The sequence below is a fragment of the Acomys minous genome (genome assembly GCF_964271855.1).
Source record: "Acomys minous genome assembly, chromosome: 6".
Taxonomy (NCBI): Eukaryota; Metazoa; Chordata; class Mammalia; order Rodentia; family Muridae; genus Acomys; species Acomys minous.
In genome coordinates this window covers 44,004,778-44,148,956 of record NC_140487.1, presented here as the reverse complement: position 1 = coordinate 44,148,956, position 144,179 = coordinate 44,004,778, and the positions used below count along the sequence as shown (strand labels likewise).

Here is a 144,179-nt window from a genome sequence, read left to right as displayed (position 1 = left end):
TCATTGTCACCACTGAATCCACAGCAGAGTGTTGCTGAATGTCCCCACTGTAGAAAAGAGAAACTCTCGTCTTCCTAGCCCTTTCCTCTTGCTTTCTTTGATGGCTTTGTCATTCACTTTGATGGCAATGAATTCCTTCCTGCTTCCTTTTACACCATGAGGGCACAACATAGCCAAATTCTAGACTCTATTCTCAAAATTTGAAGGAAGAGAGGCAGTGAGGTCACAAGCCTGGAATCTGCACTCGTATTCTGGCTCTGGTTCTGTGACTCATCAGCCTTAAACTGTGAGACCCTGTCCTTGGCTCTCTTCTGATACATCGCGAGACCCACTTGAGAGTGTCTGAATTCATTTCAAGACAAAGCAGCAAGCTTGGGAGAGCGAGCGTAAGATAATGCCCTGGCTGAGGGCTGAAGGACAAGTGTGACATCTCAGTAGCAGGAAGAGAAATCATGAGAAAGAGAATGTTTCAGTAGAGCCAACAACATATGCAATGGATGAGTAGGTGGACAGCTTTACTCATCTTCAACCTTGAGGATGGTCTGAAAACTTTTCAGGTGACCTTAATATGTCGCCAAGGTTGAGAGAGACACAGAATCAGAACATGGGTAAAGGAGAAGGGAGGGTGGGAGGTGATGCTGGGGAGGTCAGCTCAACAGATCACAGGAGGCTTAGAAGATCTTGTCTTCCCCGCCCGCCCCTCCCCTGAGGACTAGGAAACTAAACATTTTCTTTTAAAAGGAATGATGCTGCTGCTTGCGGTGGTACACGCCTATGATTCCCAGCACTCAGAGAGGCAGAGGCAGGCGATCTCTGTGAGTTCGAGGCCAGTCTGGTCTACAAAGCAAGTCCAGGACAGCCAAGGCTACACAGAGAAACCCTGTCTCGGGGGGGGGGGGGGGGAAATAAAAAAGAATTCTGGGTGGAGTGCTGAGAAGTGCCTGGAAGAGTGGGGGAGGGGGATGGAAGGACCCGGAAGGGATCAGGAGCTCCACAAGGAGACCATCAAGGCCAACGAATGTGGATCCAGGAAGGCCAGCACAAACTGATGCAACAAATAAGGACAATGTATGCAAAGACCTAGACCCCCTGTTCAAACGTAGCTGATGGACAGCTCATTTTTGGCAGGGGTGGGAGGGGAGTGGGGTGGGAGAGCTTCTCACACAAACTCTGGTGCCCGCGGATCTAACCACATCCCCTTGTGGGGGAGGCCTTGCAGGCATACAGAGAAAAGGGGGGCAGGCTATTCTGATGAGACTAGGCTGTGGTCATATGGTGGGGAAGGAGTTCCCACCCACCCCCTCCCGCATCTCCGAACCCCCACCCCCATCAGAGGACTAGGAGAAGGGAATAGGGCAGAAGAGAGAGGGAGGGTGGGAACAATTGGGATGTAATGTGCATTAATTATAATAATAAAAAGAAAGAAAGAAAACCAGGCTCTTGCAATAATTAAGGCAAAAGATAATCACAGTCTGAGCTGAGCTCATGGAAGCAGGGGTGAAAAGAAGGTGAGTTCCAGAGGTGTTTAGCAACTAGAGATGCTTGGGCCCCATGAAAGACTGGCTGTGGGAGGGAGATGTCAAGAGCTGCCTGCTGTGAACACACTTGGGTGGAGGACGCATCACTCACTAAGATAGAGATCACTGGATGGAAGGCACCAAACACATGGCAGACGCCAGTCTGTGGATATGTGGGTGAGGACATCAGCCTGGGAGCTGTTGAGTTTGGGGTGACAATGGGACATCCAAATGAGATCAGAAGACCACAGATAATAACTCAGACTTAGAGGAAACCCCTAGGTTGAAGATAGAAATTTGGGCATTGCCAGGAAAGGTTGAGAATGTGTGAGGTTCCCCAGAAGCGAGTGGGGGCGAGAGAAGAGGCAAGCGTACTCACAGGAGCTCACGTCATTCTCTCCCTCAGCTAGGCAGCCCTAAACCACAGGGATAATTACGTCCAAGTGGAGAGCTGGCTTGTCCTGGCTAGTCCTCTTCACATCTCCAGTCACCTGCTGCTGGTTCGTGTCACTCCTGTCCCTATCTGCATAGGGAAATCAAGCTGGTGTGCAATGAAGGAGCCGGGAGCTGTGCTTTGGACTCAGATGCAGAGAGCCACTCTAAGCTCCTGCTTAGCGTTTCCTGAAGCTCCAGGCTCCTGTTTAGCATTTCCTAAATATATAGAGAGTTGTGTGTCCAACATCTGAGCTATTTCAAGGGATGCAAGTCTAAATCGTCTGAGGACAGTGATATTTAAGAACAAACTCAAGGGCCATTGAAGTGGCCGAGCAGGGTAAGGTGCTTGACACCAAGCCAAACCACCTACCTATGTTCAACTCCTGGGGTTCACATGGTGAAAGAACTTAACTCCTCCAAGATTTCCCTTGGCCTTCACATAGTTACTGTGGCATCCTTATGCCCACAACACACAAATACACCAAATAAATAAATGTGAAAAATAAAATTAAAAAAAAAAAAAAACCAAACAACTCGGTGCCGGGCGTGGTAGCGCACGCCTTTAATCCCAGCACTCGGGAGGCAGAGGCAGGCAGATCGCTGTGAGTTCGAGGCCAGCCTGGTCTACAAAAGTGAGTCCAGGACAGCCTAGGATACATAGAGAAACCCTGTCTCGAAAAAACAAAAAAAGAAAAAGGAAAAAAAAAAAACACCTCAGTATAAAATCTTCGAAGGCTTTGCAGAACTGGCCGTGGGTAGTGGAAGGACAGGTAACTGCTTTAATTCTAGTCTTTGGTGACTGTGGTTTTATCTCTAGCTTTCAATCTGAATGAATCTAAGTTACCTGCTATACCCTCAATTAGAAGGACCTCTATTGCATTATAAATAATGATGGCAAAGGAGTTTCTTTCATGTTTTACAACAGCCTATAAAATAGATAAAGTTCCATTTTAAAGGTGAAGAAACTGGGGCTTGAACTAATGAACTCGACCAAAATTGCAATATGTGTGTGTGTGTGTGTGTGTGTGTGTGTGTGTGTGTGTGCATATATATATTTTTTTCTTTTATTCTTTACTAAAGAGCTAATTTAGTTTGTCAGTGTAAATTCCCTTCAGCCTCTCAAACTAGCTTTCCCTTTCTTTAAGGACCCCTGGACCAGCCCCGGCAGAGAGCTACAAGAGACAGGAGGGTCTGAGGGAAACCCTGCAGCTGCTCCGTGGAAGCAACCTGTTTGTGACTTTGCCTTTTGCCTTCAGTCCTTTCTCAGCACAGATCATATGTATCGCCAGCAAAAGGCTGAAGAAACAGGTCTGGGAAGGGGCGGGCAGAACTCTCTGGGCAGTGGCAGAGTGCTCTCCCAGCATGTGTAAGGCCCTGGGTTCAAGCCCAGCAGTAAAAAAATAAACAGTTGTAGACTCTTAGAACTAGAGTGGACTAATGAATCATCTAGTTTGAATTTTAACTTACAAACGGCTAAAGCAAGTCCATGGAGGACCAGAATCCTACCCCACTAGTGTGTTTCCGTATGGTAGCATGACAGTAACTTCAGACTCAGAACACTGAGATAAATGACAACAACAACAACAACAATAATAATAAATGTAAAAGGTTAGGAGGTAACAAAAACAGTAGGCATCCCACTACATATTCTTTTTTTTTAGCCATATCCTCATAGAGATGTGATTGGGAAACTCATTAGGGAAATGGCTGTGGTGTTCTCTTCTCCGTCTCTCACTAAAGGCATAGAAAGAAGTACGTGGAAGTGCCTAGAAGGTAGAGTGGGTGGACCTGGTCAGGGACAATAGGATTATTGGTTCCACCAGTTTATTATTCACTAGTCACTAGAACACTAGAATTAAGCATAATAATAGTTTGCATTTATATAGTGTGTTCTAATTTATAAAGGGCTTTTATGACATTATCTCATTTGATCCCACTGACAACTTTGTAGACAAGGCATGTGTAATTATCTCGTTTTATGGATGAGAAAAACCAAGACGTAGAGAAGTTAAATGAATTATATATTCAGTTATTAAGCTAGAGCCTGTACCAAATGTTCTTACTTAGAAAGTTTGAACGTGACAAATGTCGTTAAGCTACGCTTAGCTTGAACCCCGTGGAAGTTAATTGTATTTGCTTTTAAACACCATGTTCCAGGTGTCGTTCAACAGATATTTCTTGTGTCTTGTGTTCTTAGTTCCTTGCCCATTCTAAATATAAGCCACATGCTCTTGATGAAGCAGGTACTCATTAATGAAGACAAGTTTGCGTAAGGCTTCCAGAAACTTCCCCGTACCTCAGCAACTCATTTGACCACAGAAGCAAACATAAGCCTGTGGCCTAATGGCAGAGTCCCCACAAAGCACTAATTGCAGGCAAGATGAACCAAACAGTGACTGAGGCCCAACTCAAAGATTGTCACTCAAGGCCTCTCAAGCTTTGGGCACTGGGCTCAGGAAAAGCTGCGAAGAAGCGGTTGTGGTACCAACCAGCCAGAGAGCCCAGTGGAAAGTGATGAAAACCCTTTTATTCCCAGGAGTCTGTGCGGTTCTCTTTTACCATGTTAGGATCCCTCTTTAAAAACTGGTAGCAGCTGTTGGCTGTCTTAGAAATTGTCTAGCCTTAGTAGAGCACATCAAAAAAAAGCACGCTGTGGAGCTGGACCCCTGCGGCAGCTCTGTAAATAGCACCTGTGACGCGAGCGTGAAAGGAGCGGGCCAGAAAGCTCTGCTGGCTCTCCTGCAAGGCTGTAAACCCGCACCGTGAGACCTGGAAAAAAAGACAGCCCAGCGTCATGCAGTCTCACACCGAGGTCTTCTGATTCGCCCGGCTTTTTCTTCTCCTTTCCCCTGCTCAGACCTTACCAGCGTGTTTTATCCATTCACTCTGTCAGATGATATTGTACAAGAATCCAGAGCGAGCTCGCCCCACTATTTATAGAAGCCAGTCCTACCGCTTCAGCCCCCTGGGGAACGAGGTTGGCTCTGGATTATGTCGTAAGTGAAAATTTAGTTATTCCCGAATGCTCCAGCCCCACCCTCGTCCTATCACATCAAATTCTCGCCTTTGAATGACACACCCCGCTCCTATGGCCTTTCACAAATAATGCGCTTTAAATCGCAAACGTAGTTCATACTAGTTAAAGAGTGTCACGGACTATATAAACGTATAGATAAAAAATTTTAAAGTGTCTCAGGCTCTTGCCCTGAAGTAAAATTATTAATGCCTTTAAATTTTCTGTTTTATTTTATTTATTTATTTCAGCTTGGAGGTCTGGTGAGATGATTTATGGGTAGAGTTTTGGTAGTAGGACTGGAGACTCAGACATGATAAATCTCCTAAGCAAAATCAATAGGTTATCAGAAGAGAAAGATGAAGGAAATTAACACTGATCTTTCAGCCTGGGTGAGGAGAGTTCTCACAGAATAATCCAGAAAGTACAGGCACATACACGGAGCTGAGAAAGATGTTTCATTTGCTGAGATTGATAGTCAGCTAGTGCAGATCATCATCATTCTGGGAGCCCCGGAACAAATGCTTGAAAGCCCAAACTCAGGCCGCTTTAGCATCTCAGCAGCTAAGGAAATGCAAACAGAAGAGACTGACTTGCCAGTTTGCTTAGGACCTGGTTCAACACGCAGGTCCCACATGGTAGAAGGAGAGAGAGCTGACTCCTACGGGTTGTTTTCTGTCCTCTACACTCGCACCCTGCAATGTGCATGCACATATAAACAACAAACAAATGGAGTAACTGGGGGTGGGGGTGGGGAGGATTGTTCCTGGAGCCTTAAGACCAAAGAAAGAAGTAGACTTGTTTTGCTTTGAGTTTTGAAACCGACTCCTTCTGGAGAGTTTAGGCTAGCCTCTAACTGTGCTGCAAGCCTGCGTCAGTCACCACACCCTGCTCCAGCCAAACTTTTCTTTCAGTCTCTCTTGCCACTGTTAATGCTGCTGCTGTTCTCGCTGCTATGTACAGAAACTGGGAAACTGCAGTTGGGTGCTTGACTGACGAGTCCCACTGGTTTTTCTCTTAGTGCAGAATCTGACAGACTACACTTAAGTAGCGCTAATAACACCAGTTCCTCCACACCTGGAGTGGGGCTAGGGCAGCGGTCAGCCTGTAGTCTGCTGACTTCAGACAAGAAAAGTGATTGCTGCTGCTTTACAGCCCAGGCTCCCTGGAGACCCCTGATTTGCTGGGACTGTGCCTCCTGCAAGCTTTTTGATTGGGGGTAATGATTGAAGTGTCTGCACTTTTCTTGCTTTGTAAGGATTACAGAAGAAAAGAAAAGCTGGGTGTGGTGGTGAAAGTCTTTAATCGCAGCACTTAGGGAGGCAGAGGCAGGCACACCAGTGTGAGTTCGAGGCCAGCCCCAAGGAACTGAGTAAGGAAAAAGGTCTCCGTACACTGCTCCTATAACCTCCTTTCTCTCCTATCTAGGGTAGGTGGGTTGGAAGGGAGGTAGAGGCATTGAATAAGCCCAAATAAGGTAGGTTTTTAAAAAGATCAAAGCCTACAGAAAGAATAAGCTTCCAGGGGCTGGAGAGGAGGCTCAGTCTGACAACCTGAGTTGAGTCCCCATATGGGACAAGGAGAGAAAGAACCCAAGTGGGTTGTCCCCTGACCTCCACGTGAATGCTGTGGCATACACACATACAAATACATACATAAAGCCTGGCACCGTGGTGCACACCTGTAATCCCAGCACTCAGGGAGGCAGAGGCAGGTGGATCTCTGTGAGTTTGAGGCCAACCTGGTCTACAAATTGAGTCCAGGACAGCCAAAGCTACACACAGAAACCCTGTCCTGAAACAAACAAACATGAATAAATAAATGTAATTTTTTGTTTTTTTGAAGCAGAGTTCTTCTATGCAGCGCTGGCTGTCCTAGAACTCACTTTGTAGACCAAACTGGACTTGAACTTGGAAATCTGCCTGCCTCTGGCTCCTGAGTGCTGGAATTAAAGGCATGCACCACCACCACCTGGCTAATTTACTTTTTGTCTCTTCTCTTTCTTTTTTGGTTTTTGGTTTTGTTTTCACTGGGTAGCCTGGATATCTGGAACTCATTCTGTAGACCAGGCTGGCCTGGAACTCATAGAGATCTTCCTGCGTCTGCTTTCCATGTGCTGGGATTAAAGGTGTACACCACCATCACCTTGCTAATGTAATTTTTTTTGTAGTTTTTGTTTTTTGAGACAGGGTTTCTCTGTGTAGCCTTGGCTGTCCTAGACTCGCTTTCTAGACCAGGCCTCTGCCTCCCGAGTGCTGGGATTATAGGCATTCACCACCACTCCCAGCTCTAATGTAACTTTTTAAAGGGGGGGGGGGGGGAGGCTAGAGAGATGGATCAGCAGTTAAGAGCAACAGCTGCTCTTTCAAAGGGCCTGGATCCAATTCCCAGCCCCCACATGGCAGCTTTCAACCATCTGGTAACTCCAGTTTCAGGGGATCCCCCACTCTCTTCTGCCTTCCACAGGCGCTGCCCATACACGGTACACACATATACATGCACGCAAACACCCAGGTACATAAATAAATTTTTTAAAAGTAAAAAAGTAAATAAAAACTCCCAGCATCTATAGGGTCTTAGAGATGGAGTGTCAGGAGTATAAAGTTAAGGTTTTATTATTCTTATAGAACTTAGACGAGCTATATTTTCAGTCTGTCTCTGAACCTTCAGGGTCATTTCCATACTTACTGAGCGTACCTATGCTTTTTTTTTTTTTAATTCATGTTTACTGCTTCTCTCAGAGTAATCTCAGTCCAGTCAGTTCTAAAATAAGCTTGCGGCTTCAATGCTTCCCTGACTACAGTGTATCCAGCTGTTGAAAGGGAAGCTGTAATAAATGACTTTTATGATCCTTCTGAAGGTAGGTTTTATGGGTCCACGGATAGAGCAAGAAGAGGACGGAGGCATGGGAAAAATTAGAGATGATGCAGGCGAGTGAGCGGCAAGGGGCCTGACAGGCCTTCGAGGCTGCATTGACCCCTGGCTGTCCTGCTGCTGCACAAACGCTCTCCCAGACAGCTAGAGCTTTGGTCCCGGGCCTGACTTCATTAACTAATGAGATCATTTTTACTGAGGGGAGAAACGTAGAATTTATGCGTGTTGAATACGCTCTACTCTAGTTGCATATGGCTGAGTAAGCTGTCCTGGGAGGAACTGGGCAGTTGCTTCACCTGGTGCCTAGGCAGTGGTTCCTAGTGCGGAAGAAGTCCTCTCCCAGTCGGGATTGCCCTGAGCTCTCTCTAGTGCTGTACAGGAGTTGATTTGGTTTCAACTCCATGTAGCTAAGTAGCTTGGGGTGTCTAAGTCATTAACTTGTTAAAAACAACTTTTATTGGGAGCTGAGACAACTGCAGCATGAAAAAGTAGGACATTGCCCACCCAGTAGCTAAGAAAACGCAGAGGAAATGGTTTAAAGCAATTATTTTGCTACAGAGAAAGGCAAGTACTAGGGCACGCAGAGGACAGGGCAGAGCCTCCAGCATTTACCTTAGCTCCATCTTCCAAATGTCAACATTTTGCACTCTCATTTTTCTCAATGTCTTTTTGAAGGGGAAAAAAAAAGTGTCTTGAGACTTCCCTTTTCTCCAGGAATCATTTATGCAGGTGTTTATGGGTTTGGAGATGCTTGCTATCTTTCTGTTCTAGTTTGATTTTCCTGTGGTTGAAGAAGATACTGTGATATAGCCCAGGCTGGCTTCAAGCTCACTACACGGGTGAGGCTTAGCCTCTGATTTCAGTAAGATCCGCCCACCAGAGCCTCTACAATGATGGAACTGGGGTGGCGGGGCCAGCATGCCTGGTTGATATGTTTTTACTTTTTACATTTTTTTCCTCTACCTTGCATTCATGAGAGCTAGCTAAAAACTTTTGTTTTGTTTTGTTTTGTTTTTCTCCTTTATTAATTTATTCTTGTTACATCTCAATGGTTATCCCATCCCTTGTATCCTCCCATTCTTCCCTCCCTCCCATTTTCCCCTTATTCCCCTCCCCCTGTATATGTTCATAGGGTATCAAGTCTCTTCTTGGGCTAAAAACTTTTGTTTGTTTGCTTGCTTGCTTGTTTTGAAATGGGATCTCACTGTGTAGCCCAGGCTGGCCTCAAATTAATAAACTTCCTGGAATTACGAGTGTGCACCATCCTATCCAATAGTTGAGCATTTTTATATTCCATGTGATTCATCTAGTGTTTTGAGTATATATTTTTGTATAGCTGTGTGTGTGTTTATACGCACATGCACACAGTTGCATGAGTTATTAGATTATATATAACTCACTTTGTTGTTGTCTTTTTGAGACAGGGTCTAGCCATGTAACTCTGGCTGGTCTGGAATTTGCTATGTAGAGTAGGCTGGCCTGGATTCACGTGGCTCCACCTGCATCTTCCTTCTAAGTGCTGGAACTAAAGGCATGCACCACCACACCCAGCCACATAACTGTTTTATGTCGTCATTTCATCAGGTTGAATGATGTGAATAGTCAAACTATAAGTAGTGTCCAAAGCCTAGCATTTTAGCCCATGACTCCTCCTGACGTCATGCTGTGCAAGTTTCAGAACTTCCTCAGGTTTCAGAGGTACCTTCCAGCAACTCTACGCTCCAAAGAGCTGAAGAGATGGTTCAGTATTAAAAGCACTTGCTATTCTTCCAGGAGGACCTAGGTTCAATTCCCAGTGCCTATATGGCAGCTCACAGCTGTCTGTACCTACAATTCCAGGGAATCTGACACCCTCCACGGGGGCCAGCATGTACATGGTGCCCAGACATATGCATGCGAAATAGCCCTACACATAAAATTAAAAACAAAAACAAAAAACAAAAAAACAACTCTGACATGTCAATATAAAAAGCTGTCCATTATGCAGGCTAATGAGCAAAGGGATAAATTAGATCATTAAAAAAAAAACCAGCCAAAATTCCAAATTTTAGCTGTATAACTTTTAAATCTGTTAAACATTTTAAGAGGAAGGTTAACAATAGCAAAATTGAAATATTCAAATTTTGCATGATGATTTTATTTAAAACTTTTGCTAATGTTTTATTCAAGAGAAGAAAGAGCTGATGAGTCATCCTGGATCATCAGATTACAAGCTGGAAGGAGATGCGTGCGTGTGCTGGGATGTCTGGCTGTTTGGAAGATGTGGAGAGTCAGGAAACACAAAGATGTGGGGGGCTAAATCTCAGCTTTGCTATTTACTAGTTCTGGGGCATTAGACAAATACCTTACATGTTATGTAACTTGTTTTCTAATTTCTAGAGTATAGTTGAACATTTTCCCCCACAACAGTTTGTTGTTAGAATTAAATAATATCCAAGTACATCCGATGACAAGCATAGAAAAGATGATCAGGGACTGGAGAGATGGCTCAGTGGTTAAGAGCACTGCCTGCTCCTTCAAAGGACCCGGGTTCAATTCCCAGCACTCACATGGCAGCTCACAACTGTCTGTAACTCCAAGATCTGACACACCAACACACATAAATTAAAATTAAATAAAAATATTTTTAAAAAGAATAAAAAAAGAAAGAAAGAAAAGAAATGATGATCAGCTCAAATGTCTTCCTTTGCTAGGGGTGCCTGTTGACTGACTTTCACCGAGAAAAGGGTATTTCCAAATTATGCTTCCCTTACCAATTAGGTTTGTATTTATTTGTGCCATCTTGACCTATAAGCAAGAAATGTCTCTCAAAGAAGCAAGCTATATAGTTTATACTCTAGTAATATTAAAGTAGCTTCTTACTCAGGAACATAAAATAACCATTTCCTGCTTAGACAGAGAAACACCTAGTGCACACACACCATCTTTGGTACCTAGTGAGACAGAACTAGGTAGGAACAGCAAGAGATTAGCATCTGGATCAGTTCCCCTGGTACATGCTTGACCTTGAAGAGGTTACTCAGCTTCTTTAAGCCTCAGTTTCCTCATCTATTAAATGAGGCTAGACCTGTGAGGGTAAATTAGGTCATGTCCATTAAACACTTGAGGTCTTTGGAAGAGATGCATTTATAAGCCTATAAACAGCATGATTAATGTCCTCATGAGCATTATTATGGCTGATGATGGGAAATAGTTCAATGCACATGGCAACATCACAGTTGGGAATACTTGCTATGGAGAACTTGAAGCTGAAAACTACTGGGGAACATTTCCTCCAGCCTCTTTTGTACTGGATTAAAACATATCTCTCAAAAAGATAAATAAATAAATACAAACAAACAAAAACATTTCTCTCCCACAGAGGTGCTTTTGCCTATACATTTCAACAAATTGTGAACATACCAAGTCTTCTGTTTTTCACAATGGTTAAATTCTTTTTTTTTTTTTGTTTTGTTTTGTTTTTTTGTTTTTGTTTTTTTTGGTTTTTCGAGACAGGGTTTCTCTGTGTAGCCTTGGCTGTCCTGGACTCACTTTGTAGACCAGGCTGGCCTCGAACTCACAGCAATCCGCCTGCCTCTGCCTCCCGAGTGCTGGGACTAAAGGCGTGCGCCACCACGCCCGGCTCACAATGGTTAAATTCTTTTAGGTGACTTTTCTGTGGAACTAGAATTATTTCCTGTGCATGAGTTTTCTCTATCAAGTACTATAAAACTTGTATTTAGGACAAGGAATTGAAATCTTTTAGTCTCCCCATCTTTGTAATACTTGTATATGTTTTAATCTTTCCCACCCAGTAAAAGTTTCTTTCCTCAAAGACCCACTGCTCTCCATTCTAGAAATGTGATGGCCAAGAACAGGGACCCTTTTCTTGGAGCAGTGACCCATTGCTTGTTGTCACTTGTATTTCCTAGGCACCAATTATTTTCAGACTAGCCAACTAAATAAGACTGTGAGGACACCAGCCAATGGGGAGAGGAAATGGTCGTCACCTTCCTTAGAATAAAAGCCAAGTGCACCCTTACCAGTCCACCCTCTTTTCCTTCCATGACAGAGTTTCTTTATGTAATAGCCCTGACTGACTGGGAACTCTCTTTGTAGACCAGGCTGGCCTCAAACTCACAGCCATACGCCTGCCTCTGCCTCCTGAGTGCCACCACACCTGGCCAACCAGTCCACCCTCTTGATCAAAAGTAAATTTGCTGTGTCCAGACACATCAATTGAAATGACCATCTCTTTCTTTGCCACCCCAAACTTATTTCTAACACCTATAACTTCTACAATAACACAGACTGCCTTCTGGATTATATAAATAATATGAACACAGCATCCAGTGTATTCCAAGTGTTATGCTAAATTTTCCTCATTTGGCAGATTTCTCAGGCCAGCCCAGGATACTCTTCACTTTCATTTCAGACTCTACACAGAGGGCAACTAATTATGGAGGCTCTTTATAGCCCCCTGTGTAAAAAGATAGAATGCTCCCTATAGCCCAGTCCTCTTGCCTGCCTTTACTTATCTTTCTCCGCAGTACGATTTACTATCTGCCATATTTACATTGACCTGGCTTATTCTCTGCTTTCCCACTAGGATACAAAGACTATATGGGAAGGGTTTAGTTTTGTTTCCTCTCTATCCTCAACATAATAAAGGGTGCCCCCAAACACTTATGAGTGAGTTAGTTATCCTGTGAATGAGGTAGCGTGGATAACGTTTTGTTTAGATCAAATGCAAGATGTGCTTATGGGCATACACTAGGTGCCTGAGCTGGACTAGAAAGTTGAGCATTGACCTCATACCCCCACTGCCTTCAGGGAAGGTCATAGAGATGACACTTTACAGCCGCAGTAAGTTTCTGTTGGGAGAGGTGTGATGGCAATGCAGAACAGATAAAAGCAACAGCTGATCTAAAGTGTCAGACAATCTGGATGAAGTAAGTATGTTCTAGTAAATTGTCCTTTTCCTCCCTTCTGACACTTTTCTCACCTAAAAAGTGTAGCCATATTCAAGACTGTATGTATGTATGTATGTATGTATGTATGTATGTATTATGAAAGGGTATTCTAAGAAACAAGAGCTATCCCAGCCAACTTTCACATGAAGTCTAGGTAAGAAGACCTGTAATTTCAGGGCCCCGCCATCTCTTGCCTACTTTGCTGGCCTTCTGTAACTTCTCTTTCCATTTGTGGTTGCCTTGGTTCCTGTAAGGAGAAATTGTATCTGCAGCTTCCCTGCATAGGGAGGCTTAATTCTTTATTTCTACTACTGACTGGTGGAGTTACTAGTAGTATTGTTTGTTTGTTTGTTTGTTTGTTTGTTTGTTTGAGACAGGGTTTCTCTGTGTAGCCTTGCCTGTCCTGGACTTACTTTGTACACCAGACACTGACCTCGATCTCAGAGAGCCAGTGACTCTGCCTCCCCAATGCTGAGATTAAAGACATGTGCCACCTCCACCCAGCTACTAAAAGCAAGTATTTTGAACTGACATTTTATACAAGAGAAAAGTAATAATCAAGAGGTCAGATGTGTGTGTCTTCTTCTACATTTTGTCCTATGGTGTTTCTCCTTGTGGGAAAAGAGCAGGGATCAGGGCCAAATTTTGCTCTCTCCAGGGAGGAGGTCCTTGCCTAGGGAAGAAGGCCGAGTGCTAAAATAAATTATCCTAGGAAAGTGGTCAAGTCAGCATGAGAAATGGACACTCTGGAGGTCGAAGGGTCAGGAGTGGGGAGGGAAGGCAACCAGAAATGCACAGGTGTGCCGGGAACAGTGTTGCACCCTTGTAAATGGAAAACTGGTTTTGTAGGTACCAGGTCGCTTTCTGTAACATCAGAAGGACTTCTCAGACCTTAGGACTTCTTGAGAACAAACAAATAAAAATAGTCAGTGAAGAAACCACAAAGGGCAAGGCACACAATCATGAACATCTTAGGTAAGCACAATTTTTATTTATACATTTATGGGTGTGTTGGAGTAAATTCCATAACTCAGGAATCGGAAGAGTTCTCTACTGAAAGTTGGCTGGTGATTTTTTTATTTATTTAAAAGTCATGGGCTGGAGAGATGGCTCAGCAGTTAAGAGCACTGACTGTTCTTCCAGAGGACTGGAGTTCAAATCCCAGCAACCACATGGCAGCAACTAGCTCTAATTCCAGAATCAGACACCCTCACACAGACATACATACATCCACATAAAATAAATAAATATAATAATAATAATAATAATAATAATAATAATAATAATAATAATAATAATAAAAGTCATTTGGTGGCTAAACACAATGTGACCAGTGTCCATTAAGTGGCAAAACCTAATCTGAGCTCACATTATAGTTTATCTGTCTGTCTGTCTATCTATCTATCTATCTATCTATCTATCTATCTATCTACTTTATATATATATATTTTGTGTGTGTGTGTGTGTGTCTGTGTGTGTGTGTGTGCGCGTGCATGTGTGGCTATTTGATTTCATACCTCATGGGAAATTTTACACACTTCACTGCAGAAATAATGTTTGGTTGTGTCCACTGACATTCAAACACACTTGTGTCTGCCAGCATCCCCACTGTTAGGTAACTTAAGCAGCTGTAGAGAGCTAGAAGGCAGAAAGAGAGGCTTTCCACTTTATTCACTGGGAGGGGGCATTTTGTCACACACGTGTATGGGATACTTCTTGTGGGAAAAGCCCCTACAGAAGAAGATGGGATGCAGCACTTTTGGTGTGGAAATGACTTCCACACTCCACAAGGGAAGCTGGCAAGTGTAGTCTTGTAGCAGGAAACTATCATTCCTAACTCTGGCAGGACAGGGGGGGAAAATGCAGGGCAGGGTGTTCCAGCTCTTTTCTGTTGAGGAGATAGTTCTGGTCCACTGAAGGGTGTGCCCTTAGTTATGTCTCAAGGGGACAGCCCTAATTTGCTCTGCTGTGATGGATCAGGGAATTGCTGCCCTGTATTCCTGAAGAGGCTTGGGAAGTAATTATTAGAGGCTGTAACCAGAGGATTTGGCTACAGAGTAGAACTGAGTTTCTGGGAAGGTTGGGTGGGGGAGGGGTGGAGTTGGGAGAGACAAAGTGGGCCAGGGAGAGAAAGTACACATAGAATTGATTCACAGCGGCAGCGACTGGTCCCATTGCCAGGCCTGCTGCAAGTAGCAGAAGTAGCGGGGAGCTACAGAGCATCAAAGGAAGTGATGAGGGGGAAAATAGAGGACAAATGTAAAGAATTGTATCTGGCCGGGGGTGAGATGATGGAGGCCCCTTTTAACCAGAGTTTCTCCCCAGCATCTAAAAGGTCTGTCTGCAGATGTAGCATGAATAAATGGAGTAAGGTGAACGCTGTTGAGAGAGCTTGTGTGGAACAGTTTGTTTGGTGAAAGTGAAGTTCTGTAAGTAAAAAATTAAAGAACAGGGTAAAAACAATGTTACAGGGATAATAAGGACGGAAGAAGTGATCCACGGAAGGACCCAGAGTAATATGGAACCAGAAGTCCATACATAGAAAGAGGTTTGTGCTTAAATATTTGTCTGGCTCATGTCGCTAGACATCATCTCAAACCATTTGGAATGTGTTGGCATGGAATCAGTGTTGTTCAGAGAGGAGAGCATAAACCTTGGAATACCGCAGCAGTCGGGGAGTTGAGCTGGTCCTGCAGGATGCTAAGCTGATCTGAGCTGGTGAGACAGGAAGGTTGTTGATGCAAAGAAGGCTTCAGCCTGGCTGTTTGGGCTCTGAGTCCCCCCAAACAATATCTAGAGTGTCCAGAGAAGGGTTGAGTTGGATGGCGCTCAAGGCGTATTAGTTGCCCGAACTGCTTTTAGGGGTTTGGGGCTGTTGATATCTCAGTAATTGCTTCAAGGCTAACAGGTGATGAAGGGAGCCGCAGTCAGAGTGCCTCAGAAGAGGGTCTGTCCAAGGGACCATGACAAATCTTAAGATGGTAAAGATCCAAAACATATACAAGGAGGAAATAACTGTGTAAGTCTGTAGGGGAACATTAAGAGACAAAGTTACATGGAGAAAAGTTTTATATCAACACTAACATGAGTTAAATGTAATTGTAGAACTGGCTGGACCACTGGATTTCGCTGTCTTGTTTACATCAGACTCCCATATAAGTAACAAGCAGGTGGGACCTTTGTCAAAGAAGTCAGTTAAAGTCAGCATCTAAGGAGTGATTCTGAACAGAGAGTGCTTAAGTGATATCCCTTGCTTACACATACGATAAACTTTGTAAATTTGATTTAAATGTTAATAATACTAGCTATTATTTAATGAACAAAAACAGCGTATCTCAAGTAAAATACAATTTTTGGTTAGAAACAATTTGCTAGGTAAAATTTTTACAGTTGGGACTATTACTTTAAATGACCTTATCTAGCCGGGCAGTAGAGACACATGCCTTTCATCCCAGCACTTGGGAGGCAAAGGCAGGTGGATCTCTGTGAGTTCAAGGCCAGCCTGGTCTACAAAGTGCATCTAGCATAGCCAAGGCTACACAGAGAAACCCTGTCTTGAAAGACCAAAAATATAAAAATAAAAAATAAATGACCATATCTAGTGTTTGAAACCATGACTTATTACATATTTTTGTTAACATCCAATTGTTATACCTATATTTCAAGATTATGTAGTAAATATCAGGCTCCATGATGAGACAATTTAATTCTAAGTTATATTCCCCCAAACGAAATGATTTTCGTCTTCCAATTTAAAATTTTAGAGACAAGGACTTCCTTGTCAAGAATAAATGATACATTTTACAAAGTTTTCTAAAATCAGCCCTGTTAAAAGAACCTTTAAAAAAAAATTCTCGGGCTGGAGAGATGGCTTAGAGATGGCTTAGAAGAGCACTGGCTGCTCTTCCAGAGATCCTGAGTTCAAGTCCCAGCAACCACATGGTGGCTCACAACCATCTATAATGAGATCTGCTGCCTCTTCTGATGTGCAGGTGCACATGCAGGCAAAACATTGTATACATAATAAATAAATAAATGTTTAAAAAAATCTCTACAACATTTTCATTCCATAGACTCGATCAACAGGTGAAAGCAGTCTCAGGCAGGTGGTAGCACATGCCTTTAATCCCAGCACTTGTGGAGACAGAGGCAGGTGGCAAGCCTGGTCTACAGAGTGAATTCCAGGGCAGCCAAAGCCACACAGAGAAACCCTGTCTCGATAGACAAAAACAAACAACAAAATGAAAGCAGTCAGTCATGTCAAATCTGTAACAAATAAATTACATGTAGTACGAACTTTGCAAAGAAGGCTAAAGCCAACTCTTCACTCTTGTCTATGGGCAAATGTCTAAATCACCACATACTGACTTAACAGTATTCTATTTAAATAGATTGGTTGTTTAGAGGTGTAATTTGTAAAGCAAGATAACCAAATTAAATGAGTTTTTGGCTTTTGGAATTTCTTAGACAACATCCCAAACACCGCTGCCAAAGCATGTGTACTCCTTGTAGGCTTCAAGGTGAAAGCACGGGCACTGGCCCTGGAGCTCTCTATGTGGGTAGAGACTAGAATATGCTCCCAAAGTGGCACAGGTGAGCCCAGGTTGGAGACCATCTCCTTCATGTAAGTCCTCTCCTCCTGAACAGTCTGAGGCTGGGGAAATCACCTAATAGGATCATTAGTTGACTCTACAGAAATAAAACCAACTGTCAAAGGCACAACTTGGATATTCTGAGTGACTCTCCAAAGCTGTGAGTTGATGACAGAGCATCTGGCATCCTCCTTTGATCAGGGAATGTGAGTGGTTAGGGTGTGGAACCTGGAATTAGCTTGTGCTAAGAGGAAAAAGTGAATGCCAGGGTAAAGGGCATGACCAATTGACCATAATGCAGGTCTCACACCCATCACATGGTGGGCTTAGGTTCAAGACTCCCCTGTTCACAGCAGCCTCATATGCCTGTTCAGAAGACATTGCAGACTGAGTAATTGGTATTTGCCTTCCTGTTGTTTGAGGCCCTTAGGATGTAGGTGTACTCTGAGGCCTTCCATTGGGCAAGAGAATCTGTCTGTCACATGGAACATAAGGAGTAATTCATCTTTACATAAGGAGAAGTTGGTTTTTTGTTTTTGTTTTTGTTTTGTTTTGTTTTGTTTTTTTCTAGTTTGGCCTACATAGTCAGAGCTGGTCAGGCCCACACAGGCAGAGGCAGGAGCAGCACACATATAACAGGCCTTATTGCCCATGTATCCCTGTACTGTAATGTGGCCAGCATGTAACTTACTCTGGTAGGATGGTGCTCCATACAAGGAAACCTATGGAGGAGTTTTAATTCAGAGCATGGCTTCTTTGGCAAGAGATCAATGTGATCCAGCTGGAATACAGACACGCCCTTAATCCCTGGAGACAGAGGTAAGCAGATCTCTGAGTACAAGGCCAGCCTGGTATAGAGCAAGTTTCAGGGAAAGAAAAGCTCAAGTCCAGGTGTGGTGGTACACACCTTTAATCCCAGCATTCAAGAGACAGGCATGCAGATCTCTGAGTTCTAGGCAGCTCGGGCCAATCAGTTCAGTTGAGTCAGTGAGTTGAGAGGCAGTGCCGTGGTGTTGAGTTCATGACAGAACTCAGAGGCAGTGTTATTAGGAGAGTTTACAGAGACAGGGTGAAGAGAGAACATGCTAGACATAGGTCAAGACAGAATGGTCCAGAGAGTGAGAAGGAGACAGAAGATTAGAACAAAGTGTTAGAGTTCGTTTGAGAACAAGCAGAGATATTCCATGAGAAACTGAGAGAAGCCGGATTGAATCAGTCAGCTTGGAGAGGAGTTTAAGCCAGAACATCTGAGTTGAACCGACCAGAGTTCAGAAAGAACTAGAAAGGGTGAGCGTATTAGGCAGTCAGTCTCAGAGGCTAAAACATCCCAGGCCAAGAGCAGATTTTACAGAAGCTAGACGCTTCCAGGACTAGGCCTAGGTTAGTAGACAGAGGCAGTAAGAAGACTCCAGGATGACAATTACCTCAGGCAAATAAAAATTACTTTAACAGAGAGGACTTGAGCCTGGGGGTTTCCTGCCATGCAAATGTACTACAAATTTAATCCATTTTACTCAAACATTCAGTTTTTCATAAACAATTTTTATATACCTGATTTTGAATATAATTCTCCATTACACAAAGTTTATTTTAAACCTGTTTTGAGTTACCTTCTCCAGGCTTAACTTTGACAATAGATACAGAAGGCTATGTAATAGGCTATAAATTGGTCTAGCCCTGTAACCTTGTCTCTGTAAATAAGTTACATTTGTACTTAGCATGGCTGACCACTAACTTGTAAATCTTAATTAACTTTAACAATTTACAGCAAGTTGGTACCTTTTATAAGATTAAGATTTTGTACTCTTACCACTGTTAAGTTTAAACTTTAAAATTATGTTCTTGCATTAAGGAGCCTTTAGTATTAAACCTTAAGCCATACATACAGTTCACAGACAGACTGAGAACCTCATTTTTATGATCCATTTATAATGTACTTTTACAAAATGCCTGTTTTTATATGACTCAGTTTCTCCAAGTAACTAAAGCTTAACAAAGACAGCAAAAATATCAGTTTTTTATGACTCATTTTTGCCAAATAGCTAAAGCTTAACAAAGAGCAAAAATATGTTTTTAAAAAAAATATCACTCAGTTTTGTCATATAGGTAAAGCTTAACAAAGATAGCAAAGAATACAACAGTTTTTATATGACCCGTTTTAAAAACAAGACATCGGGAAACGATGATAAGCAGAGACATATCCTGTGATCACCTTAACCAAGATGGTGGTAATATCACACGGTGGCGTGTTTCCGTCTTGATGAGGTCATCAGCCAAGATGGTGATAACTTACATGCACTACGTCATCAGCCAAGATGGTACCCCAAGGTGAGCCCATCAGGTACACATCCTTTTTCTAAAGAAAAGTTGAATCCAAATGACACACATGGAATGCTATAGAAAATTAAGATTCCCTATACATCCTTTTAAAGTCATGCTCAATGAACTTACAAATCCTAAAAGATAGAAAGTTAAAAGTTTGACAAGGGCTGGAAAGATGGCTCAGAGGTTAAGAGCACTGTCTGCTCTTCCAGTGGTCCAGAGTTCAATTCCCAGCAACCACATGGTGGCTCCCAACCATCCATAATGTGATCTGATGACTTCTTCTGGCATGCTGGCATACATGCAGGCAGAGCACTGTATTCTTAATAATAAATAAACAAAATCTTTAAAAAAAAAAAAGAATCTTAAAAGTTTGACAAAAGTTTTAAAGATAGTGAACAAAACCAAGAGGCAGGTAGCGAGAGTTAACCCCTTGCCATTTGCAATCTCAGTGGGAAGTGGTTTGCTTCACAGTTGTTCTCCAGCACAAAGTGCCTTTCCTGGCTGTTCTATCTGCTCTCCTTCTCCCTGCCAGAGTCAGGTGGTCAGCCTGACGCAGGACAGAGACTCTGGAGGAAACTTTTAAACAAGCGTGCTCGGGTCTGGGGCAGATGGGCCAAATTACAACTCCAGAGCCAGCCTTCTCAGTACAGAAGAACAGCATGGGATAATTTCTCAGTATTGTCCACATCCTGAAGACATCTGAATCTCGGTAACCTTGAACCCAGTGATCTACATATCCGTAACCAGTTGCTGTTCGTCTGCAGATGGAAGCTGATAAACCACAATGCTTTTATCTCTTAGTTGTTAAAGACACAAGCAGGATTTTCCAGACTTGGAGAATCAGATACACAACATGCCAAAAGTATAAGGCAAAAGAAATATAAAGAGAGCCCAGGCGGCAGCGGTGGTGGTGGAGGTGGTGGTGGTGGCCGCGGTGGCGGCGGTGTGATGGTGGTGGTGGCAGTGGTGGCGGTGATGGTGGTGGTGGTGGTGGTGGTCAGTGGCTGCGGCGCACGCCTGTAAGCCCAGCAGAGGCAGAAACAGGTGGATCGCTGTGAGTTGAAGGCCAGCCTGGTCTACAAAGTGAGTCCAGGACAGCCAAGGTTACACAGAGAAACCCTGTCTTGGAAACAAACAAACAAACAAACAAACAAAAAAAGAAGTATAAAGAAAAAGACTTCTGCCAGGCGGTGGTGGTGCATGCCTTTAATCCCAGCACTCGGGAGGCAGAGGCAGGCAGATTGCTGTGAGTTCGAGGCCAGCCTGGTCTACAAAGTTAGTCCAGGACAGCCAAGGCTACACAGAGAGACCCTGTCTCGAAAAACCAAAAACCAAAAACCAAAACAAGAAAAAGAGTTCTATGTTATCTCAGTTAGGAATACTTGTATAGATTCCAGTTTGGAGGCCCAGCAGGAAGACTGAAAGAAGAAACATTCCAGCTCTGGGCGTGGTTGTAAGGCAGGGGCCTTAAGGAAGGACTGTGTGAACTATGAGTCATATGGAGGAGGGGCCTTGGACCACACTCGCTTCCATCTTGTGGAGTTACCTAAATCAGTTTAGTTATTAAAAATCCAAAGTTCCGAATATGAGCCAGCAGTGGCCACTCGTTCACTGTCTATAGAGAGCAAATGAACTTGGTATGCGGTCTCCCAAATGGAGCGTTTTTTTACATTAGCCTGCGGCCAGGCTGAGGGTGTGTACTTTGAAATGGAGAATTTGGAACCCATGGCCAGGCCCAGGATCAAGGTGAAAACAAAGGTCACTATCCAGTCCCTAGAGCATTCTCTAAGTCTCAAAATGACCAAGTGTTCATGCAAAGTAAGGGGATGTGCCTAACCATTACAATTCCAGGGTTAGGAAACCACATTGCCAATGGGCGTTCTCGGGGCCTTAAGATGATTGAGCGATAGTCAAGAATTCCCAGAATTAGACTTCTCAAACTTCCTCATAGTGTTGTGAGATATTCACCAGAGAAGAGTGCTCGGGCATGGAGTTAAACCAATAAAAGTCTTCCTTAGCCAGCCGCCAACTACCTTGGGGTTAGGGATCCCGGTGTAGCACCAAGCCTTCCTCAGGGTGAGGTTTTTGGTTTTGGTTTTTTGAGACAAGGTTTCTCTGTGTAGCCTTCATGACCTGGTCATGCTTGTAGACCAGGCTAGCCTCAAACTCACAGAGGCCCGCCTAACTCTGCCTCCTGCCTCCTCAAACGCTGCTGGGATTACAGGCATGTGCCACCAAGCCCAGATTTCAGAGTGAGTTTTTTATTTTAAGCACAAAAACAAAACAAATGCTGGGTAGGCATACTTCAGTAAACAAGAGCAGTTAGTTAGCAGAATTGTAGAAGCCAAAAAGCAAGGCTAGTACACTCAGAGACTTTCCCAGGACTATGGAATTGGATAGATTAAGTCTTTGCTTTTGTCTTGGGAGGTGGTGTTATCTCCCTGATGAGTTTTACAGCCTGAACAGTACTCCCATCAAGGAGTCAGTCGTGCTAATGTCTGGGCCCTGTTTTAACAGGCAGTGGAAAGTCTCCAGTGCCATCAACTGAGTTTAAAAAGACAGAAGAGCTAGGTGGTGGTGCATGCCTTACTCCCAGCACTCAGGAGACAGAGGCAGGAGTATATCTGTGCGTTGGTGGCCAGCTTGGCCTGGGGAGAGAGAGAGAGAGAGAGAGAGAGAGAGAGAGAGAGAGAGAGAGAGAGAGAACACACCAGGACGGCCAGCACTACACAGAAAAACTCTGTCTCCAAAACAAACATTAAAAAAAAAAAAAAAAAGACAGGAGAAAGTTCCAGTGAGCTACTAGGCCAAATGAGGGTGCCTCTGAGTTAGGTAACCTTTTCCAGGCATTTTGCTATGATGCATACATGTTCTGGTTGAATGTATCATGGTCTCACACCTAAACGGTCTAAATGTGTCGGTAAAACAGTAAGGTGAGAGAGAAAGGGCAGGGACAGAGTGGGGAGGAAAAGGCTACCTGATAGAACTAAGTGGCCCTTCCTGGCCCTCTTAGGCAGGGGCCAGTGCCAGGCCTCATGACAGTCAGGGAGGGTTGTCTATGGGTAGGCGTAACCCCCTAGTTAGGCTCAGATTTCCCATCCTAGATTTCAGCAACATCTGTTACATTATTCCAAAGCAGCTACAGAAAGACAGAAGGTGGAAAGACCTTAGGCAGAACATGTTTATTTGTGGCAAGGGGCACTTTTGACACCCTTGTGTGTGGATGGCCAAAATGCCTACAGAAGAAGATAGGAGGCTACATCTTTTGTTTTGTTTTGTTTTGTTGAGACAGGGTCTCTCTGTGTTAGCCTTGGCTGTCCTGGACTCACTTTGTTCTGACCAGGCTGGCCTCAAACTCACAGTGGTCCACCCGCCTCTGCCTCTGCCTCCCGAATGCTGGTATTAAAGGCATGCGCCACCACGCCCACCTGGGATGCTACATCTTTTTTTGTTGTTGTTTTTTTTGTTTTTCGAGACAGAGTTTCTCTGTGTAGCCTTGGCTGTCCTGGACTCACTTTGTAGACCAGGCTGGCCTCGAACTCACAGTGATCCGCCTGCCTCTGCCTCCTGAGTGCTGGGATTAAAGGCGTGCGCCACCACGCCCAGTTGATGCTACATCTTATAGGGGCAGAAATGAGTTAAATAGTCTGCAAGGGAAGCTGGGAAGCATAGTCCTTCAGCAGGAAACTATCACTCACATATTCTGGAGAAATTCAGCTAAAGACCCTTATGATATGTTCATCTGAACCACTTTGCTCTCTGGCTCAGACCTGGCTTTTGTATACCTTCTCTCAGAAGCAGAGAGAAGTCTAGGTCATGCGTGCGCATGTGTGTGTGCCCACACACACACACACACAACAACAACAACAACAACAACAACAAGCCAGGAGTGTGCCACCACGCCCGGCTTGTTGCAGAATATTTGATCCCATTGTGAACTCTGAGACTGTGAATTGTAAAAATTTGTTTCTTGTTTTGTGTGGTTCAGTCCTAACAAAAACCTTAAATCCAAGAACTTTCTGTTTATTGTAAACAGGTGATTATGGTGAGACTCAGCCCTAGCACACACTTTTAATCCAAGAGTTTACTGTACACAGTATTTAATAAAGTTAATCCTAGGTCAAGAGGCAGAGCAAGAAACCAGATGACAGGGATTAAGTAGAAAGGAAGAACTTGGGGCTGGAAGATGGCTCTGGTTAGGAGCGCCGCCTGCTCTTCCAGAGGTCCTGAGTTCAATTCCCAGCAACCACATGGTGGCTCACGACCATCTATAATGTAATCTGATGCCCTCTTCTGCAGATAAAGCACTCATATGCAATAAATAAAATAAATAAATCTTTTTTTTTTTTTTTTAAAAGGAAGAACTTTGACAGCAGCATATTTAAGACAGTGTGGAGAATGCCGGGTGGTGGCGGCACCCGTCTTTAATCCCAGACTTGGAAGACAGAAGCAGGCAGATCGACATGAGTTCGAGGCCAGCCTGGTCTACAAAGTGAGTCCAGAACAGTCAAGGCTACACAGAGAAACCGTGCCTCGAAAACAAACAAACAAACAAGACAGTGTGGAGAAGAAGAAAGAGCTCTTTGGCTTTTAGGTTTTTGTCTTTTTCCTTCTGGGCTGTCAGATGAGCTAGCAAGCTTTTGGCTTTTGTAGCCTTTAGCTTTGAGTTGTTTTTTAGGAGGTGGGGTGGGGAGGGGGGACTTTTTCCTTTGGGATGTGAGCTGAGGAGGAAGGTCAGCTGGGTGCTTTCTCAGCCTCTCTGAGGTAGGAGGTTTTCACCCCAGCATCTGGCTCCTGAGTCTTCATTGATAAAATGAATGAGTGTGTGTGTGTGTGTGTGTGTGTGTGTGTGTGTGTGTGTGTGTGTGTTTTCCTAACAGCACATAATCTCACTTGAGATCATGTCAAAAGTCTTCCAAGAAGGGTTTCGAACTCAAGGCCAGGCTCCAGGGCAGTGTTTGGCTGCTCTCAGTCTAATCTCGAGGTGGTGCTGTCCTGGAATCTTTTGCTTTGTTATCCTAATGCTAATCTGCCAATTGCACTCTGCAACTGAAGTCTTTGGGAGCCACCCCAAACTGAATCCTTCAAGCATGGAATTTCTTTGCATTGTATATTTCTAGTGCTGAATTTATATTATTCACACTGACAATGATGCTAAAGCAGGGACATGTAGGGATTAAGGCTAGTCTTAGCTGCATAAGGCCATGCCACAAAAATGAAGGATTGCCTACCACACACAAAGCCCTGGCCTTGAAAGGGAAAAAATACTCTGTTGAAGAAAAGGCTGGGCCACCTGCTGCTCAGAGACACCTCTCGCTTTTTCCTTGTGGGCGTCTTTGGCCTCTCACAGTAACTAATTCCCTGATAGAGGAACTGCTCGTCTTAGATCTTAGAGGCTGGATAGGCAGTTAGCCTCAGAGTTTCTGCTGAGCTACTTCATATATGGGAAATGATTATTACTGCTAGTAAACTGCAGAGTACCTTTCCTCAGTTTTACTCTTCATTCTACAGGGCTAGAGAATTCACGACGTTTGGGGGTAAGGGTATTATGTAAGAATGATGAGAAAATTCCCACAAAATTGTTGTAGCTTTGCTTTGACTAGAAAAATGGTAAAAGCAACAAGTCTATGGAAAGGACCAAGTACCTAATAAGGAGTTTGTCTTGGTGGCCTATTCCTTCTGACTTTTAAAGGGTATGTAACTGTTCAGTAACTTAGAATATAAAACACCTAACTCTATAAGTCAGGAACCAACATCTTTTTCTTTATTTTTGTCTTTTTGAGGCAGGGTTTCTCTGTGTTAGGCTTGACTGTTCTGGACTCACTGTGTAGACAAAGCTGTCCTCAAAGTCACACAGATCCACCTGCCTCTGCCTCCCACCACACCTGGCTCTTTTTTTTTTTTTTTCCTGGTTATTCAAGTCAGAGTTTCTCTGTGTAATATACCTGGCTGTCCAGGAACTCTCTTTGTAGACCAAGCTGGCCTCAAACACACAGAGATCTGAATCGCCTGCCTTTGCCTCCTAAGTGCTGGGATTAAAGGCATGTCCCACCATGCTGGCTACATCTTTTCTTTTCCTCAAGGAATTTATAAAGTTTTTGGTAAATGTCTTGAAATGTATAGTAACTCCATCAGTAAAAAGAAATACAGTCACAGAATCTCAGCACATGGGAACACAAAGGCAGGATGATCATGAGTTTTAGGCCAGCTTGTTCTACATAGTAAGACATTGTCTCAACAAAAACAGAAGGAAGGAAGGAAGGAAAGAAGGGAGAGAGAGATGGAAGTCAGGCAAATAAGCAGAAAAGGATGGTCACTGGTTAAGAACATCTGTTACTCAAGCATGAGATCCCAAGTTCAAACCCAGCACCCACATAAAAAGCTGGATTTGGCTGTATGCACACCTATAACTCCAATGTTGTGGTGTGCTGAGACAGGGGATCACTGTTGTTGAATGTCCTAACCCCAGATTCAGTGGCAGGCCCTGCTTCAAAGTAAGGCAGAAAGTGACAGAGCAGGACAAGTAATGGGGATATGCACACATCACACACACACACACATACACACACACACACACACAAACACACACACACACACACACACACACACACACACACACACATGATAGAGAAAGAAACTAAGTCATAGACTATCTTCTTTGAGTACCCTGTTGTGAGAGTAGAAAAAGCTCCTGGTCAAGAGTATAGACTCTGGCCTGGGTGGAGACCCAACATTCCAGTTGCACTGGTTTAGTCACTTGGGTTCAGGGACAACCTCTAGGAAGGTGGACCCAACTTAAGCCATGCTGAAAAGATAGATGGAATAATTAGCTCCTTCATGAGATACTGCACTGTTCTTTCCCAGAGCTGCCACCCCTAGAACAGAATCTTATGGGCCAAAGCCATGTATGGTCATAAATAGGCCTGCTTTTCTGAATTGTTAGGAAAGGCATAATGTTTCCTTTTCTTCTTCCTATGAATTTTCTAAAGCATGTGCGCTAATTAGTTTTTTATTGCTGTGATAAACCTTACCCAAAAGCAACTTAAACATTTATTTGGCTTCCATATCCTGAGTCACAGTCCATTGAGAGAAGCCAACAGGAATTTAAGACAGGAACCCAGAGGCAGGAAGTGATGGAAGGAATGCTGTTTACTGGCTTGTTCCTGTGACTTGCTCAGCCTTCTTTCTTATACCACTCAGGACCACCAGCCCAAAGATAGCACTACCCAGTGTAGGCTGGACCTCCTCCCACATCAGCCATTAATCAAGAAAATGCCCTACAGAGTTATCACAATTGAGATTCCTCTTTCCAGATAACTTTAGCTAGTGTTTAGTTGAAGAAAGAGAGAGAGAGAGAGAGAGAGAGAGAGAGAGAGAGAGAGAGAGAGAGAGAGAGAGGACAAAACATGGCATATTTTTCCTTAACACTGAGCTTTCTTCCAGGTTTTAGGGTTCCTTACTTTCTCTGAAGCTTCTCTCCCTACCTTATGGCTTCTTGTCAGCCATACATCTGACAACCTAAAAACAGCATGGCTTTTTCCTTTTCCCCTGAATTCTCCTCAATGTGACAAAAGCTGAGGTTTTAGTTTGCCTACTTTGTAGGTTTTCTCTTAAACTCTAATAAAATTGTTGTGTTTCCATTTGAGTCCATTTTTATTTTTTTATTTTTGTTTTTGTTTTTGTTTTTCGAGACGTCTCTCTGTGTAACCTTAGTTGCCCTGGACTCGCTTTGTGGACCAGGCTGGCCTCGAACTCACAGCAATTCGCTTGCCTCTACCTCCCAAGTGGTGGGACTAAAGGCTTAGTGGCACCCAGCTTTGAGTCCATGTTTAAATTTTGTTATTTATGAACCTAAGAACTCTAAGAAGAGTCTTATCTCCCCTGTATCATTGTGTCTTCCATAAGGTATTCCCAGTGAATAAGCTTTGTGATCAATATTTGTGCCATTAGTAATTCACAACCTATTCTATGATCTTTTTCTGAACAATTTATCATTGTGTCTTATGATTTTATAGGTTGATTGTCCTAGAAGGTTCTCACTCCAGTACTCTTGAGTCTTTTTAGTCTGTCTACTTGGGACAGGGCTGGACTCAGTGCCCATGACATGGCCATATGCACATCCTCGGTATGGAAGGATCTCAAGCTTGGCTTAGTTCTTTGTTCTTGCTATCTTAAATTTTTGAAGACAGATCTATGACTTTTTTTTTTTTAATGAGCCATGTAATTATACTGCTGGTCTCTGCTGTAGTTGCTCTTCTTTGAAAGTCTGACTGGTGTGTTCCTCCAACATGTCTAACTCACACTGGTGGCAGATAAGCCTAGCTGTTGGCAAGGACCTCACTGTCAACACTGGAGTCACCTGAAGTAACCGCTTATGACTTCTTTATGTTGCTTAGGTTTACCAGAAAGAACATCTCAAGAGTAAGTGATTGGAGAAATCTAAGTAGAGGTTGAATGGCTTCTCATGGGCCTTCTCGGAACTCAGAAAGTCATTCACATCACATTCTATGGATCTGGAAATCCTTGAGGACCAACCCAGGTTCTAAGTTAAGAAAATTTTGGAGGGCGGGGACTGACTTTGACATGAACTCTGGTGCTCCGTATTTGACCACCTCCCCTTGGTGGGGAGGCCTGGTGGCAATCAAAGAAAGAATAAGCAGGCTACCAAGATGAGACTTGATAGCCTATGACCATATAGTGAGGGAGGAGGTCCCCCTCAGTCACAGACCTAGGGGAGGGGAATAGGGTGAAAGCGGGAAGGAGGGAGGAATGGGAGGATACAAGTGATGGGATAACAATTGAGTTGTAATCTGAATAAATTAATAAAATGAAAATTAAGAAAAGAAAATTGGGTATTACTATTATTTTCAAACTTTAAATTTTTGCATTAATGTATGTGTGTTTGTGTGTGTGGGAGGGTGTGTGTGTGTGTTATACATCAGAGGACAGGTTGTGAGAGTTGGTTTCCTCTTCCTACCACATGGCACCTCATTGGGGTGGGGGCGTTGACATACTCAATTGACAAACTGGGTTGCCAAGCTTGGCAGCAATCACTTTTACCTACAGAGCCATCTTGCTTGCTCTCTACTTCATTTTTTAACAATACAAATAAAACTTATGTAGTGTTGGCATGTTTAGTGTCTTGAAGTACATAAACATCTCAGTATAACTAAATGTAGCCAGTTATACCATTTCTTACATTACTTATTTATTTTTTATCCTTGTTTGTTTTTTGAGACAGAGTTTCTCTGTGTATACTTGGCTGTCTTGGACTCACTTTGTAGACCAGGCTGGCCTTGAACTCACCAAGATCCACCTGCCTCTGCCTCCCAAATGCTGGGATTAAAGGCGTGTGCTACCAAGGGCCTGGCTTTATTTTTTATTCTTTTAGCATTTATTTTGTTTTAATTTATGTGTAGTGTCCATGCACATGTAAGAACAAATACTCTCAAAAGCACCTCAAAAAGCACAACTTTAGAAGAAGGTGTCATATCCCTTGAAGATAGAGTTGTGAGCCACTTAATGTGGGTGCTGGGAATCAAACTCCAGTCCTCTGCAAGAACATTAAGCTCCCTTAAGCACCAAGCCATCACTGCAGCTCCCTCACTTCCTGGTCCCAATCGCATTTTGGGGATTTGTAGACTCATGCTACAGAAGCACACGTGGAATGAGCATATCATCTTCATCTTTGCAAAGTGCTTCCGGCCACAGGGGTGCTTGGACCACAGCATTGCTCTGATTAGATGCTGTTCCTTACTCAGGCTACTTTACAAGCTCCGCCCAATCTGTAGGCTTCCATTGCCATATGTGGGTGGAAAGACAGCTTCAGACTACTACCTCTGTCTTTTTGGTTTCCTTCTTTCTTTGTTTCTCAGGATCACTTCACACTACGCATGTGCCTACTAGAAGTATTCATAAGTAGTAGTCTGATCTCCAACTGGGCCATGAGGTATTGAGAGAAATTACTTTTTGAATCCTTCCTACCAGTTCCCATTGAGGAAAATACTGAGTTCTTCACAAGTAAGTTGCCGAATCCTGGGGATTTCTTCTCTAAGACGTCAATGAAAGGGTATTTGGTGTTTCATTCTAGGAGTAAACTCCAGTTCCACTAGTTACTTTCAGCCTCCAAAACCCTCAGTTTACTTATTTATACAAAGAGAGAAATGACCAGATGTAAGGGCACATTCTTGTAATACCCAGGAGGCTGAGGCAGAAGGCCTGCTGTGAGTTTGAGAGCAACCTGGGCTACAGAATGAGCCTTTCAGGACTAGCTGTCACAGAAACAACAAGAAAATAAAACAACACAAGCAAGCAAACAAAATGTGGTCTTTGTGATGACTCAATAGGACAATAGATTTGGTGCTCAGAAGGTGACGGGTAATAACATATCACATGTCTTTTTTTTTAATTTTTTAATTAATTTATTCATATTACATCTCAGTTGTTAGCCCATCCCTTGTATCCTCCCATTCCTCCCTTCCTCCCACTTCCCCCCTACTCCCTCCCCATGTCTGTGTCTGAGGGGGACCTCCTCCCCCTGTATATGCTCATAGGGTATCAAGTCTCTCCTTGGTGACCTATTGTCCTTCCTCTGAGTGCCACCAGGCATCTCCATCCAAGGGACATGTTCAAATATGGGGCACCAGAGTTTGTGTGAAAGTCAGATCTCCTTCTCCACTCAACAGTGGAGAATGTCCTGTCCATCAGCTAGTCTGGGTAGGGGTTCGAGGTTTACTGCCTATATTTTCCTTGGCTGTTGCCATAGTTTGTGGAGGACCCCAGGGCCCAGACTCGCCTGTAGTTTTCCAGGACCCGCTGGATCCTTCTATTTCCTCATTCTCCCAGGCTTCTCACACCTAAAGTCTCAATAGGATGTCCTCCCCTCTTACCCACTTTCCTGGTAGGTACAGTTTTTCATGGGGACGTACACCTTGGATTAGTGTCTCGATATAAGTGAGTATATACCATTTAGTTCTTTTTGCTTCTGTGTGAACTCACTCATTATGACAATCTCTAGTTCAATCCATTTGTCCACAAATTTTGGAAATTCTTTGTTTTTAATAGCTGAGTAGTATTCCATAGTGTAGATGTACCACAGTTTCTTTATCCATTCTTCTACTAAGGGACATGTAGGCTGTTTCCATGTTCTGGCTATTATGAATAAGGCAGCTATGAACATGGTTGAGCATATGTCCCTGTTGTGTGCTAGTGCATCTTCTGGGTATAATTCCAAGGAGTGGAATAGCTGTGTCTTGAGAAAGCCCTATTCCCATTTTTCTGAGAAAGCGCCAGATAGCTTTCCAAAGTGGTTGTACTAGTTTGCATTCCCACCAGCAATGAAGGAGTGTTCCTCTTTCTCCACACCCTCGCCAGCATGTGGTGTCAGTTGAGTTATTGATCTTAGCCATTCTGATGGGTGTAAGATGGAATCTCAGTGTCATTCTGATTTGCATTTCTCTGATGACTAAGGAGGTTGAGCATTTCTTTAAGTGTTTCTCAGCCATTTGATATTCCTCTGTTGAGAATTCTCTGTTTAGTTCTGCACCCCATTTCTCTATTGGGTTATTTGGTTTGGTGGTGTTTAATTTCTTGAGTTCTTTATATATTTTAAATATTAGACCTTTGTCAGATGAAGGGTTGGTGAAGATCTTTTCCCAGTCTGTAGGCTGTCGCTTTGTTCTCTTGACAGTGTCACCAGCCTTACAGAAGCTTCTCAGCCTCATGAGGTCCCATTTATTAATTGTTGACATTAATGCCTGGGCCATATCACATGTCTTTAATTCAAGCTATCTGCTTTCATGGATTAACTCTTCCTTTCCTCCCAAAACCTTGTGATTGAGTTACTGTACATGTGCAGATTCTCTGGAACAATTCACTGTTGCAGACATAATGGAAACCACCCAAGGGCAGCACACTCCAGAAATTTGTCTTTTAGAGTGGAACAGGTCAGGCAGCACTATTCACAGTGATAACTAATATCTGAGTATGTTACTTCAATGGATTAGGGGCATTTTTCAATTTTTATTTATTTATTAAATAAAAATGATTATGAGGATGATCATTAGTTTGAGGCCAGACTGTACTACACAGTGAGACATTGGCTCAACAAAAACAGAACAGTTATGAGGGCTGGCCTTGAACTCATAAAGATCCCCCTGCCTCTGCCTCCCTGAGTGCTGGGATTATAGGCTTGCACCACTGCACCCAACTCTAATTTTCATTTTTTCATATTTTTATTTTGGCATCCAAAGTCCTCCCTGTTTCACAAAAAAGAGGTCTATCTTCCTTCAGTTCTGTAGGACTACCTCTGTGGGGGCGTCAACTTAGTTCACCAGCCTGGAAATAGAATTCACCAAATGGCCTAGGTCTAAGTTTATCAAGGAAATGAGTTCCCTACATTGCTTCCCAAGAATCAAGGCTGAGGTGCCTATGGCAGTTGTACTGGCTATTCTTGTCCATACTAGGATCAGGACCAGAATTGGGGCTCATGTGACTTTCATTAACACTGAGTCAAGGCAGGACGACCCACCATTGGCAGGGCATATATAAAATCATAATCCCTGAAGGCCTTATTCTAGTTAGATTTCTCTATAACCTGACTTACTGACTCCATTCCTCCCCTAGAGCCACATTGTCCCATCCTTGGAAGGGACATAAAAGAGAGAGTTTCTCATGCCTGGCTTTCCTGAACTCCCATGCACAGGTTTGGGGCTGACCTGAGCTATGTGGCCTATATGCACAATTAATGTTGAATACCTTTGTCGTATTTTGAGACACTTTGGCCTTGAAGGACAAGCTACTTGAGGTTGGGCCTCAAAGGCAGAGGCAGTCTCAAACTGGGAATTATTTCCTGAAGAAGTTCCTTAGTAACTTATTGGTGCAGTCTCTGTTCAAATGAGGTAGGCTTTCACTCATCCTGAGGTATCTACAAACAATAGCAGTTTTTGTAGTGAAAAATACTAGGCCAGATTTCAGAAAGGTCCAACTCCCAATGTCCTCCAGGCCCATTTCCTCGAGCTGGGATCTTCTGAGGTTCTTCCTTCCCGCATTGGGGTTTACCTGAGTACAGGTACAGTTGGTGAATCTAAGAGTGGCATCTTTAATCAGCCTTCCCAGATTTGGAACTTAATGCCTGGGCATGAGGAATTCAGCACTTTCTGTAGGCCCTAGGTGGGTGGCTTGGTGGTCATCCATAACCAGTGGCCTTCCCTGGCCTGCAGGCAGGATGGGCCTGCCACCCAGTAGTATCTACCATCCTCATTCATCCTGTTTGGCCAATTCTTGCTTTGCCCATTCAGTCTTGGCCTGAAGTGGTCCAGGCTTGGACAAGTCCCAAAGGTTGCAGGGCCACTTCTCAAGTGGCCAAGTCAGCTGCTCTATTGCCTTTGGCTTCTGGGGAATCCCCTTTTTGATGTCCTTTGCAGTGGACAATAGCCACTCCCCTGGGTAACCAGACAGCTTCCAATAGGGTCAGATTTCTTCTCCAGCTGAGGTTAGCAATCTTCTTTCCCTGTATAGAACCCATGGAGACGAGCCACTGGCAGAGTACATCACCTATCAGTGTACATTATGATAGCATTGCCTTTCCCCGACAGAGTGCTTGAGTTAAAGCTAACATTCAGCTCTTTGAACTGAGGTTCACTTGCCCAGATAGTCTTATCTTGAGTAACTACTACTGCGCTTGTATATGTGATACTGTCTTGCACAAAATTGCTCCCATTTGTGAACAATATCTTTTTGGGTGTTGCCAACAGGATAACAGTCAGATCAGACAGACCTTCAAGACTGAGGCCGGGCTATGGTGGCACACGCCTTTAATCCCAGCACTCGGGAGGCAGAGGCAGGCGAATCTTTGTGAGTTCGAGGCCAGCCTGGTCTACAAAGTGAGTCCAGGACAGCCCAGGCTAACATAGAGAGATCCTGTCTCGAAAAACCAAAAAAAAAAAAAAAAAAAACAAAAAACAAAAAAACAAAAAACAAAAAACAAAAAAAAACAATAACCAAACAAAACAAATCTAAAATATCGAGGTGCAGTGTTAGTGCATGCCTTTAATACCAGCACTTGGGAGGCAGAGGCAGGCAGATCACTGTGAGTTCGAGGCCAGCCTGGTCTACAAAGTGAGTCCAGGGCAGTCAAGGCTACACAGAGAAACCCTGTCTTGAAAAAGCGGGAAAAAAAAAACTGGATCAGGTTAGTCACTTCAAGTCATGCAAGGGACACACGAAGTTGTCATCTGGTAAGATACTGGCAGGGTTGAAAGCTGATATCTTATGAAACTGAATGCAGGCTTGATCCTGAAGCAGAACTCGGTATTGGATCACTCTGGCATTAGACGTCCATTTCTCAGGTGCCCTGTTCAAGATGGTCTCAACAGAATGTGGGGTTGCCAGGAACAGTTTGTGCCCTAAAGTTAACTTGTCAGTTTCTTTGGACAGCAGGACAGTGACAGCTACGGCTCTTATTTGTACATGCTTGCCATACAACTGCAGCCAGGTCAAGTCTCTTGGACAAATATGCCAACAGTCATTGCCAGGGTTCCAAAGTTTGCCTGACCCCCTAAGTACTGCCTCTGACCTCATCCACGTACAAGTGGAAATGGAATGACTTAGTACTGTCTTGGAGAGCCGGGACTGGGGCAGACACCAGGGCCTTTTTCAAGGCCTGGAATGTCCTCTGCTCAGTCTCAGTCCATTCCAAAGGCTGCACAGCCCTGGTGCTGGCACAGAGTGGCCTGGCCATCTCAGGAAAGCCCACCATCCGTAGCTGGCAGGATCCAACCACCTCTAGAAATTCTCATACTTTTTTCTTTTTCAGTGTGGGAATGGGGATCCTCAGGATGTCTGAAACACAGTTGTGGGAATGTTCTCATTTTCCTTCCTCTAGGTGGTAGCCTAGGCATGTGACCTGAGAGAGGCACAGTGGAGATTTCTGGGCTGAGACTCTGTACCCCAGGGCTTGGAGGACCTCTAAAATGGGCTTTGTTGCTTATCCACATTCCTCCTCAGTGGTCGGAGCTGTGAGGAGGCCATCTACATACAGGGTGCTTTGTGGGTATTTTTGTCTACATCCAACTTATGCTGGCAAGTCTCTGAACCCCTTCTCCTGGTTGATTTCCCTTGGTTCCTCTCTTGACTGTTTCCTCAAGAGCAGAAATCACTGCATGACAGAATTTCTTTTCCTATCTGTCTTCAGTGGAATCTTGGCTGTTGTAAACTTTCTGAGTTATTTCCAAAAGTTGAAACCTATTTATCCCTTTGAATCCTGCTATTTTCTGGAGCTTTCTTCTTATGATTGGGACTGGCTTCATGACAAAGGTAGTATTAGTGGCTCGCTGGTTTGGGGGATATCTTGTCTATTGGAATCAATATTCAATATGTGTTACAGAAATCCAGTGAGGGATTCATTGGGTCCTTAAATACCTGACCTACCTTGGATAAATTGGCAAGTTTCTGACTGCCAGTTTTAATCCTACCATTAATGATTTTGAAAAACATTCCCAACCCCCCACCCCCACCCCCATTATCTTAAAACAATTTCCAACAGGCTAATAGTGCCTGTGGCTTCTTTGGAAATGGAGTGTTTTGGGGTCTTCCAATTATACAAGTCACTGGTAGACAAGGAAACATAAGCACCTCCCCTCCTCACCTTTCCCTGGGCGTGGCTGGGGAAGTTCCTCCTTTCCTGAGTACAACCACTATCTGAGGAGGGAACTGAGAGTGCAAGGCTCAGGGCTATTTCCTCCTCCCTATGCACTCTCTGAGGCTCTGTCCACCAGGACGACAAGCAGGAGTCAACTGACTAAACAAGCTAGAAGTGAGCCCTAGGGGATGAGGGGTGACATTAAATTTCCTCTGGCTGTGCTGAGAGAACAGACCTAGGTTTGATTTTCCTCTGTGTGATTTGGGTCCCCAAGAAGAGGGCACAGGTCTTAAGCTAAGGGGGAGGGGGTGTTACACCAGAGAAAGCCATTGGCTATTACAGGGAAATGGGTAGCTACCACCAGGACTCAAGACCAGCTGTGCCACCACCACCAGCAGCAGCAGCCAGCCAGCCACTGTGCTGCATTCATAGTCAAGGTCTGTGAGCCTGCAGGAAATAGTTCAAAATCTCAGTGGCAGTGGCGGCTATGGTCTCAGGATGGCTCACTCTCCCTCCTATTTTAGATCTATTTTTCCAAACAGCAGAACTAGCAGAAACACACAGAAAGACACACGAAGAGAGAGTCATACAGAAAGACACACAGTAAAAACAAAAAGGGGTGGTCACCACACATTCATGTACCTGAACAGACGAGGGGAGGTGGATGATATCCCACGTGAATCCCACGCACAGGATCTACAGCTGCATCCAACTTTCCCTCTTATGCACCAACCAGATGGTGCTTCCTGCAGACCAAACTTACTTCTGAAGATGTTCAGAGTAGATGACTTTTGAGCTACTTTTTTTTTTCTTTTGGGTGGCAGCATCAGGGTGCCTCTAGAGCACTCAGCAGCCAAGTCAAATATGGTTTTCTGGAGCCCTGGAACATACCAGGGTACACATCTCCTAAGATTCTTCTCTTCCTATGAGTCCTCTCCAGCTGGCACACTATTCAATGCTCCTATGTGTCTCATAGCCCCTAAGTTTAGTCTGGGGATTTTGCTGGGGCCCCCAAAGTGTTATTGGGAGCCACTCACAGTTTATAGTCAATCAAAAGTTTTCATTCTAGCCAGCTGGGACTACACCTAGGTATTTAGCGACCCACGTATAACCCCAAGCATTTAGACCAAGGGCTTCTTTTTTCAATTTTTAAAAATTTTTTATTAATTAATTATGTATACAGTACTCTTATTCACTGAGCCATCTCTCCAGCCCTACCAAGGGGTTCTTAAAGGCAAAATCCACATCTTGAAATCTTGCTCAGCAGCTGCAGGGGGAGGTTTGCACAAGCAAGCAAATTAACAGAAGCCAAGATAACTTAGTTAGGACATCTTGATTGTGGGTTCCAAGAATAGAGTTGGGTAATTTTCCATAGGATTCTTCATTAGGAAGATCAAACTCACCATTCTTTGCTGGGATTTGAAAATATTATTGGAGCTCGGTGTGGTGACTCACATCTTTTATCTCAGTACTCTCAAGGCCGAGGCAGGTGGATCTCTGTGAGTTCTAGGCCACAAAGTGAGTTCCAAGAAAGCCAGTACTGTTACAGGGTGAAATGCCATCTCAACAACAAACAAAATAAATAGATAGATGGATGGATAAATAGATAGATAGATAGATAGATAGATAAGGAAGATCAAAATCTAATCAAACATGAAATAGCTTTGGCAAGAATACAAGATGGAGGAACCTCTGCACTGTTTTCCCCTGTCACAGTATGCCTTGAAAGGCTAGAAAAAAAAATTGGATCAAAGCCGGGCACCTTTAATCCCAGCATTCGGGAGGCAGAGGCTGGTGGGTCACTGTGAGTTTGAGGCCAGGCTGGTCTACAAAGTGAGTCCAAGACAGCCAAGGCTACACAGAGGCAACCCTGTCTCAAAAAAAAAAATTGGATCCACTGGGACTGGAGTTACACATGTGCTGAGAAGCCAGGCCATTTGGAAAAGCAGCAAGTGCCCTTAACTTCTAAGTTATCTCTCCAGCCACCCTCATCCCAACACTGTTATAAATGTTGTAAAATGTTAATTCTTTGGATACTCGTAGTCCTAAAAAAATCCTATTTAACAAACAAGGAAACGAAGGCTTAGAGACACTTAGGTCTGCACCCTTCACCACATGGGTATGAAACACGTGTGACAGCTTGGTAGAAGTCTTTGACTAATTCACAGTGCTTCCACTGACTGTCATATATCAGAAACTCTCAAAGTATTTTAACTATTTGCAGGGACATTTATAATATTTTCTATATGAGATAGGAAACACATGCCCATTCCAAATGCCACTTTTAGCTCTTCTTCTTTAAAAGGCAGAGGTAGAGTTGGGAAGATAGCTCCGTAGGTAAAGTGCTTAGAACCAAAAGGGCCTGAATTTGATACACAGAACCTACGGAAATAAAAAGCTAGGTGTGATGGCTGTCTTGTAATTCTAGCCCTGGGGAGGTGGAGTCATGCAGATATCTGGAGCTCACTAGATAACCAACTTAGGCTACCTGGCAAGTTCCGGGCCACTGAGAAGTGAAGGAGAGATAAACCTGTCTCCAAGTGTGGGATGGTGAAAGGTCTTGTGACAGAACAAGTGAGGTTAATCTACTAGAGGAACCAGCCACTTCGTGAGGGAGCTTGATTGTTGCCAGCTGAAAAGATCCCGTGAACAGACTCTGGGAGGAGATGTATAAACGAGCCCAGAACTGGAGGCAGGGCTTTTTGGAAAGTTGGGATAGTTTTTGCTGTTCATCGCTGCACTTCGAGATGCTCCTAGAGAGAACCACTCAAGGGAAGGCTTCGGGGCTCCAGCTCCTGCTGAGGTTCCGGAGAATTGCTCCTCGGAACTGATATCCTTACGGTTTTGTTGTTGTGTTCCTTAATCCTCATTTCCTATTGTTTTGGTTAGTCAGGTTATAAGTGACGTACACTCATTTAATAAGTTGTAATAAAATATATTAGTTAAAAAAATTAAGTCTTCAGAGAAGTCCTATTGTAAGGACATAGCTTAAAAATGGTTTCGTAGCTTGGCGTGGTGGTGCACATCTGTAATCCCAGCACTTGGGGAGACAGAGGCAGGTGGAACTCTGTGAGTTCAAGGCCAGCCTGGTCTATAAAGTCCAGGACAGCCAAGGCTACACAGAGAAAGCCTGCCTTGGAAAAGAAGGAGGAGGAGGAGGAGAAAGAGGAAGAGGAGAAAAAGGAAGAGAAGCAGAAGGAGAAGCAGAAGAAGCAGAGAAGGAGCAGAAGAAGACGAAGAAGGAGGAGGAGGAGGACAACGATGATGATGATGACGACGACGACAACAACAAGAAACCAAAACATTCTGTGTAACTTGGAGACCATTTTGTTTTACTTGGAATGATGTAATGCAAGTGAAATAGAAGTTTGACACCAGGTATCTCAGATAAGTGCTAGTCCTCAGAAACAAATTCCTGACAGACCACCAGGCAGCTCAGAAAAAGCCTAGCCCAGGACAGGCCTTGATAACACTAATGAGCTAACCCTAAGATGGTGTTAACACGCTAGTGAACCAACCCCAAGCTGTAGCCCTGATATCGCAAACCTACTGCCCAGTGAAATGATACAATAACTCCAACTTTGGAAATGGTCTCTAGGATTGCATATCTGTGTTCCTAAGACTTGGCTTCCATATCCTCTGTTGCTACTCATAGACAAGAGGACCTGAGACTCTGTGCTTAGAACTGGCTTTGGTGACCATTGAACTTTTCACACAGTCATGGAGCCTACACAGGCTTACCTGTCAGCTAGCCATTGGCCTACATACACTCCCAAAGACCCCCAGATTTCCATCAGTGCCATCCTCCTATCCTGCCACCACTGAAGGACTTCATGGCAAAGGTGGGTTGAAGCTTGCAAGCTTCCAAAGCATCCACACCAGAGAAGAATCCCCAGTGGATCCTTGTGCCCAAAGAACTTTTCCCTGCTTGGTGAGATGTCTGTTTAGTTTTTATATTAGCATGATGGCTTAGAGTTTCCATTGAGTAAAGAGACACTGTGACTAGCAACTCTTATAAAGGAGAACATTTAATTGTGTCTGGCTTACAGTTTCAGAGGTTTAGTCCATCGTCATCATGGTGGGAAGCATGGCAGCATGCAGGCCAACATGGTGCTGGGGAAGGAGCTGAGAGCTCTACATCTTGCTCTTCAGGCAGCAGCAGGAGACTGCCACACTGGACATAGGATCTTGAGCATAGGAGATCTCAAAGCCTGCCCACACAGTGACACATTTCCTCCGAAAAGATCACATCTTACTCCAGTGTTAAAGAATATTTGATTATTCTACACAGTATTTGTACACAGAAAAACTAATTGTTAGCAAACTCTAGAAGCCTAAATAGATATTGCATATGTCAGATACATTTAGGTGTGTCCTAAAGAGAAGCAGTTTGGGTGTGTCTCTAAAACTGCCATAGATAAGAATGCTAAAGAATGGAAAGTTCCTATTTTAAGGCAAGTTGCCTAGGAGAGGTCTTATGGTCTTTGCTCTATGACTGGAGACAAAGTCAGCTGGGTAGCCTCCAGCTACTCCACTATAAAGGTGAAATGGTTCGGCCCCTACTGACTTGGCTTGGAGCCCCCACATTATGTCTATGAAAACATGGTTCAGTCTGCCAATGGGGTAGGGGAGGAGCTACAGTCTTCTTTTATAAGTAATTGGACTTTTGATAGGGCTCCCTCTTTTTTTGGCTTGGAAGAGCATTTTTGGAAGGAGCTCTGGGTAACAGTTAGAGACCCACTCTTTGGGCTTGCTGGAACTACAGAAAAGCATCTGGGAGAACACAAGTAAACTAGAATTCTAAGAAAACGAGCTAAAGGAGCCCTCATGGGTTCAGAGGAGCTCAAGAGAAAGGTAGGCTAGCTAGGTAAAATGGCACAGATAGCATAGATTTCTAAAGAGCTAGGGGTTTAACTGTAGAATCAGGGTTTCTCTATGTAGCCTTGATTGTCCTGGACTCGCTTTGTAGACCAGGCTGGCCTCAAACTCACAAGAGATCTGCCTGCCTCTGCCTCCCAAGTGCTGGGATTCAAGGCATGTGCCACCACCGCCTGGCTGCCTCCTGTGTCTTTATTGATATAAATATTAGATAATTCAAACAGTTATACCCTAAGAAGGCCACACCTCCTAATAGTGTGCCCCTACATATGGACCAAGCACTCAAACAGGAGTCCTATCAGGCCCTACCTATTCAAACCACCATACATGGTATTATAAAAAAGGTTGTGTGAATAACTGAGCATATTCAAAATCGAATCTTGTCTGAACATTCTAACTGCAGAACGCCTGGCAGCCCACAGGCCATACTCTCTCTGCACCTATCTTCTGAAAAACGTATGGGACACCAGAATAATGAGAGCCAAGGCGTGTCTTCTGGCCTCCACATACAGATGAAGGTATGTGCACCCCTCCTTCAGGGCTCCTGTAGAAACTAGAAATGACTCTATTCACTAATTTGACAAGCAATTAAAGACATGGATGATTTGGAATAACTTTAGGGTGTTAGGAACCAAAGGACTTTGTTTGAATTTCAGCTTTGCAGTTCACTTGGCCAAGGTCACACAGCTTATTATTTACCCTTTGCCTTAGGTCCCATATATAAACTAAGTAAGTGATAGTGCCATCCTCACGTGGTTATTATGAGTTCTGTATCCATATGAAATATGTTAGAACATGCGTGGCATGCTGAGATCTTGTTGAGTAGATATTTAGGAACAAGAAATAAGCTCAGAAGGAAAAGGACTCTAGTTTCCACTAGGCTCTTTTGCTCATTAGTAGAGAATCTTTTTTTTTTTTTTTTTTTTTTTTTTAAGACAAGGTTTTTCTGTGAAATAGTCCTGGCTTTTTTGTGACCAGGCTGGCCTCGAACTCACAAAGATCCATCTGCCTCTGACTTGAGAATGCTGGGATCAAAGGCATGTGCCACCATGCCCAGCTGCAGTAGATACCTCTATACACTACTAGAAGGTGGGAGTATGACAGTTAGAAGACACTGCCAGTGTTTATAAAGTACTGGGATAGACCAACAGAAAATCAAACAACTGAAAGCAGTATAATAAGTAATGTAACTGAGGTAGGCATCTGGTAACTAGGCAGGCAAGGGATGCTTATCACAAAAGCTTTCCCTCTGCAGATGCTGTAATAAAAAATAATCCAGGCTAGAGGAGATTTAGTCATAGTTCCAGTTACATAACACTCTTGTTGAGAAATGAAGGCCTTCATTGGAGTGTTGATCTCAGGGATGAAGAAAAGATATGCTAGAGACAAGAGGGAGAATTATTGGAGGTTAATGATTGGTTAGAGTGGTTTGGAGGGGGAGAAATATCCTAACTTGTCCTCAAAAGTTGTATTCTGGAGCTGAAAAATGGCTCGGCTAAGACTGCTAGCTGCTTTTGTAGAGGAGCTGAGTTCAGTTCCCTGTGCCCACATCACACAGCTCACAACACATCTTTACTTATTATGCATAAGATTTCGTTATAGATGGCTGTGAGCCACCATGTGGTTGCTGGAATTGAACTCATGACCTTTGGAAGAGCAGTCAGTGCTCTTAACCTCTGAGCCATCTCTCCAGCCCCCCACAACACCTTTAATCTCAGCATTCAAAGAGGCATAGGCAGGCAGAATGCTGTGCGTCCGAGGCCAGCCTGGTCTACAAAGCTAGCCCAGGACAGCAAAAGCTACACAAAGGAACCCTGCCTCAAAAAACAAAACAAAACAAAAAATTTATTAAAGCATTTGATACAGTCAAAAGATAAAAAGCCATCTGCTCTCTGGCATTAATTCTAACTAGGCATATTTTCTTTTTGTAGGTTTCACGCTTTTTTGTAGGCAAAAAACTTTCTTTGTTATGACTGTCGAATAACTATATGTAAAGTGCCTAATATAGTGCTTAACACATAGTAAACACTCAAAGTGTGATAATTATTAATGTTCTGAGATTAGAAAGGCCTGGCACCAAATCTCAGGGGACATGAAAAAAAGGAAGTGGAAAGAATGTTAAGTACAAAAAAACTGGAGGAGGAGTATTTTAAAATGCAAATTTCTGTTCTTGTCATAGCTGTCACTCAGAAACTCATACCAGTTGGGGTTCCCGCATGACATCAATCTGCCAAAATTCCATCATAGATGGGGGTAGATGACTCCAAGCCCCACCCATTACTAAGGGGCTATGAACAGTTGATAGTTTCTGGGGGACAGAGAATTTCACACCTGTATACAGTGAAATGTATACAGAGGAATCTGAACTCAGAACATGACTGATCTGGCAAGGGATCACATCTAAAGACTTTTAGGTCTGTGTGATTTGGCTAGAATACAGACATGCCTTTAATCCCAGGAGATAGAGGCAAGCGGATCTCTGAGTTCAAGGCCAGCCTGGTATAGAGCAAGTTTCAGGTAAAGAAGTCCAGGCATGGTGGTACACACCACTAATCCTAGCACTCTGGAAAGACAGGCACATGGGTCTGTGACTTCTGTTCAGTCAGTTTGATTGAGTCAGTGAGTTGAGAGACAGTGCAGTGGAGTTGAGTTTGTGCAGTTCAGTTCATAGATTTCAGAGGAAGTTTTTACCAGGACAATTTTACAGAGGCAGGTTGCAGAGAGAGAGAGAACAAGCCAGACACAGGTGAACATAAAATGCGCCAGAGAATGAGAAGGAGCCAGAAGATTAGAACAGATTACTAGGATAGAACGTAAACCAAAAGGGCATGTTGCTGACGCCTGTAGTACAATTCTGTACTCTAGTTTCCCGAGACATTGTCTTAACATCTGCTCAGAAATTATCAGTACCTTTAACTATGCTGTCTAAACCTGGTTATCAGAATTCAACACTTGATTTAACTTCTATCAAGTCAGAGATTGGCTTACAGAATTGATGTCAATAATCTCACAGTGCAGCTAGAGGACTGCCATTAGCACTCAACATTAAGTGTGAACTTGGTAAGTCATAGCACTTTGGACACAATTTCATCACTTGCGAATAGGGAATAATTATTTACCTAAAAACATAGGATGAAGCTGGGCGGCGGTGGTGGGGCATGGCGCCTGCCTTTAATCCCAGCACTCGGGAGGCAGAGGCAGGCAGATTGCTGTGAGTTCGAGGCCAGCCTGGTCTACAAAACGAGTCCAGGGCAGCCAAGGCTACACAGAGAAACCCTGTCTCGAAAAACCAAACCAAACCAAAAAGATAGGATGAAACATTCCTAGCATCTGTGCCAATTGAAAAGATTTTAAAACTATAATATGTACTGGCACTGGATTGCCTTAATGGGATTTAAGTATCTTTGTTTTGTTTTATTTCTGAGACAAGGTTTCTCTGTGTAACAGCCCTAGCTGTCCTGGACTCACTTTGTAGACCAGGCTGGCCTCGAATTTACAGAGATCTGCGTGCCTCTGCCTCCTCAGTGCTGGGATTAAAGGCATGTGCCACCCATACCCGGCAATTGTCAGTGTTTTCATGAAATTACTAAATAAGTTATCTGGATTAATTTTTCTCCTTTCACACATAATATTCAAAGTACTATAAAACATTTCTTCTTGAGCACATTTTATTTTTCCCGGGGGTGGGTGTTTGAGACAGGGTTTCTCTGTGTAGCTTCTGCTATCCTGGAACTTGCTCTGTAGTCCAGACTGGCCTTGAACTCCTGCCCCTGCCTCCAGAGTGCTGGGATTAAGCGTGCAACCCCACCGCCTTGAGCACATTTTACTAATACCACTATCTTCTAAGTCTTGGGTGGCCAGATACTGATGGATCAATTAATCGGATTGATTCTAGAAAGCGTTTCCACAAACACTGCCATTTGGAGGCTTGCCGAGCGTCCAGTATTGCAGTCAGGGCTTAATAGCTCTGGAAGCATGGTAGCAATGACCGGAAAAGGCGCGCAACCCAGACAGTTCAATCCGTATTTTTGATTCGCTCTGCCATCCAAATTCATGTCTCAGTGAGAGCAAACCTGAAATTCCGTTCCACATTAATTAAATCGACGTGTCTCGGGTGACTAGGAAAGGTGGAGGAAAGCTCTGGAAACCCGACAGCTAGCGATGTGCTGCTGCCGGGCGGCCGCAACCTACGGGAGGCTAGTGTGGCACCTCGCCGCCCCCCCCCCCCGGAAGTTTTTGAGGCTCCAGTTACTAGTTCTGGGAGTCACCTTGACCCTCCCAGCAAGGTGGAGAAAGTCCTCGGCCGGAGACGGAGTGGCTGAAACCAAAGACAGAGAACGCTTTCGCGAGCAGAAGACGCACTCATGTTTTCCTGTTCTCAGGGATAGCTAAAGACCGAGAGTTTGAGGGTGACAAGAGCAGGTGGCAGAACTCCGCCCAATACACGCTTCCCCACCTTCGCCGAGCACGCCGCACTCTCCTTCCGTGAGATCCCGCCTCTCAGGCGCGCGCGAAGAGTTGCTGCGCGGTGCACTCCGGGAGTGGTAGTTCAGGAGTAGACACTCGCCACGGGATAATCGGCTGTGGCCTACATGCCCCATGGTGCTGTGCGGCGTAGGCCGCTCCCGGATGTGTGCCTGGCGCCGGAAGAGAAGGCGGCCCCCCTCTCTCGGCCCGGCCATCTTGTGGGAAGAGCTGAAGCAGGCGCTTTTGGCTCGGCGCGGTCCGCTGCAATCCGTGGAGGAACGCGCCGCCGAGCCACCATCATGCCTGGGCACCTACAGGAAGGCTTCGGCTGCGTGGTCACCAACCGATTCGACCAGCTATTTGACGACGAATCGGACCCTTTCGAGGTGCTGAAGGCAGCAGAGAACAAGAAAAAAGAAGCCGGCGGGGGCGGCGTTGGGGGCCCCGGGGCCAAGAGCGCAGCTCAGGCCGCGGCCCAGACCAACTCGAACGCGGCGGTCAAACAGTTGCGTAAAGAGTCCCAGAAAGACCGCAAGAACCCGCTGCCCCCCAACGTCGGCGTGGCCGACAAAAAGGAGGAGACGCAGCCGCCGGTGGCGCTCAAGAAAGAAGGTAAAGCCGGGCGAGGCGGTGGGGAGCCCCGGGCTGGCGGGCAGGACGGGGGCGTGCGCCTCCTCCTCCGCCGCCGCCGCCCCGCTTGCTCGTGCAGCTGGAGGGGCCGCGGAGCCCTCGGAACCCCCCACGGTGCTGGGGAGCGTGGTTGATCCCCGTGTCCCACGCCGCCAGCAGCCTCGGCGGGAGCCTTCCCGCCTCGGGCTGCCGGAGCGAGCTCCGAGAAGGCGTCCCCGGCGTTCCCGCCGATTCCGGCCGGGCGCTCGCCCGCCGCTGGCTCTTCCGCGCCCCGGGAGCAGCGCGGGCACTGCTTCCTGCCCGGAGCGCTCCTGTGTGCAGTGCCTGCTCTCCGGGTTCCTGCCCCTGCCATCTTGTCCCACAATGGCGCGGACCCTCATGGAAAGGCTCGGAGTTTCCAAGAAGGCTGCCGTCTGTGTTTGGGGCGCTGGTAGAGTGGAGGAAGGTGCTGTTTGGGTCCCACGTGTTTTTTTTTTTTTTGTTGTTGTTGTTGCGCTCTTTCGCTTTTGTGTTACACTTGACTGTAACTTACTTACTGGAGTGTTTTAAACTGCTGGAAAGGAGAAGAGTTTGGCCCCGCTTGTTTTAGAAGGGGTTCTCAGTGAATACTGGGCTTTATCAGAAGCCGCCTTCCAGCTCTCTGAAGCCCCCGGGTCTTAGCACTTTTCTTGCTTTGCCTCTCTGGTGAAATCAGTGCCCGGCCTGTCACGTCCCTGCAGCAGAGCTCTGTAGAGTCTGCAGCGTTTCCTTCACACGTGCGTGAAGCGTGGTCAGGTTAATAGTCTCTCCCAGGGCACTGGAAGTTTCAGAGTTGTTTTTGGTTTTGCATTCTTGCTCATTACTGGCATATTGTGGGTGAAAAGGCAAAGCGGAGGAAAGTATAATACAATAGCAAGTGGGTGTAGAAAGAATATAACCTGTAAGTTGTAAAAATTGTTACTGTATGTTAAAGTTGCCTCTTACTGCCACGTGCTCATGAAAGGAATTGTTTTTCATTAGGTTGTACTAGTTTTTTTGGGGTGGGGGGGCGAGGGTCTTTTTCTTTTTTTATAAAGCTTGGGGTAAAACATCCAGTACCTAGCTGATTGGGGAAAAAAAAAGGAATTTTTGTGTTAGTAGATTTGGAAGGGACAACATAGTCTGGAAGTGCTAGAAAATATCAGTTGGGCAGAGGTACTCACCCGATTAAGTTTTACAGTACACACTTGAATAAGGCATTTCATTCCTGTGTTAAGGAACACTGGCTGATGTATTTTAAACAGCTAAAATTTACCTCCTTGATGCCTGTAATTGAAGAAAGTACACGAAAAGAGTTGAGTCTAAATAAGACACATCAGCTAGGCGAAATCATTAAAAATATTTAAAGCATGAAGCTTGATTATAAATTAACTTAGTTTTCATCACACAGCCAATCTATGATCTTTCAGCATTGTAAGCCATAAGTGTAGGGCATTTTATTTATAGCCAGGATCAAGTTTGTCATTTACTTAAGTCCTTCAGGAAACTTTCTCATGTTAGTGGTCAACATTTTCTCGTAGTATTTCAGAAATCTTTTTTGATTGTGTTGGGGATTGAACTCAGGAACTTGTCCATACTAAGGAAAACCTGTGCCACCCATATCCCCAATCCTTAAACCAGGGGTTGCTTTGATATACAAAAGGGGGGATTTAGAATAGAAATGCCAGTCGTGCTGTGTCTTGGATGGTGGTTGGTAGACTTGTAAGCAAAGTACCTACCTCTAAAATGGTGTATCCTGTGTCTCAGTAACACAATACTGGAATGTAGTATTTTCCTCATGTAAATTTTGCAGCTTTTGTTTATTGAACTTGAGAATTGGCAAAATGTCATTTAGTGTAGAGCAGATTTTTGGGGTTAGCCCACCCTGGATATTAGTGCAATTAAGAACTCAAGTAGAGTTGAGTACAGTAAAAGAAGCTTGCATTTTTTGAAGTATCATTTCCATAAGGTGAATTTACTTTTTTGTGGTGATAATGATAGACCACCCCACTCCATCCCCCACATTTCGCAAACTAGGCTAAAGCAGCTCTAACCTAGCTGCACTCCCAACTCCTTGATGTACTTAATACACTTTTTTCCTGATTAAGTAGGCCTCATATTGAATATTGGGTGGGGAAGCAAGCCATTGTTCTTTGGGTGTGTTTAGCTTGGTTATCATTACAAGGACTGAGCTGGTTCCATAGCTCCACCCTAATGCACTATACTTCTGATGAAATATATGTAAATGTCTTGGTCTAAGGTCTACATTTAGGGCTTGTCCTGAGAATGTACAGAGAATGAGTTTTATTAGAGAATTTCACATTTACCCTAAGACTATAGTTAAAGATATACTGATGGTGTTCCATTTTCTTAGAATTAGTCGAATTACTTAAGATTCTGCAAAAATGACTTCTCAGCTATTTTTTTGATTATACCTGAAATGTTAGGCATGCTTTAACTAACAACGTGTCCTTAAGACTACCAATAATTCATTTTTATTTTTTGTTGATTTTTGTGAGTTTCCTATAATACCAGAAAAATTAGTCAATGCCTTAAATATCACTTGGTGCCATGAGCTTTCTTTTTTTTTTTTTGTGGGTGGGTCCTGTGACTGAACTCTGTGCTTTTGCATGTTATTGACACCCTGGTAATAAGCTATAGTCACAGTCTCCTTAGTATATAACTGCTAAAAGATTGCCTTTCTGTGACTAATTCTTGAAGATGCATTAAAAGCAGATACTGAAGAGCAGACCTAGAAAAAGGCTCTCCCCTCACACAGGGTTTTCTCTGTAGCCTTGGCTGTCCTAGACTCTCTTTGTAGACCAGGCTGTCCTTGAACGCAAGTGATCCGCCTGCCTCTGTCTCCTGAGTACTGGGATTAAAAGTGTACGCCACCATGCCCAGCTGAAAAAGGCTTTCTATACAAACTAATAGTGAAGTATTTCCTAATGCTTACAAAATAGTGTTTAAACATAGATTTGGAAATACTTATATGTATGTGTGTATGTATGTATCGGGCTATGTATACACCCATACTTGGGCTTTGAATGTTTCAGGTCTGAAGAAGGTGGGTATTTTTCTTGGTTAAATAGCTCTATTTTCTTTTTTGGGACATGGTCTCTTTGTAATCCAGAGTGGCCTTGACCTTGCAAACCTACCTTGTCCCAGTCATTCTTTTTAGTGTTAGTGTTGTAGGGACTGTTTAGCTCAAAAAGCTATTTTAAATTAGGGAGTTGTCTCATAGAACTTATAAGTGCCTTTTGTTTTCCTTTCAGAATTATAATTTTATAGAATGAAGAGGTCTCTATTGCCTTCCCCTCCAGATTATATAGAATAATACAGTGAATTTAATTCTTCTGAGGGGCATGTTTAATGGATATCCAGTTTTTGGTTATTTAAGAATGGCTACTGGTATTAGATTTGATGATTTTAAAGCCAAAAATATATCAGTTGATTGAAATATCTGTCAGTTTAAATTTCTGTTGTAAGAGACTTTGACTTCTTGGAAACGAAAGGATAATGGTATTCAGTGGTTTCTGTGCCAGTTATAGAATAGTTGTAGGTGAAGTTTGAGATGATTATTGTTGAGTAAGAATGTTGTAATTTGTTATACATGGTCCATCAACCTTAATAATCTAGTCTAAAGTTTTTGTGTTATAAAAATGATTTTTTTGCTTATGCCGGTTATTTGTCATAAGGAATAAGGCGAGTTGGAAGAAGACCTGATCAACAACTTCAAGGTGATGGGAAAGTACTTGATAGGAGATCAGAAAGGCGACCACCTCGTGAAAGAAGATTTGAAAAGCCACTTGAAGAAAAGGGTGAAGGAGGTGAATTTTCAGTTGATAGGTAAGCTTTAAACAAGGTTTACTTGCTTTGTCGCCTTATAGTTAGATCTCAATGTAAAGCTATAAGTTGGGCATAATTGCCAGGTAGTAGTTGGAGATCATTACTTATGTGTATTTCAGATAATTGTGACTATGTGTTCTATTTACATTTCTGGTAACATGTTTTAAATTAGTTCTCAATAGTAAATATCTTAATTAAGTCAGTGTCGAGTTTCTTTTCCTTCCTCTGTCCAGTCAATGAGTTTATTGGCTGTCACACAGAATATTAAAGCTACATGTATGATAGTTTTTAGGTCTATTGCTGAAAAACAGTATGGCATGCAGTGTGAGTTCAGTGTATGTGTCTTAACAGCAGTGCTTTTCTTGCAAAGCAATTTCTAAATCTCTCGTATATGAGTAGAAATAAAGTTGGAGTTTTCTGCACCATGTATTAGGTAGGCAGATTGATGTGAATTCGAGGCCAGCCTGGTCTACAAAGTGAGTCCAGGACAGCCAAGGCTATATAGAGAAATCCTGTCTCAAAAAACCAAAAGTTAAAATAAAAAAATTATTGGGTTATGAGCCAATAAACGTATTTTTGAGCTTAGAGTGGATTTTCCAGTTTCTGGAAATATTAGAGATATAATTAAAATTTTTTCTTTGTAGACCAATTATTGAACGGCCTATCCGAGGCCGAGGTGGTCTTGGAAGGGGTCGAGGAGGCCGTGGACGTGGAATGGGCCGAGGCGATGGATTTGATTCTCGTGGCAAACGTGAATTTGATAGGCATAGTGGAAGTGATAGATCGTAAGTCTTATATTGATTGTTGTATGCTTGAAATTTAGATGTGCTTATTTAATTAAAACAAAATTTGAATTTCTAGAACTAAAGAGTATAATGTTAACTCAGTTTTGTTAGTTCTTTTTCACATTACAGTGGCCTGAAACATGAGGACAAACGTGGAGGTAGCGGATCTCACAACTGGGGAACTGTCAAAGATGAATTAACGTTGGTATTCTGATTTTTTTATAAAGTTAAATAATGTCAATGAAACCAAAACTGTAACTTACTAGTGGATTATCAATGCTTAAATATTGTTCCTGAACGGATGTTATGTCTCTAGTCCTTAACCTTATGGTATCTTATGGGATAAGTTTATATTAAATGAACAGTGTTTCTATACTTAAGTATATTAATGTTTTATTTTGATAATGGATGTATACTAATTTTCCTGAAGCCCCTGTTATGACGATCCTGGGAGTAGTAGAACTACTAACATCATGTTGTAGTCTTGTTCTTGGCAAATTTGATAAGCCCTCTCTCCCTCTTTTTTTTTTTAAACATTTTATTTAATTTTTTAAATTTATGTGCATTGGTGTGAGGGTGTCAGACCTTGGAATTACAGACAGTTGTGAGCTGCCATGTGGTTGCTGGGAATTGAACCCTGGTCCTTTGGAAGAGCAGGCGGTGCTCTAACCACTGAACCATTTCTCCAGCCCCCTCCCTCTTGGTTTTTGTTCTTGAATTTTTTTGAGATGGGGTTTTCTGTAGTCAAGGTTAGTCTTAACTTGCTATGTAGTTAATTACAGGCCTCTACTTCTGTGTCTGATTTTACAAGCCTTGTTTAAAAATTGTGAATTAATTTGTATACAATGATTTGTTTTCTCCTAGAGGTCTACTGGAGAGTAAGATTAGTAGAAATAAAATTAAATTAGAAATACATAAGAATGTAAAAGTTTGCTTTGGTATGAAGGACTTTTGGCTACATGTAAATGGACCTAGATGCCTTTCTTTTTTCTTTCTTTCCTTAGAGAGTCTCCCAAATACATTCAGAAACAAATATCTTATAATTGCAGTGATTTGGATCAATCAAATGTGACTGAGGAAACACCTGAAGGTGAAGAGCACCCAGTTGCAGACACTGAAAATAAGTAAGTGGTTTTGTGTGATAAGACTTTCTTGCTTTGAGCATTGCCTTGCTGTGTAGTTTAGGTTGTCCTGGAACTCAGGGTTCTCCTTTCTCCGATTCTTAGTTCTAAGAATTTAGGAGTATACTACCGTTAGCGTCATCATGATGCTGTTTTCAAACACCTTAAGCCAAGCGTGCTGTCACATGCCTGTAATCCCAGTACTCAGGAAGACAGTGGCAGGCCAATCTCTTACGAGGTCAACCTGGTTTACAAAGCCAGTCCAGAACAGCCAAGGCTACACAGAAAACCTGTGAAATTAAGAATTTCACGTATATGAAGTGAAGCCTTCAGCCCTAATCACAAAAAAATTATTTGAAACTATGAAAATCAATGGTGAGAATGTTTTTAGCTCATTAACATTGCCTTGCTGTGTAGTTTAGGTTGTCCTGGAACTCAGGATTAAATTTCTGTCTGATTCGAAGTTCTAAGAATTTAGAAGTGTCATTTAAAAAAAGCTTGGTGTATATGAATATTGCCTGCATGTGTGTTAAGTGCACTGCAATCATGTATCTACAGAGGCCAGGAGAGGGTGTTGGATCCCCTGGACTGTTAGCCAATGTTGCAGTAAACAATGGGCTATGGGTGTATTTTTGGCATAGTGGTTTTATTTCCTTTAGATATGTTGTGAAATTCTATCTACTGAGCATGACATGCACACTACTGTCTTGAAATCAGTTCCTGCTAAATTAATGCTGGTTCAAGTGGCGCTTGCCATGTGGTCTGAGGACCCTACCTTTTCTGAGTATGTATGAGCTATTAATGATTGCTAACGGATGAGTGAAAACTCTTTTTTTCTTGGTATTATTGCTCATTAGTTTCTTGTGTGCCTGTTTAAAAAAAACCCTTACCCATATGCTTATAAATAACTAATGAAATTCATTGGTCCACTATGAGGGTGGAATAATTTAACTTGTGTGTGCTTCATGTGGAGCAAATATATGCTTATTCATGTCTACCCAGGAAAAGTTAAGTTCATACTATATTTCAAATAATGAAATCGTTCTATTTCTAGGTGTTTATTCTTTTGAGAACCTTTGATTTCCATTGTGGTTGTATTGATGTACATTTCTGATATTGTTGGAGGAATATTTCCTCTGCATCTTCATCAACATTTATTTCTCTTTCTGTTAATAGCTGTTTATGACTAGGACAATATGATCCCACTGTGATTTGGATAGTGTTCTGTTTTTGATAGTCAGGGTCTCATGTAGCTCTGACTGGAGAATCACTTTGCTTACATATGATCCTTTCCAAGTGCAGGGATTACAAGTGTGCCCAGTCATGTCGTTGTATTGCTAGGACGCTCACTTTAGGACCTCATGTGCTAGGTGTGCACTACCATCTCAGTTACATATATTATGTGGCCATTCATATTTCTTTTGAGAAAGGGCTTCTTAGATCATTTACACACACACATACATACACACACACACACACCTCTCTTTCTTTTTCTTTTTCTCTTTGGTTTTTCCAGCAGGGTTTTTCTGTGTAACAGCCCTGGCTGCCCTGGACTCACTTTGGATTAACTATGCCTTCCAAGTGCTGGTCTGGCTGGGTGGTGGTGGTGGTGGTGCACGCCTTTAATCCCAGCACTCTGGAGGCAGAGGCAGGTAGGTCCCTGTGAGTTTGAGGCTAGCCTGGTGTACAGTGCGAGTCCAGGACAGCCAAGGCTACACAGAGAAACCCTGTCTCCGAAAAACAAAACAAAAAAACCCAGGTGCTGGTCTGCCCTCATTTACTAATTTTTTAAAAAGTCAGACTGATTTTTTATTGTTGAGCTGTTTGCATTTGTTAGTCACTTGTTGCTGAATGGGTTACATATTTTCTTCCATCTGTGTACATTGTCTTTGATATAATCTCATTGATCACCCTTTTCTTTTGTTTCCTTACCTTTCAGGGTCTTTGGCTAGACCCATTCTCCTGAAGTATTTCTGCTATTTGAACTTTGTTACTGGTTTTTCTTTGTTCTTGTTTTGTTTTTTGAGACAGTTTCTCTGAGTAGCCTTAGCTGTCTTGGACTTGTCTTGAAGACCAGGCTGGCCTTGAACTCAGAATGATCCGTCTGCCTCCCTAGTGCTGGGATTACAAGTGTGCACCAACATGCCTGGCTATTATTTGTTATTAATGGATGCTGTAACTCTGTGTATGTGCATGCAGTACCCATGGAGGCCAAGGAGGTCATTAGATCTATACTTGGAGTTGGTCATAACTGCTGAGTGATTTCTCAAGTCCTGTTTGATTTTTGAGACAGGGTCTCACTATTTTACAGTGCTGGCCTAGCAGGTAGTATGTAGACCAGGCTGGTTCAGAAGATCTGCTTGCCTCTCTCTGTAGTGCTTCTCTCTGTAGTGCTGGGCTACCACTCACCATTCAATCCATTTACATTTTTTAACTGGTGAGTTGGTTGTTTTGTTTTTGTTTTTTCTTTTTTTTTCCAGACAGGGTTTCTGTGTGTGTGTGTAGTCTTGGCTGTCTAGTAATTACACTGTACACCAGGCTGGTCTCCCAAGCACTGGGATTAAAGGTATGCACTACCACGCCCTCTTGAGTTGGTTTTTATACAGAGCATAGGAGAAAGCCCAGGTTTCCTACTGTCCTTTATTGAAAAGACTGTCATTCTCTGGTGTATGTTCTTAAAGAATTGTAATGTGAAATAATCAATTGGCTGCAAATATATGGATTCATTTTTAGGTTTTCTGTCTTGTTACTTGGAACTGTGTTGGGCCTGTGTCATTTCTTATAGGACAGTAATTCTCAGGTCAAATCAGATCAGTCAGAGAAGGAGTCATCTTTCTAAACTTTTTTCCAAAAGAATAGTGCTGGTAGCTGGACATGGTAATAAAGGCCATAAATAGTACTTAGGTGGTAGATGCAGAATGATCAGGAGTCCAAGTCCAGTCTGGGCTACATAGCAAGGCTACGGGGGGGGGGGGGGGAGAGGAATAAGAAGAAATATAAACTGCTATTTTGGGGAATGGAGAGATGATTCAGAGGTTAAGAGCACCAACTGCTCTTCCAGAGGTCCTGAGTTCAATTCCCAGTAACCACATGGTGGCTCACAGCCATCTGTTAAGTTAATCTCATGTCCTTTTCTGGCCTGCAGGTGTACATATATACATATATAATAACAATAACTAAATAAATAAATCTTTTTTTTTTTTTTGCTTTGTTTTTTTTGAGACGGTTTCTCTGTGTAGCCTTGGCTGTCCTGGACCCACTTTGTAGACCAGGCTGGCCTTGAACTCACAGTGATCCGCCTGCCTCTGCCTCTGGAGTGGTGGGATTAAAATTGTGCACGACCACCACCACCACCCATCAAATCTTTTTTTTTTTTTTTTTTTTATTAAGTGCTATTTGGTGAGCATCCCCCCCCCCCTTTGATAAAGGGTTTCTCTGTGTAGCCTTGGCTGTCCTGGACCTCTTTGTAGACCAGGCTGGCTGTAGATCACCTGTCTCTGCCTCCCAACTGCTGGGATTAAAGGTGCGCACCAATTTCTTCCCACCCCACCCCCCAAGCATGGTGAGCAAGTCTTCGGTTTGGTTTGGTTTTGGTTTTTTTGAGACAGGGTATCTCTGTGTAGTCTTGGCTGTCCTATACTCGCTTTGTAGACCAGGCTGGTCTGGAACTCACAGCGATCCGCCTGCCTCTCTGTCTCCCTGAGTGCTGGGATTAAAGGCGTGCGCCACCATGCCCAGCTATTTTTGTTTTTTGAGACAGGGTTTCTCTGTGTAGTCTTGACTGTCCTGGACCAGGCTGGCCTCATGCTCACAGAAATCTGCCTGCCTCTGCCTGAGCAAGTCTTGATGAGTGGAAACTTGTATTTTGTGGTCTTGTCGGACCAAGGAGAACAATCACTGGAATATATAAAAGTAAATGTGAATAGATTTTTTTTAACCTTTTTTTTTTTTTTTTTTTTTGTGGCTGGAGAGACAGCCTTGGGTGCTGGGAACCGAACTCTTACATTTATGGTTGTGAGCCTATCCTTTAACGGCTGAGCCATCTCTCCAGCTCAGACTTTTTTTTTTACATTGAGAATTTATGCTGGGCGTGGTGACACGTACCTTTAATCCCAGCAGAGGCAGGTGAATCTCTGAATGTGAGACCAGCCTGATCTATAGAGAGTTTCAGGACTGGCAGAGCCATAAAAGGAAACCCTATCTTGAAAAATATCAAAAGAGCAACAAAAAAATTTATATTTCATATTACATATGAAATGTATTACTTTGGAGGAATAAACATATAGGGATTAATGTTGAATCTGTTTTGGTTTTTCGAGACAGGGTTTCTCTAGCCTTGGCTGTCCTGGACTCGCTTTACATACCAGGATCCAACTCAACAGAGATCCACCTGCCTCCTCAGTGCTGAGATTATAGGCGTGTCCCACCATGCCTGGCTTTTTTTCTTTATTACACAAATGTGAATCATTTTCAGAGTGATCCTCAAAGACTTTCTCAGAACAAAATACATTCATGGATTATTAGAAAGGATTCTTCTGGGCCGGTGTGGTGGTGGTACACACCTTTAATCCCAGCAGGGAGAGGCAGGTGGATTGCTGTGAGTTCGAGGTCTGCCTGGTCTACAAAGCAAGTCCAGGACAGCTAAGGCTATGCAGAAAAACCCTGTCTGGGGGAAAAAAAGTATTCTTCTGGTCAGGAGCAATTGAAGTAATTGTTCTAATGAAGATGATGCTCACCAAGAGTAGTCTGATCTTAGTCAAGTATGAGGAAACCAAATGTAATCTTATTTGAAGGATAAGTTTAAGAAGTAAAACTTCTTGTAGTCTTTAAAGGTAGGTTTCACTGTCAGAACTGGTGAACCAGTAGGACAGTTCCAGAGCTCTCTGTAAAATGACTTGATATACTTAATGCTCAATAATGTCCTGTCAAGATTGAAAGTAAATTTGCTCCAGGAAATTGTAAGAATCTGTCCAAATACAAAGAACTATATAAATATATTTTAGCAGTGATGTTAAACTAAATCACTTGCTATGTTTGGGAGGAAGCACAGCTCCCAAAATAGCAACTGGTTTGTTTGGTGACATTTGGAATTAGACTAAGATAATAAGTTCCTAAGCTATGCATGATATAGAAAAGGGAACAGATAATTACAATAGCTAAGGTCTGGGAATTATATTGGTATTAATATTGAGACCAGTTTGTTTTTGTGGACAGTCCATTACTAGTGAGACCTCAGTCTCCTGTCCATATGTTAGAGGTTGGTTGGTTTGAGAGTTGGAATTACATAGAATTTCAGATTTGTAGGAATGAATTTTTTACACTTTGCTTGAGTGCTAAATTAGAAGAGCATCAGATAATGGCCCCCTTTATTGAAATGAAAACATGGGTAGAGATGGTTCAGTCAATAAACTGTTTGCTGCTCAAGTCTCAAGACCTTTCTAGCACCCACATAAACCAGGCATGGGTGCACACCTGACCAACCTTACCTCTCCTAATGGGGGTGGGAGGATTTTCCAGAGCTCATGGGCCAGCCAGCCTAGCCAGTTGGTTAGCTTTAGCTTCAGTGAAAGATCATGGTCTCAAAAAATAAAGCAGAGAATGATTAGGGAAAATGCCAATATTGGCCTTTGTGCACTGCATACGCTGCTTTAAAAGAAAATATACAAATTAGTCACACAAGATGGTACAGTTTAAAGTATTGTATCAAAGAAATGTGTATTAATGGGTTAATAATACGTTTCAAGGTAGATATTGTAACGTAATTTGTTCAGAAAATCTGAATGCAAATGGACTCATCTCTACCATGCTGCATGGTGGTTTCTGGGTTATAGAGAAAGCTACAATTTCACTCTTGAAATCTACTAATAGATTACTAACAGAATATCCTATTGTAATCTTATATACCATATTTTCCAGCATGTAAGACGACCCCCCCCCCCCAATTTTAACTTTTCCAGTTAAAATAGAGTTTAGAATATACTTGCCATATAAGACTTGCACACCCTGTGCTGCAGTCTCGGGCTGCAGACTATATTTTAACTGGAAAAGTTAAAGTTGGGAATCATTTTATATGCTGGAATATATAAATATATAAATAACAATTATGTATATGCACACATAGTTTACAATTTTGTTATATGTATATGGGTGTTTTGCCTATGGGTATGTATGTACCATTTGCTTGTTTGTTGCATAGGGGGGCTCAGAAGAAGGCTCCGGGTCTCCTAGAACTGGAGTTACAGGGAGTAGTGAGCCAGCTACCCTGTGTGCTGGGAACTGCTCCACAGCTCTCAGCAAGAATAGCCAAGTCAGTGAGTGCTCTTAACCTGAGCCATCTCTTCAGTCCCCCAGATATTTTCTTATAAGTTAGTATCAGCCATCAGGCATAAAATTTAAATATCTTGTTCACAGGGAGAATGAAGTTGAAGAGGTTAAGGAAGAGGGTCCAAAAGAGATGACTTTGGATGAGTGGAAAGCTATTCAAAATAAAGACCGAGCAAAAGTAGAATTTAATATCCGAAAACCAAATGAAGGTGCTGATGGACAATGGAAAAAGGGATTTGTTCTGCATAAATCAAAAAGTGAAGAGGTAAGGTTAAAATTGTTTAAATTTGTTCAGATGTGACTTGGATTATAATTTTTGTTTTAGTTTTTATATGAATAACTTTGCTTTTTCAAGGTTGGGTTTCCTGTGGAACTTGTCCTGGAACTTGTTCTGTAGGCCAGGCTGGCTTTGAACTTAGACCCAACTGCTTCTGCCTCCCGAGTGCTGGGGTTAAAGACATGGATCATCATGCCTGGCTAGGCCGATATGGATAACTTTTAAGCTTTATTTTAGGCTTACTTAGTGAAGATAACTTTCTCAGAAAGAAAAATATTCAGAACTCACAAAGTGCTAGTATTTTTCCTTATTATGGAATGGTGTCTTATAAAGACTAATTATAATTTTATCTCTGAAACATGGAAACGAACGTAAATATTTGAGAGTAATGTTGATGGCTAAAGCTTATGTAAATATGAATCTACCCAAACACATTGCTTCTCATATTATTTTTCCCTAGCAGCTTTTGCTGACCTTTTTGATTCATGCATTTATTCATGTCAAGTTCTGTCATCACAAGGTAAAGTTTAATGTTAAGGCAGCCTGTAATTCACAAGATTTCTTTTTTCTTTTATTTCCCTGAGGCAGGGTTCTCTGTGTACCATTGGCTGTCCTGGACTCACATTGTAGACCAGGCTGATTTCTAATTCACAACGATCTACCTGCCTCTGCCTCCTGAGTGCTGGGATAAAAGGCATGTGCCACACTACCTGGCTAATTACAAGATTGAATAAGGTTTTGTTTACCCACTTATTTTTGATACTGGGGCGTGAACCTAGGGCTTCAAACATAATGCACATTGTCTGTTATTGAGTCATAACCCATAGCATTTTGGTTTATTGGACATACAAATGGCTGAGGCCAATATGAGAAACATTGTAAAGTAGAATTGAGGTTAAATAGAGTTGGTTTAGAGGAGGGATGGTTTTTAACATTTACTTTATAAAAACATAAATGAGGAAATTGTCTTAAATGTCAAGTCATCGTGTTTTCTTTTTCTTTCTCCTTTTTTTAAAGATTCATTTGGGCTGGAGAGATGGCTCAGAGCTTAAGAGCAAGCACTGTGTTCTTCCAAAGGTCCGAGTTTAGTTCTCATCAACAACTTGGTGGCTCACAATCATCCATAATGAGATCTGGTGCTCTCTTCTGGTGTGCAGCGTGAGCAGAATACTGTATACATAAAAAAATGAATAAGATTTTGTTTATTTATGTGTATGATGTTCTATCTGCGTGTATACCTGCATTCCAGAAGAGGGCATTAGAGTGTATAGATGGATGTGAGCCACCATGTGGTTGCTGGGAATTGAACTCAGGACGCCTGGGAGAGCGAACTCTGCTCTTAACTGCCGTGCCATCTCCAGCCCTTAAATGTCAAGTCTTAAAAAGTACAGTCTAGAATGAATTTTTCTTTCTTTCTTTCTTTCTTTTTTTTGTTTTGTTTTGTTTTGGTTTTGGTTTTTTGAGACAGAGTTTCTAAACTGTGTAGCCTTGGCTGTCCTGGACTCATTTGTAGACCAGGCTGGCCTTGAACTCACAAAGATCCAACTGTCCCAAGTCCTGGGATTAAAGGCGTGTACCACCATGTCCCGCTTAGAATGAATTTTTTTGCAGTTAAGATTGTTAGTGTTGTAGAAGTAGAACACCATAGATGGATATCCTGATGGAACTCTAAAAATCAATGTAGAAATTTCCACCTAAAATAGCAGTCTTTGTTAATATGATAAATCTAATTGTAATATTAGGAAAATTCATCAGTATTTTAATATGTGTGTTCTAATTTGAAATATTTTACCAGAACTTTTCAGAAAACTATAGCAGCCCTGTTTATGGATGATTCTTGTCTTCTGTTTTTAGTTAATCTGAAGTCAACTAAGGTCCAAAAAGACTAAATAGAAAATTGTAGAAATTCATAAGTTGCATTCCAATTTGAATAGTGTGGTAGAGGCATAGCATTCTCCTAAACTGTCTGGTGTGAATCATTGGTTTACAACCGTATCTTACCCATATTGTGTGCACTGCTTGCCCATTAGTTCATATATAGGAATAAAGGCTACTGTAGGCTTTGGTTTCAGGCATTTCCTCGATTTTAATATCTTCTGTAAATATTGGAGACTGCTATATAAAGTAAGGTATGATTTGCAATTTTTGAAAATTATAAAATACATGGTTGGCTTTGAAAAAAATGTGAAGCTTTGACATTCTTTATCAAGCTACTCTGGGTTCATACATAAATTTTGCCTTTGTGATGTGAATATGGACTTTCACATTGAGACTACCTATATGACAGTAATGTGATGTAAACTGAATCACTACTGACAGCAGAGGTGAGTGTAAGTTGATACTCTAGGTGCTCTTAGAGATGAATGAGTGGGTTTGTTTGGTGTCACCACATTCTAGAAGTCAACCTAAAAGTTAGTAAAGTGCCCTGAGCCTCAAAACTACTGTGTAGTAAACCTATCCACGTATATTTTGTGTATTTATAATTTATTTAACTTTTTATTTTTTGCTTTGGTTTTTAGTTTTTTGAGACAGGGTTTCTCTGTGTAGCCTTGGTTGTCCTGAACTTACTTTGTAGAGCAGGCTGGCCACGAACTCATAGAGATCCACCCATCTTCCTCTGCCTCCCAAGTGCTGGGATTAAAGGCATGCGCTACCACTGCCTGGTTTATTTAACTTCATTTTATATACATGAGGGTGTTAAATCCCCAGGAACTGGAGTCATAGACAGTTAGTTATGAGCTGCCTTGTACATACTGGGAATTTAACCCCTGTTCTCTGTAAGAGCAGCCAGTGCTCTTAACCACTGAGCCATTTCTTCAGCCCTGATCCAGATTTAAATGTATTCAGTTGAGCTTGTTTTGCTTCTGTGCTCTAGAAAGTTAGTACATTAATGGTTTGAAATACCAAACATTTATACCCAGATAAAAATACAAGCTATAAAAATGGTTTTTAATTTATCTAATGCCTTTGTAAGTTATATTTATCATTTTTAGATTTCCTTAAAATTTATATTTAAAGAATTGTATTGTCTTTAAAATTGAGTTATCATAACTAAAGGGATAGAATTTAATTTGGATATTAGTATATAGAAATGAATGTAAATAGACTGTTCATTTTGTTTTAAAGTAATAACAGCTGTGATCTTTCTGTTAACTAGAAAGGACAGTGTATTCATTACTCTTCAAAACTAGATTTTATGTCCGTTAAGAATGAGAAAAAGCCAACTTTGATTAGTGTAAAGCAACCTTTTAAGCCAGGGATTAAAAGTAATTTCATCTATAATAAAAATCAGGCATTAAGTGATACTAAGGTCTTTTTTTTCCTTTCTAAGACATGTAGCTTATATATAAAGATCCTAGTTTTGTTTTAACACTTTATTAGTAAAGTCTTTTTAGTGAACCCCAGGAGTCCCTTATGTAAAGTTTACATTGTTTGACTTGAAACAGTTTATATGGAGGAACAATGAAGGATGAAAAATCCTTGCCTAAAAAGCTTGAAACCAGACAGCTTTCTGATTTTGATATATTTGCAGTGTCCCTAATTTGAAAATCATGGTACCCTTAAAAATTTGATATTTGAGGTAGGCATGCTTGTTCAACCTATAATTTCATGTAAACAACAAAACTTAAGTAATTTGTACATTCAGTCTTGTGTAGGCGGTCCTAGTTTGAAAGAATATAAAAATCCCTCAGATTTATCACTAGAAGAAACTGCATGCCTTTTATCCAAAGATCGTTAGGGGTTCACAGTGGAATCACAGTTTGAAGGACCCTGTTTTAAATATTGCATAGATTCACTGCTGAAAGATTGAGTACTAGAGTGAAAACTTGTTACTTACATTATATGCCATTAAACAAGGACTATTGGTCTCATCTGCAGTTCAGAGGAGTTTGTGATAAAGGAAAGAAGGCCACTACCTGAGCCACAAATGAGCTTATTATCTGTAGAGCTAGAGGGTGGATATATTGTAATTCACACAAAGTACAGGATTGGTAATTGGTCTTTAGGGAGAAAACAGATTTAGCAATTTTGCAGTATTACCTTTATATTAATTACCCAAAAGCTTTCATTTAACATTTTAGGCTCATGCTGAAGATTCAGTTATGGACCATCATTTCCGGAAGCCAGCAAATGATATAACGTCTCAACTGGAGATCAATTTCGGAGACCTAGGTCGCCCAGGACGTGGTGGCAGGGGAGGCCGTGGTGGACGTGGGCGTGGTGGTCGTCCAAACCGTGGCAGCAGGACTGACAAGGTAATTTTAAGATGCCCGTTTTTTGTTAGTTTGAAGTGATTTAGGACTTAAAAGAGATTATTGGCGAGATATTTTAGAGTGGAGGATTAACAGAACTAAAGAAAAATAACTTATTTTCAAGAAACAACATTTGAGACAGGATTTCACTGTGGAGTTAGGTTGACCTGGAACTCACTATGTAGACCAAGCAGTCTTTGACCCTGAGATCTGCCTGCCTCTGACCGCGGGAGTGCTGGGATTAAAGACATATGCTAACCACACCTGGCGTTAGTTATTTTTTTCTTTATTTTTAAAAGAACCTTAATGATTAGAATAGTGCTTCCAGGGAGTTGAACTAACCATACTATTGAGTTCTGAGCTTGTCAGGGTGCTGTTTTACTCTAAGCGTATCTTCACTACTGAATAAATCAAGGTATAGAACAATTTTAGGATTACAAAAGTTTCCCTGAAACACTAGTCTACTCTATGATTTAAGAGTGGGATTCAGACTGGGTGGCAGTAGCAAACACCTTCAATCCCACCTCTCAGAAGGCAGAAGTGGGCGGATCTCTGAGTTTGAGAGCAGCCTGTTTTACAAAAGAAGTTCTAGCACAGCCAGGGCTACACAGGAAAACCCTGTCTTAAAAAACAACAACAAAAAAGTGGAATTCAGTGTTAATCTTTGTTTATCAGTGCTGTATCAGGCCATCCAAACATGTGGTTAGGCCTTACCCTCCCAAGGCGTTTATTTGTATGTCTTTGCTATCATGCCCACTCCAAAACATTTTTTAAATTTATATTTATTTATTTATTTATTTTGGTTTTTCGAGACAAGGTTTCTCTGTGTAACGTTGGCTGTCCTGGACTAACTTTGTAGACCAGGCTGGCCTTGAACTCACAGCGATCCGTCTGCCTCTACCTCCTAAGTGCTGGGATTAAAGGCGTGCGCCACCACCACCCGGCCCAAAACATTTTTAAATGTGAACTTGATCGATGCCCATGGAGTTGATTTTGAAATCACAATTGCCTGCTAGGAGAGTATTAGGATAACCTTAAATTCCCACTGTTTTACTTGTGGTGCCTTTTGATTTTTCTAGACAGCGTTTCTCTGTGTAGCTTTGACTGTCCTGGATTTGCTTGGTAGACGAGGCTGGCCTCCCTCAACACCACTGCTCCTGGCCCTTTATTTTTATCTTTTTGAGACTATGTCTCACTTTTCAACTGACATGTTCTGGAACTCACTATGTAGACCAGGCTGGTGTCTGCCACCCAGGTGCTGTATTAAAGACCTACATACCATACCTGGCTCAGTAATTGTTTTTTGTTTTGTTTTGTCTTGTTTTTTGAGACAGTTTCTCTGTGTAGCCTCAGCTGTCCTGGACTCACTTAGTAGCTCATGCTGGCATGCCCAACCACACCTGGCTGTTTTGCTTTGTTTTTAAAGTAGCCTTCCCTCAGTAGTTCCCAACTTCCCTAATGCTGCAACCATACGGTCCTCATGTTGTGGTGACGACCAACCATAAAATTATTTTATGCTTCATAACTATTTTTGCTATGGTTATGATCATGATGTAAAATCTGTATCAGGATGTCTGATACAACACCTGTGAAAAGGTCATTGCCACACAAAGGGTTGTCACCCACAGGGTGAAAACCACTGCTGTACCTGTTTCTTTGCAGTCTTTCTGTGTATAGTGGTGCAGTGGCAATGCTATTGGTTTTGTCATCAGTGATAGTCCTCTGACTCTTTATAGAGGATGATTTTACATATATGAGCATTTTCAATAATGTTTTCAGGCTGTATACAAATAGTTGGTTCTTTTCTAATATTGAATGTGCTAATTAAATAATTACCTACTGATTTTATATTGATAACACTCATGTTGCCAAGTGAAAAACTAAAATTAGTAAAGAAGTGTGAGCCCACACGTTGGAATGTGAATCTACTTAATACGAAGTTATAGGTAAACCTGGTGTGGTAGCACATACCTGTAATCCCAGCACTTGGAAGACGGGACATCATGAAGTGACAAAATCTTGTCTGGGGATGGGCAATGTATCACTTGGTGGTAGAACACTTAATCTAGCATGTACAAGCCCTGTGTATAATTCACAGCAAGTCAAACAAAGTAGTTAGTTCATTGAAGAGAAATTCATTGCAAATATATGTAGTCTTATTAGGATTTATAATTTTGCTTTTAAAGTAAAAGCTTTGATCTATTTTATGTAGTGTTTTAGATTTCAGTGTCTAGCCAGCGTTTGCAGGCTATTTCCAAGATTTGAGAATTGTGGTTAATTTTTTGCTTTTGTTTTTCCCTCTCTCTAGTCAAGTGCTTCTGCTCCTGATGTAGATGACCCAGAGGCATTCCCAGCTCTGGCCTAACTGGATGCCATAATACAACACTGGTTCCTTTGTGGACCCTCCTGTTCAAAGCTTTTGCATGCTTAAGGATCCCAAACAACTAAGAATTAAAAAAAAAAAAAAAAAAAAAAAAAGACTGTCATTCATACCATTCACACCTACAGACTGAATTTTATCTGTTTTGAAAACGAACTTCTCTAGCTACACAGAAGTAACAAATGTTAGTCAGTTTTGTATTTAGAAATGTATTGGTAGCAGGGATGTTTTCATAATTTTCAGAGATTATGCATTCTTCATGAATACTTTTGTATTGCTGCTTGCAAATATGCATTTCCAAACTTGAAATATAGGTGTGAACAGTGTGTACCAGTTTAAAGCTTTCACTTCATTTGTGTTTTTTAATTAAGGATTTAGATGTTTCTTCAATTACAACCTGGTTTTAAATATTGGACATAATACTGGTTTTAATACCTGCTTTGCATTTCCACACATGGTCAGCTGGGACATGGAAACTTCTGACTTACTAGATTTTATGCTGCGTGGAATACTAACCACTATGTATTTTAACTGTATTTTCATTTGGGAGTTGAAATATTCCGGGGGGGGGCCCATCCCCCATCTTATGATAGCTGATATATACTAAATCTTTCTACAGAAATGGCAGTACTTGAACAAACTCAAAACACATTGGTTTATTAACTTCTGGCTCGTGCATGGTTTATTAGATTCAAATTATACCTGATTCACCTATATTTACTTTAAAAATGTGTGGTTTCCACATTTTAAAAGTAAAACTAAGCACTGTTTTGGAACTTGTAAGCCAATTATTGTTGATAGATATACAGCCTGTGAGATAGTTTTGTGGGTGTGGGTTTTATCCATAATCAATCTTTATTCTTGTTTTATAAAATCCAAAGGGTACTCGTTAGTGTGCTGAGATGGAAAAGTATCTTAACTTTTAGTATTTCAAAGCCAACTTTACCTTTAGCTTGGAACAGCAACACCATCCATAAAATACAAAACAAGTATCTTTTTTATGACCTTCCTATCTGCTATGATTTGGTCATGAGTTGATAAATGTTGCACACAAAATGTTAGGTATCAGTTTCCATTTCCTCCATTAGGAAATTAGGTATTGATGGAGTCTTTGAACAGAGGCACCACTGCTTATTAAAAAGTACATACACAGAATTTTTTTTCTTAAAAACAATTTTTTCTAGGATTTTTTTTCTTCACATTTATTAAGCAGGAAAAGAGTTTTATTCAAAGCTTTAAGACGTATCAGTTGTCAGGTTTTTGTTTTTTTAACCTCTTGTGATTATAAAACTACTGGAGATCTTAAAAGTCTAATTTGCTAGTTAGATGGCTGGTTTTCAAGTATACATCTAAAAGATACTATATAGTACATCTATTCATTTAATTGCAGTTTATTAATCTGGTTGTCAGTCATGACAGCTTGGAAAGGTATTTTTTATTTTGTTTTTTATATAGACTTGTGCTGTTAATTGATGCTGCACACGGTTCAGATACCTGCTTTTCAGAGGCAAGGATTAGTCCATGTAGGTCCTATGAGATTGTAGCATATGCACCCTTAAGTCAGTATGTTTAAACTTTCAAGTATATCTGAATTCATATTTTAATAGTAACGTCTTTAGAAATACAGATTTCCAGCAATATGCTGTAGAAAACACCTGCTCTTAGAAACAAGTTTTACTCATTGACTTTCACTAGAAAACACATAGCCACATTTGTTATACTGCAAACTTTCAAAATAGGCTGAATTTGAAGAAGTTGTTTGGCTCATTAGTCATGTCTGATACCTGTGAATTTCCTTTCAGGATCAATTTATGTCAAGAGCTAATTGTAAACTTTCTGTTGAAAATAACAACTTATTTTCATGGGCATTTCCTAAAAGATAAAAAGAATCAAATGGGAGCGCCTTTATATGTTTCTTGACTTCCCTTTTCTGATCTCTTTGCACTCCCAAAATAATGATACTTTTTAATATTTTTGGATGTTTAGATATCATGTGAGGTTTTTATTTGACAAGCCTGCTGAGTCCTATAAGTTTTAGGAAGCTACACAGTAATTTCAAAAGTAGATACAACTGCTGGAATGCTTTTGAATGTAAACAGTGTTGACTGAACTTTCGGGGGACATTTCCAGCTTGGACTGAATGGCTGGTGTAGCCTATTAGTTGGATACTATTTGGGCTTGTTGAGAGATCTTAAATGTACCAACAGGTACTGCAGTTCATTTCACTCAGTTAAAGACACATAATTTCCAGAGTTGTATTTGGTTTATTTTTGGTATGGGTTTGGAGAGAGTATTGCATATTCCTTCTGATTGATATTTTTATAATTACTAGAGATGACTGATAAAATAGAAAAAAATGTTACAGAGTTTGCAAGTGAAGTGCAAGTATTTTGTGTTGAATTTTAAAAAATGTCTTTAGAGCATTAGCAGGTGAAATAACCAGGTATTAAAAATTAAAAATGTGAAGCTGCAAGAACCTTACTGATGTTGACTTTAAAGGTAAGACAATGCAGGTGTATCTATAGACGGGCTGCCCACAACGGGGCTAACGGGTGTAGTATACCTATGACGTATGTAGTTATGCTTCTTCCACTCCCCCTACGCGGGTGATGGTATCCATCCAGGGCCTTGCTCATCCTGAGCAAGTTGCTGAGCTTCAACCACAGTAAAAGAAAGGTTTAGAAATGTATTCAACCCCAAACCTTTGTAACTGTAGTGGAATTAATATGTAAATGTTAAATCTGAATGTCATATGTCCATGTCAACTAAAAGCCCAGAATCCAGACTCCTAGTATGCCTTGATGAATATGCCTACTAACAAGACAGTAAAGTACCTTACTAAATAGCCCTAGTAAATTATCTGCATCGGCAAAACCAATTGTCAGGCTTGAAGTACTAGGGATTTATGTGTCCTGGACACACATTTTTGTCACCAAGCATTCTCTTCAACATAAATTGTCAGGTTTGTTGGGATAAATCAGTGGCTGCTTTCCTAAGTGCAAGTAGGTTTTCCTAGCTATGCCCTGACTGTCTGTGCTGTTTCCTGATCTAGGGTATCATCCCAGGCCCGAATGTACGAGCTCCTTTAAAATAAAAGTTTATTTACCTCTATGTATGCATTAAGTATGCTACTCTTAAAATAACTCTTGTTCAAAGTGGGGGTAAAGTATCTGTCTGGTAAGCCACTTGCCCATAATAAAGAAATTGTAGAGGCAGGGCATCTTGTAGTTACCTTTTGGGGTGCGGGGAGAGTGTTTGAGATAGGAGAGAGTGCAGATTCCTACCCAGTTCAGAAGATCTACGATCTTTAGAGCTTGAATTATAATTCTAGCCCCTGATTTTGCTATTTCTAAACAAGTTAATGTTAGCTTGGGTTGGTTTTAATTTTTACTATGCCACTTGCCTTGTAGTTACAGTTGTCATTTCAAAAGTTTAGTACTAATGTCTAATTTGAAGAAATGTACTTTGTTTTTGTTTGTTTGGTTTGGTTTTGTTATTTTCGAGACAAGCTTTCTCTGTGTAGCCTTGGCTGTCCTTGACTCACTTTGTAGACCAGGCTGGCCTTTGAACTCACAAGCAGTCTGCCTGCTTCTGCCTCTTGAGTGCTGGAATTAAAGGTGTGCGCCACTACACCTGGCTAGAAATTTATTTTCATGCACTTAAAAAAACTAAAGCTATCCAGGTTAATTTATTTGACTTAAGAGTTTTGTCAGGAACTAAATATGCTTCTAGCCAGTGAGCTCCAGGTAGGTAACTTACTTTGCTTTTGTTTTTAATTTTGAAGTACAGTTTATTTGCTTTTGGAGACAGGGTAACCCTCAGAACTAATGTTTGTTTGGTCGTAGTTTGTGTTAAAGTGATTGGGTTTCTAGTAATTCAGTAGTTTAGTAAGTAATGAATTCCATAAGTAACTTCAAGAAGATGTGTTTTCTCCCATTGCATGTATAAACATGCTTAAGTTTCCATGGTTTATGAAAAATTAAATGTATCTTTAGAGACAGGCAATTGCATGAGATTTGAGTGTTTTTCTAGAGATAGTGCTTTGCTCAGTGTCATCACCAGCCTAAATTTTCTGCTGTTTATTACTGTTTGTCACCTCTTGTATGTTTTTCCTGAATTCCATAGTTTCTAGTAGTTTCAACTTGATTTTATATACCTTTTAACCTTATGTATTCATTAGGGTTTACTTGGGTGCTAACATGTTAGACAACTTCATGTGTGGGAGACCTGGGCCGTTCATTGCCCTTTTCTTAGCGCAGGGCATGGTGAATTCATAGTCTCAGCAGTGACGATGCAGTATATGCCTCGCAGTGTACTTGGCCTGCCAAAGCAAGTGACAGTCACTAACTAGATAAAAAAGAATCTAGATTTTTTTCTTCATTAATAACAATAGGCCTAGTCGCCATCTCATTTTAAAAAGTAAGATGGCGATGGTTTTTCACTGAAGTAGAGGGAATTGCCAGTAAACTTGAGTGAATAGCTTAACCAGCATTGCCAAGTTACAGGAGAGCACAGATGCTTTCTCTTTTCAGCTTTATCAGTATTGACATTTAAGGTTGAGTGCACTTTTAAAGTAATCAGTAACTTCTCTGAGAAAGGCAGAAGAGATCACCATGACAATTTTCTGATTGTTTACAGGAATTGAAAAGAATCTAAGCAAAATGAGTTGTACAAGGTGAGGGAAACCAGTATTTACCAGTTTTAGGAAAAACGAACAAATAGTCAGTGGTCTTTACAACTTCTGTTTTTAAACGAAATCTTGGAGAATCCCACATAATGGTGAAAGGGACGCTTACATCTGAAATTTAGCAAGTGAATAATGAATACTTTATTTCATGCTTATATTTAGTTTTGGAGATACCTTTTTTTACAGTTTCTAAAAAATACAGAACTTGGCCGGGCAGTGGTGGCGCACACCTTTAATCCCAGCACTTGGGAGGCAGAGGCAGGTGGATCACTGAGTTCAAGGCCAGCCTGGACTACACAGAGAAACCCTGTCTCAGGGGGAAAAAAAAAAAGAGCTTGATATGTAAACCTGGCCACTGCATTCTGAGTGCTGGGATTAAAAGCCTGCCTTATATAGTGTTTTTAAACTAGTAAAGATATTGATGGTCAGGGTTTTTGAGAAGTTAACTAGAATCACTCTAATAGTGTTAGTTGCCCATTTCATTTCCTGAAAAAGAGCCCTCAAGTACAGTATTTTTATTGTACAGGTAGTCACTAGTTACCAGAGAGCCACTATATTTGAATAGTACTTGGTTCTTTGTACCATCGAAGTACAGACTTACCTGTATGTGTGCCCAATTAAGGAACTTGTTTTCTATTTGAGCTGAATTTGCCAACAGACATGACAAGTGACACAACCAGTCACTACACTGGGAGCATCTTACCAAGTTGGTTGTAGTTTAATATTAAATGACATGAAAATCTTTATGAGGGAAGGTGTGGAAGAGGCATTCAGCCTCACGTGCATTCTTTAATGAGTTGGGAAACCTTGACAAGAGGGCTTTAATATACTTCGGCCTTTGAGGGAAGAGAAAAGTGAGCAAGACTACAGCAGCAATTTACTACATTGCTAAGTAATAGATTGGTCGGCTTCTGAAATTGGCAACCAACTGAGAGCACTTGATGGATGCAGAGAGGCCAAAACTGAATTGTCAAACAATGTCAAAGAATGTGGGACCAATGGACAGCAGTTAGGGTAGAATAGAAAATTGGTAGAGCTTAAGACTTTGAAAAGGACTGGAAATTGAGTCTGTGATAGCAGAAAGCAAGGAAGGATAGCTTCAGTTTCTAGAGCCACATTGGTGGTGGGGGGGGGGGGTTGGCAAACAATAGTTTACACGACTGGGCTATATGGATATATTTATTTGGTAGGTTAGAAAAGGAAGTACACATTTGTAGAAGATACTTTGTTAATTGAAAGCGCCAAACACAGAAAAGTAGTGTTACTGGAGAGGACTGGTGGGGTTAGAATCAGGCTTGACATTTTAAGGAAAACCGGTGTTGGATCTTCCATCTTTTGGTAAGGAGTGAAAGTGGCACTGGACTTTACCAGTGATGTGATAAAGAGGGTGCTGACTCAGGCTATAGTTACAAAGAAGCAAATCTGCAATGTCCGGCTTCTTGTAGATTGAAATTATAGACCCAGAGATAACAGGTGTTGAAGCCAGCAGGGAGTTAGAGCCAAGAGGCAATTCTCCATTGAGCTGATAACTGACATGGAAGTTAAAGGTGAAACATCTTGGGAAAATGGTGTGAGCCACAAATGCTAAACATGACTGTTGGCAGCCCTTTATTTATGTTCATCAGTGTCTATGTCTTTTATGTCCTTACCGATAAGACTTAAGTTCTTATGGTGATTCTAACTTAATTCAGAGACAGCAGCTGGTTTGTCTCACTGTTCTGAAGCTACAGACGGGCCTGAGATGACCACCACTGGAGCAGTGACCGGGCAAATTGATGTGTTGTGCTGCCCTTGCTATTTTACTTATGAAGTGCACTGACCTTTTAGATTTCAAGCCTCATTACTCATGGGGGAGACATACCCCATCTTTAGCTGATCTAGAGTCAGCCTCTCACCGCAGAAGATGAGTGGGCGGAGAGCACTTGATGCAAAAATGGAAAGAGGAATGTGTTGATGTTCCAGGTCTAAAGATTCAGTTGAAGGAGCTTCCTGGGGAGAGAGGTCTTCTATGTTGGAGGGTAAATAGCCTTCGTGACTGGGGAGGTATTCCACTGGGGTGACTGTCAAGGGGCTGGGAAGGTTGTCCAGTTTGGAGTTAGTGTCCCTGCTTCCCAGCACCTTGTATAGATTCACTAGTTGTCTTGTCTCGGTTGTGGGAGTTCCTGTAGGGTGTGGACTTGAGGCAATGTATATTGTGTCTTCCTTGGAGGTAGAGTAACCTTGGAACCCTTGTCCTCTTTTGGAGCAATAGGGTTGTCTGGTGATTGGGATCATTTGGTAAAGGACCTCATTTATCATCAGGGGCTCAGGCTCTTCAGGAGTGGTCCAGGTCATCAGCAGGCTGTCCATAGGTAGCTGGGTTTTCTCCTGGGAGAAGGAAGAACAGATGTGCAGGTCATTTCTGACAAACTGTTTCTCCAGGTTCCTAAGATCTCATGCCCTGCCTCAGTCACAACTGAAACTGTGGGCCTTTAAATTGAGAGGTCAGAGCCAGATTTCCTCCCCTACCTCAACAGCTGCCATTCTCCAGCAAGGGGACAGATCCACTGCTCGGTTTAACCTTTAGTCATACTCTGAATCAAGATGTACCATTTATGCTCCAAACACTGTTCCCCCAGTGGCAAGGGCATGGAGGTGGAAAGGCAAGAGCAGAGATGGAGTCTTTTCCAGATTGAAGGTGCTAGAGGAAATTGATGTTTTCTTAAGGCTCCTACCCTTCATTGCTGAGGATTAAACTGGAGCTTATGCATGCATGTTAAGGCAAGTGCTTTACCACAGAGTCACATCCCCAACCCTGCTGTTGGTACTAGGATAATGAAATGGGATTTAGAAATGATGAGATGACTCCTGAAGGGGGATTTTATTAGAGTGCACTGTAGTCCTGGCTAGCTTGGATCTCTGCCTCCTGAGTGCTGGGAGTAAAGATGTGACCATTAGGCCCTTTTGGGGCACGCTAAGGAGTTTGGGCTCTGATTGAGTTAAATAGTTCAGGTAAGATGATCTTGTTAGGTTGGAATTTTAAAAATACTATTTGTTAGAGAGCTGGCTCGATGGTTAAGAGTGCTGGCTGCTCTTACAGAGTACTTGAGTTCAATTCCCAGTGACTACATGGGTGCTTACATTCATGTCTAGTGAGATCTGGTGCCCTCTTCTGTCATATATATAGATAGAGTACTCATATACATAGATGCATCTTTAAAGATAAATTAAAAGACAGTAGCTTTTCTCTTAACAGATTTTTCTCTCCTTTAGCTAGTTTTGATAATTCATTACTTAATTTTTCTGTTAACTTTCTCAGCATTGGTCACCAGCTCTATCATGTCCTCTTAAGTTCACTGCCAGTTCCCAAGTCCAAGTCCTTGGTATTTGGGACTTTTCTCCTACTAGGCCTGCTTGGGTTCTGACATCCTCATACTGTTACTGTGCCTGGGTTTCCCAAGGTAGAGCTCCCTGCAATTAACATTTAGGATTATATAAAAAGATATTAGTTCCTAGTCTAATCCTGCTTCAACTTTCTTAGTGTCACCAACACATATCATCCTGCTTGGCACTTGACATTATTCTTTGCACTCTACTCAGAGCAGTGCAGACAGACCACCCATGAGGATGCGTCCCGGCTTTGATATTGTTTGACTGAGAAAGTTTTATTAACTTCTCTCTGCCTTGTTCTTCTCATTTATTAAATGACAAATTGCACAAGAGGAGGTTCTTGCTATAATTAGCCTTTGATATCCCAAAACCTTTGTTTTGGGCATCACAGGTGTCAAGAGAGGAGTAATGGCACTGTCAGTTCCACAAAGGGCTTCCGTTTCTTTTTTTCTTTTTTCTTTAGGTTTAGTATGTATACAGTGCTCTGCCTGGATGTAACACCTGCACACCAGAGAGGGCAACAGATCATATTCTAGATGGTTGTGAGCCACCATGTAGTTGCTGGAGTTGAACTCAGGGACCTTTGGAAACAGACAGTCCTCTTAACCTTTGAGCCATCTCCAGCCCTTCCATTTCTTTTTAAAAAGTTAGCTTTTCTCTGATTATCTTCAAGCTGGCCCTGGTATGTAGGTCTATCTTGGAGCATGCATGCATTGCAGCTATGCCAAAGCAAGGCTACCACATGTGGGAAAGATTAACATGATGGGAAGGCTGTTTTCACTAGGTAACTGTTCTGCTTCTGTGAAGAGGCACTAACAGACTACTCCCCAGCACTTTATTTGGGCTGGCTTCCAACCCAGAGAACTTTGCTTTAAACCTAGGTCTCAGGAACATTGTGTGTACTGATTGTAGTTTGTTCAAACTAGATAGCATTACAGTAATCCTCTGTATTTGGCTTTTTCCTTAGAGCTTTAAGGTATATGTGGAACTTTTTTTGCCCCAATCAGGGACAAGGTCTGCATTTTTTATTTTTTAAGCCACGGTCTACTTACGTATTTCAGAGGTCAAACCATCTGGGCTGTAGGGCTACCTCAAAACCTTCAACTAAGTTTTTAAAGGCTATTTTTAAATCTTAATTTGAGCTGGGTGGTGTAGGTGTACACCTTCAATCCCAGTACTTGGGAGGCAGATAGGCTGGTCTGAGTTTGAGGCCAGCCTGGTTACAGAGTGAGTTCCAGGAGAGCCAGGGCTACTCAGAGAAAGTCTGTGTATGAGTGTTTTGCCTGCCTGCATGTCTGTACCACATGTGTGAAGTACCTGCAAAAGTTAGAAGAGGTCATTGGATCCTAGAGATCATGAGCCAGCATTTGGGTGGGTGCTGGCAATAGCTGGCAAAAACTCTTGTTCCTAACCATTGAGGCATCTCTAGCTCAAAAAAAGCTACTTAATTCTTTTTCAATTCACTGGTTAGTTACAAAGCAATGCAACTGCATAGTTTAGAGGTCAAAAAGAATTATGTGATAAAAATCAAAGTGCTTCCTATTCTCAGCTTCTGTCCAGAGGCAGGCACCGTATTGGTGTTGTATATTTGGCAGGCTTCTGTAAAGGTTATCTCCCTTATACCCATGAACATTACATAGAACTTTTGATTGTGGGTTTTTGTTTTTGTGAGACAGGTCTCATGATAACCCACACTGCTCCATAGTACAGAGATTTTATGCATGTACTCACACATACCCTGATGAGTGCGTTTAAAAAAACCTTTCAGCATATGTAGGCCCGTGTCTTTATGCTTTTTGTTGTTTGGGGTTTTTTGGTTTCTCTGTGTAGTTATGGCTGTCCTAGACTCACTTTGTAGATTAGGCTGGCCTCAAGCTCAGAGATTTGTCTGCCTCTGCTTCCCGAGTGCTGGGATTAAAGGCATGTGCCACACTGCCCAGCCTATGCATGTTGGTTTACTTGTACTTATATTGTGATGAATGTACTTCTGTCTGGCTTTGAGCCTGTGTTTACATGCCATTTGCTGATGTTTTTACTGCCTCTAAACCTTTGGGCATCTTACTTGGCACTTCGTCCAGGCCTGTCATCTCTGTGTGCCTCTATTTCTCAATCAGAGCTAATAGTTACAGTGTGAAGGCCAGTATTTTCATCCACCACAGAGCTGTCTGCCACTGTTTTAGGCTTAGCCTGTCAAGCTCATTTGGTTCAAATTCTGGTACTTGAATCCTTTCTAACAGCAGCAAGGCATCCATCGTCTAAGGCTTTGTGCCTCACTGTGTTTGGATCATCCAGTGAGAGCTAGTGTGTAGACACCTCTATGAGTCTGTCAGCTCCGAGGTATGGGCCAGTAGAAACACTCTTCATACTATGCTTAAAGGTCTATTGTAAAGGTGTAATGTCTTCATATCCTACTTTGAGATGAGTTTAGGATCCATCACTTACCACTGACTGGTATTGGGCAAGTTATTTGGCTCTTTGTCTCAGTTTCCTCACCTTAAAAATGACTTAGCTGTCAATAAATTGTCAGTGCATGAAATTAAAAGTTCTTGCTACATAGTAATGTGTAGGTTATATAGAAATAATGCAGTATGATACTGCACTATAATTATGTACTTTACAAGTACATAATATGTAGTATATTGTGAATATACATGTCATCATCACTATTCTTACTGTTGTAATTTAATGGTATGGTTGTTCTTGGAAAGAAAGTGAAAACTGAAAAGAGGGGACATTGTAGATAATGGTCACAATTCAAGCACATGGGAGTCTGAGGCAGGAGAATCTTTGAGACCAACCTGAGCTACAAAGTGAAACCCCATTCAACCAAAAACTCCAACAAGGAAGTGAAAAGCATTTGCTTCACATAGTATTATCTTATTTAATCTTCATTGTAGTGTATAGTGTGATGGTACAGGGAAATGCACTTTTACAGTGCTGTGATAGTTGGGCAAGTTACCCAAAATACACAACATGGCAAGCAGCAAAGGCAGGGTCCTGCAGACCCAATTCCAAAGATGAACTTCAGTGACTTAAATTTCTAAAGCAAGATGAGTAGGATTCGTTCCTTTAAGCAGAGGCTGGGTCTCTGGCTTCTGGCTTAAGGAGGTAATTCAAGAGACCCTTGAGACTCCGAGAGAACAGCACAGGGAGGACTGGTGTGCAGCTTCCTTCTAGTCCTGCTCTTCCGCTGCCACACTTCCCACCCAGAGTCTCCTCCAGAGACCAGACCCCCGTCTTGCCCCTCACGAGCAGTGTCCAACTCCCTTTGCTTCTTTACCAGCAGTGCTCTCTCACTTGTCTGCTGGCCACCTCTTCCATACAGCCTTTTCTGTACGTAATGGCTTCTCACAAAGCCCAAAGGTTTTTACTTCTCTGTTTTGTCCTACAGCAGGATTGGGAAAGTCAACTTCAATTATCCTGAATTTAGATCAGGCAGTTATCAGGGTACTGTTTAAAGTGACAAAAACAAATAACCCAACCAAACAAAAAAGCCACTTGGTTTCTTTTTGAGATAAATTGAAGTGAGGCGGAGCATGGGAGGGAGGGGTTTTATGCTCATGGGCTAAATTTACCATGCATGGTTGCTCTTGAGTCCAGAATAAAACTGATGGCTCTACGAACTTAGCTCACCCACAGAAGCTCATTCCTAGGAGGAATTTTTTTAGACGTCATCACACGCACTATACTGGCTGCCAATGTGTATTTTGGACCTTACCTCCACAATGGGATACTTCTTTACCCAAGTGCTATTTGCTGGATCTGGTATGGCTCTGCTATACCACTGAGGCTTGAGAGTAGAAAGGAAAGCAAGTACCCTATAAATAAGAAAACAATGGCATTTGGTTAAATATGTGTGCACAGGTGTACAGGCTCTCACTTCAGTTATTTCAGAGGAGGTTTTTTTGTTCTTTGCTTTTTTTTTTTTTTAATGGAAAGAGTAAAATGCCCTCAAGCAATCCAAGGCTTGAGTTCCTTGGATTGGTGACAATAAGTCAGGATGCGACCACCTAGAGTTTGCTAAATAAACTCAAAATTTTTTCTTTACTTTTTAGCAGTCCCTCACTAGCTTTGCATTAATTCAGCAAATAACATTAAACATTTGACCAGTACAGTGGTAAATTAAGTAAAATATTTACAGGGTTTATAATACATTATTAAAGTGAAAGTTCAAAGAAGGATACTGAATGCTGTAATAAATATAATCATGTTTAAAATGCCAAGAAAAAAGCATTCTAAAGAAATAGCTCTCACCAGTTGTGGTGGCACAGACCGGTAGGATTGCTGATGAAGGGGGAGCAGGAGGGTCACGAGTTCGAGGCCAGCCTGGCCTACACGTTAAAAAAGGATCACAGTTGTGAACAGTGATTATATTTTGTGATCAGAAGAAATAAAGATAAGCTTTATAATGTGACCAGAAAAAATTCAAGAAGCTTATAAGTGCACATGACTTAAACTGTTGGCTATTAAAAAATTAAAATCAAGGCGGGCCTGGTGGTGCATGCCTTTAATCCCAGCACCCGGGAGGCAGAGGTAGGCAGATTGTTGTGAGTTTGAGGCCAGCCTGGTCTACAAAGTTGAGTCCAGGACAGCCAAGATAACATAGAGAAACCCTGTCTCAAAAAACCCAAAAAATAAATAAAATCAAGCCAGGTGTGGTGGTGTATGCCTTTACTTTCAGTACTCAGGAGACAGAGGTAGGCTGAGTTTGAGGCCAGCCTGGTTTACAAATCGAGTCCATGATAGCCAAGGCTACACAGAAACCCTGTCTCGAAAACAAAAAATTAAAACCAATATACTGTTCAAAGACAAATATGGATGAAAATGGGCCAGCTATGATATAATTCTTAGCTCATTGGTTCTCAGTTTTCCTAATGCTACGGCCCTTTAATGCAGTTCATTATGTTGTAGTGTCACCAGACCATAAAATTATTTTCATTGCTCCTTCATAACTAATTTTGCTACTGTTATGAATCATAACATAAATATATGATATGCAGGATATCTGCTCTTTGTGAATGGGTCATTCAACATGCCCCGCCCCAAAGAGGGCCAAGACCCACAGGCTGAGAACCACTGTGTTAGGTAGATAATGTGGCAGTGGTGGGTCATGATACAGTTTGGATATGATTCTCTTTGACTCCTGAGATAAAGTTTTTTAAATTAGTTATTTTTGTCTTATGTATATGAGACAGAAGAGAGCATCAGATCTGGAATGAAAGTAGTAATGGTTATGAGCAGTCATGTGGGTGCTAGGATATAAACCTGAGCCCATTACAAGAGCAACCACTACAAGGTGCTTTTAACTGCTGAGGCACGTCTCCAGCCATTAACAGTCTTTAAGGATCTTTGGGTAGATCTGCCAGACAAAGTGCACTGGCTGTCAGAATACCAAACTAGTCGTATTTGGCACCTGAAGAAAGCTCTGTGTTGAAACTGAACTGATTAGCTGGGCATGGTGGTGTGTGCCTCTAATCCCAGCACTCTGGGAGGCAGAGGTAAGTGGATCTCTGTTCGTTTGAGAGCAGCCTAGTCTACAAATCGAATCCAGGACAGCCAAGGCTACACAGAGAAACCCTGTCTTGAAAAAACAAAACAACAACAAAAGGAAAATTAACTGATTATTTTTCCCTTTACAAAATATTTTTTAAAGACTAAGAAGAGATGTAAAATGTGTTTTGTCTTGGTGTGGTGCACATGTGCTATCATGCATGTGAAGCCAGAAGACAACTGCACAGTCAGTTCTAGGCATCAATCTCAGTCACCAGGTTTGGTGACAAGTGCCTTTACCCACTGAGATCTATCTTGTCAGCTCAATTTTTATAAAATAATAGAAATAAAACCATCCACTGTTTTGTTGCCAGATATAGCCACTATCTAATGCTGTGTTGTGTGTCTTTGGAGCAGAATGTTCATTGCTGTTGTCTATTCTATTTCCTCCTTTTCCATCAGCTCAGGATCTTGACTTACAGAGATGACAGTGAGTGCGGAAAAAAGGCCATGATGCTAGCCACCCTTGCCTCACCACATTCTGTCTGCTGAGATATAACTAAAATACTGTGTGTTACTTCCCCACAGCTCCTTAAAAGGGAAGTATTGGCACACCTCCTTTCCCCTGGATTGTGGAATACAACAGCTGTGATTCCTACAGGATGGTGTAGTTCAGTTTTATCACCCAAAGCAGAATAGTGCAATAGAAAAAGTGTTCCTGTCAACCATGGAGCCACAAAAGCAGCCCTTTACCTGGGTTTCCTTCCTATACGCAAGGAAGAACCTGCTACCCTACAACTACTTATTGAACTTTCTGGAGGTTCAAATGAGAACACAAATAACTTATGCCCTTAATGGAAAGACAGTCCTCTACTGGGGAAAGTGATTCTTGCTGTGTGCCCTTGGGAGGGACGGCATAGAGTGATGAGGGAAGAAGGGGACCTCTTCCTAGTTAGCCAGTTGATCTGAGTCACCCTGGGGTTTACTAGGGTATCAGATGTTGCAGCCAAATTGCCTGCACTTCAACTGGGTATGTGACATTTCTGTGTATGCATTATTTACATGTAAAAATATTGTTTGTCTTGAAAAACTGAAAAAAACTAACATTACATTAATTTCAATCTTTAATGGATAGTTATTTTTTTTTACACTTGACAGTTTTATTTAACATCGGTTTTTTTCATATACATTTATTTTATTACACATGTAAGTTCTTTTCTTTTGAGGGGGAGTTCAAGACAGGGTTTCTCTGTGTAGCCTTGGCTGTCCTGAACTCACTTTGTAGACCAGGCTGGCCTCGAACTCACAGCAATCTGCCTGCCTCTGCCTCCTGAGTGCTGGGATTAAAGGCGTACGCCACCACGCCCGACGTAAGTTACTTTCATATGGTGTGTCAGTGAACCAGCCCAGTTTCACTGAATATAGCATTTAGGTTCTTTGAAATATTTCCCTTATGAACAGTATTTCAGTAAGCATATTTTCCTTCAACTATATAAGTATACCTATGATATATATATTTTGAACATATTTCTGTTTGAGATTTTAAAGTTAAAGGTAAACTTAAAAATCTGACACACATTCAGCCAAAAAGGTTTAATACACCTATTCTGCTAGTGACATATCTACCTCGCCCACACCGGCAATGGCTTATATTTTTAAAATGCATTTACAGGACAGGCTCAGTGGGTACTAGTATTTGTTGTGCAAGCATGAAGGTCTGGTTCACTTCTAAGAACCCACATAAAAGCCAAGTGTAGCCAGCCATGTGTGCCTGTAAACCCAGTGTTGCTGGGAGGAGACGGGGGAATCCTGACCCACCAGCCTAGGTAAAATGTCAACCTTAGAGTCAATTAACGATACTGAAAGGGAATAAGTTTGAGAGCATAGAGGAAGGCATTTGACATCTTCCCCTCCACATACCTGTACATAGGTTCCTGCGCGTACACACACACACACACACACACACACACACACACACACACACACACACACACCATGTTTTAAAGGCGGTATGATCAACTCACTTTTGCCGGAAGTAACGAATCGAGAAAATGCCCACTATGATGATAGCGATGCAAATGCTTGATCCCACGAATGCTTTCCAGTTGGCTTTGCCTGGAAAGTTAGCAAACCTTGTTACTGAGTTATCTTCAGCAAATACTTCAAAAGTCTGATTTTGGTGAATCTCCTGGACTTTAACCCACAGTGCCTTGGCGGTTAAGTTTAGGAACAAAGCTAAGTCATTTTGACTATTCAGATAGAGAGAAGGACCCTGTAGGGCCTAATGGTACATTTTAAGAGGCGCTTCAGCTCTGCAAGTGGCCCTCCAGCTCACAGGTGCGGAAGGAAATACGGTAGTGGATATAAGCCTCACAGGGCTTCCTGGATGAGGAAAGGGATTGCTTCTGCATTTTGAAAAATGAGTTGATACTGTCTCCAAATAGACAGTGGGTGGCTGGGTAATTCCCAGGTAGAAGCAAGTGTAAAGTGCCTATAGGAAAGTCCCGTGGGACCGTCTATATCAAAGCCCACAGTTGAGCAGCTGTCTTTAGTTTCTTACCCTGTGGACAAAATTCCCTTTCATTTCCCTGGGGACTTTCACCGGCAGCTGTCAGGGCTGTCATCCATAGAACATATGCCACCCCGGGCTGCAGGCTGCTTATTGGATGTGAGTTTTGGGAATGTCCGTATGGAATTTCTGAAAGAAAGATAAAGGAAAACATGGTGGAAAGAAAAATAATTGGATGTGGGTACTCACCTATTTTTATTATGCATTATTTCATTTGAGAGAGAAGCATACTGCTCTCCTAAAAGTATCAGGATTTATCACCTAGTAGCACCATAGGCATGGTAATTTTATGAGGTCTTGTTAGTGCAGCAAACAGGTTTTCCTGTGATAAAGATGTTCTGATAGAATTGTTATTTTTGCCTTTGAAGCAATTGTGTTTCCTATGACTGCATTTCTCATATATCAAGTTATTTGATAATTACCGAGGAAATTAGTATAAAAATTTAAGATAATAGACTTTTTAAAAATCTAAGTTTTAGCAACGGAACATTTACTTGAATGTTTTGTTTTTTGTTTGAGACAGGGATTCTCCGTGTAGCCTTGGCTGTCCTGCACTCACTTTGGAGACCAGGCTGGCCTTGAAGTCACAGAGATCTACCTGCCTTTGCCTCCCCGAGTGCTGGGATTAAAAGTGTGTACCACCATGTCCGGCTTTCTTGAAGTTTTTTATATTTATCTTTTAATTTAATATTATTTGATTTAACTTTATGTGTATGAGTTTTTGCTTTCATATATGCCTGTGTACCAAGTGTGTGCCTGGTGCCTTAGAGGACAGAAGAGGGCACCAGATCCCCTGACATTTGAGGTACACACAGTTGTGGGCTGCCATGTGGATGCTGGGAATGAACGTGCATCCCGGGAAGGAGCAATCCATGCTGTTAAACTGCTATGCCATCTCTCCAGCCCAACTGGACTTTTCTATAGTGCCCTTTCACTGTTTTCCTTTTGTTAAGCTCTGGCCTTGAACTTACACTGCCTAACTTCAATTTGACCTAAAGTCATGAAAGACTAGAGGAGTGGAACCGAGAGGAAACGTCTTGGCTCCCAGACTGCAGTTCTTTGTACTTTGAACACTCCTGTAGTTTCTCTGCAAGGCAGAGTGTAGGAGCCATGCTCTGATGCTGCTTTTCTCTTCTGGGAAACAGTGAGCCCTGGTGGCCCTTAGAAAGCAGGCACGCCTCTCCTGGGCTGATCTGAGTGGGTGTCAGGTTTCCTCCCCTCAATAAATAGCTGGGAAGGATGTTGAATATGGTGGTACAAGTCTGTAATCTCAGCATGGGGCAGGGGGCAAAGGAGAGAGGGCTGTAAAATCAAGGCAAAGGGGGTATGGTCTACAGCTGTGCTTGAAGTGCTTGCCTCCTACGTACAAGCTCCTGGGTTTCATCCCTGGTAGCTCCAAGGACAGAACTTGAACATTAGTACCTGCTGGCTCATTCAGACAGCCTGTGCCTATGCTGAGGACAATGGTGGAACCTGGAACTTCGCACTGTGTCTAGCTTTATAAGTGGACCCAAGAGTAGTCACAGATGTTTGTTGGCTGCTCTGAACATACAGCATCCCCTGAGAGAATTCACCATGGAACAGGAAGAACAGACTTTGTCACACTGCTGTTCCTGCTCACTATTGCTAGGCAGTAAGTAGGAGTCCTGGAATGTTCCCTGGGCCCCACTGAAAAGAGGTGAGGCCTGAGCAGCTCATTTCACAGGGACTATCAGAACAACTCCTGTGTTTTCCAACCTGCTGAGAAAAATGCCAAGGTCTGCTATAGCCTGGAGAAATTCTTTACCCAGGCTTAAGCGATATGATTAAGTATATATGTGTAATATCCCTTTCCCCAAAGCAGAGGATTAAAAAAAAAAAAAAAAGAACTTTATGAAGCGCTTCTGTTCATCTTACAGGCACCAGTGTGCCAACTGTCTAGCTGTGTGCAGTGTCCTGAGCTGGGGAACTGAGGTGAGACCCTGGAACAGAAAGGAAGGGATTTCTCTGGCTTGCTGAGCTGGTAGCGTTCATTTGCACATGCATGTTTGAAGAACAAAAATAGCAGCTGATGTGGGGAGCTGAGAGTGGTGGAGTCAGCAGTTTGGTTGGCAAAATAGGCTGAGTTGTGTAATGAGAGAGGTCCAGCAGGAAAGACCAGTCCTGCTGCCTCTGGGCTGCGATCTCCAAGAGAGATAAAGGTGCACCTTCAAGCCTCAGCAGATAGAATCTCCAAACTCAGGTGGCTCAGTGATAAAGGAATGAATTTAGAAGGGTGTAATCACTGCCAACCCACTGAAAGACTGTGGCTATGAAAGTCAAGGAGACCCGGGCAAACACTTATACTGTTAACTGGGAATGAATGCCACCATTTGTTATTCAGTGAATATCGTGCTTAGCGACTGCACCTACCATCTATCTGGCTGTGTTCTAGAGGGGAGGTGATTGAATTGCCGTAGCTTGTGCCCTTGATTGCTTAGAATTTGTTGGCAAAAACAGCCACGCAGTGTCATGTGTCCTGCAGAAGGGAGGGGTGCTTACTGTTGGAGCTGTAGTGCATATGGCCACGCCAGCAGACATCCAGACAACAGGCTGTGTGCACTGAGGTGCTGGGGCGATCTAATTCGTCACCTCACCTTGCCTGGCCTGGTTGAACTAGTGACAAAGGACTGATACTTCCATATGCATTTGTACTGCTCCCTAGGACTTGATATCTGAAACAAGCAGGGTCGAGCCCTTTCCTCTTGGCATTGACATTCCTTCTGCTACGGGGACCCTTTCCTTTCCAGGGGTCTTGTTTCTCCTTGACTCTTCCCGCTTTCTAGAATGGATCTTGAATGTAGTGCTTTCTGGTTTCACCGTTCTACCGTCCTGATCGTTTAGACTTCCCTAGCTCTTGGCACACTGATGGCTTGGAGCATAGGGAATGGGGCTCACTCACCAATAAGTAATTATTAGAGTATGTGGGAATTTAATCTGCGGTAGTATAAAATCAGACTGTGAATCTTGCCTGTTAGTTTATTTTAAAACACCCTGGTGTAGGCTTTAGATGCATCACAACTGTGACAAAATAGGCTAGGTTATTTTCAACATCTACAGCAACAAGCTACAAAGAGCAACCGGCCATACTGATCTTTATGGTTGTAAAAAGGCAATGGTTTAAACTTTGCTGAAAGGAAAATCATATCTGGCACAAATCTTACAGCAAAGATCCCAGATAGACCATGAAAAGTCCAGTTGATTTGCCAGTTTAGGAAGCTTCTCAGAACTGGCTTACCCTGCCAGGGTAACCTTTGGTTAGCTGGTGACAGATAGCTAGCAAATGACAGTAAGTCTACAGAGCTGTTAATTAAGAATGAGCCAACTCCACAGAGGCAGATGTGGAAAGAGCATTGAAAGTGCAGGTCCGTATAGAAAAGATCCCAAGCACATTTTTATGTGTGCGTTAATCCCTTTTTCCGTATGAATAGTCACAACAGTCTGAGAACTTTTATTTTCTCTCAAGACTACTTATAAAAGTTAATTGTGAGAGTCATAACTGAGACAACAGTCAAGAGAGATGACAAACTTTTTTTTAAAGATTATTTATTATTATGTATACAGTGTTCTGCCTCTATATACACCTCCATGCCAGAAGAGGGCATCAGATCACATTACGGATAGTTGTGACCCGCCATGTGGTTGCTAGGAATTGAACTCAGGACCTTTGGAAGAGCAGGTGGTGCTCTTATGCACTGAGCCATCTCTCCGGCCCTGAGAAAACAAACTCCTTAAGGCTCCTAGACAAAAAAATTCTCTCCTGTGGCAAAGCTTTAGAGCTGCCACTCAAGTGGCCTTCTTATATTATTGGACCAGTAACTACACTGAAGGAATGAAATGCTCCTTCTTTCTGACAAATATGCCTGAAAGAAAGCTAACTGCTTATGAAACAGAGAAGTCCAAGAAGCAATAAGAACAAAAACAAAACAGCTCTGATGAGGTCAAAGATCAGAAGATCAGATCTTTCAAGTGACTAGTTATATGAATGAGTGATTCATGAAACCAATTGAGATAATGCTTCACCCAGAATTTATTGTAATGTTTTGTTTTTTCAGGTATAGAACAATTTTAGGACATAAAGAGTTACTTAAACTGTGCTGTATTTTATCCATTCCAAGAAGAAAATAATATGATGCTAGTTGTATATGTGAAGTATTAAAAATTATTCAAGTGTGTTCCTGAACCTCAAGGCTGTATATAATTAGTATTGAAGTGCCTTTGCTGTTTGTTTCATTAAATATCAAGCTCTATTATTAGAGCCAAAATCATCAATGCCATTATAGCTTTGAGCTTTCTTGAGTGCCATATTCCTCCTTATCTGTGTAAAAACTCATGCTGAACCATGTGCTTTGGCTCACAAAACTGGGTTTCTTTTAACTTTTTACCTGTATTTATGTGTATGTTCACCAGTTCAACAAAAACACAAAGTGTTCATGTTTGTCATTTGGTTTGGACAGTTATCTCACTGTGTAGTCCAGGCCTACCTGTCTTTGCCTTGGCCATGCTGGTGCTGTCTTTCCCTGTGAGCAGGTGCTGTGAGAGCTGAGTCTACTCCATTTCTGTATCTTAACAACTTGCTTAGCATGTCCCACATGTTCAAGCATTTTGAATGTGTGTATTTAGGTGTCTTATTTTTCTCTATTCAACTCATTTCACAAGTGTTGAGTTTGTGCCAGCATTTGTGTGTAGTGGAGACATGCCAAATCTTGTGCTTTCCCAACACCTAAGCAGGAGGCCCTATGGCACTTGGTTTTCACACGTACCGCGGTACACAGGCTGTGCAGTAGAGTCTCGTTCTTTCCAGTATAGTCTGTAGTGGAGGATGCAGCCCATTTGCTCCTGGACTGGGATGGAGGTCCAGGAAATAAAAAGGCTTTCCTTTTCCTCGGTGATGCTGGTGATATGAGGGCCACTCAGCGGTGCTGTGGAAAGGGACACAAGAGATTTCTGTCACCCTCCAAATTCAAAACACTAACAGAAGCGTGAGTGGAAGATCACAAGGCTCACCTTTGTGCCTGGAGTCACCCAGGATGGAGCTGCACCCTCCTTGGTCCTCTGACAGGGCATGCACCCAGATTTTGTAACAGGTGTAGGGCTTTATGTTCTCTGCAAGGGAGAGGGAGAGGAGGAGGTCATGCTGATACCTGTATCTAAGTCATCATTAGCTTTTCCTAGTTTGAAGATTAAGGAGCAATCTGCCCTGAGAATAAAGGGATGGCCTAAGTTAGTTCTCCAGCGTCTTATTTTCCATGATGCCAGCTTCTAAGTGCCACTTCCAAGAAGCCTGAGAGATTTTACTTATTTTTTGTGACAACTTCATTCTCTATATCCCAAACTGGCTTCAGATTCATAACAGTCTCCATGCCTCAGGCTCCTTAGGCCAAGGGTTCTGACGCACACTACCATGTCTAATCTAGTTTCTTCATTTAAGACAACAGAGGCTGGGTGTGCTTATGGCATATGCCTTTAATCTGAGCACTCGGGAGGCAGAAGCAGGCAGGTCACTGTGAGTTCGAGACCAGCCTGGTCTACAAAGTGAGGCCAGGACAGCCAAGGCTACACAGAGAAACCCTGTCTCAAAAAACCAAAAAAGAAAAAAGAAAAAAAAAAAGTGTGTGTGTGTGTGTGTGTGTGTGTGTGTGTGTGTGTGTGTGTGTGTGTAGAACAGAGTAATTGAGAAGCTCCAATGAAGATTTAAGCATATCCATACAAATAGAAGCATACAGAATATTGGACTTGTTCATAGGGAACAGCTGGATTTTGGCAGGCATAGCACCCCAGTGGGTTTCCTAGTTTCACAATGCTTATCAGGACCGTCTGCGGCCCAGTGACACACCGGTTTGTGACTAAGGGGTGCGTACAGAGGACTGCAGCCCTGGTGCCTGCCCTCCACTCCCTGGGTCCCTCCAGTTAAATCTCAGCCTCAAAGACTTAGGTGGTTTCCAGGAATGTTAGTGTTCCTTTCTAGCTTGAAAGTGCTATACTCCACCATTTCCAACAGTCGTGGTGAAAGTGAGTGTCTCTTCCTGCCCAAAGTCTCTGTTGTGTTGCCTGACAAGGAGGCCTCCTGCAAACTTTTTTTCTGTCTCGGGCCTCAAGGAGACTGTTTTTTTAAAAGAACCTTCAGTGGATGAAGCCCATGTGTGGAAGACTCTCACTCCCTGTGAAGTATGCCCAAATTTCCAAGCTCTTTTCTTGTCACTATTTTGACCGATATACACAGCGCCCTTGGGCAAAGGCCTTGTCTGTAGGTTTATAAGGTATTTCACAGTTTTTTTTCCTCCCCCTGTAGAGATTTAGTTTCACTTCAGGTATGGGAGAAAGCAGACAACTCTTCCACGAGTAATGTAACCAAGAGTAATTCTGTAGGCGCTGAAACTAGCGTGTGACAAAGGAAGAGCTTCCTGACACAGGTACAGTGGGCAGACAGGAAGAGACTGACAGTCTGTAGGCCACCAGCCCACAGCCCAGAAACAGGTTCACTCTGACTCATTCCAGAACATCTAGCCCTGTCCATTCAGCCAGAGTCAGGAAAAGCTTGTGAGGCCCCAGTGGCACTGCAAATAACATTTGAGTTCTTGCTAAGTAGCAATTAATGAATTTTTCAGTTCATAGTAAGTGAGAGTAAACCAAACTAAGTATTTCCAAGTGGCAGAACAATCTCTTGTTTTGAGACAGGATTTCTTCTGTGTAGCCTTGACTGACCTGGACTCACTTTATAGACGAGGCTGGCCTTGAACTCACAGAGATCTGCCTGCCTCTGCCTCTCTGAGTGCTGGGATTACAGGTGTGTGCCACCACTGCACCCAGCTCAGAACAATCTTTTTTTGTTTGTTTGTTTTGGTTTTTCGAGATAGAGTTTCTCTGTGTAGCCTTGGCTGCCCTGGACTCACTTTGTAGACCAGGCTGGCCTCGAACTCACAGCAATCCGCCTGCCTCTGCCTCCCAAGTGCTGGGATTAAAGGTGTGAGCTACCATGCCTGGCTTCAGCTCAGAACAATCTTAATATGTTATTTTACAATTTGATTAAGTTGGATTTATTCAAATGCATAATTAAAAGTGATGCAGAAGATTTAATTTTACCAAATGCGGAGAACACTGTTGTCATCTACTTTGTGGTATAGTTATAGAATTATCTGATTTACAAAAGAAAGGCACAGTTCAAATTGCCTGGGAGGGATGGATCTTGATACTGCCTCCCAGTTCAGTCAGTCAGTACTTTTCCTATCCATGTCCTGTTCGATGGGTGGGGCAGCCTCTAAGGGAAACTGGTCCTGCTGCAAAGCCTCTAGCTATTGCTGAAGAAAGCCATGAAGCTGCTCTTAAAATTGATGCCTCCTACTGCATGCCTACTGCATGCCTTGAACTCCACCACTCAGAAGGCAGAGGCAGGAGGATCTCTGTGAGTTCCATGCCTGCCAGGACTATAGTGACACTCTGTCTCAAACAGCAACAAAGATGACTTTTTTTTCCTCCATTTCTATTCAGGGCTCGAGTCTGACACATTTAATAGTAATCACCTGTTGCTAAAATATTCAGTCCCTGAAATATGCTAAGCACTGTTCAGAACATTTTTTATATAGTAATACAGTCAGTGCTCATAATCACTGAGATGGAGAAAGAGGAGCAGGACAGTGGCCTGCCTAAGATCTCACAATGGACAGTGAGGGAGCCGGGACTCAAACCTGGGCCAGCTGTCTATCAGGCCAGACCATGAAGCACAAATCTGAACTTACACTTACTTTGACATTAAGTTTTCGCTAGTCATTTTAATATGTTTTCAGATGCTTTTTCTCACTTGATTGTAACCCCTAATAGAAATCTTACTTAGGAATAGAGATGCCAATTATCACATAATAGTTCTAGGTTTATTATGATACAAATGATAAACAGGTTTGGGACTGAGGGTCTCCTGGTTTTGTCATCTGTATGATGGGTTTAAAATAATTACTCAAGGCACAAAATTATTTTGAGTTAAATGACTTTACAAAGATAAAGGTATCTGTTCTATTGACAAATTAACTAAGTCTCTGCTGTACTTATTTGGTTCAATTATTCTTTCATCTTATGGGGCATGGGGCCAGAGGACATAATTCTTCCATAAACAGGAGACTTCTTAGTCAGCTGGTTCTCAAGTTAGTCCTGAGGGCAGTCTTTTTCTTTTTTGTTTTTGTTTTTTCAAGACAAGGTCTCACTATGTAGCCCTGGCTGTCCTGGAACTCACTATGTAGCCCAGTCTGCCCTTGAATTCAAAGAGATCCATCGGCTTCTGCCTCCCAGGTACTGGGATTAAAGGCATGTAGCATCACACCTGATTTACAGGGCAATCTTGATGACTGTAAATTCTCACTGTTTAGGGCCTTAGTACGTATACCACGTAACCCTCTGTAACTGATGGCAAAACTCTCCCTGAAGTCTCCCCAAATGCCTTATTGTTTCAACTACGCGGACAAAATACCATGGCCAAAAGCAACATGGCAAGGAAAGGGCTTATTTCATTTTATAGTTTAAAGTCTGTCATTCAAGAAAGTCAGGGTAGGATTTAAGCTAGGATCTTGGAAACAGTAACTGATGCAGAGACCATAGAGAAATGCTGCTTACCATAGCTTGCTCAGCCCGATTTCTTATAGTACCCAGAACCATCTGCCCAGGGATGGCACCACCCGCTGTGGGATGGGTCCTCCCTCATCAATCATTAAGACTTAAAGACATAAAACCCTATGGTCTTGTCTACAGGCCAAGCGTATGGTGGCATTTTCTTAACTGTGACTCCCTTTTCTCAGATAGCTCTAACTTGTATCAAGTTGACACAAAACTAGCCAGCACACTAAACAAATGGGGCCTTGGTGGCCCCCTAGAAGGAATGTGAGCAGTGAGGTACCTGAAATCAGAGCAGACATGCTGTAGGGGGGGACCGGCAGCCAGTGTCGGGGGGACTCCGTGGTGTGCTCTGATTGGACAGCCCTCCATTCCACTGTGTACCTCTGAACGGCAGAAGCCTCTTTGCTGGGAGGCTTCCAGGTCACCATAATTTTGTCCATGTTCTCTGACTTTGAAGACACCTGGTAAGGAGCCAGCAACCCTTTAGCGGCGAGGAAGAGGAAGGACAAAAAATCAGAGTGGATAAAGTTAAAAACAGGAACTGTGGAGGCATCTTGTCAGGAAAATGTTTGAAGATATAAATTTAATCCCCAAAACCAAATGGAAACACAGGCATGGCTGGCATGGTAGTGTGCGCTTGTAATTCCAGTGCTGGGGAGGCGGAGACAGGGGGGATTGCTGGGGATATCCGGCCAGTCAGCCCAGCCTACTTCAGGACAGTGAAACTCCAGGACAGTGAGAGACCTTGTTTTTTCTTTAAAAAAAAAAAGAAAAAAAGAAAAAGGCCAGCAACAACCCTCCCCGCCACAAACAAGGTAGATAGCACCTAAGGAATGACATCACTCAAGGCTATCCTGTCACTATGTGCACACATATATCTGCTCATATATGAGGGGACACAGACACACACACAAACACACACACACACACACACACACACACATACCCCAAAAGAAAAAACCCAAAACCCATGACAGCTTATCCCAACGATGTTTCAGGATGCATCCATCTCTCTTTAGGGCCTTCCATGTCAAAGTTTATATTTACGCTTTTCAGTTCATGGAGGATTAGCCTCAGTAGCTTGTACTATATAGTCCAGTGGTGCTTTCTTTGTGGATTTATTTCCTCTTTGTATTCACTACCTGCATTCCCTCAAAGTGTTTACTGTGTTAAATATACAATACATCCTTTAATGCACCTCCCATTTGTCTGCTTAGACATAAAAGTATCAAGAAAAGCAGTGTAACCCTTTGCTTGTGTGTTGTGTGTTCACAAAACACTGTTTTCTCAAACTTTCCCACGTAGCTTTCTGTTTCTGGGATGGATCCATTCTCCTCCTCCATATATGCTTAGCTCATTTCTTTACACTTCTGCCTAAGCCCTTTCCTCATCTGCTCCCTAGGGACCAGCATGAGTGTGCTGACTAACACAAAGGCACACGACTGGTCTCTGCTGCACCTCTTCTGTACTCGTAAGACCACTCTGGACGCACATGCATAAAACTGGTTAGGGATTGGTTAGGGAGGATCCTCTGACTTACCTCTGAGACAGGTGGGCAGCAGCAGGATGCAGCCCTTGCCCAGCATCCGAGAGGCAATGTACACACGCACAAAAGGTAATAACATTAAACGGCACATTGACACTGCAACATGAGTAGCTAGCAGGAAGAGTCTCACTTCACCTACACTTTATTGTTTCTTACTTTCTACAGTTTATCAGTTTGTCACATGCATAACATGACATGTGACTAGAGGTTTCATTTTCATGTTTGTGAATTCATAAGGCCAAGCTTCTGTGACTATTTGGAGACTTGGCTCATTTTCTGTGTGCTTTTGCCTTTTTCTGAGTGGCAGATAGGTCATGATCCTAGTTACTGAAAAGTTGTCAACTCTTTTTTTTTTTTTTTTTTTGAGACAGGGTTTCTCTGTGTAGCCTTGGCCATCCTGGACTCACTTTGTAGACCAGGCTGGCCTCGAACTCACAGTGATGCGCCTGCCTCTGCCTCCCGAGTACTGGGATTAAAGACGTGTGCCACCACGCCCGGCTAAAAGTTGTCAACTCTTAAGGCAGTCTCTACAACTTTGTTCACTACATGGGTGTTGGTAAATTCACCACAGTTTTGATTTTGAGTCTTGTTTGTAAATATCTACCCCACGCCAGGCAGTGGTGGCACACACCTTTAATCCCAGCATTTAGGAGGCAGAGGCAGGTGGACTGATGTGAGTTCGAGGCCAACCTGGTCTTTAGAGTAAGTTGAGGACAGCCAGAGTTGTTACACAGAGAAACCCTATTTCAACAAACAAACAAACAAAATTCTACCACACTGGAGCTATGAGCGCACTCAACAATATCTCCTTGTATTGACCTTTAGTTTTATCTTTTATGCTTAGTTTTCAGTCCAAATATAAGCTAAAAAGGGTTATTTTTTGAAAGGAAAATGCTATTTTTAAATTTTGTTTTCCAGGACCTGTGCTTCTGCATTGTAAACTGCAGACATGTGTCTTACCTGCTAATGCTTAGATATTTGTCTTCCCTTTCAATCCTGGGCGTGTGTGGCTTCTTTGAAGGATTAAAGAAGATCTGGGGGCTGGAGAGATGGCTCAGAAGTTAAGAGCACTGACTGCTCTTCTAAAGGTCCTGAGTTCAACTCCCAGCAACCATATGGTGGGTGGCTTACAACCATCAATAATGTTATCTGATGCCCTCTTCTGGTGTGCAGGTGTACATACAGGCAGAGCACTATATACATAGAAATGAATAAATCTTGTTTTTGTTTGTTTGTTTTTTCGAGACAGAGTTTCTCTGTGTATCCTTGGCTGTCCTAGACTCACTTTGTAGACAGTGATCTGCCTGCCTTTGCCTCCTAAATGCTGGGATTAAAGGTGTGTGCCACCACAGCTGGCTAAATAATTTTTTTAAAAAATTAAAAAGAAGAAAAACTGGGGTAATGAGAAGAATCAATATGATCTAAGTACATAGTAAAGTTATATAAAAACATCATGAAACCTATGAATATACATTAGTAAAAATAATAGAAAAATCTTAAGTAGAAATGAAAGATATTTAGACTTCCAATTAAAAATAGAAATATTACTAGCTAGGAAAAAGGTGCCTTCAGACCCTAAGAATGAAATTGGTTAGTATTTATTTGAAGAACAATAAAAAAGTATAAAGCAAAAGGCTTTAACAATGTCACTTAGCAAATGACAACAAAAGAAGTTTCCTGTGTATAGACATTTATTTCTACCTGCAAGGGTTGGGGAGGATTACTGCCTCTTGTTTGTCTCCTTTTACTTGCTTTAGGACAGAGTCATCATTTTCCAATGCTGTATACGTTTGCCTGGATGTTGGAACTATTGGCACTAATTTTAAATATACGTATAGATTCAAAGTGCTAATGATTCATTTAGATTCTGAAGTGATTTAAACAAAAACATTTCCTTACTATCTTTATTTGCTTTTATTAATAAAGTTCAGCTGATCCTATAAAGCAGCTTGGACAGTTCTCCCTACTTTCTATTTTCTACAGAAACTTAAATAAAATAAGGATATGTATTCTTTCAGGGTTCAGTTGTACAGTGGTTTGTGCCTGTTTGTTTGTTTGTTTGTTTGTTTTTAAGCATAGAGGTGGGGTAAGTTAACTCTAACTTTAAAAATGATTATTATTTTAGTTAAACTTGACAATTTTTCTTCTGGGCCAGCAAGATGGCTTAGCGGGTAATGATACTGGCGGACTTTACTTTATGTGTATGTTTTAGTGTGTGTGTGTGTGCGTGTGTGTGTGTGTGTATGCATATATACATACATAAAGAATAAAATATATTTATTCTATGAATGAGTGCTACAATTTGCAAAACCTTTTGTCTAAAGTTGTGATAAAGTCTACAAAGAGCCCTTTTCATCTCTACTTTATCTAGAATTTGCTAAGCAAATCAGACTGCATCTCTTAGAGTCCTTCAGCCTCCGGGTCACTGTTCTTTGCAGGCATCAGTCTGCAATTTTCTTCTCTAGGGTGTTTGCCAGACCGCAGTCTTTCCTTTGAGGACATGCTAATAATCCTTTATGTCAGGCATGGTAGAGCACACCTTTAATCTCACCACTTGGGAGGCAGAGGCAGGGGGAGATCTGAGTTTGACAGCATCTGGGGCTACAGTGTGAGACCTTGTCTCAAAAACAAATTGACTTCCCTAGTATCAGTCAAAATAGCCTATCTCCATGTTCACTGAGAACTCCCTGTGGAGTTCTGATGGTTGTAAGGTACTACCTAAGAGAAAGGAGGCTACCCTTTCTGTCCTGTTCTGTTGCTCGCTGATGTATGTGATCTTGGACTGCATAGATTATTCACATCACTAATTCACTTTGAGTCAACACTAAGGCATCAGTATCAAATTAAGGAAAGAAATAAAAGTGCTTACCTTTGGAGTCATTTAACCAAGAGCAAGAAGAGATTTGAATTCTCTACTTCAAACTCCCTGACTTCTGTCCTGTCTTCTGCATGTCCTATATCCATGTCTGTCTCTGTGTGTTCATCTCTATGTGTTCTGCATGTGCTGTGTGTGTCTGTTGTTTGATGTGTATTTCTCTGTTATATGAGGTGTGTATATTTGCCAGTACTGTAAGTGTGTGTCTGTTCCTGACATAGGGCTTCGCTCTGTATTTGTTGAACAGCACAGAAAGCATCACACTGGAAGGTGTGTGATACTTTACAGACATCTCTAACAAGGATCAAGTACCTGGATCCCACTGGTCCCAGCTGACATATATAAGAAACAGTATTGTTTATAAACCAGTATCCATACATGGTTGCTTTCAACCTTTAGAGTAAATTTTAGGAAGTGACTTTCAACTTGTTTATTTGCTGCTTTCAGCAACTGGTTGGTATACATGCATTGTCTGGGTCAGGGGAAAGGAAAAGTACATATTTTAAGATTATACCTATGAGCTGGGCAAAGAGGCACACACCTGGAATCCCAGCACTTGGCGGGCAGAGACAGATGGATCTCTTTGAGTTCCAGGTTAGCCTGGTCAACAAAGTGAGTCCAGGACACCAAGGCTACACAGAGAAACCCTGTCTCAAAAAACAAAACAAAATATTAGAGCTGGGCGTGGTGGCACACGCCTTTAATCCCAGCACTCAGGAGTCAGAGGCAGGTGGATTGATGTGAGTTCGAGGCCAGCCTGGCCTACAAAGCCAGTTCAGGACAGCACAGGCTACACAGAGAAACCCTGTCTTGAAGAAGAAAAAAAAAAAAAGAAAGAAAGAAAGAAAGAAAGAAAGAAAAAAAGAAAAGAAAACAAAAACAAAAAAGAAAAGATTAGATAGTAGAAATTTATAATGGCAAGTAAGGTTGGTTGTTACAATGTTCTTGTAAGTGGCAGGTTAAACAAATGGTTTGAGTACACAGTCACTTCAGGTTAGCAGTCTCAAGTGACTTCAAGATGTATTATTAACTTTGGCTGTAAAGTGCAAGCCTCTTAATATGTAAGAGCTATTTTTAGAATATTGCATCATCACACTGGATGTCATTCCACCATCCAGAGCCACAGTCTCTGACATCTGTGTGGGCCACTGGGCTGGCCAGTTTTTATGTCAACTTGATAATTACAGATGGTTGTGTTGCCAGGAATCGAACTCAGCACCTCTGGAAGAGCAGCCAGTGCTCCTAACCACTGAGCCATCTCTCCAGCCCCTGCCTTTGTACTCTAGAGGCTCTGCCTGCCTCTGCCTCCCAAGTGCTGGGATCATATATACTTTTAAAAGACTACTTTGTGGCTTGCAATGTCCACCTTCCCATGGAACAATTAGAGACATGCTGTTGTGTGATTAAGACAAAGGAAACCAGAGAGGAGTGGATCTTGGGGAGAGGGAAGACGTGGAGGAAAACTGGGAGGCGGGCAGGGAGGGAAAACTGCGGTTGTGAAGTAATGTATGAGAGAAGAATTATTTAAAAAGAAGCAAAAAAAAAAAAAAACCCTTAAAAATGTTTTGTTTTGTTTTTCAAGACAGGGTTTCTCTGTGTATCCTTGGCTGTCCTGGACTCACTTTGTAGACCAGGCTGGCCTCGAACTCACAGAGATCCACCTGACTCTGCCTCCCAAGTGCTGCGATTAAAGGCATGCACCACCATGCCCAGTCTGTTTTTAAAGATTAGATTATTTTACAGTGCATGAACTTGGAAGTATTTTCCCAACATAAGAGAATCTACCTTTTCTTTCATGTTTCTGCCTTGGGTGCTTCTCCTAAGGAGGAAGGGATTACCCACTGCCTACCAAACAACTTTTCATCTTCTTCAGGAAAGGAACATGGCTGCCCGGAATATGTTTCTGAGCCTTCTCTGCAGCTGGGTGTGGCCAGCTGAGTGGTGAGGGCCAACAAGTGGCAACAAGTGCAAAGCTGCTGTGCATTGGGGTGAGCTCTTGCAGACTGGGGCCACACCCTGCGCCTCCTCTCTGTTCTGCTGCCTACAAAGAAACAGCTAGAGCTCTGGCAGCCTTTTTGGACTGTTTCCATCTGAGGATGAATGCCAGCTTGGGTGAAGGGAAAGTAAGGAGCCTGGATGACTGATGTCACCACCCTGAGTTATCTGTCTGTGAACCTCCTTCATGTGAGAGAGTAAATAAGCCACAGTAGTCATGCCTTCAGCCAGTGATACTCCCATTTACCTGCACTTTCTTCTATCTGTTTTCATCGAATGTTCTTAAAATATAACCAAGATTTAGTGGCGCATCTAAAATAATAATGATTTGTGACTGGAGAGACGACACAGCCGTTAAGAGCACCAACTGCTCTCCCAAAGGACCCATGTTAGGTTTCCAACATACATGGTGGCCCACAACCATCTGTAACTTCAGTTCCATAGCAACTGTCTGCAGTATTTTATTTTTTATTTTTATTTTTAATTTTTATTTATTATGTATACAATGCTCTGCCTGCATGTACATCTGCACACAAGAAGAGGGCATCAGATCACGTTATAGATGGTTGTGAGCCACCATGTGGTTGCTGGGAATTGAACTCAGGACCTCTGGAAGAGAAGTCAGTGCTCTTAACCTTTGAGCCATCTCTCCAGCCCTCAGAATTTTTTTTTTTATTTTAATACTCTTGGTTTTTAAATATAAGTCCAAATTTTTTTTCTAGAATGTTACAGTGTGTATTGTTATTATGGAATTTGTAAACATTAGTCTGATTGGGAAATATTAATATTAATGTTAATATTACACTAAATGTTTAATTTAGTGTAGCTTTCCTTTACTTATATGCATACGAGATTACAGTCCCACAGTGATCTGAACGACAATTTTTACAAAGACATTGAAGCTCAGAGGGATTAATTCACTTGTTCAAGGTCGTCCCCAGCAAAACAGGAAAAGACAGCTGTTGACCCCGAAGTCTAAACTCTTGGCTACTCATACCAGGCTCTGGCTAGCACCAGCGGGAGACAAAAGATAAGGGAGACAGTTTTCCACAGGGCGTGCTAAGGTGAGCGTGTACCTACCGTTGCTGCACAGGTCCACTATGTTAATGCGTGTGGGTGCAGAGGTGCCTTTTGAGTTGGTTGCTGACACAGATGCAGTCCACGCCCCAGTTCCAGAAATGCCCCCGGTCCAAGAGGTGTTTTTTGTAGTGTTCTGCAGTGTAGTTTTCTCTGTCATGTCCTGTAAGGTCACCTGATAAGTGATTTCTCCCCTTGCCTCTGATGGACTCAGACTCTGCAACAAAAACATATGCATATATCCTTATTCTCAGACAAGGCCAGAGATGCTCTATGTGTCCGGACTGCCTGGTCCTGCTGCAGGTGACTCTATCGTGTGACCTTCTTATTCATATCTTCTCATCTCCTCCGTGCACGTTCATTCACAGAGTCACATTCTCACACCTTCTATTTAGTAAAAAAAAAAAAAAAAAAAAAAAAGTTAACACTTTACAAAGATAATTCTTCAAAGCACATTGCTTTTCCTTTGTTAGCAATGAAGCTTACTAATGGTAAACACAACTCATAGGAGAAGCGTGGAATCTGATTATAGCAACGCTGGCTCTGAACTATAAATTTTCCATCCCTCGGATCTTGAGGCAAACACAGTTCCTCCAGGTTCTGTTTTAAAATCCGTGAAACACACAGAGTGACACTCACAGAAGGACACACTTGGAGGGACCCACAGAGAGACACTCACAGAGACACACTCATAGAGACGCACTCACAGAGACACTCATGGACACACACACACACACACACACACACACACACACACACACAGAGTTATTGAGACATACTCAGATAGACATACTCACAGAGAAAAACAAGTACGCAGAGAACCGTGGGCATGGGCGAGGGGCAGGGGGAGAGGGCGCCCTTTTAAGTATAGAAAGTGCAGTGCTGCTTAAAACATCAAACCCAAGACTTTCGGAAGCTAAACCAGCAAAGTTGATACTTAGAAACTCGAATTAGCCATCTGTGCTGGGAACTTAGCTCCAAACTGCAAAATTCTGATTGAGATCATTTGGGAACAAACCCACAAAGTAAGCAGAAGCGCTCTGTTATTTTCCTCTTGCTTATACAGTGTTTTGTACAATGGTTCCAGGAAATGGAAGCACAGAACTCGAAGAGTTGCCGGGGTTAATCCCGGCAGTGCCCATTGCAGCCTCCTGCAGGAAGAGGGCGTGGCTTACAGGTTTAAGTAACATAACTTTCTGGGCACGGCTATCGGTTCATGGCAGGAGACTCTGTTTACTGGAAGACACACCCGAGGGCCTGCAACTGCTTGGGCTCCTCGGCTACCAAGAGATTGAACAATTTGGTTTCCTACGCAGTTTATCTGTCAGAAGAGCTTTGGGCAGACAGGAACAGCTGGCACACGTTCATTCTCTCACTTTAAGTGACTACACCGCCTTTCTGGTTGTAATTTGGATTCTGAGACATTTAGTAGACAAGAGAAGATGTTCAGATGTGCCAAGGGAAGTCATCTGGCTGTCCGAGTGGCTGCATTCTTACTGTAAATTAGCTAATGAGCTTTCAGGCTTCTATATTGCTGTTTCTTAGAGTTCAGTTAATGCAGCTCTGCTGGGGGAAGCCTTTTGGTTTGCGGGCCAAGCCCTAAACTAGATCTTGGCCCTGCGCGGTGCACTGGGTGAAGACAGGGCTGCTGGGGAACTTTTGAAGAGTATTTAGCATCTCCCTGAGTTATCTTTTCAGGCGTCCATTGCATCCATTATAATCAGTCTCATTGCCTGTCATGAAGATTACACAAATGGCTTTTTTTGTTTGTTTTTGTTTTTTGTTTTGTTTTTTTCGAGACAGGTTTTTTTGTGTGTGCCACCACACCCTGCTACACAAGTTTTGTTTGTTTTTTTTTTAATTCCCCAGGTTTTTGAGACAGTATCTCACTAGCTGCCTTAGAACTCCCTACACAAGCCAGGCTGCCCTCCAACTTGTGTTAGTCCCCCTGGCTCTGGGATTATAGGTGTGTGCCGCCACACCTAGCCACGCGATTGCTTTTGAAAGTATGGTGTCCTAACAAATGTCTGATTAATAAACTTGGCTTTTTATCAGAGGAGAAAAGCAACATAGGTGAAATAAATGCTTGTTAGGGAAGGCATTTGGCAGGCATGGGGAGCTTCGTGAGCAGTTAACTTCTGAGGAGTGACTTGGTGGGGAGAACTTGGACAGTCTGTGTTAGATACACTTATTCCTGCGCCTGAAGGGCTGGAAGGGAAGAATGGAGTGAGAGACAGATGTGGAGAGGGGCATGCTTTCCTGTAATGGGCACTTGTTTTCACCTATGGTGTTTTTACTGACCCTGTTGTTATGTGTTGCTCCTCAGGCCTGACACAGTTACGTCCAGGCCACCACAATTTACAGACGGAATCCCTGGTCATCCTTCCAGCTTAAAGTTGTAAAGCATCTTCTCTAGCTGTGGGGTTATGATGCATTCTGACACACAGCGTCAACTGAAGGTATACGTTTAACAATTTGGGAAGGGTGGGGACAGGAGTTTTTGTCTCCGTGAGCCGTGAGCCGTGAGCCGTAAGGCTCTGAGTCATGGGAGACAAGCAGTGAACCCTGAAGATAGCCATCCTGATGAGCCGACTGACTCCGCAGATAAACATACTTGTACTCCACTGCTACTTGTTTGAGAAGGTGATAAGGGAGAAAAACATTTTGTTAATCACGAGTTTCACATTCCTGGTCATGCTTAGCTCTTGTCACTTCGCGTTCTGAGTCCAGGCTTAGAGCCATACTTGAGCAGCTTGGTCTTACCCAGGGAGAAGACATATGCGGTTCTAGAGCGCCCCCTGGTGGGTGGCGGCAGGAAGCATCATCTGCACAGTGCAGCTGCCAATCCTGGTTGGATTTCTAACACCTACCAGCGCTTAGTGTGGGCCTCAGGCCACTGTTCCTCCGTGGTAAGAACATGCTACATGACAATGCTCTCCTTTTCATTTCCTGCTCCCTGTGGAGACACTGTCTGAAGCACTCCTTGGGTAATCCTATGGTTGAGGCTTTCAGCATTAAAAATAGCTCAGAATGTGACACACTTGATTTGTATTTCCTTCTTTTTTTAAAAAAAAGATTTATTTACTTTATGTATATGAGTGTTCTGTCTTCATGCACACTAGATTCTATTACAGATGGTTGTGAGCCACCATGTGGTTGCTGGGAATTGAACTCAGGACCTCTGGAAGAGAGGCCAGTGCTCTTAACTGCTGAGCCATCTCTCCAGCCCCCGTCTTGTTTTTTCTTTCTTTCTTTTATTAATTTATTCAGATTACATCTCAATTGTTATGCCCTTACTTTTCTCCTCCCGTTCCTCCCTTCCTTGATTTGTATTTCTTAGTTAAAAATCTAATGGAAGAAGGTGCCTCTGACTAATAAACTATTTGTTACCAAGATTTAGATGAAACCTATCGCCCTTGTTTTAAAGTAAAGCTTGACTCCTAGATGCAAACAATGAAAAGAGAAGCTGGGTGGCCACGCAGCACAGAGGACACAGCACTGACTCTAATGGCAGATAGGGAAAACCATTAGAGTTTTGCTCATGTCAAAGAAGAGCTGCAGTAATTCAGACCCCTTCACAGGCTCAGGCACTTAGATACACCAGTCACAGCTCTCCTCTCCTTTCCTTGCGGCTTTTGGTGGTTGCTGATTTTGGGCGTGTGTGATGCTGGGGTTGAAGACAGGCCTCATGCAGGCTCAGACACGTTCTTCATACTGAGCTGTATCCCCACCCTTGCATCTTCGTAGGAGGGACCTTTGGTTTTCTCACTTCTCTGTGTAACATCTGTTACACAGACTTATTTTATCACTTTGAGACATAATATCCCTATTTTCACTATAAAGATAATAATAACTCTTGCCTTATCTTTTGGCTCTCTATGAAATTCCTACTGATGTTAGGACTGATCACAGAGCACATATAATTTGTACATTGAAAACTGAACACTGGGTTGGCAGGATTGCCCAGTGGGTGTTTGCAACAAGTCTAATCACTTGAGTGAAGTTTCTGAAACCCACATGGTGGAAGGAGAGAATGGAAATCTCCACAGTCAATGGTACATGCACACAACCCCAAATAAATACATAAATGTAAGAACAAAAACAAATCTCCACACAAGCCGAATAACCTTCATTTTGGAATTCATGACTTACATTCAGCAACCACAGTCAAAGAAGAGAAATAACATGGAGGGTTCACTGTTTGTTTCCTTTACTGTAATGAGGTCTCACCATGTTGCCAGGAGCCTGAAGTGCTCCCCCTAGTGCAGCTTCTTTAATAGTTGGGGATACAGCTCCATGGCAACCGTGTTCTAACCTTGATTTCAAGTCTTAAGCATCAGTCCACTGCAGTCTTCCATGTACATATTCTCCCTTCCTCTGCAGACCGTCAGCTCCTTTTTGCACACTCAGGAGTTTGAATAATGCTTGCCTCATAACAGAAATGCCATCCTGACTTTTCATAATTACCTTCTGAATCTTCATGGTAGCTTTGTTATACATTAATATTCTACATGAATTATTATATATTAGTATTGTCGTAAGTTTATGCACGAGGAAAGTATGTACAGAGAGGCTAACTGCTTTGCTCAGGAATACACGAGGTACCCACCACGAAGCTGCAGCAGAACCACACAGAGAGCCCTGCTTGCTCATGACGTCAGAGGCTAGCGCTCTTGCCAGCCCTGGCATACCCTTCAACTGCCACAGAACTGAGCTGAGAACATGGTTCATCAGGTCAGCAACCAGAGCCCTTGTTGACCCCAGAAATCCAACCTACAGTTGTGCAAAACCATCTAGAGAACCCACCCATCTGCTTGTCTGGCCAGTGGCCAATGACCCTGTTGACCTAAAACTCAACCACTGTCCAAGCCCCCACATGGAGATTGTGCTTGCTTTTCAGATCAGAGGCTGACACTCCTGTTGAGAGTAGTACCTCATCCTCAGCTGCCATAGAACCATGCACCAGGTCAACTTGCTCATCAGATCAAAGGTTAGCATTCCCAATGACCCTGACACCCCACCACCATGCTACCAAAGAATTGCATAGAGATTTCTTCAGCTCCTTAGGGCAAAGGATAGCACCCTAGCTGACTCTGCCACCCTATCTTCTTGATACTGCAGAATCACATTGATTGCCAGGTCATGAGGTCAGAGGCTACACTCCCACTACTCAGTCATCTTCCTTGCCAACCAACACAGATTATACACTTGTGATGTCTGAGGTGTGCACCCCCTAGCCATGCTGGTGCCACCTCAGCTACTGTACCACACACTAAGAGTTCCCATGAATGAACTTCAAGCATCACATAGTTGACCTAAAAGCAGCTAAGATGGCCTAATGCCAAGCATAGACCCAAATAGCCACTCAGCAAAGGTGGCCTAACCACTCAAACTGAAAGACAACCAGTGAGCCAACTCCAGACGTGATATGTATAAACTCCAACCGAAAAAGGTAAGCAACATGAAAATCCAAGACAATATGTCTCCTCCCCAAATTGTGAGGCCCATAGTGAGAGCAATTTAGGTCAAATCCCAGAAAAAGTAGTCCAGAGAGGTATAAATATGTTCAAAGAATTCAAAGATGACATAAATAAACTCCAGAATGAATTTGAAGAGGACAGGAATAAACTCCTAAATGAATTCCAAGAGAATTTGTGTGTACTAACATTTTGAATAAAATAAAGAAGTCAATTCAGGATACGAAAATAAGCCCAATGAAGAAATAGAACAACTGGGGAAAAAAGCAACCTGAAATGAATAGAAAATATTCATAAAAGAAAATCTCAGTGGAAAATCTCATCAGTGGAATGGACCATGCAGAAGACAGAATATCAGGGCCTGAGGCAAAGCTGGAGGACTAGATCATTCAATTAAAGACACTGATTAAAATTTAAAGACTTTTAAATTATGAATGTTTGTTTGCATGCACGTATATACACTATGGACGTCACATGCATATCGGGTACCCAGGGAAGTCAGCAGAGGGCATGGATCTCTGGAAACTGCAGTTACAGATGACGGCATGTGGGTGCTGTGAACTGAGCCCATGTCCTCTGCAATAACAGCAATTACTCTTAAAAACACTGAGCCATCTCCTCTGTTCAAATGACAAATTTATTAAAGCACATGATCTTTTTGACACTTTCAAGTGGTCAAATGTATGTACTATGGGGATAAAAGAAAGAGAAGACTGTTGTGCTAAAGGTAGAGCAAACATAGAAGCTTTAAAAGCCACAAACACAAGCTGGGCAGTGGTGGCGCACACCTTTAATCCCAGTGCTCCGGAGGCAGAGGCAGGCAGATCTCTGAGTTCAAGGCCAGCCTGGTCTACAGAGTGAGTTCCAAGACAGCCAAGATACATAGAGAAACCCTGTCTTGAAAAAAACAAAACAAAACAAATCAACAAAAAGCCAGAAACACCTGAGAAGATATATTTCAAATTATGAAAGACTACAGATGCCAACCCCAGGCTACCTATGTCTGACAAAACTATCTGTCATAATTGAAGGAAAAAGAATAGCTTCTCATGAAAAAAAGCAGGCTAAAGGAATTTATGAGCACTAAGCCATAAAAACACAATCAAGAGGCCCCAGGAGGTGGAATAAATGACGCACCTAAGAACTAAGAAAACACCAGGCATTGCACAACCAACACATGACAAGAGTTAATTTACACCTTTCCTTACAATCCCTGGATAGTAATAATCTCAATTCCTCAACCAAGACACAGGCTAGAAGATTGAGATAGAAAACAGCAGCACTTATTTTACTGCTTCCAAGAAGCACACCTCCACATCAAAGGCAGGTAAGAAAACGGAAACAGGCATTCAAGCAAACGGAACCAAAAATTCAAGCAAGTACTGCTATAGTGATAGCTGACAAAATAGACTGCAAACCAAAATTCGTAACGAGAGATAAAAAAATCACTTCATATTGGCCAAGGAGACAGTTCACCAGGGAACGTTATAGCTCTAAACATATGAGCATTAAACAGAAGTGCATCCAATTTCACAAAACAGATATTACAGGATGAAAAGGTACAGATTAGTCACAACACAACAATAGTGAGTCACTTCTATATCTCACTGTCACTCAAAGATAAGTTATGCCAACAGCAGCAGCAACAACAACAACATGGCACTGGAATTAAATGACATAGATCAAATGTACCTGACAGGTATCCTTAGACACTCTACCTGAACATGTCAAAATACTCCTTTGTCTAAGCAGCCTGTGAAACTATCTAAAATAGATCACATATTAGGACACAAAGCAAGTCTCAACAAATATGGGAAAACTGAAATAACTTTTTGCATTCTATCGTATTATTACTGTGAATTAAAACTAGGAATCAGCAGCAAGAAAAACTACAGAAAATATATGAACTCATAAAGATTAAACAACACATTGTTGAATGATGACTGTGTAAGTCAAAAAATTAAAAAGGAAATAAAAAAAAGTTTAGAATCAGATGAACATAAAAATATAACACACCAATATGTATGGAATAAAATGAAGGTAGTCCTAAGAGGGAATTTTGTAGTTTCAAGTGCCTACATTAAAAAAAAAAAATCAAAGAAATTCAAATAAGTAATTTAACAATAAATCTTAAGGACTTGGAAAAACAAGAACAAACCAAACCTAAAGGCAGTAGATCGGAAGAAATAACAAGTAGTAGTGCTAGAGTTGATTAAAAACAAACAAACAAACAAACAAATAGGGCAGGAGAGATAGCTCAGAGGTTAAGAGCACTTCCTGCTCTTCCAAAGGTCCTGAGTTCAATTCCCAGCAACCACATGGTGGCTCACAAGTGCCCTCTTCTGGCATGCAGGCACACATGCAGACACAAGACTGCATACATAATAATAAATAAACAAATCTTTAAAAACAAATAAACAAACAAAAACACAATACAAAGAAACAAAGTTGCAAACCAAATTCAAGAACATACAAAAAGACCATTTACCTTGATCAAGTAGGATTTATTCCAGAGATTCATGAATGGTTCAATAAACAAAATTCAGTAAATGTTATAAATTATATAAAAGGGCTCAGGACAGAAACCACAAGGTCATGTCAATAAAGGCAGGAAAGGCTTTTGACAAAATACAGCATTCTTTCATGTCACAAGTTCTGAACATATTCAGTAAATGTTACAAATTATATAAAAGGGCTCAGGACAGAAACCACAAGGTCATGTCAATGAAGGCAGGAAAGGCTTTTGACAAAATACAGCATCCTTTCATGTCACAAGCTCTGAACATATCTAACACATGGCTATATGTAAGACACACCCATAGCCAACGCTATATTCAAATTGAGATAGATGCAAAGCATTTCCACTAACGACAGGAACAAGGTAAGTGTGTCTACTTAGTCCACTCTTATTCAATATAGCACTAGACGTATTAGCTAAGACAAGACAACAGCTGCCCCCCCGCAAAAAAAAAAACAAGAGAAGAAAATAAAAGGGGTACAAATAGAAAAGGAAGAAGTCAAAGTAGCTCTAGTTGCAGATTGTATAACTGTATGTATAAGAGACCTTAAAGATTCTACAGGAAAACATCTAGAACTGAAAAACACTCATTGGCAGGATACAAAAGCAACACACAAAAGTCACTAGCTTTCCTTTGTATCAATGACAACCAAACTGAAAGAGGAACCAGGGGATAATCTCACTCATGATGTCCTAAATAAAATAAAGGAAAAACTACATTTTACTTATTTATTCTGTGCACATGTATGTGCAAGCTTGTATAGTACAGGTGAGTATACCACAGTTTATGCGGGATGGCCAGAGCCTAACTTGTGGGAGGTGGTTCTTTTCTCCAACATGTGGTCCCAAGGATCAAATTAAAACCATTGGGATTGGCAATAGACACCTTCGCCCATGAAGCCATCTCATTGGCCCTATAATGAAAACGTTAAACCACTTAAGAAAGGAATTGAAAAGGATAGTAGAAGATGGACAGGCTTCCCGTGCTCATGGACTAGAGGAGCCAATATTGTAAAAACGGCCATCTTTCTAAAAGCAGCCGAGAGACTCAATGCAATCCCAGTACAATTCCAGTCACATCCTTCACAGAAATAGGAAAAAATAATCTTGAAACTCATATGAAAGTACAAGAGGCCTTGGATAGCCCAAACACTCCTGAGCCAAATGAATACTGTTCAAGGCATCATATTATCTGATTTCAAGTTATTTTAAGGAGCCAATAACAAATGACACAACAACAACAAACAACAAACAAACAAAAAACCAAAAAAAAAAAAAACCAAAAAACAAAACAAAACAAAACAAAACCCAAACCCATCATGGTGTGGCCACAAAACAGACATGAGAGTGAACAGAACAGAATAGAGGATCCATGTTCCTGGCAAGACGGCTCAGTATATAAAATTGCACATACTGCTTTTGCAGAGGACGCAAGTTCTGTTCCCAGCATCCCTATGGATGGCTTACAACCATCCATAACTTCAGCTCCAAGGATCTGTCTTAGGGTTGCTATTGCTGTGAAGAGACACTATGACCACAGCAACTCTTATAAAGAAAAATAACTAATTGGAGCTGGCTTACAGTTCAAAGGTTTAGTTCATTATCATCATGGTGGGAAGCAATGCAGCATGCAGGCAGACATGGTGCTTGAGAAGGAGCTGAGACTTATCTGGATTGGCAGGCACCGGGAAGAAGAGAATGCCACACTGGGCCTTGCTTGAGCATTTAAGACCTCAAAGTCCATCCCCAATGACACACTTCCTCCAACAAAACTGTACCTACTACAATCAGAACGCACCTCCTAACAATGCCACTCTCTATGGGTCATTTCTTTCAAACACCACAGGATCTAAAGATCTCTTCTCGCCCCTGCGAACATTACAGTCTTGTTACACACACGCACGCACGCACGCACGCGCACACACACACACACACACACACATAAAATAATGTGTGGGGCTCGGGAGATGGCTCAGTGGTTAAGAACACTGGCTGCGCTTCCAAAGGTCCTGACTTCAATTCCCAGCAAGCACATGGTGGCTCACAAGCATCTATAATGAGATCTGGTGCCCTCTTCTGGTGTGTAGGTGTACGTGTAGGCAGAAAACTGTACACATAATAAATAAATAAATCTTTAAAAAAAGAAATAATGTGTAAAAGAAAAAGAATAGAGGGCCCAGATACAAGTCCATGTAACGGCAATCACCTAAAATTTGACCAAGATTCAAAAAAATGCATACACATTGGAAGACAGTTTCTTCAACAAATGGTATAGGGAAACTGGATATCTATGTGCAGAAGAAAAATTCTTGTCTCACCTTGTACAAAAATTAATGCCAGATGGATCAAGGACCTCAAGACCTAAAACTCTGAAAATGTTCGCGGGGAAAATAAGAAATACACTTCAAGATACAGGCATAGGTTAGGATTTTCTGAGTAAGACTCCAATTGCCTAGGGAATATGGCCAATGATAAATAACTACAATTTCATGAAACTAAAAAGCTTTGTGCATCTGTCAAACAAGTGGAAATGCAGCTCATATAAAGGGAGAACGTGTTTGGTATCCATATGTTGGACCGCAGATTAGTATCTAGAATACACAGTGAACTCAGGAAACTCAATATTGGTCAGAGTGTTTTGCCATATGCCTTGAATTCCAGCAATCGGGAGGTAAGACAGGTGGATCTCTGTCTTTGAGGACAGCCTGGTTTATGTAGCAGTTACAGACTAGCCAAAGCTACATAGAAAGACCTTATCCAAAAAACAACCAAACCAAACCAAACCAAAACAAAACAAAAAGAAATTAAACATTCAGAAAACAAACAATTGAACTACAGCAGCGACAACAACAGAGCCACAAGATTTCTCAAAAGAAGAAAAACAAATGGCTAATAAGCATTAAAAAAATATCCAACACCATTGGCCACCAAGAAAATGCTAACTAAAAGTACTGTGTGATTTCATCTCTCATCCTCAGAATGGCTGTGATCATGAAAACAACAGCCGCAGCAAACAACCTGATTAGTGGAATGAGACTAGATGTCTATCAACTGATGAGTAGATAATGATAATGTGGTACATACAAATAACTGAATTTTATTCAACTATAAAGAAAAATGAAATATTTCCAGCTCTACCCATTTTCCTACAACGTTCCTCCTCCTCCTCTTCCTCTTCCTCCTCCTTTGTTTTTTTTAGATAGGGTTTCTCTGCATAGCCTTGGCTGTGCTGGATGCACTTTGTAGACCAGGCTAGCCTTGAACTCACAGATCCACCTGCCTTGGTCTTCCAAGTGCTGGGATTAAAGTCATGCCCCACCATGCCTGGCTCAAAGTTCATTTTTTCTTAAGTAAATTCCCACAGACAAATGTATGTTATCTTTTATATGTGGCCCCTTGCTTTGACATTTTAGATTTATGTACCTAATCTGGAGTGTATGGATGTGTGTCTAAGTGAGTGTGTGGGTGTGTGCCTGTGTGAGTGTGTGGGTGTGTGTCTGTGTGAGTGTGTGGGTGTGTGTCTGTGTGAGTGTGTGGGTGTGTGCCTGTGTGAGTGTGTGGGTGTGTGTGTGTGTGAGTGTGTGGGTGTGTGTCTGTATGTGTGTGTGGGTGTGTGCCTGTGTGAGTGTGTGGGGATGTGCCTGTGTGAGTGTGTGAGGATGTGCCTGTGTGAGTGTGTGGGTGTGTGTCTGTATGTGTGTGTGGGTGTGTGCCTGTGTGAGTGTGTGTGTGTGTGCCTGTGTGAGTGTGTGTGTGTGTGTGAGTGTGTGGGGGTGTGTCTGTGTGAGTGTGTGGGGATGTGCCTGTGTGTGTGGGTGTGTGCCTGTGTGAGTGTGTGGGGATGTGTCTGTGTGAGTGTGTGGGGATGTGTCTGTGTGAGTGTGTGTGGATGTGCCTGTGTGAGTGTGTGGGTGTGTGTCTGTGTGAGTGTGTGGGGGTGTGTCTGTGTGAGTGTGTGTGGGTGTATGGCTGTGTGAGTGTGTGGGTGTGTGTCTGTGTGAGTGTGTGGGTGTGTGTCTGTGTGAGTGTGTGGGTGTGTGCCTGTGTGAGTGTGTGGGGATGTGCCTGTGTGAGTGTGTGGGTGTGTGTCTGTGTGAGTGTGTGGGTGTGTGTCTGTGTGAGTGTGTGGGGATGTGCCTGTGTGAGTGTGTGGGTGTGTGTCTGTGTGAGTGTGTGGGGGTGTGTCTGTGTGAGTGTGTGGGTGTGTGCCTGTGTGAGTGTGTGGGGATGTGTCTGTGTGAGTGTGTGTGGATGTGCCTGTGTGAGTGTGTGGGTGTGTGTCTGTGTGAGTGTGTGGGGGTGTGTCTGTGTGAGTGTGTGGGGGTGTGTCTGTGTGAGTGTGTGGGGATGTGCCTGTGTGAGTGTGTGTGGATGTGCCTGTGTGAGTGTGTGGGTGTGTGTCTGTGTGAGTGTGTGGGTGTGTGCCTGTGTGAGTGTGTGGGTGTGTGTCTGTGTGAGTGTGTGGGGATGTGCCTGTGTGGGGTATGGGACACTAAACTGAGGAAGACTTTACTTCATTATGTTTCCACAGTTCATCATTTCCTTAAATCTCCGTTTCTCTTGAAAACTCCATATAAGTGAGTATGTGAGTGGATAGGTTTATATATGTGGGTGTGTGCATCTACACATTCATACAGGCACACATGTACACACTCACATAGGCACACATCCACACACTCACTTAGACACACACCCACACACTCACATAGGCACATATCCCACACATTTATACAGGCACACATCCACCCATTCATGCAGGCACACATTTACACACTCATCCAGGCATGAATACACACACTCATATAAGCACACATCCACATATTAATACAGGCACAGGTTTCACATTTACACACTCATACAGGCACGCATCCACACACTCATACAGGCGCACATCCACCCATTCATGCAGGCCCATGTTTACACACTCATCCAGGCATGAATACACACACTCATACAGGCATATATCCACACACTTTAGACCACCCTTCACCCACATATATAAACCTATCTACTCACACACTCACTTATATATACACACACATGCATGCACACATCCCTACATACATGCTCACCCAATCACTCCCTTGTATACACAAACTCCTATGCATACACTCATCCCTTATATACATACAAACACATTCACACATATATGACACACACATAATGCACCCACCCACAGATATGCATGTGAGTACACTTACACTTGAATCCACAAATACTCCTACAGGGCCTGCACACACTCAAAACCTACTTATTCTTCTAAGGTAAACACCCTATGAAAGCACAAGACCATTTTCCTTTTGTTAAAAAAAAATAACAACTCTCACTTTTCACAGGCTGCTGGCATTTTACTTTGGACTTCCTTAGTGCCCCTCTTTGCAGTTAAGGGGTGTTTCAGTGTTATTAAAGAAGAAAATTCATATGCATGTCTGCTAGCCTTCACCCCAGTGCAGTATCAACTGGGTCTCATTGCAAAAACACCAATCTGGATCTTTTAATTTACAAATTATGGCTGTCTTTGAACACCGTTTTTGAAAGCAGCTTCATTCTGAACTGCTGTGTTGGTTTCAAAGTGAAGGTTTTGGTCATGATGCAACAAGTAGTTTTTAATAGGTTCTCTTGTCTCAGTCACAGTGTGTGTGTGTGTGTGTGTGTGTGTGTGTGGTGAGAGGGGTGGGAAGGAGCTTTGAAATATCAAGTATAGTACACCTCACCTGGAGACCTTGTCCTGTGGGGAATGCAGGTCAGAGCTGAGCTTAAACCGTGTTTTGACTCAACAAAGATGGCTCATCAAGCAGCAAAAAGGCTTAGCGGGGCTCTCAGGTCCTCATGTCCACCTAGTGGCTGGACGACCCCAGACAGGCACTGACTTCCTCTGGCACCGGCTATGTGAATGTCTAGTGCCCAACCCTTGTGAGAAGTAAATAAAGTCCTAAGGGTTGCTTTCAGGCCAGGTGCAGCTTTGATGTTGCATAAGAGAGGCAGGCTCCAGTGTCCTGTTCCTGCTTCCCCGCTGAGGACGGTCGCTTTCCAGTACCATTTAGGATATTTTCTTTCTTCTTTCTTAAACTTTGGCTCTTTCAATAATGGTGGGAAAAAAAATTCCTAACCAGCCACACCCACAATTTCCTCATCTTTAGCTCACTGAGGATGACTCAATAAGACAGAAGTTTTGAAAGGGCGATGGCTAAAGCGGAAGGTATAATTTAGAGGCAGAAATGCTGGGCATGGAGGTGGGTGAAACAAGGATGCAAACGTTGGAGGAGGGACCGCTGGGTGCTGATGACTTTACGTGTCATGGAATTGTCTGAGCTCCTGTGTTCCCAAAGCGCCACTTTGAAGCCACCATGGAAGGAGAAAGACATGTTCTCGTACTTGCTTAAGTTTATACTCTTGAGTTTTGCATTGAAAACTTACCTTCCAGAAGAGAGAGATCTGTTGTTTGTTAAGGCTGACGTTCTCTTTCCTGTACCAGATGTCTAATTTGCCAACAGGTGCTGATGAGAGGAAGGAGGAAACAAGCACATTTTCACATAAATACAGATATATACACAATAGAAAACCTTTAAAGCCAATAAATGTTCCTGGAAATTATTATAGGCTAATTTCAGTTTTTATTGTAGTCTAGTATTTCCTGTTTTATTTTACTGAGATGCAAACATGTGTACCTTTGGCACAAATGTAAAAAAAACATGGATACTTTGAAAAGAAAAAATTAAAAGTATTGAGAAGGACATTTATTTTCTAACTTACCTTTAAAGTATATGAACTCACATTTCATTTATACACAGGCATTTAAATTAAATATTCAAGGTGTATGTAGTTACTTCTCTCTCTCTCTTTTTAAAGTAGAATGTGGGAAAGTAAGGACACAGAGAAAATCAAGGTGTTCTAAGAACATAAAACACAAATGCAAACAGAAGCTTTATCTTCACCCCAGTTCTAAACTTGGACTGAAGTGTGGTTATTTCATGTGACCTACTTGGAGGGATGGCACAGCTCATTTATCTTAAAAGCCACCATGCCTAGTAGAGTCTCTGGGATGTAGTAAGCGTTGCTCAGTGATGAATGAACAGACCAGGCAATGTCATTTGATATCAAAACATAAGCTGTGAAGAAATAAGCCTCAAGCTAAAAGACAGTGGTTGAATATAGTGTACCTAAATGTGAGAGAGACACATTTGAAAAAGAGATAGAGTAATCAACCTATGCTGTGGTGTGTGTGCGTGAGAGAGAGAGAGAGAGAGAGAGAGAGAGAGAGAGACAGAGACACAGAGAGACAGAGACAGAGAAGGAGGGAGGGAGGGGGAGGGAGGGAGAGAGGGAGGGGAGAGAGAGAGAAGGAGGGAGGGGGAGAGAGAGAGAGAGAGAGAGAGAGAGAGAGAGAGAGAGAGAGAGAGAGAGAGGGAGAGAGTTTGTTCTCTCCTACCCTACTTTACAGATTTGCTCTTAGCCAAGAGTTCAGTCAGAACAACCAACCACCGAGGTCAGCTGTTGTTGCTCCATCACAACTTCCCTCGCAGTGAAACCCAGTGGAGCTGTATTGGAGTTCCTTCTGGAATAAAGCACCTCTCAACCAGGACAAAATTCCTAGACTAAACTAATAACACTTACTACTTGGATGACAAAAGCTAAACAGCCAGAGAGACTATGAGCAATGGGGCAAGAGAGGGCAAGCCAGGGCAGCCCCGTGCCAGCACTGTCTCTAGGGCCTGCTGGGATCTTCTCAGCATCACCTTTCCTTCTCCTCCTGCTCTGCTGGCATGCGGTGTACTGCGAGGGTTACCGAGGACCTAGGCTATCTGCGTAGAACTCTGCTGTGAGGTCTTGCCCCTTAGCAGGTTTCCTCATCTGTCTGGTGGGATTAGATAGCTCTGTATCGTGGGGGCTGTCTTGAGAATTGAGAGGAGTGCCGCCACAGGGTGAACCGCCAGTAAATACATCTTTGCCTCTTTTCTCAATTCAAAACTGAGTTGCTGAGTGGCTAAGAAACAGAATCACGGCGCTGGAGAGATGGCTCAGACGTTAAGAGCACTGGCTGTTCTTCCGAAGGTCCTGAGTTCAATTCCCAGGATGGCTCCCAACCATCTATAATGAGATCTAGTTGTGTAGGTGTACATGCAAGCAGAACACTGTATACATAATAAGTAAACAAATCTTTAAAGAAAAAGAAAAGAAAGAAAAGAAACAGAATTACAGTTAGGGAAAGCCAGGCTCTGATCATGGGTCTGTTTAATTCCATAGCCCAGGTTGGCATAGTTTGCACCATACAGTGACTTGGCTTTGAAGATTCCTGTGACTTCTTTATAAAACTTGCACTCCCCATCAGGTGGACCTCTTCTATGACTGTTCTCTTCTTTTGTAAGTTTCTTCGCTCTCTGTCTCTCTGTCCCTCTGTCCCTTTCTCCTTCTCCTTTTAACCATCTGCTTGTGTGTAGTTTTTTTTTTTTTTTTAACCTAAAGCTACTTTCCCACTAGGGGTAACATTGCCCTTGCAGCAAGGGCTACAAGATGAGCAAAGCTTCCACCAAGCATTCTGCAATCTTCTCAGTCCCTCAGGACATGAAAACGTTACCCAAGAAATGAGCCTGGGACTCGTCTCTGACAGACCATGTGTAAAGATCGAAAAGCTACAGGCGGCTGATCACTCCAAAGTGCAAGGTAAAGTTTGGTCACCGCCATGTGTGTACGTGGTCTCTGTGGGCCCTCTTCTGATGCGGAAGGCTCACATGATAATGCCTGCTGTACACTTGTGGATGAGGAGGTTGGTAAAGATCACATGGACAAAAGATTCGGAGCTGCTAACAGGCAAAGCCAAGAGCTGAGGCCAACTCTTGCTATCTCCAAAAAGCCTGCTTTTACCAGTGCAGGGTGCTTTGTTGAACAAAGATCTCAATATTCCACAAGTTACATAGTCCAGGCGTTGACTCTGTAATTAGGACTGGGTGTGTTCAGTGTTAAAAAATCGGTTGACTTGTTCACAACAGTAATGCCTTCAGATGATTACATATTGGCAACAAATGTACAGACATTGCTAACTAGATTGCTTGTTAAAGATCCAGCACCTAACACATTATTACAGACTAGGTAGGAATCAAATTCTGCACTTATGTTCCCTCCACAAACTTGAAAATAAATACAAGTGAGGTTTTGGTGGTGCTCTCCTTCTGCCCAGGGTTCAGACTGTCTTCCCTGGATCATCAATGGCCCCTCCCAGGGACTCGTGTCATTCTCTACACTGCATTGTGTCTGAGGCCCAAGAGAAAAACAAAGATAGTTTATTATTATTATTATTATTATTATTATTATTATTATTATTATTATTATTATTATTATTATTTTAAGAGACAGGGCTTCTCTGTGTAGCTCTTGTGTCCTGGACTCACTTTGTAGACCAGGCTGGCCTCAAACTCACAGAGATCCGCCTGCCTCTGTCTCCCATGTGTGGGGATTAAAGTTGTGCACCACCACGCCTGGATAACAAAGAATTTCTTAATACCATATACTACCCATCTGCTGTCCCACATTTATGTCTTTGGGAAAGATAGAGAATTATTGCTGTTTTAATTTCCTCACTTCACACACTCTCTGTCCATGTTGTATGAACTTCCTTCTTCCATATGCACGGACTATACTGGCTGTCTAAGTCACGAGGTCTAATGGTCTCTTCTCTGGGCTTATTTCATTGCATTTCTTTAGTAAAAGGAAAAAGATTTATACAATCAAAAGAGAAACCAGAGTATTTTCTTTTTCTTTCTTTCTTTTAAAAAATTTACATATTACAGTGTTCTGCCTGCATGTATTCCTGTATACCAAAGAGGATATCAGATCACATTATAGAAGGCTGGGAGCCACCACCATGTGGTTGCTGGGAATTGAACTCAGGACCTCAGGAAGAGCAGTCAGTGCTCCTAACCTCTGAGCTATCTCTCCAGCCCAAAACAAGAATATTTTCATTGCATTTCTTAGCATCTCAATTCAAGAGGTTGTCTCTTTTTTTATTTTTCTAATGCAAGGTTTATTCTGGAGACCTGATTATGTGTGAGAAAATGGTGAGGGAACAAAAGTTTTCTAGTTTTCTCATGCTGACTCATCTACCCTACAACGAAGGAATTATTAGAGTAATGATGGGAAAAGCAGGTTGTAGGTTATACAGAGAGTGCGACTTTCATAAAGGTCAAACAAGGAAAGCTAGATGTTGTTTAGAGACACATGAATGAGAAATACATATTCCAGGGTAGTGCTACTAATGGGAAGACATGACAGGGCTAAGAACATATTGCTAATGTGACAGTGACAGTATTTAAGACAAGCGTTGGGTCTGAAAGTGGTAATATTGTTGCCCTACTAATAATGAGACTACACATGAGATTGACAAAAGATAGTCAGCACTAGGGGTAAAAACAACCAAGATCATGAGGTTTCAGAGAACTCAGTGCATTACATGTTTCAAGGGGGTAATGGCTCTTGTCCTTGCTGGAAGACCTTGAAGGCTGTACATCCTAGACAAAGCACCTTGTCAGACTACTATTAAAAACCAAACAAACCCAAAATTATAGAGTGGATGGCTTGAACAACACACACCGATTGGTATGGTTCTATAGACTGGATGGCTTGAACAACACATGCATATTGATGGCTCTAGAGGCTGGGAAGTGAAGATCCAGATACTGCCAGATCTGATGCTAAAGAGAGCCTTCTTGCTGAATCCTCACACAGGAAGTGGGGGAGTAGAAAAAAGATCTGTTCTCCTCTCCTTAAGAGGGCAAGGATCCCTTTCATGATGGCTCTGTACTCATAACCCAATTACTGGCACAAATCGCATTGCCTAATTCTATCCCATGGGGGGGTGTCAAGGCTTCATTATATAAATTTTGTGGGAACATGAACTTCAGTTCATAGCAGTGAAGACATATACAAATATGACTCCTCTTTCCCAGATTCCCTTTGGGTGTTGTGTTTCACCTTGGCATTGCCTCCCCCAGGAATTTTGATCTAGCCTTTGAAGATAAGTTGGAATCTCTGGCATCTGAAGTTCTGACTGGTTGTTATGTCCCAGCACTTGATGTTGTTCCTGATGCAAACACATTTCTTAGAGGCCATGCTTTATGTTTCAAGGAAAAACACTTTTTAGTAGTGGGATAGCCACCATTTTTTCAAATAATGTACAGAAAGGCCCCATACACATATGTAACTGATAGGCAGTTTGATCTTCGTGTGGGTCCCCTAGCATGTAGAGTGGGGGCTTTCTCTGACATGGACTCTGTTGCCTGCTTTGGATCACTTTCCCCTAGTTTTGTGTAGTGGGGGGGGGGTTGGGGTCTGCTGCCTTGTCTGGCCTCAGTGCAAGAGAATGAACTTAGTCCTGAGGCAACTTGATATGCCGGGGTAGATTGGTGTGGGGAAGGTGTTCCTTTTTCTGAGGAGGAGGAAGAGGAAGAGGAGGAGGAGGAGGAGGAGGAGGAGAGGTGGGCAAGGGAGAAGAGGGTGGGAAAGTGGGACTGGGTGGAGAGGAGAGAGGGGACTGCAATTGGGATGTAAAGGGGATAAATAAATAAATTTAATTAAAAAATGTACAGGCATTTGCTTCCTGAGGGACAGGGACAAGCTTAGGAAATGAAGATGGGCCAAAGGTTGGGCCTCTGGCTAGATCACAAATGATTGCCCCCAATGAAATGTTTACATGGGAGTCCTTTCAGGCAAAGAGTCCAGCTTTAGGCAAAGAGATAGAAGCATTATAATTTCTGAGTCTATTCCAGGGGTTCATAAGCATGGTTTGTGGGCCAAATCCAGCCTGATGCCCATTTTTTGTACAGTAGCAAACAATAGTAGTTGTTTGGCATTTTAAATAATTATAAAATCAGAACTACCGTTATAAGTAACACATGAACACTTTGTAAAATCCAAATGCTGCTATTCACACATGGTGTGTTCTTGGAGCCCAGCCGTGTCTCTGGTTGATGCCGATGGCTGCTTAGATATTTCAAGAACAACTTTTAATAACTGCAGAGACTATACAGTCTACAAAGTTGCAAGTGTTGGCTCTCTGGCTCTGCAGATAAACTGCTAATTTCCAAGCTTCTTTGTGATGGAAGGTTACCTAAGATGTTAGAACAACGGTAGAATTCGATTATTTGCACCTGTCTTAATGGCAATACTAGGTATAACGTGTGAATGAATGAATGAATGAATGTATTTATTTATGTCCTGGCTTCTCAATGTGAGGAATGGTGGCTGTAATGGGTTATCAAATCTCTCTTCCTTGAGTGTCTTTCACTCATCTGTATTGTCAGCATGACATGAAACACTTCTTTGCCACTCTTACCTAAAGATAAACACGCCATCCCTTCTTAATTAATTGACGTGAGTAGCACTCAAACATGTGAGCAGAGACTAAATCTCATAGTGGAGCTGTGTGTTAGGTGTTGTGAGTGATGAGTGTGCACACGTCTGGATACTTGGGAGCTCAAATTCATGAGTGTTCTCTTACTAGAAAGAAAATATGGCTCTGAGCCCCTGGAGTCAAGACTGCTTTTGATGGGTGTTGAATTAGGGACTGTTTCTCAGAAAATGACATGGTCTCCTTCCTCCTCCCCTTCCTTAGTGGTTGTTTCTCTGGAGGACCATGTCAGGACTTGAATTTAACCCCCAAAGGAAGAGACCCAAGTGGAGTGAGGAGAACCTTCACCAAACAGCAATGACGCGCATAGCCACAGCTGGGCCACCAGGGGACACAATGTTCCCCCCCAGGTTTTAGAAGCTGAGGCTTCAGAAAAAGAGCCCTATCATGCATCATTCACAGTTTCAGAGAGTAAAGCAAGTTACGTACGACTAGACACTTAAAAGGGTTAAAGGGAAGAAGTGTTAAAAAAAAAATTCACACGTTTAGGTTTACATCAGTTGGTGCTTCAAAAGGAAACTGATGACAGAGGAGTGGTGAAGGGTGTAAACCACACAGCTTAAAGTAGGAGCAGAGAGGATAGGGCAGCCCACGGAGAGCTCAACCAAAGAAAAGCAACATGCATACATTGAAAGGAAGCGAGCAGAGCGAGGTAAGCCGTGGCTTAGTTTTCTGAGGGCCTGCTCTGCCCTGAACATGCCAGCCTCACAGTGACTGGTTGCCCCTTTATGGCATATTAGAGTTACCAGTTTGCCTTAGAGAAGCTTTAATTTACCAGGTAAATGCTAAAAAAGAAAAGAAAAGAAAATAGTTTCCAGTGCATCTAAGTAAGGCACTAGTCAGTGTATAGATGACAAGGATTCATTAGCTCCAAGTTTCTGTAATTTGCACCTCAGCCCCAGATAATGTAATAATGTAGCTTACAGATGTCCAGACCAATGTACCATCTTAGATTTGAATATCAAATATGACCCATTTGAAAAATTTTATCTACGTGTTGCAAACAAAATCTAACCCATGAGGTATTTAAAAAAAATATTACTTCATACTGGGTGTTGTGATGCCTGACTTTAATCCCAGCCCTTAGGAGGTAGAGGCAGACAGATGTCTGAGTTTGAGGCTAGCCTGGTCTACATATTGAGTTCTAGGACAGCCAGGGCTACACAGAGAAACTGTGTCTCAAAAGGACAACAACAACAACAACAATAACAATAATTACTTCAACTTGTTGCAGGATATTTGATCCCGATGTGATCCCTGAGATTGTGAACTGTAAAAACCTGTCTTCTGTTTGCTGTGGTTGAGTCCTAACACACTCAACCCCTCTAATCCAAGAGCTGTCTGTACACAGGATTTAATAAAGTTAATCCTAGGCCAAGAGGTGGGGCAAGAAACCAGCAGATGGGGATTAAAGACTAGGAGAGACTTGGAGCCAAGGGGTGAGGGGTGTTTAAGACAGCGTGTAGAAGCAGAAGAGGGCTTTCTTTAGCTCTTGGGCTTGGGATTTAAGCTTGAGCCCTTTAGCTCGTAGCTCTTGACTTCCTCAACTCTTGACCTTTGGCTTTTGGACTTTGAGCTAGCAGCCTTTGGCCATGGGTTTTTTGTGTTTGGTTTTTGGTTTTTTTTTTTTTTTTTTTTTTTTTTTTTGCCTTTTTCTCCTGGGCTGTCAGCTGAGTTAGTGAGCCTTTTCAGTCCTTTTCCATCCAGATGTGAGCTGAGTAAGAAGGTCAGCTGGGTGCTTTCTCTGCCTTTCTGAGCTAGCAGTTTTTTTTTTTCACTACAGCATCTGGCTCCCTAGTCTTTATTGGTAAATAGAATGATCTGGGATTTTCACTTAAAACAACATCAACTACAGTAAAGAGAGCAAAGAAGATCTCTGGTCCACAGTCGTGCAGATCATGACTGTGGTCTTTAGTCAGAAAATGAGGTATTTAATTACCATTTGCTAGATGGATCCATTTTTAAATATTGTCTTACATGGAGAAATGCAATTACCAGAGGACAGGAAGACTATTATTCAAACTATATGCAGGGTATAATAGTCTCATATTGTATATTAGGCCTCTCTGGGGACTTGGATGTCATCAGCACAACGCTGTCAAGTGTCATCAGTTACCAAAAGACTTCTAAAAGGCTGGGTGTGGTGGCTCAAGCCTTTAATTCCAGCACTCAGAAGGCAGAGGCTAGCGAGTTCCAGGCTAGACAGAGCTACATAGGGAGACCCAATCTCAAAACAAACCAACAAAACCCACAAAACCCCTATTATGAACTCAAAGAGTGCAGGCCAATCACAAGGCTGCTTCTCATATACACATATGATCTTTTCAAATAAATCACTTAGATGTTCATATCAGTATTATAGAAAGTTCAACTTGGTGTGGCAGTGCACATTTTTAGTCCCAGGACTTGGGAAGCAGAAGCAGGCAGACCTCTGTGAGTTCAAGGCCGTGAAGGGCTACATAGCGAGCTCCAAGCCAGGCAGGCCTACGTAGTAAGAATTTGTTTCATAAAACAAAACTCTGGATTTTAGATAATAAGCAACAATAAGCAATTTGTTATATGCCAGTAATTTTTTTCTTTGATTCAAATTTACACCAAGTATTGTATCAGAGCCCCAGACCTTAGTAGGTCACTAGACCTTAGCACAACTGACTCCATGATGGACGTACCATCAGGCTGTATAAAACTCAGCACGTAGACAGCACCACCTGTTCAAACTAAAACAAAGGCTGAATCCATCAAAGTCCATATACTTCTGGGAAAGTCTCAAAATGTACTAACTTTGCTTTTTGGTTTCTGAAGTTCAGCTTCTGGGCAACTGTTCTTGTTAACTGAAGTATGTCAACCCAGGGCAAGCTGTTGTTGTTGTTTGTTTGTTTGTTTTGTTTTGTGCTTAAACGCTCACACTGAGAAATGCTCAGGGCTACAGTAGGATCCCAAACACCCAGGGCAGTAGCAGGCCACTAACAAAGAGTTTCTATTGGCTTAAACCCAGGTTTGAACAGTCTTCTCCGGTGGATACCCCACTATGGTATGCAAAGTTCTACCTGATGCCGCTAAGAAGTGCTTAAAGAAACAAAACAGGATTCTGGTAAATTCCAAGGCTTTTGCTATTGGGAGGTGTCTTCTAGGCTCAGCAGGGCAGTTGCACATTTGAGGTCACGGCAGTTGAGAAAGTATGCCAAACCAGACAAGGTTCCACCGTGGGTAGGGGAGGTAGCATGAAGTCTCACCTCTTGCTAAGGAGCTATTGGCAATTGATACCTCCCGGGAGAGGGAGAATCTGTTCTGTTTAAAGGTATGTGGCGGGGGTTGACCACCCTCCAGTGAAGGCCACACATCCTAGAATATATGAGCAGCACACACTGTACTTGATTTTTTTTAAACAAACAAATAAAAGGACATAGGTGTGGGTTAATTATGAATATGGTTGGAGTTGGGGGGGTGAATATGATTAAAATATATTGCACAGAACACTTAAAGAACTAATAAAACTGAGGAAAATTGTTAACATGACAGAGAGGTTATATAAGAATTTCTGTTTCAATTAAATGTTTGCTTATATTTCAGTGATACTGACTTCTCAATAACTGTCAAAAGGAAAGAAAATACATTAGATTAAAACCTGAACTTGCTAATGCTGCCTCTCTCTAGCCCCGGTACACAACAGGGTAACTAACATCAAAGGCTTGAGGAAGTGCAATGTAACATTTGGAGGAAAGAGAATTGTTGGATTGCCTTTTGATTTAAGATATTGTTTTCAGAAGTTCTGTCAAGCTTTTTAGTTTCAAGGTTATAGATTACAATTTTCAAAGAACCAAAGGTATCAATGAAATGAGACTACTGGGTGCAGCTTTGGGGGGGGGGGTTACTGAAACAGTAAGAACAATGAGAGCTGATTTACGCAGTCAGTAGCAAGGCCAACCATGGCTTGACTGGTGGCAGACAGAGGCAGGACGGGCCTCATGTTAAACTTCCTACCATCATAAAACTTACCTTCCTGGGCGGCTTCTGTACGGCCTGAACTGAAAGAGTCTGCTCCAAGGAAGACTGGCTGTCCCCCTTCTCCGATTCCTCCCCTCTTTTTTTTTTTTTTTTTTTTTTTTTTCCCTTCTGGATGCCTACCTTCCTCTGGTGTTTGTGTTTTCAGGGACTCACTCCAATCACTCCAGCTTCCTTTAGAGAGATGTAGCTTAGAGGAAATCTGAAATTCATATTCTGTAAATGGCCTCAGATCTTGCAGGTGGTATCTTCCTTTGGCATTGGTGGCATTAACCTTGAAACAGAAGAGATTTGCTTCCCTGAGATATGATGTTTCTGTATTCTTTCTTATGGAGTGTATTGTATGTTGTGACAGTTGACTACAGTATACAATGGCCAAGGCAAGGAGACAAGGCTCCCCTCCCCATACAACAGTGATCATTGAGACTGGAGGGATGGCTCGCTAGCTAAGACCACTGGCTACTCTTACAGAGGACCTGGGCTTGGGTTCCAGGACTCACTCCCAACTGTCTACAACCCCAGTTCCAGAGGATCTGACCGGATGCCCTTTTCTGGCCTCTGTAGGCACCAAGCGTGCATGTGGTACACAGCAATAAATCGGGCAAAACAACCATACACATTAAAAAAAAAATGACACAACTGAAAATAGCAAACATTTTTATGGAATTTCACAATCTTCTCTGCTCTAAAGTACGTCATAGTTTACTTCAGCTGTTCAGGTGTTACTGTGCTAAGGGTGAATCTGACGTCACTCCTCCACTCAATCGCTTTCTTCTTCCCTACCCTCCACAGCTTCTAGTGACAAATCCATGATCTTACTCATTAAGGCAATCCTATAGAACAGAATGAGACAGCAGAACAGCAAGGTCTTTAAAGTACCTATTACTAGCAAATGGAGATGAAGAGGAAGCAGGTTGGAGGTTCTGTGTGTTTTCTTACTTCCACATAGGCCCTTGGGCATATACTCTAATATTTCTTTCTGATATTTTTTGGGGTGGTTGGGTTGGGTTTTTTTGTTTTTGTTTTTTGTTTTTGTTTTATTTTTTTATTTTTTTAAAAGATTTTATTTATTATAATGTATACAATGTTTTGCCTGCATGTACACCTGCACTCCAGAAGAGGGCACCAGATCACATTATAGATGGTTGTGAGCCACCATGTGGGTGCTGGGAATTGAACTCAGGACCTTTGGAAGAACAGACAGTGCTCTTAACCTCTGAGCCATCTCTCCAGCCCTTTATTTTGTTTTTTGAGACAGAGTTTCTCTGTGTAGCCTTGGCTATCCTGGAACTCACTCGGTAGACCAGGCTGGCCTCAAACTCACAGTGATCTGCCTGCCTCTGTCTCCAGAGTGCTGGGATTAAAGGCACATGTAACCATGTCCAGCCTGATATGTTTTTAATGTTAAAAAAAAAACAAAACAGTGAGACCTGGGCATGGTGGCGCACGCCTATAATCCCAGTGCTCCGGAGGCAGAGGCAGGTGGATTGCTGTGAGTTCGAGGCCAGGCTGGTCTACAAAGCGGGTCCAGGACAGCCAGGGCTACACAGAGAAACCCTGTCTCGAAAAACAAAAAACAAAACAAAACAAAAAACCAACCAACCAACAAACAAAGAAACAAACAAACAAAACCCAGTGAGGAAGGGGATAGAAAGATAAGGAGAAACAAATTATTTATTGAAAATGGATTATGAGAGCCTGTAGCCTAAAGGCTTCAGACTCAGGGCTTGTGAAATGGCTCAGCAGGTCAAGGTGATTGCTGTGCAAGCTTTGCGACCTAAATACTATTCCCAGAACTCACAGTGGGAGGAGAGAACTGACTCCCAAAGGTTGCCCTCTGACCTCCACAGGTGCACGCACGAACTCACGCACACACGTACAGTAACAAGAATATGATAAAATTTAAGGGTCCCAAAGTAGCACAATGGAAAAACGCCCGCCTGGCACAGACAAGGCCTTCGGTTCAATTTCTAGCTGCCTCTACCAACCAACCTAACCTGCTGTTTAAAAATTTACTTTAAGGAGGTCATGAAATTGCGTAGAGGATAAAGGGGCATGCTGACAAATCTGACAACTTGATTTTGATCGTCAAGATCTCCATGGTGGAAGGAAGAGAACCAACTCCTGTCAGTTGTCCTTTGACCTCTACATGCCTCCCACCCCTTGCTCCATGCCCCACAACCCACAAATAAATAAAGAAGTAAACAAAAGTAAAAAATTCAAAATCATGGATCAAGATATTTCTTGTATGTTTGTGTATATACATGTTCATGTGTGTGCATGTTTATATGGGGGCACACACATGTCTGTAAATGTGCATGTAGAGACCAGAGAGCAATGTTAAGTGTCTTCCTCAATTGCTATCCACCGTTTTTGTTTTTGTTTTTACGTTTCTCACTGAACCTGCCTCTTGCTGACTGGCTGGGCTACATCCTCCTGTCTTTGTCCTTCAGTGCTGGGATCACAGGCATAGGCTGCCATGTCCCACTTAGGGTTGCTGAGGATTCAAAATCAGGCCCTCATGCTTGCTCATCAAACCCTTTACCCCCTGGCCCATTGCTCCTACGCCAATACTTCTTAATAAGCCGAGAGTCGGCTCAGTGATTAGGGGCACATTCTGTTTTTGCAGAGGACCCGGTTTTGCTTCCCAGAACCCATATGGTGGCTCAGAACAATCTGCAACTCCAGCCCAAGGGGGATCTGATGCCTTCTTCTGGGCGCTGGGGACACGAGGCACAATCACATTCAGGGAAACACCTGTACACATACATTTTCTAAAAAATAGAAAGAGATACATAGGACCTTCCTGACAGCATTCTAATCACGTGCTTCCAGGTGAAAGTCCTTAAATGCCGTATTTGGTTGCCATGCCGACGCTGTGCAGCAGCGCCAAGGGCCCCAACTCGTTCTCTCCCATCCTCTAAGACCATTACCGTCTTCCAGGACTTGCTGTTGAGAGGCCGGTATCTTAGTCGATTCAGCACCACTTGCCCCTCGTCTTTCCACTGCAGTGTACATCTGCTCCCAGAAGCATTTAGAAAGTCGATTCTGATGTCCCACGGAGGAAGAGGCCTCACTAGGAACCAAGACAACCCAAAATGTGCAATTAGAGACGGCGTAAGTACCGACACGAGCTACTTAAAATGTTGGTTTCGCTTCTCAGGCATTGAAATCATTGTCCTTAACCCAACCTCATCTTTACCAAGAAGTAGATATGCTGACTATAATTGGTAGGCTTAAAGAAAACCAATATGCCAATGGACTGTGAGGGCAGAGGCAGCTGGTAGTGACCACTTCAGGAGACAAAAATATTAGGGAAATTCAAAGCAAATCAAAAATACTGGGAAACTAGAGACAGAATAAAGGGAAAGATGACGGTGTAGACATGAACAGTTTTTAAAGAGGCAGAATGTGGACGAGGAGAAAGGTGGAGAGCAAATGCATATGTAAATATCAAAAAGATACCCCAGGAAGAGGACGAGAGAGACATGGAGTGAGTAGGAGCTGCAGGCAGGACGGACACTCAGGCCCACCCGGATGGTTCCAGGTCCATCTGGATGGTTGCAAACTAGGATGCTTGCGATTGGCTTTTAATTTAGCTGGAGCAGTTCTATTGTTCACACATGTGCTGGGACTGGCTCATCACCGTTCCTAGGGATGAGGGGCAGACACAAGCATCGTCAGAGCAGACACATTTGTATCTTGGCACACTGTATGCCTAGTGTGTGCAGCCAGTGGGACAACAGGACACCTGTGTGACCTCCTAAACCCTCTTCGGTCAGTGATGTCACTGGAAACTGCCTATTTAATGGGGAGAAATCAGGAACTCCTTTTCTCTAAGGGAATGAGGTCAAAGGTCCCATTCTTTACCCATTTCACATGCATCAAAATAGCCTCAAACATTGTCTTTGCCTATTACCTCCCATCAGTCCTGTCTTCTTTAAAGCAACGACACACAAAAGATTTTGAGTGGGTTTTAAAAATAATTTTCATGTACAAGTAAACGACACCTGAAAAACTGCAATAAAATTTACCTATGTCCAAGAATGTGAATGGGAATGGAAGTGAAGACGCGTTTCCAAGGTCATTGGTGGCAGTGACACTGGCTGTGTACTTGGCTTCAGCTAGTTCGGGGCTTAGATTGGATCGAAGACTCAAATGACTACAATTCCGACAACTGTTTTGTTCCTGAAGGGTCACATTGTTTGGTCCAGTTAACCTGCAACCCAAACACAACTGTGTTTAACGATGTACTTTAAATCTGCTTCCTGAAATCATTACAAAAATCACAAAGTGTTTTAGCATTGACAATTCCAGACAGACATTTTAAGGCTGGCTTTATTATCAAGGGACATACTGTGCAGATACTTGAATCTTGATCCCATGGGTAGGACCATGTCTCCTCCTCACTCCCTTTTGGGCACAACTGAAATCTTTCAAAATGAATGTTGGTATAGAAGGATATTTTGCTTACTGTTCAATTTCTCAAACAACTATGGTTGTTATCTTGGCTCCTCATCACAGTTATAACCTTCATTCAAAGGATCTGTGAGCATTGGACCTCTAGTGAACGGACGTATGGTGTGAGCTCACAGGATGGAGGTAGCAAGACTCCAAGCCTGGTCCCACACTGCCTTTTGTATCTCCCATTCACCTAGGTACAACTGGACCTGTGATGGGATTATGGGATGTATTCTAGGAAGGGAGGCTCCCCATATCCCCACTTCTTGTGGACTCTCACATCAACCAACTCTATTTTTAAAAGCAACTTAGCCAGGTGTGGTGGCTCATGCCTGTAGTCCCAGCACTACGGGAGGTTGACGCAAGTGGATCTTGGTGAGTTCCAGGCCAGCCTGGTCTACAGAGTGAGTCCAGGATAGCCAGGGCTACACAGAGAAACCTTGTCTCAGAAAACAAAACAAATCAAAAGAAGTAATTTCTCCAAGGAAGAGTCCGTTTATATATCATGATGCCCTACAAAAGAGATGGGGTTTTACACAATCAGCTTAGCCTGATTTCAGGAAGACCATCTTAACCAAGGCCTTGGAGTACCCAAAGAAAACTCTGCATGAGTATGTGGGACCAAGGTATCAGGCCTCACAGTTCAAATGACTGAGGCAATTCTCACTGACAGAGAGTGGGAACAGTATATAAATTCTAGGAGATCTAGTTATTGCTGTTTCTTCTTGGCAAATAATAAAAGTGTTTGACACTGCTAAAAGCCAGGTAAGAGAATACACACAAAACAGACACATACTCCATTACTCACTGTAAAGTGTAATTGGTTTTCAGATGAGTATCTCGTCCAGGGTCCCAGGTGCAGGCCACTGTGCCATTTTCTCCTTTCTGGACACATGACAGGTTTCGAGGTGACTCTGGAGCAACTTTAAAAGGGAAGAGCAAGACTGGGTGGTTGAAATATTTTGCAGTTGATACCAAAATTACAGTGTTATTATTTGCCAGTATATTGATAATACCTTCCACATGTCTCACATGTGGATGAAGCCACATTCCAACATGTTTATATTTGCTCCCAAGGCATAAATTTTATCTAATAATTAAAGCAATGGTGATGCATATTGATCACATTTTGTAGCTGAAACCCTGTGCCAACTGTCTTATAAACAGTTCTTAGACAGAGTACGTAAGATTATCTTTCATATTACCAAAAAAGGAATCAAGATTTAGGCAAACTATCTGGCCCAGAGTACAAAACTATGAAGGGCAGAATCAGAGCTTCAACCCAGGTGTGGCTGCCAAGCAATAGTTCTACCTTTTTTCTTTTTTCTTTTCTGGAAATATAAACATCTATTACTTCAGGTAGACCTACAATGCCAGAGGAATACCAACTCATTATTAGAAAACTGTAAGCCAGGCATGGTGGCACCCACCTGTAATTCCTTCACTCAGGACGGTAATATAGGAGGATTGTGAATTCAAGGACACTCTGAGCTACTTAGTTTGACCAACAAATCTCTACCAATGACAACTAAAACCAAAAAACAATTGTCTTTGTGTTCATGCACAGGAAATGGCTTGCCAAGGCACTCTATCACTTGGAATATAGGAAATACTTCTTATGCATACAGATGTTTACAGATTCCATGGGCCAGGCATAGGCCTAGCTGTCAAAACAAAGGTATACAAGACAAGGCGTCTGTTTTAAACAATGTATTTATAAAGTGTGCATGGCTGTTTTGCCTGAACATTTAGGCACTATTTGTATGCCTGGTACCCAAAGAGTACAGAAGATGGTGTTGAATCCCCTGATACTAGAATTTCATATGGTTGTGAACCTCCATTTGGGTGCTGGGAATTGAACCCAGGTCCACTGTAAGAACAGAAGTAATGGAGGGTTTTGAGAAAATGCTTAGTTTCTCAGCCACCCCATCCTACTACACTACTGAGATTTCCATGCAGACAGATGCGCCTTTCTCAAGACGAAAATGTACACTTCAAATTACTCCCTGTGTCTTCCAAAGCTGTAACTGAGGGGGGAAAAAGTCTTTTTTTTTCCTAGCATCCACCACAGATATGTGTACAGTATTGTTCATCGCGGCTTTGGACTAGTTAACATCTCAGCATTTAGTTTCATCTATTGACTGGGTATAACAATAAATAGTTCTCCTTGTTCTCTTTGATAAAATAATAAATTATTCCTTTTGCTAAAATAATAATCATTTCTTTATATACATTTATGGATGTATCTATTCTTCCAGAATCTCTCAGCAGCTGCCTGGAGGGACCAACCATACAAGCCAGTAGCATAAAAGAGTTTCTATGGGATAAACTTGAACTAATGGGGATCTAGGTAAATGCTTTTCCCCTTTTCTTGCTATTGTATTCCCATGTGATTTTCCTAAGAATGTCCTTAAGTGACCAAAAAGGCAGCAGTATTTCCTGCCAGGCCTCGGGCCAGCCTAGTAACATCACCATGCTGGACCATCAAGTACACAGAGTGGTGTTTCAGTCTCTGGACCACATTATGACTGTGCAGTTCATCAGCTGGTGATAACATTTTAGCTTGTTTTAAATATACTTTTTTTTTTTTGCACAATAGTGAAATTAATGTTATGTTCCTAGAACCACTTCACTACTACATGATGCATTGACTGGATTTCCTAACTCCCCCTCTCTCAACTCTCTTCTTGAAGTATTAGCCTATCAGCTTAGCAACTGGCAAATTTCCAGGAAAAGATCCCCCAAATGTGGTGGCAGTTTTCTGTTAGCCTCTCTACCATGACAGCCACTCTCCAGGAGTGAGTGGAGATGGAAGAACTCCTTCTGAGGGGAGAGAGGCACTCGGATGCATGCTGCCAGCCTGGGTTGCAAGAGTTGGAAGAGATACTCTTCAGTCTCTTCAGGAACACTTGTAACTGAACCAGTTTTCCCAAACCAAGAGGGTCTAGTGACCTAACTGCAAAGAGTTAAGGATGGCAAGCAAGCAAATACTCCCAATGGTTAGAGAAAGAGGAAAGGAAGTGAGAGAGAGAGAGAGAGAGAGAGAGAGAGAGAGAGAGAGAGAGAGAGAGAGAGACAGGCAGGCAGGCAGGCAGGCAGGCAGGCAGGCAGACAGACAGAGACAGAGACAGAGACAGAGACAGAGACAGAGACAGAGACAGAGACAGAGACAGAGACAGAGACAGAGACAGAGAAGGGCAGTAGGTGGGAAGAGACTGTCGGATGCTGAATAGGATCCTAATCTATTAATTTCTGGACCTTTCCACACTGAGATTCTCATGCTGTTCTCACAATAAAAAACTTAATGCCACTGGAAAACAAAGGAAGCTGTCTGGTGTTTGGGTTTCTAGTTACTTCAACACACACACACACACACACACACACACACACACACACACACACACACACACGGCCACTTCCTAAGCGTTCAGAAAGGAATGCTCACCACCGACGGAGATCTCCACCCCACACACGTGGCGTTTGTTACCTCTGCTACAGTCCACTTTGCAGACAAATAAAGTCATACCAGGGGAAAGGTTGGTGACTTGAAAAGTGAAGGAATCGCCGTGGTGAAAATGGACTATTTCATCAAACCTTAAGAGGATTAACTGGTTAGAACTGGTATGTGATGAGCAGGTGTGTCTGAGCTTCAGAGAGCAGGAAATATTGGCAGCTGCCCCAAGTGGAATCAAGGGAGAAGGCTGCACAGTCACACTGCCCCACTTGCATGGATCTGCAGCAAGAAACAAACGCAAAACTCAGTTGGAAGGAAGACATCCAATTTGAGATGGAGAGTTTATTCAGTCTCCACCGCAGGGCAAAATTTAAACTCAGCAGATTATACAACTACTAATACTGTACATTGCTTTGGCAGCATTGGCCATGCTGCTGAACAGAGGGCAGCCACACTAAAGGGTATCTGAATTAAATATATCCTCTTCTCAAAACACCCATTCTATAGTCATAACCACAAGAAGAAAGTAGCAAGAACACAGCATTGAAAGAACGTTCTGCAATGCAATTCCAAGATCCCTCATGGTACTTTTCCACATGCAAATTTCACACCAGACCACTTAATGAGAGCTTCCCAGGACAAATATGTTTACCGTCACCCTTGTGATTTAAAATGCTTATTTTAATAATTATGTTAAGAAAAAAGAGAGACAATTTTACAAGACTTTAGGGGCATATCTAGAAATATTTTCTCTTAATATCAGGTGTATTAAATATGTATAACATGTAACACCATTTTATAACCAAGATAGAACATTCAAAGGCACAGGTGTGTTTTGAATTGGCATCATGGATGAAAATCAGAAGCCAGGTGTGGTTCCTAATCCCAGCACATGGGAGGCTGAGATGGGGCATCATGAATTAGAAGCCAGTCTAGGGTATGTACCAAATGGGGGGAAAAACAAAAACAAAGGAAAGTGGGAACAATATAATAATCCATATTTTGATATTTCATCAAGATGTTGGGTCCTGGGTAGTATGGTTGAAGTAAATGATGTGTATATGTTCTTCTTTTTGGATGGCTTATTATGAACTAGTTATCATAGCCAATTCAACCTTGATCTCTCATTTGACTCATGTCTGAAAGCCTTCCATTGACATAGTTAGTAAAAAGATACACAAAAACACAGATTCACGCTCAGTTTCTGATGTGATGTGAAATCTTCTTTGAGGACTATTCTATGATGAGGTCAATGTAGATCAGCAGGAATTGGTAAAGAAGTCATTATTTATATCAAGTAAAAGAAAAACTAAACAAGCCTTTAAAACAAAACACTCATTCTTATTTTCAAAGCTAAAATGAAATCTACCTTCCTCTCATTTTTCTTCTATATTTAGTCTTGCTTTCTCTGATTCTTCATTATAATGGTCCAGAAAGCCAGAATCACTCTTACTCAGAAAGTCAGGAAAATGTTAGCCTCACACATATGTCTGAACTCACCCATGAATACACCTGCTAAAACACACTTTGTCTTTTAAAGTTTGTTATTTCTGCGTGTGCACATGGACCACAGAACACTTATGGAACTTACAACACAGGTTCACAGGGTCAAACTCAAGTGGGCAGGCTTTCATGGCAAGTGCCTTTACCTGCTGAGTCACTTTTCTGGTCCTAAAATGCACTTTAATGTAAAATAGGCACCATTATACTCATATTTCTTGGCCAGTTTTTAAAAGAGTAAATGCGTGCTTATATTTTTATATTAATTACTAAGATAAATAAAGTCAGAGCCAGACTTATCCATTAAATGGTAAAGGGCTGCTTATGAAATCCACTTAGACCACTTACCACACTGTGTGATTCATTTGTGCCTGAGAATGTAAACTGTGGCTCCTTCCACGGGCTGGTTTACAGATATAGCTTACCTATTAAAGCTGTTACTTTACTCGACAACCACATGGATAAAATAGTAAGTGCCACCAAGCATTCTCTAACAGTGTGTGCCATGAAGAGTCAACTCCAGAATGCAACTCGAGTCCTCCTTGTAAAAGAAGACAAATTCATTCATGTTAAGTGTATTCTGAAAATAGCAGAGCCACAACCTTCCAGAACAAGGCAGGCACTATTGTTTTCCCATATTCCTTTTTAATTTTTTTTCATTAAATATTTTTTACATACACATTTATATTATTACACATATATACAATAAACTACCTACAGCAAGAAGAACCACGAAACAATCAGGAATTATATAAATGTTACATTCTTAGTGTTTTGGCTATTTGTGTTTGGCAGCCTTGAAGAAAACATCTTTTTTATCTTGGTGAGTCTAAAATTCCAAATGTAAATCAATATCTATTATATCCCATCATTATCACACATCTATCTAGACCTAAAAACATCTTAACCCCTAAACAACTAAGCTTAATAGTAAATCTAAACTATCTGGTCTTCAACCCCATCAGAGACTTGAGAAGGAATAAAATTGATTACCTGAGTATACAGGTAGTGCAGGCTAGTGGCTTTCCAAGACGGTAAAACCAGGAAGCTGAAGGATCATAGCCACTTTCTGCCTCCCGTCTCAGTGAACTGCCTTAGGCTGCACAGAGGCTGAGAAGGGGCTGGCTAGCTCATTGTAGTCAAACTGCTGCAACAGCTCCGGTGTGGTGCTGGGGAGCAACGGAAGGCCTAAAGAGCAAGAGAACCGTCTCTGGTGATGACCTGTTTTTCAGTTCATAGACTGTGCTTCTCGGCTTGCTTTCTGTGGTACAAGGAGCAAGGCAGCTGGGGCGCTAATCCCATCTCTGTGTGCCAAGCTCTAAGATAAGAATTTGGAGGGGACATGGACAGAGCAAACTTTGAGGTCATTTAAAATTGGCTTTAAGTACATTGTGATCACATGAAAATTAGTATTTAACCCACTTATACTCTATCCCACATAAAATGTGTTTTTCCTCTTATCAGAAGCTGCATCAGCACAATCTGACCTTTTGATTGGGGGAGAATTTCTCATCTCATTGTAGATCTGAAGACAGTAGATTAAAAAATGGTGTGATAGCATCAACACTGCTTTATCTTATCTTGCTTATTTTTGCTACACTGTGATTGGCATCTTAAATGGGTTTTCATTATTGTAGTAAAGAAGTTAACATGCCATATCCTAGAACATTACCCAGCAGTACTAAAAACAACGGAAAGACATCTGCCACAAGAAGGCCAGTTTTGTACTGAATATGGTGGCACAGTGTTGTAAGCCCAGCACTCTGGAGACTCTGCAGTCTCACAGGGTTGAAGCCAGCTTGAGAAAACTCATGTCTTGAACTAACAGCAACAACAGAACATCATTTTGATTTTTGTCTTGGTTAGTTTTATCTCAACCTGATGTAATCTAGAGTCATCTGAGAAGAAGAATTCCCAGCTGAGAAAAATGCCTCAATAAGATCTGTTTGTGGGTGACTCTATATGGTGTTTTCTTGATTAATAGTTGGTACAGGTGCTCCCAGTTCACTGGGAGCAGGGCTGCCTCTGCGCAGGTGGTCCTGGGTGCTACAAGAAAGCAAGCTGAGAAAGCCATGGGGAGCAAGCCAGTGAACAAGATTCTTTCATGGCTTTTGCTTCCGTTCCTGCCTCCAGGTTCCTGCCATACCTTCTTCCAGTGATGGACTGTGAAGTTCAAGTGTAAGGTGAAACTAAACCTTTCCTCCCCAAATTGCTTTTTAGTTATGGTGTTTAACAAAGCAATAGAAATTTAAAACAAGAGAATAATCGGTAACAGAAGTGGGGTACTGCTCTGACAGACCTGACCATGTTGTTTTGGGAAGGACTGTGAAAAGACTTTGGAACTTTGGGCTGGAAAAGCTGTTGAGTATCTCCAGCTTACTCAAGTCTTGTGGGGACTAAGAAGATAAACCTGGGGATGGTGCAGACAGTGAAGAACTAGCTTATGACGTTTCATAGGGAAGCAAAGGCTCTACCCGTGTTGTTTGAATGACATTTTGAATTAAGAACCATTAAAGTGAACCCTGTGCTTTGTTGGCACAATTGGTACTGGTCAGCTAGGGCTGAAGAGTCAGCTGTGATTGAGAGGAGGCCAACGTCATTTAGGTGAAATCTTATGGAAGTATTTTCTCAGAGACAGCATACAGAAGCTGTGGCCCAGAAGGTCAAAGGCTACATCTGATGTTGGTAGCCAGACTTGGTAAAAGGTGAGAGTCACCTAGGTGGCACTGGTTTTGAAGGCATGAAGGGGTCTTGGTGATCAGCTGAGACTTGTCAGTGTGTGGTCAGGCAGGAACCCCTGAAGAGAGACTGGGGAACTCATTAGTGAAGGTGTTGACTTACCTAGCATTGAAGGGGTCATGGAGAGAAAGTGAGGCTTGGCCTAATATGGCAGGACCAGAGCCTTTAACGAGAGCCTAGAGGCTATTGGTGAAGGTGCAGCCCAGTTTAAGTGGAGGCCCTAACATTTTGGAGATACCAGAACAAAGGATAACAGGAGCTATCCTTTAGGGTCCTTTAGAGCCTAGAAAACTGTGAGTCTCCAAAGTCTGACATAGAGAATTACACTGTTGGATTTTGGTTTTGCTTTAATCTGATTATGACAGTGTCCTGATTTATCCCTCTCGGAGTAAGAAAGTATTAAACCTAGTTTTGACTCTACAGGAGCCCACAATTAAGAGACTCTGGAATTTTAGAGAGACTTCGGGTATTTTAAAGAGACTTAACTTTTAGGTGTTTGAATTTTTTAAAGACTGTGAGATTTAAAAAATTTTTATATTGTAATATGAATAATGAGGTAGTGGGGATGAGCAAGAAAGGGAAAGTTATGGTTTAATTGTAAGTTGTTTGTTTATGAAATTGATTGGTCTCAGTTGTCCTGGTGAGTTTTATGCCAACTTAATGCAGGGTAGAGTCACTTAGAAAGAGAGACTCTCAACTGAGAAAATGCCCCTATAAGACAGCTCAGGTTGGTAAGGATGTAAGAAAAGTAAGACACTTACCTACTGCTGATAGGAGTGCAAAGTTGCAGAGCTACAACTCCTCAAGAAGCTAGGAAAAGATACACCTCAACATCCATCTATACCAAAGGACTCTACATCCTACTATAGAAACAGCTGCTTATCCAAGTGCTACTACTATTCATCAACTTACTGATTAATTAATTAATTAATTAATTAATTAATTAATTAGGTATACAGCATTCTGCCTGCATGTAACACCTATAGACCAGAAGAGGGCACCAGATTTCATTATAGATGGTTGTGAGCCATCACGTCATTGCTGGGAATTGAACTCAGGACCTTTGGAAGAGCAGCCAGTACTCTTAACCTCTGAGCCATCTCTCCAGCCCATGTATAACTTTCTTAAACGATATACACACATAAAATGAATCTAAATGCTGTCACCACCTGACAAGGAAGACAATGATCCAACTAGACATCTTTTGCCACCAAGTGAAACTTCAAGTGACAAGAATGGATTACATCTAATTGAGTTGTTGTCCAAAGAGGCCCCATGAATACCCCAAAACAACTCAGGCCAAGGCTGTTGGTGGCTCTTCATAAACTGATGGTAAGGCTCTGTTGCTGAAGGCAACACTTATATATCTCATCGAACAAGGAGAAGTTGAGATGGTGCCTAACTAGAGACTTTATCCCTACTGACTAGTGTTCAGGGTGCTAGAAGGTAGTACCTGCATGGTACCAGAGGACAAAGGAAAACAGCAACACAGTTACAAACCCTGCAATCTACAATGGTGACCTGACTGCAAGATATTCTGAAAACAATAAGGGCATAAACATTATGAGAGTAACCAACCATTCTCTGATGGGATTCAAGGCCCATGGGACCCATGAACCAATGCTGCTTGGGTGACCAAGAACCTGAGACTAGATAGGCCATGTGCCTAGAGGAAAACAATATACTATTGTTCCCTTAAAGGGACACAACAATAAAATGACTCCTAAGGACATTCTGCTATAACCACGAGTGCCTTGCACAATCATTATCAGAGAGGATTTCTCTTTCAATAGATGGAAACTAATACAGAGGCCTATGACCGAATAATGTGTAGAGAGAAGAAAGACTCAGGAACACCCAGTCCTAAACGGAGTGCCTTTATAAGACCCCTCCACTCAGCATTCAGGGAGCTATGAGGAAGAGGAGGTGAAAAGATTGAAAGAGCCAGAGGTGATGGAGGACAGCAGGGAAACAGTGTCTTCCAGACACAGCAGGACTGATACACATATGAGCTCACAGAGACTATGGCAGCATGCACAAGACCAGCACAGGTTCAAGCCAGGCAGGGTTCCGGTGCTGATAGGGGGAAGTGGGCACCATTTCCATCCCTACCCAGGAAGCTATCCTCAATTGACACCTGTTTACAAAGGACAAATCCATTTTCTCCAATGGAATCTCACTCGGTATATAAAGGTAGGCTGCATGCCCAGCAGAAAATGGCTAACACAAAATGAACTCAGTGATGTTTTTGTAGGTCTTTTTTTCTTTTTTGTCTCATATTGATTTGTTTGAGCATTAAAAAAAAAAGATCTTATTGGTCTTTTGCTTTTATGTTAAGGCTTCTGAGTTTGTATTTAATGCTTTCTTTTGTGTTTGTATATGTGGAGTCTTTTGTGCTTTTTCACTGTTTTTATTTTTTCCTTTTAAAAAAATTCTGACTTTTTAAAAAATTGCCTGTTTGTTTTTAGAACAGACAGACAAAGAAGGTGCTGACCTAGAGGGATAGCAGGGGTGGGGGGATCTGGGAGGAGATGTGGGGAAAATTGTGGTCAGAATACATTAAATAAAATTTTAATTAAAAAAAAGAAAAACGAAGGAAAAAGAAGATTTATTTGTAGGCAAGCTGTGGTACATCCTCTTGATTAATGATTAATGTAGGTGGCCCTGATCATTGGGGGCAGGTGGTCCTGGATGGTATAAGGAAGCAGGCTGAGCCAGTCGTGGGAAGACAAGGCAGTAAGCAGTATTCGTTTGCAGCTTCTGCCTCAGTGCCTGCCTCGAGTTCCCTCCCTAACTCCCATTAATGATAGACCATGATGTGCAAGTATAAGTTGCAATAAACCCTTTCCTCCCGAGCTGCTTTTGATCGTGGTGTCGTACATCGAGCTGTCAGAACCCTCACTGAGATGACCTTCATGCTCTCTCTTCACAGCCGAGGAGCCTCCCAGTGATGTGCTTCCTGTGCCAGGAGAGGCAGTGGCCTAACATAGCACCAGAAGCTGAAACACAGCATGCTTGGCAGGTCTCGTTGGAATACAACGTATAAATGTAAAGATGTATTATGTGTAAGATATTCTATATAATATACAGAGAAATGGAAACTTTAAGTTTATAAAACACACTGATGTACAAACATAAGCACTGATTTTCCCTGAACACCAGGAGAGAGCAACTCCATTTATGAGAAGTTCAAACCCCTCAACAACCTTCGGGTAAATGAGGCATTTTCCAATAAACTGAAACCTCCCATGGGCTGTAAACATCCTTCACACAGGCAGCCTCTAAGGCCAATATCAAAACTACAATTCTATCATGAATCACAGAATGAAAGACTCTGCCCTTGACTCATCACCCCACAACATCTAGAGAGTGAAAAAAGTGTCTCAGAGGGAGGGTAGTGCAGGACTCCAGGCAGCGTCAGCCAGCAGAGGCAGGACAGTACAGCAGCTGCCCCAGGCAGACTACTCCCACTCACCCAGAGACCAAGCATAGCTTCTTTGAGGCTGTCCTTGAACAGAATATGAAAAAATGAAAACAAGCAACAACAAAACCAACAATAATAAAAATGAAACCCAACCCAAAAATCCTAGGTTTTCCACAGGTGCTAATTTCACCTAGACAGGAACATTTTGAATGTTAGCATTTTGTTTTCCTCTGTAGCACTGTAATAGGTTGAAGGGAAAAGATGGTATTGTGAGAAGAAAAGGCTAGAATATTCGGCTCTGCTGTGTGCTGCTGTGTGTGAGAGCCATATTTCTTCATCCCTGGAGTTGGCATCAGTAAAGCCTGCCCAAACAAAGTGGTGTCAAGATTAATGTGGTAGTGTCTCAAGCCCACACCAACTCCTCGTACCCAGTAAGCTGTCCATTGCGGACTCTGTCTATTTCATTTTCTCTTGAGTCCTGGGTTGTATTGCTTTTGGAATCACTTTCAGTGTACTAGAATTATACACTTTTCTGAACATAGTAAAATATTGTATTTTAGGCATTGAAAGAAGGACTTTCAAATATTGACAGGTAACTGTTATGGGCTGCTGTCTGTCCCACCCCCCTCCTCCACCTTCTTGATAGGTGACATTTCTGTTCACCATAGAATTATCAATGCTGATTCTGAATGTGCCTTGGGCTTGTTGTATTACAAAGTCATGCCGTAAATTAACATTAGAGTCAAGAAAGCCCATCATAAAAAAACAAAACAAAACAAAATCAAATCTTTTACTATAATTTTCAAGATTCTAATACAAAATAATGAAGACTCAAACTTTAAAAGAACACAAACATTTTTTTGTGTAAGTTTGAAAAAAAATTGAGCATGGTCTCATGTGACACAAGGCAGCTTCATACTCACTATGTGCTCAGGAGAATCTTGACTCTTTGTTTAATCTTTAAATTTCTATCATTCATCTATCTATCTATCTATCTATCTATCTATCTATCTATCTATCTATCTCTCTATCATCCATCGTCTATCATCTATCAACTTATCCATGTATCTATCTATCTATCTATCTATCTCTCTATCTATCTATCTATCTTCCACCATCATCATCATCATCATCACCACTACGGATTTATCTATCTATCTATGTACCTGTGCCATGGCAAGTGTATGGAGGCCAGAGAACCATGTGTGGAAGTCGGTTATTCTTTCCCATTTTTGGAGCCTCAGGGATTGAACTCAGGTTGTCAGGTTTGTTGTCAAGTTCCTTAACCCACTGGGCCATCTCATCAGTCCCCATTTTGAAACGTTATTCTCCTACCTCCCCGTTCCAAGTGCAAGGATCACAGGCCTAAACTACTGCATCATAACCTACTTGTGTGTGTTTTGATAATCAAAACAATAGGCCTTCTACAAGACCAATACTTAAATAGCTGAAGACAATGAGAAATCTTAGCATGCTAACCAGTCAGTACATCTTAATATCTAAATAAAAACTGAATAATTATAACATTACACTTTAAAAGGAGGAAGTTAGAAAGGAAAGTCATGTCAAAATTTTTTCCATAATAGAGATGAATGAAATTTTTATAGAACTGGGTTCAGTTCCAAGATATTTCCAGATTAAAATATACTTCTTTTTTTTTTTTTTGCCAAAATTAAAACTATCAAATTGGGGCTGGAGAAATGATTCATCAGTGAAAAGTCCTGGCTGCTTTTTCAGAGGATTCAGGCTTGATTCTCAACATCCACGTGGTGGCTCACAATTACCTCTAACTCCAGTTCCTGGGTATCTGAGATCCTCTTCTGTCCTCCACAGGCACCAGGCATGGATATGACACCCATACACACAAAATAAAAAAAAAAATCACAAAACTGAAATTGTAGATATAGCTATATTTAGGTGCATTGTGATGCAAATGACCCACCTTCAACCCCCTTATCCCCCAAACAACCCCCTCAAAAAAACAACTTAGAATAAGCCCAAGTAAAGAAGTGAATGACCTCAACACTAAAGATGGGAAGACATCACATGTTCATGGATTGGCAGAACTGATATTGTAAAAACTGCAACACTTCCAAAAGCAAGCTCCAGATTCAACAAAGCCACCAATCAAATTCCAGAAACATTCTTCACAGAATAGAAAAAAAAATAACTTTAAAATTAGTTTATGAACACAGAAGATCCTAGATAGCCAAAGAAACCCTGAGGAAAACAAAATGCTAGATGTATCACATATCTGATGTCAAATTATACTACAGGACTATGGTAACTGAAACAGCACTGCACTCACACAAAATAGACATGATCTATAAAGCCGAAGCCTCAGTTTTTAACTCACACAGCTACAGCCACCGTTTTTAAAAAACAAAGATGCTAAAAAATATATATATATATATATATATATTATATATATATATAATGTGTAAATTTGCTCAACCATGTTCATAGCAGCCTTATTCATAATAGCCAGAACGTGGAAACAGCCTAAGTGTCCCTCAGTAGAGGAATGGATAAAGAAACTGTGGTACATTTACACTATGGAATATTACTCAGCTATTAAAAACAAGGAATTCCTGAAATTTGTGGACAAATGGATTTAACTAGAAATGATCATAATGAGTGAGTTAACCCAGAAGCAGAAAGAGTCAAATGGTGTATACTCACTTATATCTGCACACTAGCCCAAGGGGCATGTCCCATGAAAGTCTTCACTTACCAGGAAAGTAGGACAGAGGGGAGGGCATCCTACTGGGACTCTAGGTGAGAGAAGCATGGGAGAAAGGGGAAATAGAAAGATCCAGAGGGTCCTAGAAACCTACAAGAAGAACATTATGATGGGTGGATCTGGACCCAGGGGTCCTGCTTAAACTATGGCACTACCCAAGGACAATACGTACAGTAAACCTCGAACCTCTGCCCGGATCTAGCCAATGGACAGGACATTCTCCACAGCTGAGTGGAGAATGGGGTCTGACTTTCACACGAACTCTGGTGCCCCATATTTGACCACCTCCCCTTGGTGGGGAGGCCCGATGGCACTCAGAGGAAGGATAGCAGGCTACCAAGAAGAGACTTGATACCCTATGAGCATATACAGGGGGAAGAGGTCCCCCTCAGTCACAGTCATAGGGGAGGGGAGTAAGGGGAAAATGGGAGGGAGGGAAGAATGGGAGGATACAAGGAATGGGTTAACCATTGAGATGGAACAAGAATAAGTTAATAAAATATATTAAAAAAACAGTGAAACAAATCTAACAAAACAGAAGAAAGGAAACAAGAAACCCAAAGTATATAAAACAAGGAACAAAGGAAGATGAATGCAAATAAGACTAAACACAACCAACATTTATTGAGAAAATTAAATCTTAAGGCTGAGGAGACAGCCTCATGCTTAAGAGTGAGACTTGTGCTTCCAGAGAACCTGAGTTCAGTTTCAGCATCACTGTCAGGCAAGTCAGCATCCAGGGCACCAGAGACCTCTCGCCCCCGTGGGCATCTACACTCATGTGCACACACCCACCCCTCACCACCACACATGCACACAATTAAAAATAATAAGAAATCCTTAAAAAAAAAAAAAGATCAGTAAATCCCCTGCAAGCTTTTTCTTCCTTAGCTTATTCCACAGACTTCTCTTTGATACCTCAGTGCTACAGTCTCTATGTGTAGTCCATGTGTGGAGGCGGGAGGTTTAATTTCTGTTTCTTGAGCACTGGGAAATCCTGACAGTTTTGCTTCATGTGACATCACCCTCTGCCTTCTCATAAAGTGAGAGGAACTTAAGCCTAAGAGCCGTCGCACAAGGTTTCTCATATAGAGAATTCAGCTGAAGTGCATCCTAATAATGCGCATGTCAACGCCTCTGCCTGATGTTTACTTAAAAATGAATTCCTTTTCTTGATGTTGTAGTGTCAAAACGTTCTGATTAATTTAAACTTGATCATCTTTTCTGGCCTTTGTTAAGAGTTTTTCCATAATGCGGAGCATATAATTTAGTTATTAATCCTTGCCCAGCTATACAGAGGAACTCTCAGCATCTCTACACTGCATTGACCATTGTAGTGATCACGATGACACAGAAAACTTAGGGGCAGACTCAGAGTCAGAGGAGAATTATGTTCCGTGCTCTCCTCTCAGTCCTTCCTTACTCTTTATGCTTGCTAACCGAACAGCAGTTTTCACCATGCTGCCTATCAGGATTCCGTGGGAACTGGCCTAGACAACTCGTGTATTTTCAGTGAGCCTCAGTGGTCCCATGTAGCTAACTCACAGCTGACTTGGATGGTACATGTATGCTCTTATCACTTAAACACAAGCTTTTAAAAGCGCCTCCTGACCAACTGGGCTAGCCAAAAACTGAGCAGAAGACCTGGCAGAGAGGCTTCAGTCTCAGCTGACAATTCTAGCTGTGTGGCCCATCTACAGAATGCGAAATAAAATAGTCCCTATTTCACAAGGCTATTGTGGGGTTAAAAATGAGACGCTCTTAAGCATTGTTCTCAGCACATAGCAAGAGTTTAGTATGTTCCTATGCTGAAAAGGAAAAGGGCACCACTGCATTTTTTTTTCCCCAAGATGATTGTTAAAATTCAGGTAGGTAGCCTGGACCTTTGATCTCGTCTTTAAGCATTCCTCTAGTGCCACTGGAAGATTAACTTGATTAAAACAAGGTGCCATCTCTTCATTTCCTATACTCCTAAGTATCTCTCTAACTTTAACTTTGAAGGAATGAAGTAGGTCTTCTATTGGCGACCAGTGCCCACCAACTACTGTGAGAAAAAACGGATGTTCCATTCGTATCTCTCTCTTTCAAACAACAACAAACGCTGTCGCCGCCGTATGCAAAGAGCACTAGAAACTTCCAAGAGCAAAGGAAACCGTTGTTCCAGATCTTCACTGAGATTTGGTGGTTGCATACAGAAAGCAGTGACAACAGAAATTTGCTAGAGAAAAAGCCAGGTGCAGCAAGCGGTAAGAGAGCGAGCGCAATACTGGGAAGTTATTTGCAACACTTTATAACTGTTGTAAGAGCATTTTTCTCCCTTAAAGTCAGACTGAAGTTCGGGGTTTGCCATCCTATCTAACCACGATGACATTCAAGAGCCACGAGTCAGTCACGAGTCAGAGACTACTGAGGTGCCTAACAAAGGGATAGCTGAGGACTCAGTGAATCGGGGTTAGAGGTGCACGGGGAAAGGGGCACTATACTCGTTTCTCACTGATGAAGAACAGGAATCCAGTCTTTCTTTCCTACTCTCCCTCCCTCTCACCGCTACATTTAAGACACCTAATTTTGTAACGAAGACGTGATCCTCTGTCTCACTCTACCGAGTGTGGGACTGGATCACATCTGGCCCCGAGATGTGGCTCTCCTACCTTTTAGACTTTCTTCAAGGGCGCTAAACTCTATCCTTACTCCTGGGACGCCTGAGAGGTTTTGTCTGAGGTCCAGTCAGTGCGGGAGGATGAAGGGAAGTCAGGCGCTGGACCCCGGAGTCGCGAGGTCGCTCTCCCGATGCCGCCACTCACCGGAGATCTTCCGGCACACAGGATGTGGAAAGGGATTCCGGCACCCGCTGGTCTCGAGCCGAGCCGTCGCAGGCGTCTGCGCGACAGCGTGGTCCTCCTGTGCAGTCAGTGGCCAGGGCAAGTGTCCCGGCAGGAGTGCCCGGCCCTCGGGGAAGTCCCTCCAGCGCTCTCACCACGCCCGCCGTGAGCCGCAGAGGGAGGGCTTAAAACTAAGGTGAGAAAGGAACCCAGGCGTGTGACCCCAGTTGCTAGCTCTCTGCGTGCTTAGTGTGGTTCTGAGAAAAGAAGGAAACCACCCAGTGCATGAGGCATATGCCAGAAAATGACAAGGTTGAGCTCAAAGGGACCCAGAACCATTTTGCTAAACTCCTTAACATCTCATTTATTTAAACTTTCCTTTAAGGACATACAAAACGGAAGGGGGGGGGGACTTAAAACACACTAGGATTTCTTATCTGTGTTCGCATTGAGAATTCAACATGCTTAACTGAACTTTTTCTTTCCCCTCTTTATCAGCCCATGAACAAAGCAGAATTTCATAAGCACCTATGGTGCTGCTGTCCCAGCGTCTCCCTCACCAGCCCCCCCTCCCTTGCCACCGGCCAGCCTTAGGCCTCAGCTTTTCTGCCTTCTAACTTGCCAGTTATTAAAGTCGGGAAAAGTGCAATCCACAACTTGTAAATAGGTTGTGTCATATGTAGTTTAATTCTCTAGTATGTTATTATGCGGGGGCTACAAATACAACTTAAATTTCAGAATCAACACTGCTTCATAACAAGATAGCTCAGAGTTGTGGAAATCTATGTATAAATAGCAAACTTAAGTGAATTGCCTCAGTCAAAAGCAAGTAATGTAAACCAGGTTTAGTGCCTCTCACCTGTAAGCCTAAAGCAGGAGGTCTTAAACTCTAGGCTCGCCTAAGCTGTAGAATTAGGATTAAGTCATTGTTTGTATAGAAACACATATTTCAAATTTGCTCATTTTTCTATAAGATTGTTCATAATATACTTAAATTTTTCCTGCAAAATATTTTAAAAGCTCAAATTTATAGGTTTTGTGGTGCCATCTAAGCAGTGTTAACATCAAGTGAGAGTAAATTAAATGACTAATGAATAAGTAAACACACAGTAGGTTCTGGCTAGTTGAAAGGACAGCTGGTGATATTAGAAATGATATGCTATAAAAACCGTAGTTGCCAAATAGTAATGATAAACGTGGATGCTTTATGGGTTATTTTATTTTTCCATAACTTTATTTAGCTTATTAACTATTCACATGTATACATATAATGAAAAGCAGCAGAAATATATTGAAACTGTGATCTTAAAAATCCTCTTTTCTTTTCTAAATGAGTATACAGTCTAACATGCCAAAAGACCACTGGTTACTAAGCTCCAGCTCCAGGCCCTTACGTCATTACTATCAGATACTGATTGCTTTAAATGCTCCTGAGACATTTTATTTACCTTAGAGTAAAACATGGGGGTTTAAGAGGCAAGTTTAAACCCGATTCTGAAGCAAATACATCAAATTATGAGAACATACCCTTCTTTGGTTTTATCTTTCTCCAGAGGCAAATAAATAAGACAGTCTTCTTTCTTCCTTTCTTCTTTAAGACATTTATTTTTATGTGCATTTTATGTGCCTGATCCTCTGGAACTGGAGTTATAGAGCTGCATATAGGTGCTAGGAATTGAACTTGGGTCCTCTGGAGGGGCAGCCATTGCTCTTACCTGCTGAGCCATCTCTCCAGCCCCAGGATGGTCATTTATACATAATGTAGAAGAATATTTTCAGTCTATGCTCGTCAATTAATTTAGGGTTCAGGTCAACTAAGAACTTGTGCTCACAGCTATGCAGAAGAGTAGTTCGCACATCCTCCTCACTCCCCAGGTGGTAAGTTCCTGGAGCACAGGGGCTCCTTGACCATGCCTGTTCTCTGGCCTCTAGCACCTGGCATAATGAAAGGCTCAGGGTGGAAAGCTCAATAAAGTTTACCGAGCTGAATTAGCTCTCTTCCAAAAGAGCTCGCTTTCTTTGGTGAACCAACCAAAATTACACGTATTTGGAATTTTCAAAACTTTAAGCAGAATCACACGTTGTTGGAAAATGACAAGTTCT

General features: G+C 42.2%; 2 protein-coding genes across 6 annotated transcripts; one reads left to right on the top strand and one right to left on the bottom strand.

Annotated features, from left to right (window-relative positions):
• Positions 1–44,872: 44,872 nt before the first annotated feature.
• SERBP1 (SERPINE1 mRNA binding protein 1) lies at positions 44,873–64,642 on the top strand. 4 transcript variants are annotated; one of them, XM_084785197.1, is made up of 8 exons: positions 44,873–45,305; positions 49,019–49,169; positions 49,814–49,954; positions 50,084–50,155; positions 50,959–51,078; positions 57,487–57,664; positions 61,759–61,932; positions 64,238–64,642. In XM_084785197.1, exons 1-8 carry the CDS (start codon positions 44,993–44,995, stop codon positions 64,292–64,294), a joined length of 1,206 nt encoding a protein of 401 aa, XP_084641323.1. In that variant the 5' UTR covers positions 44,873–44,992; the 3' UTR covers positions 64,295–64,642. The 4 variants fall into 4 exon arrangements, with proteins under 4 accessions (XP_084641323.1, XP_084641322.1, XP_084641325.1 ...); XM_084785196.1 differs by having other exon boundaries at positions 50,066–50,155; XM_084785199.1 differs by having other exon boundaries at positions 44,874–45,305; positions 51,004–51,078.
• Positions 64,266–142,173, bottom strand: IL12RB2 (interleukin 12 receptor subunit beta 2). Of its 2 annotated transcripts, none has more exons than XM_084785194.1 (17): positions 141,906–142,173; positions 131,342–131,536; positions 130,774–130,889; positions 128,840–129,127; positions 126,203–126,317; positions 124,968–125,152; positions 123,867–124,009; positions 121,057–121,207; positions 110,949–111,028; positions 96,540–96,753; positions 89,324–89,524; positions 85,450–85,548; positions 85,206–85,364; positions 80,416–80,553; positions 79,880–79,970; positions 76,084–76,183; positions 64,266–71,363 (listed from the first exon to the last, which is right to left on the bottom strand). In XM_084785194.1, the coding sequence occupies exons 3-17, from the start codon at positions 130,853–130,855 to the stop codon at positions 70,827–70,829; spliced, it is 2,583 nt and encodes an 860-aa protein (XP_084641320.1). In that variant the 5' UTR covers positions 130,856–130,889; positions 131,342–131,536; positions 141,906–142,173; the 3' UTR covers positions 64,266–70,826. The 2 variants fall into 2 exon arrangements, with proteins under 2 accessions (XP_084641320.1, XP_084641321.1); XM_084785195.1 differs by having other exon boundaries at positions 142,059–142,119.
• Between the last annotated feature and the right edge of the window lie 2,006 nt (positions 142,174–144,179).

Excerpts from the sequence above, each read along its gene's own strand:
- SERBP1 (XM_084785196.1), top strand. The coding sequence starts at position 44,993 with ATGCCTGGGCACCTACAGGAAGGCTTCGGCTGCGTGGTCACCAACCGA. Across the intron at positions 45,306-49,018 it reads GGTGGCGCTCAAGAAAGAAG|GAATAAGGCGAGTTGGAAGA; the intron begins GTAAAGCCGGGC and ends ATTTGTCATAAG. Across the intron at positions 61,933-64,237 it reads GTGGCAGCAGGACTGACAAG|TCAAGTGCTTCTGCTCCTGA; the intron begins GTAATTTTAAGA and ends CCCTCTCTCTAG.
- IL12RB2 (XM_084785194.1), bottom strand. The coding sequence starts at position 130,855 with ATGGCACACACTGTTAGAGAATGCTTGGTGGCACTTACTATTTTATCC. Across the intron at positions 80,554-85,205 it reads TGCACAGCCTGTGTACCGCG|AAATTCCATACGGACATTCC; the intron begins GTACGTGTGAAA and ends TCTTTCTTTCAG. Across the intron at positions 79,971-80,415 it reads AAGGGAATTTTGTCCACAGG|GCAAAGCCAACTGGAAAGCA; the intron begins GTAAGAAACTAA and ends CTAACTTTCCAG.